We start from the raw sequence: 131,832 nt of genomic DNA on the forward strand, positions 1-131,832 counted from the left end.
TTATTTGCTGGACAATGTTGTCCTATGTAATAGTGCATCATTGGATAAATCAGATATTGGAGACTTTACTGCTATTCCAAAAGTTTTAACCAGAAGAAATAAGAGTGTTAAATCATCACCTCGTCTTTCAAGAGCTCATTCACTATTATTAGTGCTATGGTATGGTCTTCTAAACCTTATACTGTTGAATCTTGGGTTTAAACAAAGAAATGATGATGTTTTTTTTTCTAGTGTATGCTGGTTTTGAAAATGTTGTACATCGTACTCCATTGCTTCAAAAGAAATATGATACACACATGATATGTTGTCTCGTGTTCCTCATTGCTTGTTTATGTGTCTTCATGTGTGATAATGATAGTTCCACAAACATTTCTCAAAATGCACGTTGACTCAAAATATATAGATAACGGATATTATTTTTTTAGAATTGGTTGAGTAAAAATACATTGGATAATCACATATTATTCTTGATGCTCTCTTGGATTTTTGTTTAATAAAGCCTTGAATTCTCATATTAATGTGTGCAACTTGGGAAGTTTTTCTTTTATGTGTTCTATCTGATTAATTCGTTGTGGTATATGATCATTATCTTTCTCTGTTTGTTCAACTAAGCCTTGATTGCTATCATTTTTTTCCTATGAGGCACTTCATGTCCCATCTACAGGTTCTCCAGTTCTATCGAGGAAGCTCTAAATAGGTGAATTTTTCAGGATCTTTTGAACCTTTATTTTTCCCAGCTAAAAAGGCTACCTCTTTTAGATGCAATGGGAAGAGCTTTCTTTAGTCCATTTACTAATAAGTAGTATGCTCCTTCTATATTAGTATTTCTGATTAAAAGAGGACGGCTACATCTCTGAGGGAGAGTGAAAGCCGTAGCTGGTTGCAAAAGAAAGAGCCGGAGTGTCTAAAGATAAAAAAAAAAAAATGGGCAGCTTAATAAAAATTTTGAGAGAGTGAGCCAATGTTCTCACATGAGGTCACTTGCACACACTAAAGAAACATCTTGGTTCAAAATCCTGTAAAAAATTCCTTGTTTATTGTCTTTCTCAAGTGTGTGTGAATATGTGGATTGGTAGAAGTTGTCTCATCTTTTTATTAAGTATGGCTCATTGTGAAGTTGAATGAATTTGTTATTTGCTCAAATGATCATTGCTCACGTGTTAATTGATTAGGCCACTTATTGTGTTTCCTCTTTACAAGTTGAACATGTTAATTCTTGAGATATATCATTTGGCATGTTTTTGATTGAAATAAAAATAAATCTCATTTGTAGCATCATTCGTAATATTGTGGTGATCTGATTGTTTTGCTTAGTCAATCTCTCATTTTTTTTATATCTAATATCCATATGTTTTAGGTCATGTTGTGAGATGGTTTGTCTTTCTTCTTTAATGTTGTAATAGATACTTTGGAATTTCTTTGCAATGAGGAGTCTATGTTGCATTTTCTGTCGCCATTCAGGGGGAGCTCTTTGATAAACTTCTTATTTTCTTAGGGGGACAATTTGACATGGATTATGCTCAATGAAGGGGGAGAAATACTTATCCTTTGTGTGTAAAGTGGTAGTGGTGGATTTGTTGTTTGGTTGTTTAAAGTGTTTGCTTTTCTGTTTGTTTAGACTCTGTTATATTTTGATGGTTGCTTTGTTTCGCACTGGTATTGTTGTCATTGACCATAATTTGTCAAGGGGGAGATTGTTAGAACTATTATTTTCTATAGTGATAAATTATGTCCAGTAGCATTCCAGTTGCGTCTGGGTCTCGTAGTGTTTTGTCTGGGGTTCGTACTATTAGTGTTAGTCCACGTCAGCAAAGATATTTTAGGTTTTAATTGTTCAGATGGTAACAGCTGTCTATTTCGGGTTTCTTGGTTTTAGCTGGGTATAAATACGATTTCTGGGTATTTTGTTGAAAAACTTTTTTGTCGGAGATTTGGGGATTACGTTCGTTTCTTTTCGTCTTGTTTCTTCTGTATGTTCTATGGCAGGTCAGATCTTGGAGCTTGAGAGTGTTCATCAATGGCGGAATGATCTGAATCTGGAATTGCTGAGTTCAAACTGAAGGGAGTTCAGTGTCATCTTCATCATCAGATCTGAAGGGATTTCAGGTTGAAGACATGTTGAAGAAGAGCTCAGTTGCAGCACAAGGGATTGTGCATTAACAATCAGTGTTCTTGATTGTTGTTGGTAATTCATTACTAATTGCTGTTAAGGTTGTATTTGATTCCTTTAGAGAGAATTGGAAATTGTAATATGAACCTTTGAGAATTAGTGGATGAATTTACCCTGGTTCGGGGAACCCAAGCACTAGTCGGCTGAGATGTGTTCTCAGTGCAGATGAAGCTTGTAAAATTCTGGTGTTGAATCTTTGATTTTGTTCTTTTATATTCAAGCTTAAATCAAGATAAAATCAATCTAAATATGAAAAAGATAGGTTAGACAAGAACTTGGGCGTACAGAGACTTTTAACCAATGAAAGTTCTTAGGTAAGTAGGATCTATAAGGCAAGATATTATCCTAATGGAAGCTTTTTGTCTGCTACTTTGGGTCATAACCCAAGTTTCATTTGGAGGAGTCTTTTGGAAGCCAAAGACTTGGTTCGGTCTGGTGCAAGGAGATCTATTGGTGGAGGAAACTCAGTCAGTATATTGTTTGATCCATGGTTGCTTGATGATCAAAATCCATTTGTTAGTTCTCATCACCCTGCTTTGGAGGGCCAGCTGGTATCTAGCTTGTTATCGGTGGGAAGTAAACAATGGGATGCTGAAGTGATTGATGATTTATTTAATGATAGGGATAAAAATTTAATTTTTTCTATTCAGTTGAGTGAAACCGTGGACTTGGATTCATGGTACTGGAGCAGATCCCCTTCTGGTTTTTACACTGTGAAATCTGCTTATAAAACATTGCAGCAGAACAATTGCAACTTCATCACAGATCAGCAGAAAGAAGGCTATAAGCAGCTGTGGCAATTTGATATTCCTCCTAAAGTTCAGCACTTCTTATGGCGTGCTTTGTCAGAGTGTCTCCCTACTAAGATTCAGTTAAATACAAAGCATGTTAATGTAGAGACTTCGTGTCCTTTCTGTAGCTTAGCAGAGGAGACCATCTTTCATATTCTACTGGGTTGTGGCTTTAGTAAAGCTTGTTGGAATTTATCTTGTGTTAGTACTGCTACTATACGTGAGAATGACTTCAAGCTTTGGTTCTTTAGTTTGCTTGATTCTCAACCTGTAGATGTTATCCGTGAGGCTGCTATGGTAAGTTGGAAAATATGGGCTGTGCGGAATGATGTTGTTTGGAATAACAAATCTTGTTCTGCTTTAGAGGTGGTGCGGTCAGCTAGAATTACTCTTGACCAATGGAGTAGTGCTCAATCACAAAAAATGGGGGCGTTGTTAGTAGATGATATTAACAATGTTAAAGAGCACTGGCGGAAACCAATGACAAATACGGTTAAGGTCAATGTTGATGGCGCTATTTTTCAATCGGAGAATAAGTTTGGTTTTGGTTGTGTAGCCCGGAATTCTAATGGTGCACTTATCGAAGCAATTTCAGGAAGTCGACCTGGTGTGGTTAAACCTGAAGTTGCAGAAATAATTGGTATCAAAGAGGCTTTAAGCTGGATCAAGAGGAAGCAATGGATTGATGTGGCGTTGGAAACTGATTCCTTGATTGTTGCTCAAGCTCTTAAAAGTTCAATTGCTATGCCTTTCCAGTTTGGATTGCTTGTTCGTGATTGTCAAGATTTAGTATTTTCATTAAATAACATTTCTGTAATTTTTGTTAAACGATCTGCTAATAAGGTCGCACACTGTGTTGCTCGAGGGTCTTGTTTTAAGTCAGATTGTACTTTCAGTGAGCATAATGCTCCTTTTGCATTAAAGACTATTGTTTATGCTGAAAGTTTATAAATAAAATCATCTTTGATTCAAAATATATATATATATAAATATATATAAACACATAATTAAGACTTTTTAAGTTTGTAGTGTAAAACTTGGATGAAGGTAATATTTTTTTTTAAGGTGGGTGAAAGTAAGATTAAAGATTCAATTTTTGGCTCAAATTACCTCAATCACGTTAAGCATTCTAGGACTCATAGAGCTCACAATCATTTTCTCACACAAAAATCATAATCACTTCCCTTGCCACACACTTATTATTAAACTTTTTTTCATTTTTTTTGAGATACTACATCCCGAACTTAGAATTTGCAATAAAATACTTGAGTGTAGCACTTTTTTTTCAATCAATCTTTTTTTAAAAAAAATACAAATATTAATATATACAATGAGAATAAACCTCACCCCAAACTTAAAATCAACATTTTCCTCAATGTTGAAACAAGAAAAGAAGATAAAGCAATCTCTCACCAAGTTTCATCATTTTATTTTTATACAAACAAATAAAAAAATTCTGAACTCTCCTGTCACACTTTCCTAAATGACACCACTCAAAATATGCCCAAAAACATCAAAGTGCTTAAGGTAAAAATAAAAAAAAAAATGGAAAAGTTATTTTAAAGCTGGGCTACAAGTGACTAACAAAGAAATTGATAATTTAAGTGCAATGGAGCAACTAGTTATATAGAATGTAACAAGATAGGCTCAAAATGCTCAAATATTCTAAAAATAGTCTATATCATGTCATTAGTTATGTGTAGCCTAGGATTTCGCATCAGGAGAGATTTCAAACAAATTATAAGACTTATGAAATCGCAAAATCACATATTAACACAAATTTTCACTAAATTACACACAATTAGTTGATTTTGGAGCAGCGACTTCCATCAGACACTATACATGAAGTTTTCATGTGAGTATAAAGTACTAGAACGGTGAGGCGTGATCAAAAAAGCGCACACAAGTGTTATAGTGTCTCCGCCAAAGCAGTTTTCATGGTGAGAAAAGACATTGAAGAATCAAATCCTAGAATATCAGCTCAACTGGCACTGTAGTAGTCCGGGAAGAAGATGAGTTAGATCTCTTAGTGGGGTTTGAGAGAAAGATCAAACTAATGGAGGACATGGAAGAAGTCTGCATCAATAAAATAGACCCCGCCAAGGTCATTAAGGTGGGAAAGAACTGTCTCTGGCGTCAATAGAGAACAAAGTGGCAAAAGTGAAAGCCAATCAAGATGTCCTCGTATGGAGTCATGCAGAGTGAGTGTAAGATCTTAGATTCTCTGAAGGTTCCGTCTCCCTCCCTTTTATTCACCCCATTTAGTGTTGTTACTTCTTCTTCCTATTGGCTCTATTTGACTCGCTCATCAGAGTTTTTCCATGAATATCGTAGAAAGGGTTACATTCCTTCCAATTAATCTATTGCCACATTTTCTTGATCCCTTTGACCGGGTAGAATTGGCTTTCAAGTCAAGTTAGTCATTTGCATGACCCATGGGTTCATTCATTTATTAATATGGACCCTTGATCCAGTCTACTTGCGTCATTGGGCATCGTTAGTCATTCTAACTACCTCAATGGGCCTTATGTGTTATTCTCAGAGAAACTTACAAAAATACTGAAATTTGGGTTAATTTTTACAAAAATACTGTCACACGAAAAAGTTTTCAAAAATACTGTGTTTTTATAAAACACCAGTAAAACACAAAGCAGAACAACTCAAAACAATAGTAGAACAACTAAAAAAACACCCGTAGAACACCAGTAAAAACTTAACACAGTATACTATAGTATGAAACTTATAAAAAAAACACAGTAAAAAAGTAAAAAAAATTACTGCCTGACAGTATTTTTGTAAAAAAATAGCAGAAGTTAGTATACCATGTAAATTTTCCTTTAATTAATAATTGCAATTAACTTATTTTATTTGGACCTTATTATCCCGCCTGATTGTCTTATTTGAATCTCACATGTGTTAAGTTAATGAGCGAATTTTTACCACTACACTCCCATCTCAATTAAATTACTCACCTTAGTATGAAATAGCCCCGGATGAGTCGAGACAACCAATGGATCCTCAAGATCAAGTATCCATAGTTCCCCCAACACGTTAATACTCGAGCCATCACCAACACACCAATTTGAACCACATGTTGTGCTTTCCATATGCTCCTTCAGACATAGATAGGATTATTACCCATCTTAGTTGTGAGATATCTTCCATTAGGGAAATAATAACATGCTTTGAAGATATAAGATGCTAATGAATCAGGTCTTAAAATAAACTATGATTATGTGTTACGTTGTTTAGTTTTATAGTATATGGATAAATAAAAATTTCATTTATAGTTATAAGAATTGTGTTTTGAAATGATATCTGAACAAAAGGTGAATTTGATGAAATCATCAGTTTTCTTCGGCATTAATATTAATGATACTTTGAAAGAATCTTTGCCACATGTTACAAAAATACAACTGACCAATGATAACAATTTGTACTTTGGACTTCCAAGCACTATAGGAAGAAATAAGAAAGTAGTTATAGAATATTTAAAAGAGCGTGTTCGCAAAAGAGTAAGGTAAATTTCTTTTGAAAGCTGGTAAGGAGATTCCTGTTAAGATTGTTGCTCGATCTTTGCCCAGTTAGGCTATGAGCGTCTTTCTTCTATCTCTTGATATTAGTAGACATATTGAGAGCTTGATGTCAAAATTATGATGGCAGTCCTCTAATAATTCACGTCGTGGTATTCACTAGATGTCTTGAAATCGTTTATGTAAGCATAAAAGTATCTGCGACATGGATTTTTGTAACTTAAAAGGTTCCAACATTGCTTTACTTGGTACACAAGGTTGTCGTTTCCTCACTCGCCCTACTTCTTTGGCTTCTCGCATTTTTAAGGCAAGCTATTTTTCCAATGAGAGTTTCCTAGATGCTTAGCTTAGCAACAATCCCAATTTTATTTGGCGTAGCATTTGAGAGGCTCAACATGTGGTCCAAACTGGGGTAAGTCGGTAAGGTGGTTAATTGGAGATGGAAATTCTATTAATGTTCTTGGTGAACCTTGGCTGCCTGAGAACATTTAAAAATGCATATAATCTCCTCCAAAAACTTTATGGAATGTGGAATGAAGATATGGCATTTGCTTTTTGAAAAGGTTTGTGGAAGTTAATAATACTTCCAAAAGTTAAGAATTTAATTTGAAGGACTGGTATGAGTTGCTTACCAACAATGCTTTAGCTTCGTACTAAAAGAGTGGATGTGAATTCTTTGTGCACAAGATGTCAATTGGAGGAAGAATCAATTTCCCATAATCTTGTAACTTGTACTGAGATTCAACAATGTTAGAACCATGTGGGGATTGGTACCATCTTAGCTCCTGATGCTGGTCTTTTGGACTTGTGCATGGAAATTACCATTGATTGAAAGTATCAAGGTCACTATTGATGCTGCTTTGTTTGAGGAAGGTCAAAGCATTGGTGTAATGACCGCTTTAATAATTTGGATTAATAAAGGCAATTAGCACTAATTTTTATTATTTTATTATTATTTGTGAATTTATTTAATAATGGATCCCAATATTTAGAAATAAATATTAGAGTTATAATTTCTCAATTCTGGAGATTTTATTAAACTCTAGGGGTATTATTTAGCTTATATGTAAAATATGTTATTTTTGTGATTTTTGCTCGGCGACAACGGAAAATGCGATGGATGGTTAGGTTGATCACATGGGTAAGTTTAGAACCTTATTTCTTAGTGGGAAATATTTTTGAGGAAATAAATTATTGGTATTGAGCGGGATTATGGAAATTAACCATTTTACCCCTAGCTTTAGAAATACCCAAGTTATAACTTTAAGGGCATTTTTGTCATTTGAGTAAATGAGAGATAGGTGGCTGCCCTAGGTATTTGACACCTAGCATTTAACTTTCAACAAAGGGTTTAATTAGTCCTTTTTCCCAATTTAGAAAATCAAAGAAAGAAAGGAAAATTAGAAAAAAATGTCATTTTGAAAGAGAAGCTCTTTCTTCTCTCTCTCTCTCTCTCTTCGAAGGCAGCAAGAACAAGGGAAGGGGCTGCTGATTCTTGGTGATTTCAGCAAGGAAACTTTGGGAGATTCAAGTTAAGGTAAGCCCTAGTGAACCCCTCTTTAGTTTTTTTTTAAGTTTTGCTTAGTTTGAAATGGTGAAATTGTGCTATAGGAGCTGTTAGAGTTTGATGTTGGTTTGGTTCGAATTCTAGGGTTAGGTTGAGTTGAATTTAGCCCATAGCAGCTGGTTTTGAGTTTATTTGATTGGTTTTGTGTAACTTTGAACATGGAGTTCAAAGCTTTGGTCTTTAATGGCAAGTTGAGTATTGATGGTTTGTTCTGTGAAATTCTGGTTAGAAATGGTTGTTTATGCATTGTATAGGTACCCTGGAAAGTTTGGTTAAGTTTGGTTGAATTTTGAGTTCAAGGGGAGATTTTTCGGGTTCCCAGCACAGAACCGGAATTCCGGTTCTGGGGGACCTGTACCAACCGGTCGACCGGATGGTGACCCAGAACCGGATTTCCGGTTGGGAACCGGTCTGCCTGTTGGGGGAATTTTCAGAACCCTAGTTTTGCCCAATTTTGAGATATTTAGGGTATTGCCATGAGGTTTATCGATAGGGAAACTTTTAGTTCAAGTTTAAATCCCGGAAAGTGATTTAGCAAGTCACTCATCTGTGTTACAATTATTGTGATTAGAGCATCCATCTAGCACGTGATTTCCGTTCAGGTCGGCCAGCACACTTGAATTCGGAAAACAGGTAAGAACTGAATATAACACGTGATATAAATATCTAGGTGTATGTATATGTATGATATATATATATGTGCATGTTGTGTGTATCCTTGTATATGTTTGGGTGATATCATAGCGACACAACCATTGTGTCGGTTCAACAGTACATGCATCGTACTGGTTAAGAGTGTTATTCACCCTGGAAAGTATGATTTGGTACTATCATAGCGACACAACCATTGTGTCGGTTCAGCAGTACAGGCATCGTACTGGTTAAGAGTGATATCATGGCCAATCATACTTTTGGATGCTATTGATGCTATCATAGCGGCACGAACATAGTGCCGGTCCTACAGCACGATTATAGTGCTGGTAGGAGTGATATCATGGTCAGTAGCACAAGCAGTTAGAACGTTCTTGCTCATCTGTTAAGCCTTGTAGATAGGTGTATGGGCGCCTATATACAGGTCGGGATTTATGTAATATGTTATATGCATTTCTTACTGAGTCTGTTGACTCACAGTTTCTACTTCCATGTGTAGGTAAAGAAAAGGCGAAGGCTGAACAGGAGTGAACCTGAGCTCGGGTGAGATTGTACATGTCAAAGCAGCGCGACCTGGAGTGTTCGGTCTCGGGACATCTGGGGATTTGTATTTTGGTAGTCGCTGTGCGACCTGTAATAAATGTATATTTTGAGAAGTTAATTTTACAAAGTTTAAAAACGGGATCCCGATATATGTAAATATTTTATTATATTATAAAATTTAATAATTAATATAAAAGTTTTAAATTGACACGTTTTTCGAGAAAATTCTTTGATTAGCAAAGATTGCACTATAATTGAAAAAGCACTGTAGCGTGCCTTAACATTAGGGCGTTACAATTGGTTTTGGAATGATTGTCAGAGACTCAAATGGCTTACTAATTGAAGGTTGTATGAATTTTTTTATGAAATGGTAGAACTTAAATTGGCTGAGACAATTGGTGCTCGTAAGGTGCTCAACTGGATCAAAAGTAAATAATGCTAGCAGGTGATATTGGAAACGAATTGTTTGGGGGTTTTGCAAGCTTTTAAAAGTTCTTCAAGTATACTTTCAGTCTTTGGATATGTTGTTGAAGGCTGTAAACTTTTGCTCGATGTTTTAAGAAATATTTTTGTTTAGTTTGTTAAATGATCAACTAATATAGTAACTCATAAATTTGCTAAAACTTCTATATTATATCTTGGTTGTGCGTTAAGTTTCAAGAATATTCTAACTTATTTGTTACATCTAGTTTGGTGACGGAAGTTGATGATTAATAAATTTAGTTTTTTATTATATATATTATTTATTTGAACATATATATTACTATAAAATATATAGTACGTGTGAAACATTATTATATACGAAGTTGAAATTATATAAAAAAGAATATCACTAACATAGATGTTTTAAAAATAGTGCTATAAATACGAGTCAAATTTTTTGACACGGCACAAAATCAGTACAAACTTAAGGCATGAGCACGGTTAGGCACGAAAAAATATGGACTTGGACAGGACACAATGCTACAAATTAGCACAACACAACACGAACAATGAGATTGAGCTTGACACGGCATGAGAAATATGGGCTTTAACGCGACACAACACGACAAGTCCAAAAAGAATGACATGTAAGCACAAATAACCTTTTCAGAAAGTGAGACATGTTCAAAACCTTATATTTGATAAGAGTAATTTGCAGTATAAATACGTAAATTTAACTCCAGTTGTAAATAAATACTTAAGTTTAATTTTTGACGGTAATAATACCTAACCTATATTGCTAAAATTTTGTAAGTACCTGACATTAAATGTTAAGTCATTATCCACGTGTTATGTTATTTTTTATTGGTACATTTAAACTATTTTTTTCTAAAAAAAAAAATTAATAACTTGGACCAATCAGAGATTGCCATATGGCAATTTACTTAAATTTAACAGTCAAGTACCTTTAAAATTTTCAAAATTATAACTTAAGTATTATTACTGCTAACAATTAAACTTAGATATTTTTTTATAACTCGAAGTTAAACTTAAATATTTATGCCTAATGTAAATATTGTACTTAATTTAGCACAAAACAAAAAACAAAACAAATACTATAGTTGCAATAATATTTACTATTGTGTTTCAATGCACAATAACATTTTATATTTTATATTGTAATTATAACAAAACATAATATATCATTGATGATCATTAATAAATTAAATATTTTTTTTAGAAAAAAATAAAACAATATTATAATTAAGATATGTATATTAAAACTTATCATTAATGATTAATAGCAAAACTATAATTAAAAAAATATATTGTATGCTAAATTTAATATAATGTTATATCTTGTGTTAAATTTAACACAAATTTTAGCATGAAACAAATTTAGCAAACCATTAAGCATTATATCACTAGTTTAACACTCTAGAGACACTTTTATTGGAAACTAAATTTAACACTATTTATATCTTGTGCTAGACATAATTTTTAATATATGCCAAATTTAATATAATTTTTAGTATGTACTAAATTTAGCACATTTTTTAAAATACCATTAGAGTAATAACTTTTCTTTGAATGTGCTAAAATATAGCAATACACAACTATTTTAACATTCCATTGAAGATACTCTTTTTTTTCTTTTTTTGAAACAATTGAAGATACTCTTAGTAGGAGAGTAGTCTAAAAAAAAGTGCACAACCACCTAAAAAGAAGCCAAACCAATTATAAAGTAACACATTATGTGACATTGGACAATTTAAAGTGCCAAAGCAACTATCATATTATGTTTAAACCTATGGGGACAATTAGAATAGCTTCTTTGTCCTCCCCATCCTCATTCCTAGTGTCACCACAGTCCAAAGTAAGCATTAGGAAATAAAAGGATTAAATGTGGAACAAAGATTATATAAACAAAAAATTATGGCAAAGACACTATCAACAAATGATACTTAGCTATACCATAAAAATTCCGATGACCTACCATGAATTTGGGTTCGAGATGGTTCCTTTTTTTTTTTTCTTTTTTATGCAATGGGTGAAAGCACCTTTAGTCATATCAAAACATTCATATCCTATAGCTATCAAGGGTCAAAATCATGGAATTTCAATACTACACAGCTCATTAACATTGTAACTTCATATCAGGCAAAGTTCAAACCAGTCGCCACCGCATGGAACAAATAAACACAATCAATTTCTTTTTGTAATCGATCTCAATATACTCTGTTGCCGATGGTTTGATAAAGGGATTTCAGCTGAGTGTTCCATTTATCTATAGCAGCATACTTCTTCATGCCCTTTGATCTGTGCATTGTAATAAGTTGCCAATAATGAGTAATGATATGACACTTATAACAAGCAATCGAGATAATTGATAATGTACAGCAATGATCCGAACACAAACCTGTCTCCACGTTCTAATAGCCGGTTGACTTGATCAATATGTCCGTCGATTCGGTTATCCAAAATCAGCGAAACCAATAGCTGCTCCACATCCTTCTCTGGCACATTGAGTTCCTGGAATTCAACACAGCTCAGGTAAGTAAAATTATTAAGACAACTGATGACCAAAATGGTACATTGGTGTGAATTTTAAAGATTTATAAATTTTACCACTTGAAGTACAAGAAAATCTCTACCATTAATAAATTACTGTAGGAATGAGTTGCCATAATTTGGAAGATTTAAATGGAAAGTACATAATTTAAACTGAAGTAACTAAACACACAAGAATGTGATCTTAGCAAAAACTAACGTGTACCTTCGAAATAAAAGGAATTCGAATTCTTGTGTAAGGCTTGATAAGCTTAAGCAGCACCTGGGTCCGTACATTCTTCAAAAGATCTTCAATGTAATTTCGAATGAATGGATCATCCATTATCGTCCTCCTATTACTCTAATGCAAGCATCAATAGAAGATTAGTAACAGGAATAAGGAGATAGATAGACACAGGTACAGCCAAACATGCAAAGGAAAGAAAAAAAAAAGGATTAAACCCATTACATTGTAGCATTGTGGGTACAGCTATACCTTAAGTATTTTCTCAAATTCCAAAATCTCATTTCTTTGATATGCTGCTATCAGATTTGTCATTGCTAGAATCTCAGGATCATTTTTATACCTGTACCTTACTGATTAGAACAAGAGCAAACATTCGCAAACACAATGAAGAAAATTGTCAGGACTTACGGCTTTGCTTCTTGACCATCAAATGGATTAACCTCGGATTCCATCAGCATGTTAGCTAGAACTAAATATCTGCCACACAATAAAGAACATTGTGGAGATTAATAAAAGAACATTGACCTTTGTGCCTATACAAACCGATCCAGCGAGGATAAATATTTGTTAAAAATAAATTTGTTAATGCCTAATCCATTTTAAGACAACTATAAACAAAAGAACCATTTTATGGAACTATGACAAGAGTTTTATTTCACATATCAACATACAAGGATAAGGGGAAATGGAGAAAGAGAAAAGGGAGAGAAAGAGATTGTGAGGTCATCTGAGAAGTAGGTAGAGTTTAAAAAGTAGAAAAGTGTAAGGGCAATGTGAACATACTTCAAGCATTGAATGCGCCTCTGGTTGCCAGCTTCATCATAATTCTTAAACGCTTCAAAGAAATCCGTGGCAGCATCTGCCCACTGACCATCTGCCATATGCATCTTACCTCCACACTCACGAATTATTCCCATAATTCTTGGATGGGGTATTGCTGACTTTATGGCAAGAGCTTTCTGATACAATTGCTGCATTGAATGACAATGTTAGCTTTACTGCTCAACTAAGTGACAGATGACACTGAAGTCATCCAGTGCACAAAAACAATAGAAGACCAGAAATTAATTGCACTGCAAACTCGGTCAGTAAAGCACAATGTTCTCTCTTAAAAAGGTTTTCAACAAACAATCTTTATAAAAATATCTTACCTTAAGCTTTTTGTTATTCTTTGTCTCAGTGTACATTTGAATCTCAATAGCATATACCTCCAGAAGTTGACTTCCTTTCTTTTGATCATCTGAACCATCTTCCTTTTGACAAGATTTATGGAGCTCCTTCAAGATCTAAATATGTTCTACAAGTTATTCCCATATTTCCACATTCTTAATTGGAAAAATACAGGACTCACAATACTAGATATCCAAATAAACTACCTTACTCATTCGCCCATATTCCCCCATATCAAACCAGATCTTGCAAAGCTTAAGATTTGTCTTGAACCAAAGTCTCTGCAGTACAGCAAAACAGGAGTTAAAACTTGACGTAAAACAAAATGTGGCTATAGAGAGAGCGGATTACCACAAGCCTACCTCATTCTTTGCATCTTCAAGTGCCTTCAGAGTAGTCTGGTAAAATTCTCGAAGAAGGCTGAAGTTCTGGCTAGCTGAACCAGAAACAAAGTCCATAATATTGTTTATACATTTCTCGCTGTAATTTCGAGTCACTGCTGATTTGATGTATGTCAACATCACCCTATATGAATCCATCATTTCTTTGTACCTTCCCAAACGGTAATAGAGCTTGACAGTTTGCTTTAGAGCTTTAAAGCCCCTAGAAACATGCGGCATAAAAAATAACTCAGCCAATATTTAGAAAAGCTTGCTTGGGAATTGTTATAAGAGCACTGATGCAGATCAATGCATTGAATTACTTAAAATCATAATCAAGAACATAAATAAATAAATTTAAAGTGGAAATTACAACTGAAAAATAAATAAAACTGGAAACACCTAACATCTCTGAAGTCTAGTAGCCTAGTCTAATAGTAGAAGTGATGAGGGTGTCCAGACATTTTTTGCTGAATAATGTAATATAGAAAGTGCCCAGTGGCCATAAGTGTGTGTGTGGAATGTTTGTGTAAATTATAAGGTTTTAAGTTTTAAGTTTCAGTTGTATAAACCAAAAATATACATGTCTGAAAACTTGAAGAATGCCCAAAACCAAAATTTGGTAATAAAAGACCATGACTGATTAAATAAGCATGACAGAATCTGAACATTGAGACTTAAATGATTCAATGTAAATGGATGCACGTGCAAAGCAAAGAAGAGACTGAATTCAATTCTGAAAAGGTTTAGAAGCTCAGCTAAAATGTCATTGTCAAAAATTTATTTCAATCGAATTACTCATGATTTAACTATAAGGGCAATGAAAAAGAAAACAAAAACATAAAATGTGCAATAAAGACAAAGTTCTGTTTTTGGAATTATGATGAAAAACAAACAAACAAATAATCTCTTAACTTCACAGTAAAAAGCAATGGCTGAATATGATGATGATGCAATACATTACATAATTCCTTTAATGACCAACTCACTAAATCACTGTCCATGTGATTATTCTGTATCACTCACCACTCGGCCTTTTCGGGTTCCATTCGAACAACTTCAGCAAATCCTGAAAGAGCTTCTTCTGGATCCGTCTCAACCAAACCTTCATTTTTCAAATAAACAAATTGGTAAAAGAAAACCTAATAAATGATAAATTCAATCAAACAAATAAAATTTCCCAAATAATCAAAAGAGAAACAAAAAAACCTTTGGAGTTGTAATATTGGTTCTCAATATCAACGTCTTGTTCCTCAGGCTCCTCATCGGAGTATTCGAACCCATAATCTTCCATATCCGCGTCTGCACATCATAAACCCATAATAAACACCAAAACTACCGATACCGTTAACACTATTTTTAAAGGCAGACTGAAATTGAAACCCCTAATTATAACATTTTCTAGGGAAACAAACAAGAAAAAAAAAAGTTTAAGAAACTAATTGAGAAGTAAAGAAAAACATACCCATGGAATCGAATTGGTTGTTTGATGAGAGAAGAGGAAAGTTTAATAGGGTGTTTTGTTCTTCTACAGTTCTACTCTCTCTCTCTCTCGCTCTCTCTCTCTCTTTCACTCTTCTGCTACCATTTGCTATGCGACCCCGCGTTTAAATATGAATCTTCCTTGCTCTCTCAGTCTCTGCTCCCACTCACTTTTTTTTTTTTTTTTGAAAAACTTTTTTTTTTCTTAATTAAAGGTAAAATGTTGGCAAAAGTTGTGCAAAATTTATATTTGATTCTCAATTTAATGAGTGATAATTAAGATTTTTTTTATTTCAACCTTTTAGTTAATTTTTTAATAGTATTTGTCATAATTACAGTATTATTTTTACAAGTTTTTAAATTTTTTTAAATAATTTACAATATTAAAAACAAAGTATATTCCAGTTTACTAGTGAGTTCAAAAAACTTCAAAAGTATTTTTAGCTTTATAAACTATTTGAAATTTTTTAGAAATTTATAGGGATGATGTTGTAAACATAACAAATACCGCCATGAAAAAAAAAATATTTCGACATGTGTTTTCGGGCACAGAGATTGACTAAGAGGTTATAATAGGATGTTGACATTAACATTCCTCAATTCTCAATCTTGAAAATCGGCAGGGAAAATATAAGTTCGTCGTAAATCCGTTTATCTCTATTCTGTTAGGGTAAGTAGCGAGACAGGTGTACGCCATGATTTAATCTAAGACTTGTTTTTTAATTCATTGTAAAATCTAAAACTAATAACTAAAATAAATTTAAAAACTACAACTACTAAATAAAAATAAAATTAATTAAATTGTTTAAGAGTTAAAACAAGAAAAAATGTAAATTTAAAGGTGAGAAAAGATTAACTCGAAAACTTTTTCTCTCTGGCACCCAAATTCCTAAAATTGCATCTACCTAAATCCTTGAAGACGAAAATCGTTTAGGTACCAAAAATAAGTCAATTTTGTCCATATCGTCCCTTTTGTCCTAATTCTTAAGATAAATTCCTAAAGCTTGAAGAGATAGACGGTAGAAGTGCCCATAAATCAATCGAACAATGGAGGAGGACGACGATGGAGATACAATCCCATTTTTTTTTCCTTGATTTTTGATAGTTTACTTGTAATTTGAATGAATGAAAATGGTGTTTACTATCACTTTTTCTTTCCTTTGAAAATAGTATTTACTCTTTTTTTTTTTCAAATTGTTTTACTAAAAATGGTATTTTAAGTATTTTATGGTCTCTTTCTCTTTTTCTTTTTCTTTGACTGAATAAAAATAGTTCTTACTTGGGAAATTTAATTTTTTATGCTCACATTTAGTTAAAAAGAAATTCCTATACAAATAATAACTAATATTTGTAGGATATGACAACTTTTATAATATCCCTAAAATACCCCCCATTTACACCATCGGACCACCCATCGGGCCACCCATTGGACCACCCATCGGACCACCATCAAACCATATCTGCTACCATTTTTTTTTTATGTTTTTATACATAAAAAAAAAAATAGCATCGAACTACCATCGGACCACCATCGGACTAGATCTGTGTTAGATTTTATGCCCTAAATAAAACTCTTTACAATCTGATTAGTTATCAATATAAGAAATTTGAAGTGATTGATGTTTGCATGAATTTTACATGCTAATGGTTTAATATGTTTGATATGTTTATTACATTCATACACACAAAATCAGTTAAATCCAGATTATATGTTTATTCACAATTACAGTATCGTCAACACAGTGGAATGTGATTGTGATCATATGAATCAAAAGACTTGGTCCCTGTTTCATCAGTGTTATTGGATTTACACTAATGTGATAATCAGCGATGATGTGTACTTACACTTGGAGTAAGTGTTATGTTCTTTCCAAGACATTAGTAAAGTATACTAGTTTCGAATGTATGGAGTATACATTGGATTGGACCGATATTGCAACTAAGTTAAGATATTACAAACTTACCGTTATACATATCTTTCCAAGTCAATATCAGTAGTTGATCTTAAGATTAAAAGAATCTAAATCCTGATATGCTTAGGCTTAACTCAGGAGTGCTATTCATGTTCTTTGATTTATTAGTTAAGCCTACTTTTGGGTCAGGGTGATACATATATTTTGGGAACATGATAGTATGATTGAGTGGGAGTGCTGAACATAAATATGGAATCTATAGCTTCTACTGGTGTATAGAAGTCAAGTGATGATTCCCTTCGAGCTTAGCAAATAGAAGTAAATGGATGAGCTCTTGTTTAACTGACTAATCATTAGATCACTAAACACCATTTACAGGTAGCTAAGTGTTTTAAGGGGCAAAATACATTGAGGGGTGAGAACGGTAAAGAAATCCCATCTCGATGTAGATCATCTATATAGAGGATCTTTAAATCACAATAAGACTATAACAATGGTTAAATGAGATAGTATATTGATATCGTGGAACATACAATATGCTCTATATAAGTCTGAGAGTGCAATTCTAAGTTCTAAGAGTGGATTCAACGAAGAATTAATAAGTAGGAATTTACTTGGTAAATTTGGTTCACTTATTGGAAGCTCAGCATATAGATCTATGGTCCCCATTCTAGTTGAGAACATTCTACTTGTAAGACTCATTAATTGATTCGTGATTGATCAATTATAATTCTAAAGTTAGACTATGTCTAATTTTATGAATTTTCACTAAGCAAGGGTGAAATTGTAAAGAAAAGAGTTTCTAGGTTTATTTATTTATTAATGGACTTTATATGTCTAATTAATAATTAAATTAAATGACAATATTATTTAATAATCTATTTTAGTTATTAAATAATTAGTTTTGGCATTTAAAAAGTTAGAATTGGAAAATTGGCGTTTTTGAGAAAATAGAGATAAAATTTGATAAAACTGCAAAATCAAGTGAGGCCCACTATAACACCATGGCCGGCCACTTAATGAGGTTTTTCAAATTAATATTTTTATTATTTTAATGCCAAATAATTCCTAACCTAAACCTAGTAATTGCCTATAAATAGAAAGTGATGGCTCAGTCAAATCACAAGTTTTCAATAACCTTTTTCTGACAGAAATTTCTCTCTTCAGAAAAACTGAGCCTTCCCCACTTTCTATACCTGGCAGAAACCCTCTCTCTTCTTTTCCCTTCATCAATTTCGACCCTAGTGAAAGAGTAAGTGCCCACACACAGCAAGCAGTAACTCAATCATAGATTGGAAGACTGTGAAGGATCAAACTTGAAGAAGAAGGACATTCGGGCTCAGATCTTGATTATACTCTGCTACAGAAAGGATACAAGGGTTAGAGATCTGAGTGGAAGGAGACATTAATTCTGCTGCATCAATGTAAGGTTTTCTTAACTTTATATGAGTTTAATTTATCGTTTTAGAAAGTTCATATTTAGGGTGTTTAAACAGCATACTTGTGTGTAGATCTAAGATCCTGGTAAAATAAATATTCCAACAACTGGCCTCAGAGCTATGGTAATTGATTTACTTACATGAAATTTGGACTTTAAAACGATTGTTTGTTTGTTTTTGGATGGTATCATGTTGTATTGAGTGTTATTTGATGATTGATTGATGTTTGTGAATTTTCATGAGAAATAATTGCGATTCTGTTTCTGGAATTATTTTTATTGGATAGTATGGAAAAAAATTAAGCAAGTTACCTTTTTACAGAACTCAATTTCGATTTAATTTGAATTAGTTATGATTTTTTGAAGATTCGGAAAAATCGGAATTGTGCTGAAATTTTCCTGCGATCGCGAAAACTGTCCGTACAACTCACAATTTTTTCGTTTTTCTTCGATTTTTCATGCTTTTTCATGGAATTAACTTCCGATTTTTTGTGTAGTTTTGTATTAATAGATTTACTATTCATAATTCAATTCTAATTATCATTATGAATTAATTTAATATTTTTTAAATTTAATTCAAGATATTAGTGTAATTTGAATTTTAAAATAGTAAATATTTATCTTATTGCTTAATTATCTATCTTATTTTTAAATTTGATTATATCTTATCTTATTTTTAAATTTAAGGTCAGATTTTAAATATTTTTAAATTAAATCCTTTTTAAATAATTTGACCTTATTTAAATTTAAAATAAGATAACTATAATCATGTAATTTTAAATAGATGTAAGATATTTTGCTAATTTTTAAATTTTGTTATTTTATTTATTTAAATTAAATTTAAAATCTGAAAAAGATATTTAACTTATCTTTTCTAATTTTTTATTTAATTTTTATTTATAAAATAACATTTAATTTTTAAAAGTAGTTAGCAAATTTTTGAAATGAAATTTAGGTTGGTTGAAACCTAATTTTTCAAAATAGTAGGTTTAATTTTAAATATTTTTTTTAAAATTATTTCGAAATTTAAATTTATATATTTTTTTTTATTTTCGAAATTAAAAATATTTTTTTAAAATTTTATTTTTCGAAAATTAAATTAAATTTTATTTTTTATTTATTCATTTAATTATTTTTTTTTTATATTTATTTAAAATTAAATAAATCCTACTTCCAACTATCCAGCTAACCTTGTTGCAGGAGTATGTGGTTTTAGCTTATGTGTAAGTTTTCAAAACCTATTATTACTTGATTGCAAATAGCCATGGTTACTTTTTGCCAGATCTAATGATCTGATGGCTCCCTTGGTCAAGATAATAATTTGTAACAGGTAAATTTTACAATCTTCTTTCATCTGTGTATGACCTAGCAACATGATAGGATCCATCCAAAGTGTGCATGTGTGAGCCTATATGTTTATTTTGTTTTAATATAGATGCATATAGGTTGTTGCTAAATAAAATGTCACACCATGATAGATTTTATTTAGGTCCATTTAGTTATTGGACCTATTCAATTAATAACAATTATTTATTTTAAGGTTAAATTCCTCTCTTTTGGGCCTTGTGTGAGAGTTGGGAGCCATAGAAGTGGGTACGACATACTGAACCCAGCACCCCCTCATATGAACTACCCCAATTGTGAAGGCCCATTTACCTGATTTGAATAACTGTACTAGGTTAATTATATTAGTTTGACCTAATAAAATTGAATTAGCAACATAATTAACTTTTAAAATATATGAAATTTATTTTTATTTTAATATTTTAAAGTTAATTTTAAGAAAAACACTTTTAGTTTAGATATTATTTCTAGACAAACTATTTGTATTTTTCTTGTATTTAATTAAATATAGAATTTTAACTAACTAGATTCTTTCTGGAGCTTATTTAATTAAATATTCCTATTTAAGTTATAAATTAGTTGTATCAACTGATTTTTCTTATCTAACTTAAATTTTAATATTTTATTTAAATTTTAAATCAAGTTGAGGAATCCTAGGCATTAGTTATTAAAGATTCTTAAGATATTTTTTAAGTTAATATCTTTTCCAATATTAACTTAAAATGGAATATTTTAGATATTTTTTAGGTTAATATCTTTTCGAATATTAACTTAAAAAAAGTATCTTCAAATTAAGTAGCTACAACTTAATTTTTGATATTTAATTAAATCTAAATTTGAAATTATTTAAGTTTAAGATTTTTTCTATATAACTTAAATTAGATATTTTTCAATTTTTTTGTTGAAAAGATACTTAGTCAAATATGATATTTTCTAGATAGTAATTTCTAGACTACTTATTATTTCTAATATTTAAATAGGAAAATATTATACTTTGTGAAATTAATTATTTAAATAATTAATTTTGGTACAATTTTATTAAGTATATTTTTCCTAGTATTAAATAAAAATTAATAATTAAGCCTTCTCTACACTTAATTATTTATTTCTTGAATTTAATACATTTAATTAACTTGAAAAATTTAAATATCTAAGTTGATTTTCATCATAATACTTAAATATTTTTATTTTTCATGACACTTAATTAAATAGAAAATTATTTTTAGGCTGAAATTTAATTTTTCAACTTAAATTTAAATAATTTTCAATATATATTTTTTTTTATTTTCTTAATCAATTTCGAAAATTGCATTTTATTTATGCAATATTTTTCGAATTTTTAATTTTGAAAAATAGATTGAGTTGTAAATTAATTATTTATTTTAATTAATTCTTGGGCCAACTTCAATCAATGATTTTTTCATTTAATTGATTAATTTAAAATAAATGAATTTAAAATATAAATATATATATTATTAGAAATTGAATTAACTAGTCAAAAGAAACTCTAGATAGGTGATATTTTTGCTTGAAGTATTTCTTTTCTATTTTTATTATTTTTTATTATTATTTTTTTTCGAAATTTGTATATATATTTTTTATATATATACTTAATTTTCGAACTCAATAAATATATTCTCAAAGGAAATTTTTAAGTTGCTAATTATTTAATTTAATTCAACTTAAATTAATTTCCTTAATATTTATATTTAAGATTATTACTAAGATGGAAATAATTAATTTTATTTCAATCACCATCTAAGTATAATTTTATAAATATTATATTAAATTCTTATTTTTGAATTTTAATTCTTAATTTTGAATTTAATGAGAATTTATTTATTAGAATAATAAAGAAAATACATTTTAAAGAATGAGCTTTATTATTATTAAGATATTCGATCTCCATTGTGGGTTTTACACCGCGTTTGTTTTAGTGAGTAATCCTCCCTAATGGAGGAACGTTCATTAGCAATTTCGCACCGTTTAATCTCGCATGATAAGTGGTTTGTAAGTGTTTTATATGGTATAAATCACCCTAATGGTGGTGACCATATTTGACTTGCAAATTGCGAAACAATGGTAGAAGCTCATAAGATAGAATAGCCTTGACTCTCGCCTAAACGGGACAACACTGGATTCCAATCTTGATCGAATAAAAGGTTGCTAGAATGTTTAACATTTTAGATGAGCTGACAACTCTATTCAATTGATGGTAGCTTTGACTCTCGCCTAAACGGGACACTGATATCAGTTTGTTGAAAAACCTTGGAAATTATTTAGGATTGAATTTTTTAAGTATTTTCTCATATCATTCCTACTTTCTATGTGCTTTTAATTTCTGAATTGATTTTGTGTGTAAACCATTATTAATTTCTATTTGTTGATTTCTATTATTTTGTAGTATCCTGTATTATCAAAATGAATCCCATGTTATCACTGTTGACTGAAAACAAGCTGAATGGATCTAACTTTAATAAGTGGAATTAGAACATTAATATTTCTCTCATAGGAGAAAGTGCCTTGTTTGTTTTAACTGAGCCGTCACCTGAAGTGCCTGGGGACAATGCTTCCAAAGCTGTGAAAGAAAAGTATGAGCGTTGGCAGAAAGCAAATGACAAAGCTCTATACTTTATGCTTTCTAGCATGGTTGACACCCTCAAAACTCGGTTTTCTAAAACCGAGAAGGCTGCTGAAGTTATGACGAAGTTAAATGAGCTATTCGGTAAGGCATCACTTCAGTCACGCTTTGACGCGACTAAGAAGTACATTAATGCACGGATGGAACCTCATCAAAACGTGCGTGACCATGTTCTCCTCATGTCAAGTTATTTCCAAGAAGCCCAGGATCATGGTGCTGAAATGGACAGTGCTACTCAAGTAAGTCTTATCTTGAATAGCCTGACTCCAGCATTTCTACCATACACATCAAATTATGTCATGAATAAGAAGGAAATTGACTTTCATGAATTAGTCAATGACCTTCAAACTTATGAAAATTTGATTGGAGGACCCAAGAAGAAAGGGAGTAAACCTCATAATCCTGGGAATGGTAATGGGACGATGAAACCTGAAGCAAATGTTGCCTCTGCTTCAAAGCCCAAATCGAAGAGGAAGTGGAACAACACCAAGAAGCGAACTAAAGCCATGAAGAATAAAAAGGTTGCTCCTTCTGGTGATGCTACACTTAAAGGAAAGTGTTTCTACTACAGTGAGAAAGGTCATTGGAAACCCCAGTGCCCTAAACTTCTTGCAAAGAAACAAGGTATTTCCATTTATAAACTTTAAGAGTTTTAGTGAATTATTATCCAATTGGATTTATGATTCTGGACTAACTTTGTTTATTTGTTTTCTTCTTCTTATAGGCCAAGCTACTTGAACTCAGATGAATTGGATCAGCAAGCTGGACCAAGGGTGAAATCGTCCAGATGAAGATGAAGCTCCTCAATTTATTTTTGAATTAATTGTTTTAGTTTAAAGACAATTTGGATTTCAAATTTTAGTTAGGGATATTTATCCCTGTTTTTCTCATATTGTTGCAATACATTTTTTATTTTATTATTAATAAAGTTTTCTTTATTTTCGAAATCACCATTGCAAATTATGAGATTGAGCTTTATTTATTTTATCTTCATCAACAATTACCACATTATATTTATATGTTTGTATGTGTAAGTGTTTTTATTATTGATGCAAATTCTATAACATTTACAACTCTTCATAGAGTTATATTAAATAAACACTAGAAATTATTTCTATGTTTATTCATAATTGTTAATTCTCATACAATTATTAAGAATTTGTTTAATAAAAGGATCTTATGATCTGATAGGGGTGGAGAAAAGTTAAGAAAACTATGCAGTTCAACGATCTTTTATATCTAATGAACTCTGGATAGTATTCAACTCCACATAAACTCTATCACACTAAGAGAATCATGATCTTTACAACCTTTAGGGGTGGATCATAATCTCTATATACTTAGGGGTGGAGGTTATCCATAGTACCCTATATGTATATACTTAGGGATGGAGGTTATCCATAGTACCCTATATGTATATTCTTAGGGGTGGAGTATATTCCACAATTCCCTATGTAACACATATCTTCTTTAAACATGGAAGTACAGTAGAACCTCTATTCAAGAATACTCTATTCAAGAATAACCTCTAATTTGTTATAAAAAAATGAAGTCCCAACTTGGGCCAGTTATAAATAAGAATAACCTCTATATTGTAATTAGTTATACATTTTTTAAGTCCCATATTAATAAAATATACCTCTATATAAGAATAATTACATCTTAAAAAAATATATACATATATTTTATAAATTTACTTATGTAGAATTAATAATTTTATTTCAAATTATAGTACATGTATAAATATTATATGTACTCGAAAATAACTTTAATATAATATAGTATTAAGAATTGTTTATTGGTATTTTTGTTACATTGATATTTTTTGATATTTTGATTTTTTTTTCAAGTGTAACTCTATTTAGTTATAACCTCTCAATTAGAATATTATTTTCTTGGTCCCAAGTGTATTCTTGAATAGAGGTTCTACTGTAATATAATGAGTCAGCTGTTATCAATATAAATTCTTGATCTTGATTGTATGTTCCATTTCGATTTTACTGTTGTAAGTAAAAGTTTGATACATTTGAAAGTTCTTTGTTAAAGTTTCACACTACCTTAATTGAGTGGGAGAATTTTAAAGTTCTATACCCATCTTCATTAGGTTGATAATTGTGATAGGTACTTAAGAACACTACTGAAAAGCAAATCTAACCATTCACATGGATAGGTATAGCTTATCAGAATTATGAGAATAAGATAAAGAACTCTAGTTCAGTCCATTCGAATGACTTGAACCAAGAATTCTTAATCCTCATAAAATTTTATGGTATCTTAATTTTGATTACTTTATCTCTGGCATGTATTTTTCACTTCAAAATACTAGTCTGCTATGTTGATGACTTAGTCTTAACTTAAAGTTTCAGACTAATACAAAAGTCACAACTAGGTAACTCTCTAAACAATCAGAGGTTAAAAGTATTATTTAACCAGACATCTGCTATTGAGTGGGAGCTATCTGAGATGTAATCAAATAGGGAACATTAGAAGATATTCAAGAAAGATTTATGAAAGAGATCTATATGTTAGATATTAAGGAACTGTGTATCAGTTATCCTTGTATCTCACCATCTAATTTCGATTTCTATAAGATGGTGCTTACTTTGGGGGTGGAGGAATTATTGAATAATAATTCAAGCTCTACCAGAGAAGAATTATAACTTTGTGTATTCGAAATCCAACAAAGTTATATCACTGAAGAAAAGTCTACACTGTATTATCTCAATTACATATTTTAAAATATGAGAGATATGTCTTCTGTTAATTCAGATGTACTTTTAAAACAGTAAAGATTATCAGTATCCCTTGATGAGTAAAGCATATAGTAAAGGATGTTTCATAAGTGTATTTATGAACTAGTTTCCAGAAGTTTGGGTGGATTCAAATATACTACACTTGATCTGAAGATCAAGACATCAGATTGACCTATTTGCACAGTTTGTTTTATATTAGTGCAAGTGGGAGTTTGTTGGATTTTATGCCCTAAATAAAACTCTTTACAATCTGATTAGTTATCAATATAAGAAATTTGAAGTGATTGATGTTTGCATGAATTTTACATGCTAATGGTTTAATATGTTTGATATGTTTATTACATTCATACACACAAAATCAGTTAAATCCAGATCATATGTTTATTCACAATTACAGTATCGTCAACACAGTGGAATGTGATTGTGATCATATGAATCAAAAGACTTGGTCCCTGTTTCATCAGTGTTATTGGATTTACACTAATGTGATAATCAGCGATGATGTGTACTTACACTTGGAGTAAGTGTTATGTTCTTTCTAGGACATTAGTAAAGTATACTAGTTTCGAATGTATGGAGTATACATTGGACTGGACCGATATTGCAACTAAGTTAAGATATTACAAACTTACCGTTATACATATCTTTCCAAGTCAATATCAGTAGTTGATCTTAAGATTAAAAGAATCTAAATCCTGATATGCTTAGGCTCAACTCAGGAGTGCTATTCATGTTCTTTGATTTATTAGTTAAGCCTACTTTTGGGTCAGGGTGGTACGTATATTTTGGGAACATGATAGTATGATTGAGTGGGAGTGCTGAACATAAATATGGAATCTATAGCTTCTACTGGTGTATAGAAGTCAAGTGATGATTCCCTTCGAGCTTAACAAATAGAAGTAAATGGATGAGCTCTTGTTTAACTGACTAATCATTAGATCACTAAACACCATTTACAGGTAGCTAAGTGTTTTAAGGGGCAAAATACATTGAGGGGTGAGAACGGTAAAGAAATCCCATCTCGATGTAGATCATCTATATAGAGGATCTTTAAATCACAATAAGATTATAACAATGGTTAAATGAGATAGTATATTGATATCGTGGAACATACAATATGCTCTATATAAGTCTGAGAGTGCAATTCTAAGTTCTAAGAGTGGATTCAACGAAGAATTAATAAGTAGGAATTTACTTGGTAAAGTTGGTTCACTTATTGGAAGCTCAGCATATGTATCCATGGTCCCCATTATAGTTGAGAACATTCTGCTTGTAAGACTCATTAATTGATTCGTGATTGATCAATTATAATTCTAAAGTTAGACTATGTCTAATTTTATGAATTTTCACTAAGCAAGGGTGAAATTGTAAAGAAAAGAGTTTCTAGGTTTATTTATTTATTAATGGAATTTATATGTCTAATTAATAATTAAATTAAATGACAATATTATTTAATAATCTATTTTAGTTATTAAATAATTAGTTTTGGCATTTAAAAGGTTAGAATTGGAAAATTGGCGTTTTTGAGAAAATAGAGATAAAATTTGATAAAATTGCAAAATCAAGTGAGACCCACTATAACACCATGGCCGGCCACTTAATGAGGTTTTTCAAATTAATATTTTCATTATTTTAATGTCAAATAATTCCTAACCTAAACCTAGTAATTGCCTATAAATAGAAAGTGATGGCTCAGTCAAATCACAAGTTTTCAATAACCTTTTTCTGACAGAAATTTCTCTCTTCAGAAAAACTGAGCCTTCCCCACTTTCTATACCTGGCCGAAACCCTCTCTCTTCTTTTCCCTTCATCAATTTCGACCCTAGTGAAAGAGTAAGTGCCCACACACAGCAAGCAGTAACTCAATCATAGATTGGAAGGCTGTGAAGGATCAAACTTGAAGAAGAAGGACATTCGGGCTCAGATCTTGATTATACTCTGCTACAGAAAGGATACAAGGGTTAGAGATCTGAGTGGAAGGAGACATTAATTCCGCTGCATCAATGTAAGGTTTTCTTAACTTTATATGTGTTTAATTTATCGTTTTAGAAAGTTCATATTTAGGGTGTTTAAACAACATACTTGTGAGTAGATCTAAGATCCTGGTAAAATAAATATTCCAACAATCTGCTACTAATTTTTTTTTTTTTGTCTTTATTTATTTTTTTATTTTTATGTTTTTGTACATACAAAAGTAGCATCGTGACCATCGGACCCCCCATTTTTTTTTTTTTTTATGTTTTTGCACTAAAAAAAAGTATGGGAAATTTGAGAGGGGTATTTTTGAGTTTTAGATAAAGTGATCATATATTTTCAATGGTGATATGTATTAGTTTACGGATAAAATATTAAATATATGTAAGTATAGAAAATTAAATTTCCCTTTTACTTCCTTCAAAACAAAAAAAAAAGTTTTTACTATTGGAGTTTTATATTTATATTGAGTTAAATGTATTGTGTTAGGTTACGCATTTATTTGATCTATTGAGATTGTTAGGGCATGGTAAAGTTGTTATTTAAACCATTTGTCTATTTTATGTGGATTATAGGTTTTAACTGGCATATGAGAATCTTTGCTCATGGTTCTAAGCTATATGACACCCACTTTATTGTAATTTTTTGTTGTTGGCGGGTTTATATTTTAGTGTAAATATACACCATGTGAGTTCTTTGTTCAATAAAAATGGTTTTGGAACAATATGTGATAACTCTAAGATTTAGAGTTATTTTTATATCTTTAAGCTTGAATTTTAAGGTGAATTGTGGAGCAATTAATGTTTATATTATGTAATTGTGTTTAGTTTGTTGTGTCTTGGTAATAAATGGAAGTGTGTGTGTTAGTAAGTGTTAAATAGACTTATGTTGTTGTTTTATGTGTCTTAAGCAGAAAAAATGCAACAATAGGTATTTGGAAATATTTGGGACAAGGAAGAAAAGGAGCAGAAAAATACTTATTGCTGACTGGCATTGCTATAGCAATCATCGCGTAGCAATTTGTCAGCCCAGTAAGTGTATTTTGGCAGAACGTCCAGCTGGCATTAATGAAGAGAGAAATGAGCTGAGGTGGCGAAAATGTGACCAATGACTCAACTAATAGGTGGAAAATGAAGGACAAGTGGACCATGACTTGGATTTCCAATTAGGGTAAACTTTAGTATCCTAATTGGGGAGCAAAAGAAGAAGGAGGATAATATAGAAAGGTGGCTGCACTTGGAGAAAAGGGCTAGTACGAAATTTCAGAAGAAAAAGTACAGAGAAAGAAAGAAAAGGAAGAGAGTACAAAGAGTAGAAGAAGAAGACTAAGAAGAAGGAGAAGAAAGCAACCTACAAAGAGAGGATTTGAGCTTCAAACTCATTTATCTTGCTCTCCTCTTCAATTTGTATCATTTTCTCTCTAATTTTCTCTTTAACTCCATGAACATGTTATTTTCTAGTTTTGAGTTTTTAATTTCAGCTATGAACTAAACTCTTTGAGATTTGGGTGATTATGAACCCTTGTATGGACTAGTATTTTGATTTTGCAATGATTAAGTAATCTTGTCTTAGTTCAATTAGTTGTGATGAAATGTTGATTGAATGTTAATTTTTGGCCATCTTTAACATTTAGCAAGCTAGATCTTACTTAGAAAAGTAAGACCTAGTTGAACCCCTCTAATTGATGCATGATTTTTACCTTTTCTTTTAAGTATTAATTAGTAATGAAATATGCATATTTTGCTACCATGCATAACTAAGGATTTGATGCTTTATTGGGCTATTTGTGATCTAATCTGATGTAGGAATGCATTGTTGAGATTATGAATAGTTTATTACAAGTTTTGGAAAAAGCTTGCTGGTTTTTTTGAAATCTGTTAACTCTGCCAGGATTGTTGAGTCATTGCTGGGTCATTGCTGTATCAACTGGGACATACAAGTGGAAATTAATCACCCAAGTCTATTTTCCAAATCTAAAATTATCACCACTTTAATCACTTTTAGCTTCTTATTTTTAGTTTATTTAGTTTAAAATATTATTTGTCAAGTTTAGAATTAAGGTTAAGAATTTTTCTCTTGAATTAATTTGCTACTTTGTTTTATTTTTATTTGAAATTCTTGGAATTGCTCTTAGTTGATTTTGCATTATTTAGTAAAAAGTCCCTGTGGAGACGAACTTTGATTACTTATCATTGTATTACTTGTTTGTGATTGTGTACACTTGCGCAATTATAAATCATTATAAATTTTCACAACAATATGCGGCTGGTATTGTGATCGAGTTTGACAAGTGTCATATTTATTTGTTCAATATAATGGAACTAGGAGGAATGCTTTTGCATATCAATGGTGCCATGGTTATGTTCTTTTTTTTTTTTTGTCATGGTCACTTTAATTGATTAGAAAAAGTAAGAACCAGACAAATAACTAAATGATGGATTTGAGATTAAAAGTGGCAATGATTTGTTGGCTATGTTCGAGGACGTGAGAAGAAATAGATATAAGAAGGTTGGGGTCTATGTTGATATATCTAGTACTTTTGAAGTAAACAATGTTGAATTAGCACTTTTTTTGTGGTCAAGTTCCATAGACAACAGTATACAATCCACCAGTTAGACTTAAGTTGAAAAGATGCATAATAAAAGAGTTACCAGATGATGCAAATGCTACTCTTGATGCTCGGGTAATAACCAAACTAGATGACTATATTATGAGTAATGCAGAACTGATGGAGCTTGAGGAGGAATTGACAAATAATTTAGAGGATGACAGTGGTGATTCCAATGGTGGATACAATGAGTTTTTTATGTACATGCCAGATGCTGACATGGAAGATATTGAACAAGGAAGTGATAGTGATAATAAAGAAACTGTCTTTAGTAATAGTGATTCAAGTGTGCAAAAGAATATGGATAAAATTGGAGATTTTTTTTTGGGGTAAAGATGTTCATGTTGATTATGAAGATGAAAGCCCAACATATGAGGCCCAACTTAAACATACAACAACCCGTACCACTTCCAATGAGGCCCAAGCACAACCTAATATGTCAATACAATAATCCATACCACTTCAAGCAAGGCACATACCACTTGCCATGCCCAAAACAACTTCCAAACACCATCCAAAAAGAAGAGATAAAATAGGACATACAGTAGCCCAAACAACATGTAAAACACCACAAAGAACCAGGAAAAAAAACACTACCAAAAACCAGCAAAACACCATGTAAAACACCACCAAGAACTAGGAAAAAAAATAGGCCAATTAAATCTCTGCCCATCACCCCAAACTAGATCTCAAACACCATCCAAAACACCTACAGAAACCAGAAAAAAATAGGCCACTCATATTTGTAAAAATCACCCCAGACCAGATCTCAAACAACATCTAAACCACGAGTGTGAGAGATTTTGGAAATCAGAGTACAATGAAACTTCTTGAACCACGAAAGACGAAGAAGAGGGAAGGCTCTCGAGTGGGCAGTGACTTGCGTGCAACAAAGTGAGTAGGGAGGAGGTCCGCCTGGGCCATTGGTGGTCGGAGGCAGCAGATCGGAGTCGGGGTTGGATTTTAGGCCTCAACCATAAACTGGAGATTTCATACGATATCTAGATAGCGTTGCCCCAAGTGTAGCTGTAACATTAAAAAATTATACAACCTGAACTTTAGCAGACTAAATTAAACGGACAAGCAACTCACCAACAATTTCGACCCTAGTTTCACTTGGAGAGAAGAAGCTTCGAGAAAAGGACAGAGAAAACGAAAAAAAGGAATTTAAAAATTATATTTTATAATATTTTAATAATTAATATTACGTGGACGGGGACTATTGAAAATTTACCACATGTCAACAAGTGTATATGTGGTCAGTTTACCGTGGCACTTAACTGAGGTTTTTAAATGGAAGTGTAAAGAACAAATCGAATTAAGAGTTCAATAGGTTTTGCCGTTAAAATTTTAGTTTTTGTGGTTAAGTGTTAAAAAAAATAAAATTCAGGTGGTTTTGCCGCCAATATCTCTTTCTGGAATTCGAATTATACTTCACAGTTAAATTTTTGTTTAAAATCGTTTTTTTTTTCTAGAATTTTGCATCAATCAGTAATTGTAGATAGTTGGATTGATTATGGTCTTTTTCTCAAGTGACATTACCGAAGTTAATGGTGGATCTTGGACTTACTGGGTTGTTTTTCTGTTGCCGTCCTCATTTGATTCCACAAAGGTTTTGAGGATGAGAAGCATGGGTCGTGGAGCTCTATGGTGAGTGTAAGAGGTAATTTTGTAATTTTTTTTAGGCTAATTAAGATATTTTTTCCTTGAACTTTGACATGTTTTAAATTATATCCCTTGAATTTTTTTCTATTGAGATTAAGGACTTTTGTTTAATGGCAAAAAAAAAAAAAAAAAAAATTGAGGGGGACATGTTACAAAAATGGGAAAAAATGTTTTTTTTTTTTTTAAAAAAAAATTATATAAATATTAAAATGACCGATTCACTATATTTTCGTAATATTGTTATTTTTCGTATATAACCGAAAAAAGGAAAAAAAAAAAAAAATCATTTTTATTAATTTTTGAGCTTTGAAGTTGTGCTACTGCTAGTGCTACAAGAGAAAGTTGGTGGTTCCCGCCTTCATCCCAACCCAAATCCAACTCTCCTTCCTCCTCAAATCTACTCTGCAACTAAGGTTCCATCGCCAACAATGGCGGGACCAGCCAAGAAGAAGAAGAAGGTCACAGAAGCTGCTGCCGAGACCAACCCGGAGACCACAGAGCGTAAGAGGCTTCAAAATCTCGCCTTCTCCAACAACATGCTCTCCGATACACCTGCCAAGCCCAACTCTCTTCTTTCCCCATCAAAAATGCTAATCAAGCACCACGGTAGAGATATCGTCAAGAAATCCCAGCGGAAGAACAGATTCCTCTTCTCTTTCCCTGGTCTTCTCGCTCCGATCGGTGGTGGAAAGATTGGCGAGCTCAAAGATTTGGGCACTAAGAACCCTATTCTCTATGTTGATTTCCCTCAGGTTTCGTCCCTTTTCTCTTATACTCGGAAAATGCTGGAACTGTTTTTTGTTGGTATTTTGTGGGTAAGTGACATCTTTTGATTATTTCAGGGTCGGATGAAATTGTTTGGGACTATTGTGTATCCGAAGAATAGGTATTTGACTGTGCAATTCCCCAGAGGTGGAAAGAATGTTATGTGTGAAGATTACTTTGATAATATGGTTTGTATATTTTTACTTTCTTTTTGTGTTACTATTTTATTTTTATTTATGTGTTCTTCATTTTTGGTGGTAATTTTGAAGTATATTTATATGGTTTCAACCCAAATTGGGTTGATGATGATCATTAACTTTTGCAATTCTCAAGGTGAAGATCGAACAATTATCAATCAAACGAGTTTGAATTGTATAAATGTAGCTAATAATACACTGGATCGTTTAGAACAGAACTAGAAAAATGATGAAAATGTTATATCGTATTTTTGGATTATGGAAACGAAAATGTCCTTGAAAATATGGTATTTTGCTGGCTAATTTTCTTCCCTTGCTCCACTAGCGAAGTTTCTTAAAGGCTTTCCCTTCATTCTATGCTTTAAGATGAATTGTAAACTTATCCTGTAAATTTTTACGTTAGTGATTGGAGATAATATATCAGCTAGATAAGAAGCATATGTTAATCCCTCAACTTTTCTTATGATCTGAATGGGTTTCCTGACCACTGCAGATTGTATTTTCTGATGCATGGTGGATTGGGAGTGAAACTGAGAATCCAGAAGAAGCCCGACTTGATTTTCCCAAGGAACTGAATGATGTCAGTTATCCAACAATAGTTTTTTGGGTGGTTAAATTTCATATCATTTGTTTATTGGTGATCCATTCCTCACATATATTGGTTTCAGGGTCAACCTGCTGAATATGACTTTAAAGGTGGTGCTGGTGGTGCACCATGTGCTAATAAACAAGTTGGTCATAAAACTGTAATCACCAATAGAGAAGAAACCCCAGAACCCAGCAGTGATGATGATTTATCGATATCAGAGGGTGAAAACAAAGATTTGATGAAATCAACTCCAGTTCGGCAGTCATCACGGACTGCCGGGAAGAGATACAAGTACAGTTCTTCTAGATTGACTTTACTCACTGCATTCTGATTAACTTAGTTCTTTAAGGATATGAAACTGTTTGTAAAATAAAAAATAGAACATTGTCCCTCATATTTTCATGGGGCTAATCTTCGTATTTTCTTCCTAGCCTTCCCTGTAACATAAGGCGTCAATGCTTAAAACTCCCACATATTCTGTCCATTTTTATTTCTTCAGCAAAATAAAAATTAAAAACAGTACATGTGTTTAGAAGGTTCAAGTAACTGTTGGATACATTTGAATTCCAATGTAGCTTCTGGGCATAGTTACATCTCCTATTTATTAGGTTGGAATTAGGTTGCTATCTCAATATATTTCTCTAGCTTTTATGTTCTTGCATATTATAATTCCTTTTGATCCTTTCTTGAATAATAATCATGATTTGATTTTAAGTTATTTCAATAGTAGTTTTAAACCGAGTAAACTTTCTTTTTCTCAACTAATTGTCTTTTGATGAGTTTGGGAGGGGGTCAGTCTAGGACAAGTGACCTCTGTCTCATTTCTTTTTTCAAAAAAAAAATAAAAAAAGAATCATCATTTGATGTTATTACAACTAGTAAACTCTATATGCTGAAAAAGTTCTGACGTTTTATCTGCAATACCTTATAAATATATAACTTTCTTCAGGTTTTTGGAAGATTCTTCTGGAGATGATTCTATTGCAAGTGATGCAGATGCTGAAGAGGATGAAGAAGATAAAAAAGATGTAACAATAGATTCATCTACCCAAAATTATACAAGTAGAAATATCCTCAATTAGCGTACTTCAGAATTTCTTTTTCCTGATTGGGTAGTTTTGTTATTGTACCTTCAATTACATTAGTCTCTCTGTTTTCATTTATACTTCATAATTCCCTTAACTACTGGATACAGAAAGAAAATGTAAGTTCTGTAGTTATTGACATTGACAATGAGAATGAAGATGATGTGGAGAAAACTTCAGTTCCAAGTCCATCACATAATCAAGGGTCTGATCCATCAGGAACCAAGTCTAAAAAGCAGTCTTCTGTTTCCAGCAAGAAGACTAAATCTGGGGAGGAATCACACGGTCCTCTTGTTCAGGCCACTATATCTACATTGTTCAAGAGAGTGGAGGAAAAGGTTGCCTTCAAACTTTTGCTTGAGGAAAATTCTTTAAGAGTCTGAGATCCAACATTTTTTTTTTCCTTTTGATATTTGCATCTTTGTTAATTAGCATATAAGTCCTGATTACTTTTGTTGATTTTGTGCAAATTGTGTGCAAATTTGACAGCTTTAACTATTCTGTGAAATTGTGTCATTTTTCGAAGATGCATTTTGATTGTTGACGGTGAGGAGAAGTTATGAATCATTTCATGGCAACAGCATATAATTTTGGCACTTTTCTTTCATGTACAGTTTGAACTTGCTGTGCTAAATCAGAACTAAGTTATGGTCAACTTAAAACTGATACTCAAGCTCATTTTTGGAAAAGTGGATACTAAATCACTGATGAAATCTTAACTTTGTTTACATTCAGTTGCGCACATTGTATGTTAAATATTGACCATTTTGTGGCATTTGCTTGTAATTCTTTTTTGATATTGTTTTGAATTTCTCAGTGTTCAACTGCATCTCTGGAGTGGAAAAAACACTCTAATATGACATTCTATTACATTTTTTACATATTGACAGAAATAATAATTCATTTTTCAGAAGACGCCAAGAAATTCAGGGAAACTCTCATCGCTAAATGGTAATAAAATTTCCTTTTTTTAAGTTAATCATTTGAATATTCAGACAGAAATTTCTTATCCAAAAGGAGCTATTGAGATGAGAATATTCAGAAAAACAAGGTTTGTCGTTTCCAGGTTCTAATCAGAAGGCAAAGCGCGTTGATTCAAAAAGGAAGACCAGTCAGGTTAGCCTTTTTCTTGTCTTTCTCCCATCCCTTACCTCTTCCTCTTGTAAAATTCATCATGTTCAGTATTTACTTATGACAACAATGATAACTGGTTGATGGATCTGCATGCTTCTCGGTTGTAAATTGTTGTTTTGGTTGATGCAGGATGAAGTACCTAAGAAAAAGGCAAAAGTGACCAACAACAAAAATGCCGGTTTGCTCCCTTTACTTCTTTGCCTCTCAAGTTTAGAGATGCTAGTCTCTAATAATATTGGTTTCATGTTTTTGTGTAGTTTTCTCTCTGATCTCTCTAAATTCCTCTCTATCTGTTCTTATCTATCTTCATATTCTCTTTTGTTGTCATTTCTACATCACCATGTTTGTTAGATGCAACAAGTACTTTATTCGTTTGTAATATGTGTCTACATGCAACAAATCTGTATGCTTAGGTTCTCTATTACAGTAATTGTTTGTCGAGTTTTCCCCTGTCATGTGAACTTTGTTTCACTCTTTTAAAGCTATATGCAAAAATCTCATTTTGAAAAATTTGTTTACATCTTTTGTGCAGGGGGTAAAGGCTTGGCAAAAAAAGAAGTGTCCGAGGTATGGCTGTTTTGCAAGTCATACGTGTTGCTTTGTATTATGTACTGACTTCTGTGGTTAATTTTTCTTATCTTTTTGCTTTTTCTTCTTTTACATTTTAATTTATTTGATTTGCAATAACTTTGAAAGAGAATCAACAGATAGTTATCGTTAGCTATTGTCCTTACTCTAGTTGTCATTGTCCACTTTGATTGGTCTCGTGGTTGGTCAGCACTGGTGAACTAATACCTCTGCATCAAACTTTTTTTAAAAAAAACCTCTGCATCTAACCGTGAGTGTGGCCCGTAGAGTCTTAATTTTATTTTTCTACCTCACAAGCCAACGGTTGAGGGAGATTTCTTTAATTTTATTTTAGGCTTATGGAGTGTGTTTATTCCTTTAATAAATCTCTTGTAAACATGAGTTAGACAGTGGGAAATGGGCATCAGTCGAAAGTCTATAACTCAAGTCATTTTCTTATAGCCGTAATCTTGCTAGGGTCAGTATAACTTCCTTGAGCATGGTCAATTCAACCCAGGAAGTGGATTCAAGACTTCATGATAGGGCACTTTTGAAGTAAATGTTTTTTCCGCTCAGTGTTTTGAAACCTTGTTTAAGATGATCCAGGTTCTTTTCCTTGGTCTCATAACTTGAGATAACACTTATGAACGAACTGGTGGCATTGCAAAGATGAACTGCTAGTTCTATTCCTCCTGAGTTAGTAGCAGTCTTTAGTTCATTTTGAGCAGTAATCATTACATAACTAGGAAGGTTGGATACGATCTTGAGGCCAAATCTATGGCATGTTAAATGACTCATATTGGAGGCAACTTTTCTCATTAGATATGATAGTTCTAAACTCATTTAGTGATATGGATAAACAGTGGATGAGTAACCTAAGTTAGACTAAGAAGGTGATAACCTTTCTCGGACACAGGAACATAGAGGCTAGACCAGTTTCACTGTCTTCACGCTTAAAAAGCTTGTGGTAAATTATGAATCCCATTCTTAGGAGGATCCAAGCAGAAACTATAGTTTTAATGGTTGCAGTGCACTTGGGCTGCCTCTTAGTTCTTTTTGAGTGTGACAACTTTGTTTTGATTTCTGCGTTCTCTAGAGGGTATTGCTAGTTTGCTGTTCAATTTTTCTGAAGCATCTCTAATTCATTTTCTTTGTTCGACTATTATTGTTGCATATGAATAAGTAGTTCGTGCACTCAGAGTAGATGATGAACTAGTTTAGATGGATGTTTTTCCATCCTTTCTCTTTGATTTATTATACTCTAATTATTATCAATGGATATGAGCAATATCAATCCTTAACACACATCACGGTATGTATCTTGCTAGTTAGGTCAGTCAAGAATTCAATTCAACTGTTTTTCAACATAATATGACTTTTAGTCGTGCTTTAAAAAATGCAAAATATTTATTGATAAAAGTCATCCCTTTGAGACACATTTCTTGTTTATGGTAGGGTAGAGCCCATAAAGCGAGCAAATCAGATACTTTTCTGATTAATTTGTGCTAACTTGGATATATTAATATATGTATATATATTTATATTTATGGTAGTATAGGGTACTTTACATTTTCTTATGATCTAGCTATATTCCATTTCACAGTATGGATTAGTATTGATGTGTTTTGAATTTGAAGTAATCTGATTGTGTTTTGTTACCTAAAAGAACCAATCTATGGTTCATCCTTAAGCTTATGTCATATTATGTTTTCATTTTATACTAAAATACCAGATTTAGTGTCTTTATACTAAATCAAGCTTAAGTTGTCTTTATTTTTTTTTTTGAAGTGTAATGATATGTGCACACGTAATTTACACCAAAACTACTCACGCCTATCACTCTTTTTGAGTGATTGTCATTGAATAAGTTGCTAATTTATTTACATAAATGACCCAGGGTGATGAAGACGAGGATGATATCGAAGAATTCTCAAGCCCTTCAGTGGTAATTTTTCAACCACTCAACCCGCTCGTGTACATAAAGTTGTGTGATTATATTTCATAAAAACTGATTAAAGATGTCACAGTTAAACATTTATATGAATCATTGCTGTATAAAGAAATGCACTAATAATAAATTCGGTATAGGATTCTGAAGGAAGTGATGAAGAATGGGCTGCCTGAAGGGAGATGATTGATATCGATGGCCGAAGAGATAGAGATGTACATATCAAAGGTGAAAATGAAATGATCTTAATTAGATATAAACACCACAAATGATACAACAGTTTCTCCAACATTCTAATTTTCTTAATTGGCTTCAAAAGTATTGAGTCTGTCATTAGGATAGCCATACTATATTTTTTTAATCGTTATTATCTGTATTATTATTGTTATTGTTCTTGAATGAGATCCATGATCATCTACTTTGGTCATTAGTTGTTTAATAAAGAAAATTTACAACTATTACGTATTTTAATATATGAAATCATGGTTTTTAGAATTTTTATTTTTAGGGATTATATGTTTGGCATGATCAGTACTAAATATTTTCTGATTTTTTTTCCCTTTTTGTTTTGACTTTTACTATTTTTACTTTGGGAAGATTGGATTTTGCTTTTTCTATATTGTATTACTTTGAAATGTAGTTGTCGATTGTCCAGAATCCAGAGCAAGGATCTGGTTTGTTATAAAGTTATTTCACTTCCCAACTAATCTTATAAGCCCATTTTTTAAGGTGGTTCGACAATGCTTACATGTAAATTAAAGGGTTAATTTTACAAATGCACAAAAACAACAAAAAAATAATAAAAATACTGTTTCACGGAATTTTAAATATTTTACGATTTTTTTTATTTTATTTACATAAAATACGATCATGTTGAAATTTTGTTCATTTGTTGTTAATTTTTTGTTATATGTATGTTATTTTTTGTTATTTTTTTGTTGTTATTTTGAAGTTACTTTAATGTTGTTTTTTTGTTCATTTTATGTTGTTTTCGTGTTATTTTTTGAAAAACCGTAAAAATGTAAAAAAATAATTCTTTAAACGTAAAAATGTAAATATTTTACAAAAAATAGTGTCTTATCTAATTATTCCTAAATTAAAATTAATAAGAGGTTGAAAATAATAGAACAATGAATTTGAGGATATAATAAATGATAAATAGAAGAAACAAAAAGAACCCTTTACTTTTGTGATTTCCGATTACTAGATATAATATAAACAAATACTAAAAACAGCCTTCTTAACCACATTGTTTAGGATGTGATTATTCACAATAACTTAATAATACCTTGGCCACACAAGTGAAAGGAGTATAGAACAATAATATGATTATTTGACAGAGACTTAGCTGCTAGAAGATAAGAAACCATCGACTTTGGCATTATCTTTACCAGATAGAAACTTCATGCAAATTGGTGGTTTAATCCCAGCAAGAGCAAGAATTGAAGCAGGTAAAGTCCATATGCCATCACCACAGATTAAACCCGAAGCAACTGCCGGTGCAAAAGCCTCTGCCTTGGCCTTGTTTATCTTAGTCCATATGAACAAGATCAAGCTTCCAATACACATGTCAATGGCAAAGTATGATCCTATGTAGAATGGTATTGCCATTGCCATTGGGATTGGAATGTATTTTCCTTTATCCTTTCCTATGAAATCCTTGATGAGGTTAACCGCAATGGCTATACCGAAGAAAATGTAACAAAGCAGGAGGCAATAGCGTGGCAGAGAGCCAAACCCTTCTACTCCAAGTATGGCCATGTTTCGATACACAACAGCAAATGGAGCAGGATATGGAGAACTGGGCTTTCCGAGGTTATCATATGCATTGTAAAAGAGCCAGAAGACACAGGGAGAAATGATACAACCCATTGCTGTTCCAATAACTTGGCTGAAAAACATGGAGCGTGGCGAAGCTAGAGTTAGGTAACCAGTCTTGAAATCTTGAGTCAGGTCAGAGGCTGTTGAGACTATGTTCATCATGACTCCACAGGCTGCTAGACCAGCAAGAACACCACCATTTGACGCACCTGCCCATGCTCCAATTGTGAAGATGGCAAGTTTTCCGTAGGTAGAAGCAAGGGACCAATCCGTGAGGCCACACCCGTATGCATTACAGAAAGCCAAGGCAGGAGCAAAGATATAGATTACCACTATGTAATACCATTTGAGTTGGGGGAATATGTGTGGAAGAGTACCAATGGAGATGGCAGCTATTGCAACATAGCCTCCAAGAGCAAACCATACTGAAATTTGGTCTTTCAAAAACAGTTGTGTGCGGCGTTGGTCATCAAAGGATGGCTCTTCTTTAGTGTAAGAGGGACGATCTGCCACTGGAAGAGAGCTGTCTGCCACATCTTTTTCTTGCAGCTGATTATACAAGCCAGAAAGGGTTCGGGTCAGCACCTTCACGAAGTTGTATAGTCCGTCGCCCAAAATTATGGCAATGGCGATAAACACCTACAACAATGTTTGGAATTTAAAATGTTAGGGCCAAGAATGCATATTGTGGTTCAACTCAATACAAAATCCAAATATTTCAATTGAAAATCACCTTGTATCCTTGAAGGGCATGCATATTAGATGGTTTGAGTTTTTCATCGAACCAATCACCCTTTCTATTCTCTATTAGAGGCCACATGACACCCCAAGAAAGAATTCCTCCAAGCAGCACTGATATGTTCACAATGTATGGGCAAATCATTCCCACTCCAACATATGTTGAAGAGAAATCAAAGTAAAACCTGCACGGTAGCATGTTGTTTAGTCATTAAAGAATGAAACTTTTCTCAAGAATTGCAAAGAAATTAAATTCTGTACACAATGTACAATTCTGATATAATAAAATGCATCAGTACTTGTTCTCGTATGCCTTCAATCCTAGTGTAGGGAAATTAGCAAATCCACAATCATCTGCAGCAGTATAGAACCATTGAAAGAAACCCCAGAAAAAACTTAAGGAGAAAAATTTGCCCAACGTTCTCACTTGTTTCCTACAAGTGTGAAAATTACAGGGGGAGAAATCATTAAATCCAACACAATCATAAATATGCATGCGTCAAAATGAAGAAACATGCGTTGGAGTTCCTTACTTTGCTAACTTGGCTCCTTCAGGAGTGTGGAAACTGTTAATCAGATGAGCAGTTGCAGTACCACTTGGGTATGTCAATTTGAAGTCAATGATCATGATCTGAAACAAACCACGAGATATAAAAATTAGGGATGGAAAGAAAAATGAAGATATTATGGTGATAACTACATAATCAAATATGTGTAGGCAGCGTTTAATTAAATTTACAGTAGAAACATGTACCTTACGAAGAGGCACCACTGAGAAGAGACCAAGAAAGCTAACAACAAAAAGAAACCCAATTATCCATCCCAATGATGGATTTTTGTAATCATTGGTATCTGAAGACTGTTTAGCAACACTTTCACTCATTCCAAAGAGGTAACTCCCAAAGCCTCCTGATTTGTTTGAAAAAAAAAGATTTTTAATCAGAACAGGACATGTAGTGCCAACTTAAAATCCATATACTAACACCAAATATAAGCCATTATGCAAATTACATTCATTCAGAATTACATGAAGAAAAGTAATTCATAGATGCAAAATTATAAACTTCAACTGAAAAGGAATGTGGTGAACATTTTATTAATTGCTTAACAAAAATTCAAAGTTTCACCAGTTTCCATAACATCCAAAGAGTATTTCATCGCTGGATTAATAGGTGCGAGGCAAGTACATTTCAAATTTCCCAAGTGGTCTTAATCCCATGTCACAATATAAGAATTTCATTAACAAAATCATTCAAAAAAAGAAAAAACATCATTAGGTCTCAATAGATACCAAATTCAAAGCAATGATTTTTATTTATTATTTATTATACATAAGAATCAAGTCTTCTAGATACTTAACTCTGTTCCTTCGTATATTTTTTCATTTAAACATGTAATGTGTAATCCTTACAAAGATAGGCAAAGAAAGACAAAAGGCGGCTGTTTGGCTTGGTACCTCAAATTATGACTATAGGGGATGGTGGAGGTCTTCATCAGAATCTACTTTATTCCAATCATACTTTAAAGAACATAAAACAAAAGATTGTGGATCTTAAAATTTTCATTTTAAAATTAATTATTGAGTGGGAATGGTAATAATGGTGACATAGTAGTGGAGTTGACTGTGGAAACAAATCATGAGCCAACTCACACGCTTCATCCAAAGAACTAGCAGCTCTTATATATCCACATCTAAAACTTATTATTTTATACAATAAATTTGGTTTTCTTTATAACACACTTAAAAACAAGATCTGGGTTTCCTTCTTTAGTCCAAAAAAGACAAAAAATATGATTTAAGGGGGAAGAAAGGAGATGTGGATAAGTACTACCAATGTATTATTAATGAATACCCACCACCACTCCTCTACTTGCCAATTTTTCTTCACAAATTTTATTGTTTGGTACTACATTTCCCAAAAAAAAATTCAAACAGACACAAACAAACAAACATGTTTGACTAAACCAAGATTAAAAACAGTAATCTGTTTTATTTTAAAAATAAATAAATAAAAAGATTACATTAATCTTATTTCTTGGCTAGTCTGGAATTCGATGAGTGTAGTGAGAAAAATACAAGGAAAAAAAATATTAATAATAATACATTTCCCTGAAATCAACCTTTTTTTTTTTACATTTTTCTCTTCTCAATACTTCATTTCCACACATTTTTAAATCCAAACAAGAGAAGATGAAATCGTGTAAATGTTCAAATACATAAATAAATAAATTAATAGAAGTTTTTCCATGATTAAATCTATGTTAAAAATATAATAAGAAGAATGGAAATTAAGGAAAACAAAAACATACAAAATTGGTTTCTGAAATCCAAAATCAAGATTGAAAACCAATAAAAAAATCACAAAAGGAATGATAATAACATCATCAATATTCAATAATACGATTTCGATTTCAAAAATTGAAATAATACAGAGCAATAAATAAACGATGAACAAAAGATTAGAGAGAAGAAATACCGCTAAAGGCGATGCCAGAGGAAGCAACAACACAGGTCTGAATAACAGTGTTCTCTTGTCTAGTAAAGGGTTGCTTCAATAGACCAGATTTAGAAGCGATTTTGGTCCAAGTTTTGACGAAGAAGAATCCCAAAAGACCAGCGGAAACATTGAGCGAAGGAATAATCCCCGTGGTGAGATTGAGCTTCATGACAATGAAAGTGAAGAGAATGCTGAGCACAAAACTCACCACGAAAGCCCTCACAGTCAGCTGATCCTGCCATGAAGGAACCTCCTGACTAGCGAAGATCTGTTCCACAGATAACGCCGCCGCCGGAACGGTGTCGTTTCCTTTGTTCTTCTGGTTTGGATCGTCATCATCGTCGTAAACGTTGTCGTTTCGAACCTCAATGGCATTTTGATGATTGTGCACCGCAGCTTCGTCCTCCTCACGACCCATTTTCTCGGAGAAGAAGATGGGCTTCTTAAGACTTTTCTCACCACAGAGATTTTTTTTTTTTTTGTATCACTCTGCAATAGAATCTTGAATCTTAAGACTTATATATATATAACTATATATTATATACACTCTTGGTCCTTGTACTGTACCATATTTTCCATCTGGTCCCTCAGTTAAAAATATATTACATATATTTCTTTTTTGGTTTAGATTTCAAATCCAATTGGAATGTTGCGAAAATTCGACACTAATTTGGTGTGATGGTGTAGTATTATTGTAAATAATATAAAACGTATAAAGATAAGATGAACGAGGTTTTATCTTAAAATTAAATGAGAAAATTTGTGGGTGTACGGAAACTAAAAATTGTCACATACCACGTCATAATTTAGAATGAAATGAATGAGGTTCTATCTCTAAACCAATTAATAATAAAAAAAGTAGCACATTCATTTTATATATAATAATTTATTTTCACACATAACTAACGTGTGATCTTTTAAGTAAAATATATTTATTTGGTGAAATATTTAGTGTGATATTTGATATGAATCATTAGAATTATTTTACAAAAAGTAAAACTTTTTACACAATTGATATAGATTCTATACTAAATTAGTGTAACTATTGTAATAATCTTTATTTAATTTAATGAATGGTGTAATAGTAATTACCAATTACATAATAAAGACATTATAATATTTTCAAAGCCAAACCAAACATGACAAATTATGAACATAATGCATGGTTTGTACTTTATATTTATAATATTAATGATTATCAAATATATAATTGAAATCATTCATATTTTAGGTGTTGTTTGGCTAAGTGTGTGATAGAATAATAATGAGAATAATATTAAGATGTTTTGTTTATTTATAAAATGATTGGAAATGAGTGTGTATTGATAAGAATATCTTAATTTTGAATTATTTTGGTAATGGAAAGATATAAAATAATGAGATGAGTAATTTTATTTTTATATAAATAGTGTTGTTAATAGTGAGTACACATATATAGAAGTGTAATTCTTATTTTTATGAATGGTCGATGATTAGATGTCATGATATTATAATATTTTTAAAATTAAACTAAAAAATAGAATTGTATAATAGTGATTTTTTTACCATTATGATTCTCTCAAACCAAACATTGCCTTAGTATTATGATACGTGACAAATGAATCTATTCTTACTTACAAGTAACAAACATAATACTTTTTTATTTAAGTACAATTATCGATCATTTAAGGTACAAAATTGTATGATTTTTAATTTATATATATATAGGACACAATAAATATTAAAGTTAAAAAACACATAACTTCTTATATATTTGTTTTGTATAAGAATTAATTTCTATTAATATGAAGGACTTGGTTATAAAATTGAAAAATAAAAAAAACGTGAAACATTTTCAAAAAGGGCAAAAGATAACATAATTATTAATGGGTGATTCTACAACGCACCCCCTTAAAATGGATGTATTGATGCACCCTTAACTTGTTTTGGCATCTAGAAGAATTTTTTTAGTCTAATTTTTTTTTTATATTCATGTACGTTATATCTATTTAAGATATCTTACAAAATTTTAAAAAATTCGGAATAATTTACACTATAGAAAACAATGTTCAAATAGTCTATTTTACACGCGTATAAAATAAAATAGTCACGCGTGCAACACATTGTTTGAACGTAGTTTTCGGCGTGTTAAACTTTTCTGAATTTCTTAAAATTTTGCAGGTTGTCTTAAATAACTATAACGTACATGACTATGAGTCTATGAGAAAAAATTTGACCAAAAAATTATTTCGGATGCTAAAACAAATAGGGCTGCATCAATATATCCATTTTAAGGGTGTGCATTGTAGAATTTTCCATTATTAATTAAGATTTTTTTAATCAAATTAAGATTAAAATTAGGGGAATAATTAATGAGGTGTAAAATAGGTGTGGTTTTAGCTGTGTAAATAAAGTAAAAAGAGTGGAATATGTCAAGGCGCCAACCACGGCTATAAACGGCAAATTTGTTAAATTGTTATTACTATATTTGTGTATTTATTTTCTTATATTTTCATTTTATTATTAATTTATCATAAATTTATAATTTAAGTCTATCTATTGGTCTACCAAGATAACGTCCTCATTGGGAACAGCTATTTGTTATTTTCAAAAAAGAAAAAAAAGGAACAGCAATTTTAATAAATGTAATATGTGAAACAAAAATTAATAATAATGCTATAAATAAATAGTAAAATACTTGGTATGTTTTCATTTTTCTTTTCCCACCTACTCTTATGATAAGCTAGTAAAATTACATAACGTTTTTTGTCACATAATTAAATTCATTAGTTTTTTTTTTTTTTTTGAATAAGTGTTCTTTATTAATAACTCGAGCAATCGCTCGCAAGGATAGACAATAAGTCCGAGGGAACACTGTTAATGGGAAACATACGTTCAGCTAGATAAACAGAATGGCGGGCAATAAAATGCGCGGCACGATTCGCAGAACGTTTAACAAACACAAGAGAAACATTGGACAAAGAATTAAAACTGTTTTTGCACTCGTCCACTACCAAACCGAAAGCAGAAATAAGAGGTTCTGCACTTCTAATAGCTGCTGCACACACGAGACTGTCTGTCTCTATAACAGCCGACTGAAATGGGTTGTTCTTGAGCCAACTCAAGGCTTCCCGGATGCCGATTATCTCAGCCAGTTCAGGGGCCACAGAGCCATTTTTCACCCCTGCAAAGGACGATATCAGCTCACCAGCGGGGTTCCTAATCACACAGCCATAGCCGTGTTTGTGGAGAGGAGCAAAGAGGGCTGCATCTACATTAAGTTTGATTCCTGAAATCGGTTTAATCCACCGCTCTGAACCATCTCCATCTTTGAGAGGAGACAACAAGGGAATATTTCCTTTTCCTTGAGCATTCAACCAACGATCAAGACTCGATGTAGCGAAAGACACCACAGAACTCACACTTCTCGCACGCTGCTGCCAAACCAGATCGTTTCTCGCAGCCCAAATGGCCCAACATAGCATCACCACTTTGCTTAAATCCTCAGTACTAACACGGTTAGCAGTAGCTTCCAACCACATCAGAAGTGAAGAGAATGAGTCCCTCTCCACAGCCGCAAGACCAGCAAAGCAAAAACAAGACCAAGCAAAGTTGCAGGAGACCAAAACGTGCCATTCGGATTCAGAAAAAACTCCACACAAAGGGCACGAGCTATCGGTTAAGACCTTTTTTATGCACAAGTTCTTTTTGGTGGCGAGACAATTGGAAGCCGCTCTCCACACTAGATCCTTGGCCTTAGGAGGAACCTTAAGAGCCCATAATCTTTTCCAGAAAACATTAGCTTCAGCCCCGTCAGAATGGAGTTTAAGTTTTTGACGCAAATTATATGCACTTCGAACCGAATAGAACCCATTCTTTTCTGCTATCCAATACCAGGAATCAAAACCACCAGCTTGATTTAGAGGAATGCCGAGAATGATAGCTGCAGTTTCAGAAGAAAACAAATCTTTCACAATGTCCTCATCCCATCTTCTATTATTTGCTTCAAAGAGGCTACTAACAGTAAAGTTTTCAAGGCCATCCATCACAGGTATTGGTATCGGGTTTTCAAGAACAGGAAGCCAAGGATCAGATGTTATTTGTACAGAAACACCAGACCCTATTCTTTTCCTCAAGCCAAGTTTAACTGTATCTTTTGCAGCAAAAATACTGCTCCATATAAAGCTCGGATTCGAGCCAAGCTCCGAGTTTAGGTAGTCACCATGTGGGTAATATCTAGCTTTAAAGACTTTGCTAGCTAAGGACTCAACATTAAAAAGAAGACGCCAACCTTGTTTACCAAGCATGGCTAAATTGAAGTCCCTCAAGCTACGAAAACCCATACCGCCATCGAATTTGTGCTTGGTCATTCTATCCCAACTCATCCAAGTAATTCCGCTCCCATTACTGTTGGCATTATTCGACTTCCACCAAAAGCTGGCCATCATTCTTTCAATTTCAGTGCAAGTACCAATGGGAAAGAGAAAGACATTCATAGCATATGAGGGGAGAGATTGAACCACACTCTTGATTAGCACCTCTTTCCCAGCTCGGGATAGAAATCTACCCTCCCAACTGTTGATTCTCTTCTTCATTCTTTCTTTAAGGAACCCCAACACAGCGTTCTTCTTGCGACCCACTATACTTGGAAGTCCCAAATACATGTTGTCTTCTCCTGCTTCTTGGATCCGCATCAAGTTACATATACGGTTCCTAGTGTCCGCTCTAGTATTGGAGCTAAAAAAGGCAGAGGACTTGTGGAGATTTACCTTTTGGCCTGATGCTTCTTCAAACAACCGAAGGAGAGAAAGAACCTGCCTTGCTTCGGTTTTCGAGGCTTGACAATAGACATAGCTGTCGTCCGCAAACAGAAGATGGGAAATAGTAGGGGCACTCCTTGCGACTTTACAACCAGTGATGTATCTACTTGCCTCGAAATGTTTGATCAAAGAAGAGAAACCTTCCGCACAAATGATGAACAAGTATGGTGATAGCGGGCATCCTTGACGGATGCCTCTAGTTGGGATGATCGGCCCCATTCTCTGACCACTATTAATAACATGGTATTGGACCGAATTAACACAACTAAGAACCAGTCTAATCCACCGCTCATGAAAACCCATGATCCGAAGAATAGATTCCAAAAAGCCCCACTCAACTCGGTCGTATGCCTTACTCATATCGAGCTTAAGAGCCATGTAACCCTTCCTTCCATTAGTCTTCCTTTTCAAATAGTGCATAGCTTCAAAAGCCACCATGACGTTATCAGAAATTAGTCTACCCGAAACAAATGCACTTTGAGTTTCAGAGATGGCGTTGTTCAACACGTTCTTCATTCTGTTGGCCACCACCTTCGATGCAATTTTGTAAAGCACATTGCAAAGGGAAATAGGTCTCATATCACTCACTTGAGTAGGATTTTTCTTCTTCGGAATTAAGACAATGTGAGTATTGTTAATTGAATTTGGGAAGTTACCTGACTCAAAAAAATTCCGAACAAAGTGGACAACATCAGCCCCAACAATGCTCCAATGTTTTTGATAGAATGCCGGGGTCATACCATCTGGCCCAGGTGACTTATCCGGGTGCATTTGGAAGAGCGCTCTCCTAACTTCATCCTCCGAGATGGGAATAAGTAACTCATCATTCTGTTCTCTGGATATAGATGGGCGGATACCATTCAAAACCGAGCCCAAATTGATACCCGAAGAACGAAACAAATCATGAAAGTAGCTTGTGATAACACTTTGAAGGCCCGATTCCCAGTTTACCCAAACGCCGTTGTTGTCTTGGAGCTGAGTAATACTATTATTTCTCTTCCTAGAGCTTGCAACAGAATGAAAGTATTTACTATTTTTATCGCCGGAGTTTAACCAAAACTGTTTCGATCTTTGCTTCCAAAAAACCTCTCGTTGAGCCAAAACTTCAGCAAGCTTATCTTTACCTTCCTTGTGTTGTTGAATAGACATTGGATCACGACCCCATTTTGTGTTTCGGATTTGGCTTTTACATTGATTAATTCGATGACGGAAGTTTCCAGTTATTTCGCGACCCCACTTCCCAAGAGCATCCCCACACTTTGTAATTTTATCTTGAATATCCGTGAGTCCCGAATTCAACCAGCAGCCCTCTATAATTTGTTTGCATAAAGGTTCGCGAATCCACGCGTTCTCAAAACGAAAAGAATGATGATTGGTTGAAGGAAAGATACCTTTGAAAACCAGAAGTATAGGACAGTGGTCTGAGGTTGAGAACTCCAAGTTATAGAAAATCGGCTGAGAGAACAATGACAACCATTCGCTCGTAACCAGTGTTTTATCCAGCCTTTCCTCGATCCAGTCAATGTTATTTCTCCCTTTTTCCCAAGTAAACGGATAACCAACGAGAGGCAACTCAGTCAAGTTGCAATCTCCCAAAGCTTTGTTGAAGCCTTCGATCAAACGGTCAGGATACTTTCTACCCCCTCTCTTCTCTGTTTGAGAGCCCAAATTATTCATATCTCCCATAAGACACCAAGGAAGGCTACTATTGTTTTTGATGGAGCGGAGGAGATTCCATGTTAAATGTCTCAACTCTCGTTTTGGCTCCCCGTAGACGCCTGTAAACCTCCAAGGAGAAAACCCCGTAATCTGAACCGAAGCATCAATATGATTGCGCGAGAAACCTTGAATTTCCAACTCTTGAACATCTTTCCAAAGTAAAGCCAACCCTCCACTGTGACCACGAACCTCAACTACAAAACAGCCTTCGAACCCCAGGTGGGCTCTAAAACTTTCCATACTAGCTTTGTTGCAAAGAGTTTCACAAAGAAAAAGCAAATTGGGTTTCTTTTGGGACACAAGGTCCGATAAGAATTGTTTGGCCCGCGGGTTCCCAAGCCCACGGCAATTCCAACTTAAACAACTCATAACTCTGGGCGGGTCTGGAAACCAGAACCCGCCAAAGGCCCATTTTTTAGGAAGCCCACCATATCTTGATCCATTTCATCTACTATTCTTGAATCTTCTTTATTCCGTGGGCCCACAATGCTACCCCCACTAGAATCTGGTCTTCTCCTTTTTGAGTCAATAATTGTAGTAATTGTTGAGTCAAAAAAGTTTCCATTATTGTTTACATGCAGAGTCATATCTTCTTCATTAACTTCCCTAAAATCCTCCCTGCCAGCACGCCTCTCATTGTGCACATCAATATGATTGATATCAATTCCATTGATTCTCCTTTCCAATCCCCCTGAATGCTCCGAAGAAATAGGGATCAAATTGATCCCCTGTTCAGAACTGCCGCCGGTGAAGGTCTGTCTCGGTTCTTCCCGCACCACCACTCCAGAACGGAGCCACTGTGCTCCAAATGTTGAGTGTCTTCTCTGTAACGAAGCCCTCAGTTCCAGGTTATATGGTTTCTGTTGGAGATGCAGAGGCTTCAAAAAAAGCCTGGGACAAAACCTCTCCGAATGCCCGATTATGCCGCATATGAAGCAAAAGGTTGGTAGTTTTTCGTATTTAAAATTCGCCCAGTACCAAGAAGAGATATCTGAACTTACTTTCATCCGACGCTTTATTGGTTTGTCAACATTAATACGGACTCGAATCCGAAGAAAGTCACGCCAAACACCTACAAAGTTGTTGGGATCCGATTCAATAAAAGTGCCTATGAAATTCCCCAGCGCTGTGATTACACTCAGAGTCATGTTACCCGGTTGCAAGTTGTGCAGTTGAACCCACATATCCATCTGGTTGATCTCAACGAGACGTGGATTATCACCCTCCTTGAGTCTTGTAAAAATAAATGGTTTCCGATCGTATGTCCAAGGACTCCCGTCTATAACACGTTGTATGTCGATCTCGTGGTAAAATTGAAAAAGGAATAGGTTCGGGTTGAGTTCCTTCACATACATTCCCATCCCCGGCTGCCAAAGAAACGCCATCATGTTCTGAAATACATTAAAATCTGAGACCCGCCCTGTGAGTAGTTTCCCCACCAAGCACCAACGAGTATCAATCGCCACCTCCTCTGCCCTGCTTGTTGGAAGCCTTAAAACTTCAACCTCTTCTTCGTCAATGCTGATGAGATCTCCATTGTTTTCCATATCTCTTTCAGTAAAGTTCATTAACAAAATTGAAACTTGACAAAAACAGCCCACTCTCAAAACAGAGAGACAACAAACGTATCAAAAGATACGATTTACTAGGGAAATTTGAATTAATATGCTTAAATTATCTCATTAAATTCATTAGTTTAGTACATGGCACATGCACAATTACAAAATTATATTGTGTATGGCATTATCATAATCATCACCTTATTTTTTTTTGGCAATAATTATCACTTTAATTAACATTATATATTTTAGTGTTTTGAGTGCTTTATTTATTTTATATTTTTAAGAGGAATAGTGTTTAACAGTTTAAAGGAGTCAACCCCTACAAGTCAAGCAAAAGTAAGCGACCTAAATTTAAAGTGATAATGGAGAGGGTAATAAAATACTATTGAGTGCTTTTACAATAAATTTAAATTCTATTAAAATAGGGTACACTATTATAACTCTTAATTATTTTAGTTTTTTAAAAATTTATTACTTAATTTTTTTTCATAATTGTATACATTATAGTTATTTAGATATTTGTAAAATTTTAAAAAATTTAAATAATTTACAATATATAATTCAGTAACACGAGTATAAAATAAAAAAGTCACAAACTATATCAATATAAGAAAAATTCATACTAATTTTTTCCTACAATAAAAACAAACTAAATATAATTAAGTAACCACGTAAATTCCACCTAAAAAGGAGACAAAACAACTCGAGGGGGTGTAGTACTCATATGACGAAAATTCAATAATAGATGCCGGAGAGTAGGGTTGTTCGCGGTGCGGGTGGTACGGTTTTTGACTGTTTTTTCAAACTAATCCGCACATGCGGTTTTTCAAATTTCTCAAACCGCACTCGCACCGCGAAATTCAAAACCCGCAAAAATCGCCACCGCAAAAAATAGTGCGGTGCGGTGCGGTTTTTGTGGTTTAGACTATAATTAAATAATTAAACTATCACAAATACAACAAACTTTGAGCAAAACTTGTCAAAATACTATAAGACTTAAAAATAAATATGAAAAAAAAAAAATTAAGTGTCAACAATACAATAATTAGTAGACTTTAAGTTTTTTTTTTATTGAAAGAATAGTAAACTTTAAGTTGAATATTCACATATTAGACGTAAATAAATATAAAAATTGGTGTTTTTATAATATGCGGTGCGGTGCAGTTTGAACCGCATATTAACAATTCAAAACCGCAAACCGCACCGCACCGCGCGGTTTAGGAAAAATTCAAACCGCGCCCGCACACCGCAAAGAATTTCAAACCGCATTTTTTTTTACAGTGTGGTGCGGTGCGGGCGGTTTGAGCGATTTGGGCGGTTTGATGAACACCCCTACCGAAGAGTGTATGACCCCTCCTATTTTTTTTTTTTAATTACATGTAAAATTTAAATAAGAATGAAAATAAATAATTTTTAAAATTTGTTATATATATGGCCTCTTTTTCAATTTATGGGCTTCGCCATTAATAATAAGTCTGCATTCTCCCTCACCATTTAAAAAGTCTCTATAGAGCGTCAAAGGGTGAAGTGCCCTCCAATGACAGAGTTAGGGGACGTAGGCTTCCTCTCCCATTTTTTTTTTTTTTTTAAATTACATAAAAAAATAATTAAAAATATTTTTATTTTTATCTTATCTTTATATATTTTTTTATGATTTTTGGCCTGGCTTCTCCGGACTTTATTTCTTCTTAAAAAGGATAAATGACTAAAAAAAAAGTTGACTTGTAGAATTAGGAGTTTGGGGGTATTTGTGGATATAGATAAGATGAGATTTGGAGAAGCACTAAAATAATAATTATGGCATGTTTATTGATTCTCATACAATTATTTACTAAATTTTGGAAAGAGAAAAACTAGTGGGACCCTCACAAATTAGGGAGAAAAGAAAGGTTCTCCCTCTATTTTCATAGAGAATGCTTTTCCCTTTCCTTACTTAATTTTTTTAATTAAAAATGAAAAAGACAAATATACCCCTTAAAAATCTATAAACAGAAAATAATTACATGTTCTAATAATGGCAATTTTGTCAAATTAAAGCATTCCGATTACTTTTCCTAGTTATGTAAACAAAATAATATGATTCTTGTTTTCTTTCCGGACAGTTTAGTAAACATCATAATAAAATATTATTTCCGATTATTTTCCATTTTAAACCGATACATTTCTCCCATTGATTATTCTGATTCCAATTATAATTTAGTAAACGCGCCATTAAAGATAACACAAAAAGTAGTAGTAGTAGTGGTAAAAGACTCTCTCTCTCTGTCCATAACAGAATCTCACTACTCACTACTTTTGATTCTGTTTGGCTTTGTGTTATCACACTACTTTTCAACTACACAGCATCATCCTTAAATTTAATAATCACTTTTTATTTCGATACAATGACATTTTTTGACTTTATACTTTATTATGTAGACAAGCCAGCCAACTTTCCTGTGTTACATTCTAATGTAAAAGTATTCACATCACATCACCAATATTCAATGTCCATACCTAAGCCTAAGGATACATCACATATGTAGATACTTGTCCTTTTTCATGCATAGAGTGTGAAAACATTAATTAACTTGACTAACTCTTAGGTCACACTTAGTGTAAATGAAAATATTTTAATAACAATAACAATAAAAATTAGAATAAGAATGAAATGAAATAAAATTTAAAATATATAAAAAAAAATTAATAAAAAAATTATTAAATTTATTCAAATTTTGCATTAAAATAGTCTTTTATTTTATTTCAAAATAGAATAGTCATTCTATTAAAATGATAAAAAAACCATTCTATTAAAATGATATTCCAATACTTTAAAATGTAACTGTTGACCGAGATTTTCGGCAACTACTAGAATATGATTATATTAAAGAGCTGTAAGAAAGTGAGATGAAGATTTTTTACGTGGTTGGGGCGTTAATGAGCCTTAGTCCACGAGTCTTTGTTATTAATGGATGTATTTAATACAGATTCCACACTTGAGAGAATGTTTTTCTCATAAATACAGAGAATGTTCTTGGTGAGTATTTTTTCTTCTTGCTCTTATGCAACCCAAGATTCTCGACCCCATTAAATGAGCTTTGAGGGGGTATTTATAGTGTTTTGGTGGGGTAATCCCTAGAATTGTTCTTACACATGTATCTGTAAGTATCCATAAAGTTGGGTATTTCCAATGAATATACCATGGGTGATGCATGGTCAAATCCCTAGGTGCTGTAGGGTTTTTATGAGGAATGTCCTTTTTGCCTTGTGATTGACGTGACTCTTCGCAGAGTAGCCGTCGCTAGACTTAAATGATCATTACTGTAGCGCTGCTGTTTGGGGGTTGTGCCGTCAGACTTTATTGCGTGTTACAGTCCCAACACGCTTCCTCCCATGCGGCATTAAATGCGACTTGATTACTCAGGAGAGGCCTGACACGTCCCGGAGAGCCTTCATGCTGTGCGAGCTTCCGGGAGTACCTTGTATTCCGGGTGTCTCCTCCGGGACCTATGCCCATGGCGCTTCCTTATGGCGTACAAAGACTTATCAAATATTTACAAGTTATCTGATCTACGTGTCCCATTTCGACTGGTCCACGTATTTTGGGCGAATTCAGGGGCAACATTTACCCCCCAAGCCTTGTTTACTTGGAAAAAATAAACCAAGGCTTGCTTAGGTGCCTCCGGTCGACTCCTCGTTTCCCTGGCTCAAGCCTGGAGCGCGCGGGGGCACATTTAATGATGACATTTAATGCAGCGATTTGCTTTTTGTAGGAATGTCTCCGGCCGCCTCCTCGGTCTCCTGACACGAGCTTGGGGCGCGTGAAGGTGCGTCTAATGATGGCATTAAATGCAGCGATTTGCTTTTGCAGAGGTCGATTCGTTTCACGTCCTTTGATTGATGCGGCGCATTAATGGTGTCAGACGGATACTCAAACGTTTCCACCGCCTTTATGGCAGATTGATCTGATCCGTTGATTTTCGGGAATTCGAATCGTGCATCTCCCCCACCGTGCGATTGGTAGGTGTTGACGCCTGTTCCTCATGCGTTTTTGCCTATAAAAGCCACTACCTTTCCTTCATTTCGGTTACTTTCCATTTCTTGCCATTTTTGCTCGAATTTCTCAGAGAAAAAAAAATTCTTCAAAGTAGCACGAACTGACTTAGCACTTAGACGTTTCTTTCAGTTTTCTAGTGTTTGCCTTCGCCAGTTCTTCTCAACTTTTACTCAACCACATCCAGTACCCCCAGTTCAACGATCTACTGTAAGTTTCTTGCATCCTTAGATAATAACATGCTTTCATTTACTTCGTTCGATTTCTGGGTTCGTACTTCGAGTTCTGAGTGTGTGAGTGTTTTAAGTTCTTTGAGTGTTCTGCTTTATGTTTACTGCCTTAGTTGTAGAATCGCCATTATCATGCCTCTGTTATAATCGTACAGCTTTGTTGAAGAGAGCCATGTGTTCTTCGTTCAACAGTTGCTTAGGGCATAGAATGGTTTTTCTTTTTTTTTTTCTTTCTTCTTTTTTTTTTTGTTGCAAAACCACTTTCTGCGATTTCACTGCACCCGACACTTGTTCAGGGATTCTCTCTAGGGTTTCTCATGTGACACGTGTCCGGAGGGGGCCTCTTTCCAGCGGTTAGGGGACCCCCACTCCCTTTTTCTTGACTTAGGGTTTGGTATGGGACCTAACTGCTGGAATTTTCTTTTTCCCTTTTTGTCTTTCGCAGAACACAAAATGTCTGCTTCTGGTTCGAAATCTTCGAAGAAGAAGGGAAAAGACATGGCCACGTTGGAGGAGGTTTCCCTGGGACCTGTTGCCCAGGAGGGGTATAAATCCCGTGCGACTGGGTGGGAAGCGGCTGAGCTTCGATCCACCTTGACTTGTCCTCACTCAAATTCGGGAGAATATCATAGAAGTCGCTGGGATCAAACCCTCCACTTCAGGGACCTATCACCGGCCTCCTCGCGACTCAGAGACGCCTAATCATAACTATGACGGCTTCGGGGCTTGGAGCCAGACTCATTTGATGGCCGGTGCCATGCTCCCGCTTCAAGATTACTTTGTTAATTTCCTTGTATTTGTCGGCCTTGCGCCATACCAACTCATTCCTCAAGCTTACCGCCTGCTCTCAGGCTTATTTATTTTTTATACCGCCCACGGCTGGGGGTCTCCCAGCCCGGCGGAAATTTTGTATTTTTACGAACTTGTATCCGTCCCCAAGAAAGGGGACAAACTTAAGGATGGTTTTTATGGGTTCCGGATTCACCCTGCTAACGAGGGGGTGGTTCCGTACAATAGGCAGACTCACGTTAAGGAGTACCGCCACCGCTTTTTCTTCTCCTCCGGGTTCAGGGCCGTGGACCACCCGGAGCTTCTCACGGAGTGGGTGCGGATCCCACCTTACCAGCGGACGCCTCCTACTCAGGCTTTCCTCCGAAGGGCCCAAGCCTTTGCCTCCTATGACCGCGCCGATCTTGATGTCGGGGGCCTAGTCACCACGGAGAATTGTAGGAAGGCCAAACTTATCCTTTCTCACCAATCCGTGGAGGACTCCAACCTCTCACGGGTCATCTGCCCCAACGTGAGGGCGCCGGTTGCGGAGAAGGCCTTCCGGGATGAGCTCATTGCCACGGCAGAGAAGAAGTACCAAGATTATCTCTACCGGAAGGCCCAGGAGAAAGCATACTCTCAGGCCCAGGCTGCCTCTGGGAGAGGACTTCGCGTGGGGAGTCCGGTGGTGCGAAGGAGCCAAGCCATTGCCGGGAAGTCCGAGGCTAAATTTTTTGACAAGATTCTTCAAGAAGAGATTGGGGATCGTCCTGCCAGGAGGCCCCTTCGTATTGAAGATTCTTCCGAGAAGCAGACTTCCCGGCCACAGCTTTCGGTCCCCGAACCAAACTCGGGGGCTCCCGGTGCTAGCACCTCCGGTGCCGGCGGTAAGTCTCCCTTGATAATTCGTTATGTTCTTCCCGTTGATGAATACACCAGTCGTAGGCCCGTAGGGTTCGACGAGCGTCTTCGTAGATTTAAGATGCCGTCGACCCAGTGGGGGGATCGTTTGAAGGAATTTTATTTTTCGAACTTAGGAGATTACCTAGGTCGGTCCCGGATGGGCTCCGGCCCTCCGGAACCTATTCCCTTAGGTCCATCAGCTTACATAACGTCCAGCTGGTTCCGTCCCTCGGACAGTTATCTCGGAGATGACGCCACCAGCATTAAAGTTCAGGACTTTGCTAGGGCTGAATTAGGAAGTTCGGGTAGGAGTAGCTTATTTGTTATGTCTTGTATAAGCGGTTCCTCACGGTCTTCTAACACTTGCTTATTTTGTGAATCAGGTATCTCCATGGATGCCATCCTGGACCAGCTTGCTGGAGTTCATACTCTCGTGGCTCCTCCGGCCTTTACCTCTTCTCCCCCGGCCCCTTCCTTGAAGGTTTCTTCCAGCGCTCCCCCCGACACTATTGACTTAGTGGATGACGAGGAGGTGCTCCCGGGAGAAGGCCACGGGAAGGGATGGGACTTCTCGGAGGGAGCCGCTGAGGGTGCGGGAGAGCCCCGAGCCCTTCCGGAGGAAGCTGAGGAGGGCGAAGGGGAGCATGAGGTGGCTCTGATTCGTAAGCGCAAGGGCAAGATGATTGCCCAGGATGAGTCCAAGAAACCTCGGAGGGCCGACACTCCTGCTCATGGTCTGGACGGCGGGGTTTCCCCCATGGAGGAAAATCCTGCTCCTCCCAACATCGTGCTTACCCCGATTCCGGGGGACGAGGTGAGGCAGGAGCTTCGAATAGCCAAGCATAACTATGCTATGGATGAGTACTCCCGGGGGTACGCCGAAGTGGAAGCCCTTAGGAGGATTCTGCGAGCTGAGGTTGAGGCGAGCATCAACCACCCGGAATACCAGGATCCGTGGGACCTTAATCTGGACCCCTTATCGGACTGGTTCTGTCGCTTCCTAGGGCCTACCTTGGCTCCTTTTGCCGTGGAGATGACCGGCGAGTTCGCTTCTCAGCTCACCCGTTGCGCGCCTAAGCGGTTTGCCACTTGCGCTTCCCTGAACTCCATCTTCCAGGTTCAGGATCTCAACCATTCTCTCACGGTGGTAAGTACTTTGCAATTTCTGCTTTTCCTTTTATATTTTATTTTTCCCTTTGAGAAATTCCTCCTTCTTATGCTTGCATTATGGTTCAGCTTGCTGCTGAGGCTGGCCGCCTCTCCAAGAACATCATAAACCATGGCTTCGTTCTGTCTGACTTTGGGGACATGAACGATGTCAGGAAGGTCCTTCAGGACCTCACAGCGGAGAGGCAGATCTACCAGGAGGCTGCCGAGCGCCAGGAGGCGACTGCCAAGGCCAAGGAAGAGGAGGCCAAACGGAGGGAGGCTCAGGCGGAGGCCATGATCCGGGACGAGGCTCAGCGGAGGGACAGGATGGAGGCCCATCATCAGGAGGAACTAAGGACTCAAACCGAGGCTGCTGAGAAGGCCAGGCGAGACCTCCGGGAGGCCAGGGAGGCTTTGGATGAAATGGTCGCCAAAGTGAGATCTTTAAAGGAAACTCACCAGGCGGACATAGAGTCCAAGGCCGCTCTAGCTGCGGAGCTGAAGGAGCTTAGGGATTTCAAAGAACAATCCACCAGGAAGGCCAAGAGGGCCGAGCTCCTCTCTCCCGTTTCCTGCGCCCGGTGCCCGAAGCGCTTCGATGATGGTGTCTGCATGGCTTGGTCCACCAATGATCAGAATATCAAGCTTACTTTTTATCCCAAACCCGAGGAAATGATTGCCAAATTTCGGGAAAAGAAGAAGAAGCTTGATGCCGCGCTAGAGGCGCGTATTGGACCTCGCCTTCCTCCGCGGGCTGACTGAGCTGCCGTACAACTGACCAAGATTCCACCCGCTTCTTTTATAACTCTTTTTTTTTTTGTTTGTACATATTTGCTGCTGCCTTAGAACAATTTACATATAGGTAGCAGCTTTCATCTGAAGGGGAGACAATTATATTTTAAGGCCTGTCCCCGGGCCGTTTATATGTATATGACCTGCCCTTTGGGCTAGGATATTTTTTATGCGATCTTTTTTTTTTTTGTCACACTTATGTTTTTTAACCTGTCCTTTGGATCAGGGTTTTTATACTTATGCTTTTTATTTTTGTGCATACTCTTTGACCTGCCCTTTGGGTCAGGATATTTTACTTAGTTTGTTTTTTGTTTGTCCGTGCGGTATACCCTAGTACCCCGCTGAGTGGCATAGAAACTTTGTTTTTAAGGCACTCAGTTTTATTTAATATAGAGGAGGTATACATTTGGACGGTACAAACCCTTTGAACAAAATCTAAGTTTTAATTCGCTACTGGTAATATTTTCTGAGGTGATCGGCATTCCAGGCTCTTGGGACGGTGGTTCCGTCCATTCTTTTTAGTTTGTAAGTGCCAGAACCGATCTCGTCCTCGATCTCATATGGTCCCTCCCAATTTGGTCCAAGTACCCCCACTCCGGGTTCTTGGGTGGCTGGAAAAACCCTTCTTAGGACCATATCCCCAATAGCGAATTTTCTGTTTTTAACCTTGGAGTTAAAATACTTGGTCACCTTCTTTTGATAAGCAGCCATCCGTATTTGAGACTCATCCCAGAGTTCTTCGACTTGATCCAAAGCTTCTTGGAGCAGTGCCTGATTAGTGGCAGGATCGTAAGTCGTCCTCCTGTGGGATGGGAATAATGTTTCCACCGGGACCATTGCTTCACAACCGTACGCCATTGAGAACGGCGAGTGGCCGGTTGTGGTTCTGGGGGTCGTCCGGTAGGCCCATAATACCCTTGGCAATTCTTCAGGCCAGTTATTTTTACAGGCCAGCAGCTTCTTCTTCAAGGTGACCTTTAGGATTTTATTGACCGCTTCCGCCTGGCCGTTTGTTTGAGGCCTGGCTACCGCGGAGAAGCTTTTCACTACTCCGTGTTGGTTGCAGAAGTCAGTAAATTCCTCGCAATCGAATTGCTTTCCATTGTCTGAGACTATTTTGTGAGGCAAGCCGTATCGACACACTATGTTTTTGATAACAAAGTCCAATGCCTTCTTAGCAGTTATTGTCTTCATAGGCTCAGCCTCTGTCCATTTGGTGAAGTAGTCTACTGCTACTATTGCATACTTTACCCCTCCTTTTCCCGTAGGTAGAGACCCGATGAGATCTATTCCCCAGACCGCGAAGGGTCAGGGGCTGGTCATCAAGGTGATCTCATTTGGAGGAGCTCTCGGTATGTTCGCGTACCTTTGGCACGAGTCACACTTTTGGACATAGTCTATACAATCTTTTTTCATTGTTGGCCAGAAGTACCCTTGCCTCAATATTTTCTTTGAGAGGCTGGGTCCTCCCGTATGATCTCCACAGAACCCTTCATGGACCTCTAGCATGATTTGTCTAGCTTCAGGGTCCGATACACACCTTAAATAAGGCATGCTGAGTCCTCTCCGGTAGAGAATTTGGTCCATCATTATATAACGATGAGCCTGATACTGAATCTTTCGAGACAGTGCCCTTTCTTGGGGCAACTCACCTGTGGTTATGTATTTTATGATGGGGACCATCCAGCTGGGTTCTTGCCCAACCGTTAGTGTGGTCTCTTTTATTTTGATGCTTGGCTCTGCCAAGCGTTCCACTGGTACTATCCCCAGCTCTTCGATTTCACTGTCCGAGGCTAACTTAGCCAGACAGTCCGCATGAGCGTTCTTCTCTCGGGGGATTCTTTTTATTTTATAGTCCGCGAACTCGTGGAGCAGTTCTCGGACTATTGTTACGTACGCGGCCATCCGCTCGCCGCGAGTTTGGTATTCTCCGGATACCTGGTTTACGACCAGTTGAGAGTCACTGTAGACTTCCACTCTTTTGGCTCCTACAGCTTTGGCCAATTTCAGCCCTACTATCAGGGCTTCATATTCGGCTTCATTGTTTGAAGCTGTGAAGTTGAATCGGAGTGCTGCCTGGAGCCGCAATCCAGTAGGTGATATCATAGCCACTCCGGCTCCCGAACTGTTCTCATTAAAAGCTCCGTCTACAAACACCCTCCAAGTGGGGATTGGCGGTACCGGCGTATCAGCTGTTGCCTCGACTTCATTACATTCAGTGATGAAGTCTGCCAAGGCTTGGCCTTTTATGGAAATCCGGGGTACGTAATGTAAGTCGAATTGACTCAGCTCCATCGCCCACTTGAGGAGTCTTCCGGATGCTTCAGGCTTCTGGAGAACTTGCCGGAGCGGATGGTTGGTCAAGATTTTGATCGGATGGGCTTGGAAGTATGGCCTCAGCTTCCTTGATGCCACCAGGAGGCAGAATACTAATTTTTCAATGACTGGGTACCTTGTCTCGGCCCCTATCATGCGCTTACTGACATAGTACACCGGGTGCTGAATTTTTTCTTCCTCCCCGACCAAGGCAGCGCTAACCGCGTGCTCGGAGACGGCCAAGTAAAGGAACAAGTCTTCTCCAAGGACGGGTTTTGATAGGATAGGGGGTTTGGCCATGTGGTCTTTTAACCTCTTGAATGCCTCCTCGCATTCATCCGACCATTCGAACTTTTGGCACTTCTTCAGTACGTTGAAGAAGGGTATGCACTTGTCCGTGGAGCGTGAGATAAAGCGGCTCAGTGCAGCTACCTTTCCGGTCAAGCTCTGTACGTCTTTATGCTTCTTGGGGGATGGCATGTCCAGGAGAGCTTGGATTTTCTCCGGGTTTGCTTCGATCCCCCTTTGGCTGACTATGAAGCCTAGGAATTTTCCTGACTTGACCCCAAAGGTGCACTTTTTCGGGTTGAGCTTCATACCGTATCTCCGGACGACTTCGAAACATTCTTCTAAGTCGCTTGCATGGCTGTTGCATGCTTTGGATTTGACGAGCATGTCGTCTACATATACCTCCATGTTTCGTCCCAGGAGGCTTTTAAACATCCGGTTAACCATTCTTTGATAGGTTGCTCCGGAGTTTTTCAGTCCGAAAGGCATGACTAGGTAGCAGTATACCCCCTTATCGGTCCTGAAGCTAGTGCACTCCTGGTCTGCCGTATGCATTTTTATTTGGTTGTACCCAAAGATAGGCATCCATGAAAGACAAAGAAATTTTTAAATCCGGACGTGGCGTCTACCATCTGGTCGATCCTGGGTAGCGGGAAGCAGTCCTTTGGGCAGGCTTTGTTTAGATCTGTGAAATCTATACAAACCCGCCAAGTCCCGTTCGGCTTGGGCACCAGGACCGGATTGGCCAGCCATTCCGGATAGTACACGTCGCGGATCATGCCACTGGACAAAAGTTTGTCCACCTCTTTCTCTAAGGCCTCGGCTTTCACCGAGTCGAGCGGGCGTCTCTTTTGCTGTACAGGGGGCATGTCCGGGTTGACATTGAGTACATGGGTGATGACATGAGGGCTTATGCCGGTCATGTCTTCTTGGCGCCATGCAAAGATGTCGATGGCGCCCTTCAGTGTTTTTATTATTTTGTCTTTTTCCTCCGGATCCAGGCTTTTCCCTATCCGGAGTACTTTAGTGGAGTCGTCGTCGCACACTGGTATTTCTTCGACGTCCTCCATTGGTTCCACGACCCTTTCGGACCCTATGCGAGGATCCAGCTCATCCTCTTCAGCCTTCTCTATTTCAGGGGATTCCCGGACCATGAGTATAGGTAGGTGGGTGGCAACATTGTAACATTGCCTGGCCTCTCCCTGATTTCCCCTCACAGTTCCGACTCCGGCTTCCTGGGTAGGGAATTTCAGGCACAGGTGTCGGATTGAAGTAATCGCACCAAAGTCCACTAGGGCCGGTCGGCCTAGGATCGCGTTGTAAGCTGTTGGACAGTCTACCACCACGAAGGTGCAATACTTAAATGTGCTCTGGGGGGTATCCGGGCACAGGGTAACCGGGAGCCTTACTTTTCCCATCGGGATTAGCGTCGTCCCGTTAAACCCTGTGAGCTGTGACCCACTAGGCGAGAGGTCCCGGTCGGTCAACCCTATCGCAGTGAAGGCTTCTTTGAAGAGCAAGTTCACGGAACTCCCATTGTCAATCAGGACCCTAGCCACCACTTTATTTGCGATGGGGGTCTCTATGACCAGCGGGTCGTGGTGAGGAAAACGCACCGTCTTGGCGTCTTCTTCCGTGAACGTTATGGGTTGGTCCATTAGCCGAGGCCTTTGAGCTGGGAGTTGAGTAACCTCCCACACCTCACTGTGTTTCGTGGCCTCGGCATATCGTTTTCGCTCCTTGCGAGTGTTTCCTCCAATATGGGGACCTCCGGAGATCATGGCTACCCGTCCATTAGGCCGGGGCGGTAGTCCGGGGATATGCTGGGCGTCACCTGCGGGAGTAGCTGGAGGCAATACTCCTGCTGTACCCCCTGGCGTTCCCGGAGGCATACCCCCGGCCACCTGCCCTGGATTAAGGTGGGGCAACCTATTTTTGATCCACTCATAGAGGTGGCCCAAGCGGATCAGATTTTCAATCTCGTCTTTGAGATTCTTACACTCATTGGTGCTATGACCAATGTCGTTGTGGTACTCGCATCTTTTACTCGGATCTCTCCGGGAGCTATCCTTGTACAATGGCTGTGGTCTCCGGTAGTGCGTATTTTGCCTAGTGGCAAAATATACACGTTCCTGGGAGTCCGTGAGCTCTGTGTACTGAGTATATTGGGGTGTGTACCCCTTCTTTTGGCGCTTCTCTCCCGTTCGGGTGCTGCCCTTGGAGGACCTTTTGCTCCTCGACCCCTGGGTAGGGCCTGTCAAGCTAACAAACGGGGCCGCCTGTGAAGGAGCTCGTCCATTCACCCCGGACGGGTTGCCGTAATGGGAAGATGCTGGTGCCAAAGCTTGGCCTTGGCTGTACCCGGGAGTAGCAGAGAATTGTATGCCACTCACTTGTGGAGTCGCGGTCGGGACAGTGCCCGAGGGCGACACTCCGGGCATGTACCCTGCTATCCCGGTGGGATAGTAACCTCCGTAAGCCACGATCTGGGCTTCTTCGAGGTTAATATATTTTTGGACTCTCTTCTGGAAGTCCTGGAGGCTAGCAGCGCCTTCTTGCTGCAACTCGTTCCAGAAGGGAGTCCCAGTGCGGATTCCTGCTTAGAGAAGCGCAAGCTGTTGTCCGTCATCGACTTTCTTAGTCTTCGAGGCTTCCTCTCGGAACCTCTTGATGTAATTCTTCAAGGTCTCGGTGGGCAGTTGCTTGATGTTGGTCAAGGCACTAACCTCCAAGTTAACCTTCCTGGCGGCGACAAACTGTCTCCGGAAGTTGGTTTGGAGTTTGTTCCAACAACCCACGGATCCTGGTTCCAGCTTTTTGAACCATTCCTCCGCTGATCCGCTCAGAGTGAGGGGGAAGCACAAGCATTTGGCGTCATTGCTGACCCGCATGACTGTCATGACACGGTTGAACCGTGACAAGTGGTCACTGGGATCGGAGTTCCCAGTATATGCCGCCATTTCGGGCATCTTGAAGTTTTTAGGGAGCTCCGCCTCCAGGATATGCTTGGCACATGGCTCCCGATCCTCGCTGTCCGAGTCGGAGTCGTCTCCCTTTTGCCTCCGGGAGACTCGAGCAATATCTTTTCGAAGTATGGCAAGTTCCGCCATAATCCCTTCGTTTAAAGTACCCGAGGAAACCACGGGCCTGTATCTTTTTTGGTCAAGGTGATCCCGGAGGTCACCTTGATTCCCATTGATTTGATTTCTCAGATCAATGGGAGGACATCTCTGTCCTCTTCTTCCTCTACCCCCTGGTTCCTGGTGCACAGAAACGCTTTTCCGGTCCCCTCGATCCTGAGGGCCAAGACCCCCTCTCTGGGGCTTGCCCCTCTGCGGACCTTTCCCTTTAGGGAAATCTGAGCGGACCCTTCGCGGATCCTGCACCTTTTTCATTCGCCCAGGGGTAGAAGTAGGGTTTTTTGTTTGATTTTCCTCAGCAGGGTGCCTTATAGGGCTAATAGAATATGATTATATTAAAGAGCTGTAAGAAAGTGAGATGAAGATTTTTTACGTGGTTGGGGCGTCAATGAGCCTTAGTCCACGACTCTTTGTTATTAATGGATGTATTTAATACAGATTCCACACTTGAGAGAATGTTTTTCTCATAAATACAGAGAATGTTCTTGGTGAGTATTTTCTCTTCTTGCTCTTATGCAACCCAAGATTCTCGACCCCATTAAATGAGCTTTGAGGGGGTATTTATAGTGTTTTGGTGGGGTAATCCCTAGAATTGTTCTTACACATGTATCTGTAAGTATCCATAAAGTTGGGTATTTCCAATGAATATACCATGGGTGATGCATGGTCAAATCCCTAGGTGCTGTAGGGTTTTTATGAGGAATGTCCTTTTTGCCTTGTGATTGACGTGACTCTTCGCAGAGTAGCCGTCGCTAGACTTAAATGATCATTACTGTAGCGCTGCTGTTTGGGGGTTGTGCCGTCAGACTTTATTGCGTGTTACAGTCCCAACACGCTTCCTCCCATGCGGCATTAAATGCGACTTGATTACTCAGGAGAGGCCTGACACGTCCCGGAGAGCCTTCATGCTGTGCGAGCTTCCGGGAGTACCTTGTATTCCGGGTGTCTCCTCCGGGACCTATGCCCATGGCGCTTCCTTATGGCGTACAAAGACTTATCAAATATTTACAAGTTATCTGATCTACGTGTCCCATTTCGACTGGTCCACGTATTTTGGGCGAATTCAGGAGCAACAGTAACCAAACAAATAAATAAAATAAAAATTGTTTTCTTTCCATTCCACCTTAATTATATTACTTGTTGAAGGGGCAAATTTCATCCTATTCCTCACCACATAGTACACACACAATTACTCACATCCAATTAACATTATAAAGTCACTATAGTAATGCTTGGTATCATATCACAAAGCACAAATAAAATAGAAAAAAAAAAGTACTTTAATCCCCAATCAAATATGAGTATTGTTATTAGGCACTAGTAATGTCTAGTACTTTTTATATGTATTCTCTTACAATTTTTTTTTTTTTTTTTTGAAAGAAAGGAGCCCGCTAAGAAGACAGAAATCAATTAAATTACAGGGGTCGTCTCCAATCCAAATGGCTACTTCATCTAACCCAAGAGCTCGGTGAGCTAGCTTATCGGCCAGGATGTTAGCATCGCGATTAATGTGGCAGAGCCGAGCAGCTGGGAAATAAGATAAAGTATTCTTGATTTGTTTAATGATGTCACCAAAAACCGACATATCTTCTTTATGGCCAGAGAGAGCATCAGTTATGGCTTTGCAATCTGTTTCCACCTCTTGGACTAAGAAATGCTCGTTGATACACCACTGTAGCGCTGAAAGGAGAGATTTTGCTTCCAAGGTTGGGACCGAGCCTCCCCCGGAATGAGGCTGGGCAATGGCGGCAACTACCAGACCATCGCTGTTTCTGATGATACCTCCGAAGCCCGCTTTTCGGGCGGCTTGAGATAGTGCTGCATCCACATTTAGCTTGAGAAGACCCGCAGCTGGAGGAGTCCACGAAGAAGGGCCTGACGTCTGTCTGGGGCGAGAAGGTGAAGGGGCCCGCTGGGAGGAATGATAGTCTTCAAGGAAGCTTTGAGCCAAACTGAAAATCGCATGATCAGGGTCGTGGGTTTGATTCTTTAGAGCTTTGTTCCTGTTATACCAGACAAGCCAAGCAGTACAAAGAAAAATCTCTACATCTTTCTTGGTCAGAGAAAAGTAAATCATATCAACGATATCATGAAATAATATTTCTAGAGAATTAGCAAAAATGTAAGGATAAAATTGCGTACCTTTCCAGACTCTTCTAACGCTCCGGCAATAAAACAATGCATGAGAAACCGACTCTTCCATTCCTCCACAACGGTCACAAACTGGGGAAGGGATAATTTTCCTATGAGCTAGGTTTTTGGCTGTGGGGAGGGTGGAGTTTGTGGCACGGAAAGCAAAATGTTTTACTTTGGCAGGGAGGGGAAGATGCCACAAATTTTTCCACCAAGGCGAGGGTTTAGAGGAGGAGGGGATATCCGAAGAGGGTGAGCAAGAAAAACTGATATGGTAACCAGATTTGGCAGTATAGATGCCTGATTGGGAATGTTCCCAAATGAACTCATCGGGGCAAGGGCTGAGGGGGAGGGGAATGGAGAGGATCTGCTCAACCACATGAGGCAGAAAGCATCTTTGCAAGCTAACTAAGTCCCAAGAGGAGGAAGGCAAAATGAACGAGGCAACTGTGTCAGGGACATGGGAAAGGATGGGAACCTGACAGAGACCCGGAATCCAGTGATCGCGAGTCGTGGAAGTGTTCTGCCCATTACCAATTTTGGAAATTAAACCTTTGTGCAACAACTCTTTTCCCCAGCAAATGCTGCGCCATACAAAGGAGGGAGAGTGCTCAGTCGAGCTATCTAGAAAGGATGAGTGAGGAAAATATCTAGCAGACAGAATTTTTGACACCGTTGAGTTTGGCTGCTGGAGGATTCTCCAGGCTTGCTTAGCGAGAAGGGCTTGGTTGAAATGGGTCAGGGAGCGAAAGCCTAAGCCTCCTTCCTTTTTGGATCGACAGAGTTTTTTCCAACTTTGCCAATGAGTTTTGGGCCGGTTATTATCGTTAACACCCCACCAGAAATTGGCCATAACGGATTCAAGAGAGTGACAGGTGGCTATCGGGAGGCGGAAGCACGCCATTGAGTAGGTGGGAATGGCTTGGATGACAGATTTAAGCAGGGTTTCCTTTCCACCTTTAGAAAAAACTTTATTCTTCCAATTATGGAGATGACCCCAGACCTTTTCATGCAGATAATGGAACAGTTGTTTTTTCGATCGCCCAATATGTTGTGGGAGGCCCAGGTATTTTTCAAAGGAAGACCGAACCGGGATACCCATGTAATCGGATATCAAAGTTCGATCCCTAAGCTCAACATTAGGGGAGAAATACAAAGAGGATTTTTGGAAATTAACTTGTTGCCCCGTGGCCCGCCCATAAGCCTCGAGAACCTCTTTGATGACATTGCAAGAGCTAATGTTGGCTTGACAAAAAAGGAAGCTGTCGTCTGCGAAAAGGAGGTGGGAGATAGCGGGGGCTCTTCTAGCAACTTTAAAGCCAAGAAGAGTTTTCCTTCTTTCCTGTTGATGCAGCAGGGAAGAGAAACCCTCCGCACACAACAGGAAGAGATAAGGGGATAGGGGGTCGCCCTGGCGGATACCCCTGGAAGGGTTAACGCTGCCTGAGACTTTACCGTTAAGATTAAATTGGAAGGAGGCTGTGGAGATACAGGTGGAAATCAGATGGACAAACCGCGGAGGGAATTGGAACTTCCTGAGGATAGCTATTATGAAAGGCCACTCCACACGATCGAAAGCTTTAGCCATGTCAAGCTTGATCGCCATCCAACCTTTTTTTCCTCGCGTCTTGAGCTTGATGGAATGCGCGACTTCCTGGGCTATAATAATGTTGTCGGAAATGAGACGGCCCGGGAGGAAGGCGCTTTGGTGAGGTGAGATGAGAGAATTCAGAACAAGTTTCAGCCTGTTAGCTAAGGTCTTGGAGATGATCTTATAAATGATATTACAGAGGCTAATGGGCCGAAACGCGGAGATACATTTAGGTTGGTGGACTTTGGGAATAAGCGTAATGAGGGTGTTATTCAGAGGGGCCACACTCGCATTTCCATTGAGAAAGCTGGAGGCCGCTTCAAGCACATCGTTCCTGACAACATGCCAGTTGGCTTTGTAGAAGTGAGAATTGAAACCGTCCGGGCCAGGGGCTTTGTCAAGGGGAAGTTGGAAGAAAGCTTTCTCTATTTCGTCCAGGGAAAAGCCCTCGCTCAAGAGGGACTTGTCAGAGTCAGAGAGAGAGCGACTAATTCCTTCCAAAGCGGTATTCATATCAGAAACGGTGGGGCTGGAGGAGGTAAATAGCTGGTCAAAATGGGACTCAATTTCTCGAATAATTCCTTCCTCATCAGAGACCATGCCACCATTTGTCGTATGGAGTTGGTGAATTTTATTCGTGTTTTTCCTCTGAGAGGCAAATCGGTGGAAGAACTTTGTGTTCTTGTCTCCCTGAGCCAGCCATTGAGTACGGGAACGCTGTTTCCAGTAAGCTTCCTCTTTGTAGAGTAACGCATCGAGCCGGGATTGGAGATCCTTTATGGTCTCGATAGTGCGGTTGTCCCAAATAGAGTTGGATCGGGCTAATTCAAGCTCTTTCTCAAGCTTACTGATTTGATTTTTGAAATTGAAAGTTTTTTTATGGTTCCAAGAGTTGAGCTTTTGAGCACACAAAGATTGGGTGGCAATAAGATTAGGTATAGCTTCCTCGACGGTTGAGGGGGAAGTCCAAGACTGATCCAAAATTCTATCCCAGTTTGGATCCTGGAGCCACACATTCTCAAAAAGAAACCTTTTGCTATGGGAGCTTTGCCCCGTTCCCGGGCAAGGGGAAGTGATTAATTCCAACGCTCTGTGGTCTGACCCGAAGAAACCTAAGTGGTTAAGAGCGGTTCCAGGAAAAAGACTTGTCCAAGAGTTGTTAATGATCCCCCAGTCCAACCTCTCCTGGATATTCTTTGGATGGGCTACGTTGTTGTTCCAGGTGAGAGGAGGCCCCACGGGATCAATCGGGGATAGATTAAAAGAGTCCAATAATTGCCTAAAATCCGAGGAAGGACCCCTGTCAGGATTGCCCTCTTTTTTGTCGTGGGAGAAGAGGATGTATTCTCTTACAATTGATACTTTTAAAAATTATTATATTAAATTATATAGAACTCAATATTTAGTTAGAATGTGTGACATGTCATAAAATATACACATAACAACAACATGCTATTTTTTATTTTTATTTTTGTGTCTTTTTCTAGAAAAAAAGGCATCAAGATAGTAAGATATGTTATATATGATGGTTTCATTTTCCACTCACTCCTAACTTTAGCCGTAAAATGAGCAACACTTTCCAAATTTAGGATGGTGATTTGGTGATAGGATAAAAAACAAAAAAACAAAAAATCATAAATTAAATTGATATTACCTAATAATGCATACTTTTTTTTTTTTTGAAAATCTAATAATGCATACTTGGAGGACATTTTTTCAGTTACACTATTCAATTTAAATGCTTTTATAGTAAATAATTGTTTTGGATAAAATTCTCTCATATATTTTTTAAATTTTGTTTTGTGAACCAAATATGTTAAAGTAAAGGGAATATACTTTATGAAATTAAAATTTTGAAAATATTTAGATGAAAGTGAGTGTATAGTAAGGTGAATGAGTTTCTATATTAAAATTAATGAAAGGAGTAGTAGTTTTTGTATTTTATATGTATATGAATTTTTTTTAATAATGTGATACTATTTTTAAAGTTTGGACCTAAAAATGCAAATATAATAATTAATGAATGACCTTTAAGAAATTACGACGAGGGCCGAGGCAAAAGTGATATTTTGAAAGAATTTCACAAGGTGCATTGAGGAGTATACATGTCAGAAAATTTATAATTTTTTTTTAAAAAAAATCCCAAATGAAGGTCAAAGGCGGAGACACCGATTCTAATACCATGTTAGTTTAAGATGAATGTGGTGTGTATACTGTACAATAAGGTGCATGGAGTATATCTTAAAATTAATAAAATAATTCATATAATTATCTTCCACACATTAATAAAATAAGAACATTTCTCCCTATAAACAGTTTGTAAATTATAACATAACTATATATAGTTACGAATCCGTATGATTAGTATTTTTCTTTTATTCTTCTATTTCTTTTATATACAAGAATAATTCATTCACATTTAATGTGTTTTGGTGCCTACTTAATTACTATTAATAAAAATCAGAAAACAAAAATAAAAATCACTACAGTGTGTGAACATGATAAGCTTACCTTATATATAAAATATACATATATATAAAGAAGAAATTACATCATAGATTCATGGTATGAAATATGCATAATAGAATGATGACACTAAGAAATAATCCTATATATATCTTAATATAAAGATTCCTACTATATATATATATGTATACGCAATATAATTTTTCTAATTGTGCATCCAATTAATCCATAAATTAATGCAATCACAAGTCCTATAACTAGCTATACATGCCAATAAAATAACCTCAACAAACAAAGGGAGGTAATATCTGATTTATTTTTTTTAGATAATTAATGCTATTATTTTATTTTGGTCTTCTCTTCTTCTAGGCTATTTAATAATTAATATTTTTTCCCCATAAAGTTCTCTTTGGGTGACTTTCTTAATCAGATCAGAGTGTATATAATTAAGGAAAAATCCCATATATAGCACTAGATGTGACCTATGATATATAATATAATGGAATGTAATTAGTATACATATATATATATACTATAATTATGTTCTTCACACAGTGCACATTTATATAACCTAAATGACCAAAGTATACATCTCTAACTTAAGTCATTAGCCGGCCTAGCCAGGCTAAGTGATCGAATTCTAATAAGTGAAGAAATATTTTATGTATGATAAAAATTTTAAACTCAGTCTCATTTATTATAATTTGATGTATAAGTAATATTAAATATGTAAAACAAACATAAAATGCCAAGTTGACTCCAACTCATTTGTTGGTGTCCTATATTATTAATTTTTAAAGAATTTACTGTTTTTTATTTCTAAATTTTTAATCTTGAAATTGCTTATAACAATATAATTACTTTACTTATGATTTAGTATTACAAATTAACATATCATAAATAGCCTATTTTCAATGAAAATTAACTAGTCATTTGCCTCTTTACTAGTTGTATCAAGTATGCGTTTTTCATTAAAAAGGTATTCTTTTAAACTCTAAATAAAATGCTAGATACATATGTTTTTTTTTTACATATAATAATGTGGATTTAATTTTAAGGAAAAAAAAACAGTTACAGATAATTTTCAGTAGAAACTACATTATTAATTTTAATTATACAATAAAGTTTAAAATATTAATTAAGTTTTGGCTTGATAATGCTATTTGGTTGGAATCTTACCTGAATTTGTTGGTCTGGTTGAATATTAAACGTGATCACCTATACAGACAATGACCATGTCCACTCTGATACGGTTTAAGATTGGTGAGCACAAAAAAATAGCCACCATTTTAAGGGAGCCATCACTAATTAGTTTTGAGATGAAATTCCATGAATGATTTTTCAACATAATCCAATCAACACCCCTATCTCTTGGACTTTAATATATATACAATTTAATTTATTAATTATTTTGTAATTACCCATATTCTTGTCTAGTCATAACAAGATCTCTAGATTTCATGAATGACACATTTTATTTACAAGCAAATCAAACATCAAATTAGTAACACAATTAGAAAAACCAAATCACAAACATATATATTATTTAATATATATGGGAAGTTTCTTAAATACGTGTACATAAAAAGATACGTACATTTGATAAGCATACACATATAATATATAAATATATATATACAAATTATAATCCTCTAAAAACTCTCAAGTCTTACTATAGCTAAGATAAAGTAGCTAAGAAAGTATCAACTCGATCATTAGTAGCCCTGGACAAAAACTTCATACAAATGGGTGGCTTAACCCCAAAAACACCAAGTAAAGACGCAGGCAAAGTCCACAACCCATCACCACATATCAAACCCGAAGCCACAGCACACCCAAAAGCATTAGCCTTATTCTTATTCACCTTTTCCCACACAAACAAGATCAAACTCCCAACACACATATCAATAGCAAAATATGGTCCAATATAAAAAGGTATAGCCATAGCCATAGGAATAGGCACAAATTTTGCCACTGAAGGCTTCACTTTCACCAAATGATCCTTAACCAAATTTATAACCACTGCAGCCCCAAAAAACACATAACAAAGAGTTAGACAATTCTCAGGCAAAGATGAGAAGCCCTCTACTCCAAGTAAAGCCATGCTTCGATAAATCGCGGCGTAAGGCGCAGGGTATTGGCTAGTAGGCTGTCCCAAGTTACTAAAAGCCTTTAAAAAAAGCCAAAACACACAAGGAGAGATGACACAACCCATTGCCGTACCAATCAATTGGCTCACGAACATTGAACGTGGCGAAGCTAATGTTAGGTACCCTGTTTTGAAATCTTGGGTGAGATCAGAGGCGGTCGAGACTATGTTCATCATGACACCGCAGGCTGCTAAGCCTGCGATGACACCACCGTGAGAGGCACCCGCCCACGCACCTACGGTGAAGATTGCTAGCTTCCCGTAGGTTGAGGCGAGTGACCAATCGGTGAGGCCGCACCCGTAGGCATTGCAGAATGCCAGAACGGGTGCGAGCGTGTAGATTACTAGGATGTAGTACCATTTGAGTTGGGGGAATATGTGGGGGAGTGTTGAGATTGAGATTGCGGCTATTGCGACGTAGCCTGATGCGGCGAACCATGTGGGGATTTGGTCTTTGAGGAAGATTTGGGTTCGGCGTTGGTCGTCGAAAGAGGGAGTAGTAGTTGTAGTTGTGGAGTGTGATGATTCTTGTTGTGATGAATGAAGTGGAAGAGTGGTGTTAAGTAATAGGTGCCTTTGGCGGAGATGTGTGGTTAATGCTGAAATGGTTCGGATTATGACCTTTATGAAGTTGTATAGGCCATCTCCTAGAATCATGGCTATGGCGATGAACACCTACAAAACATTGAAAGTATTAGTTCACATTGGTTTTCTTATTATAAATTTGTGTGTGGATGCATGGAAAAGTTTACATTAGTTCTAGCTATTAGTTAATAATGTTGTATAAAAATTATTAGTTTATTTTTATATAATATCTAATATATAATTGCCCCACCCCAATAATAACGAAACTTATTAAAAATGACTTGCAATGTTAACCATGTCAAAATTTGTGTATACACATGATATCATTACTCTATTTTTATACATTTTAAAAAAGCATTATGAGATATCAAAGTGTCTTGATGAACCACTATAAGGTAGTGTCTTGTGAGTAATTTATTCTATCATTTTATTGAAGTACAAGTGGAACTCAACATTAAATTTTACACTATATAAGAGTGCTAACCACATTTTGGATGCCTTTTAGTATTTCTCAATTTAAAATTTTGATAAAAAACTATCTACAATTGTAATTATATGATTTGCAAATTTAAATATAATTGTTTAATCATAATTTTACCTTTTCACAAAATACAGAATTCAAATTTATCTGTGACTATATTAATGCTTGTTATCTAGATAATGCTAAATTCTTAATTAAGAGGTATGAATTAACTTGTTTTATTCCAATTAAATTATTAATTATTTATCTATGTTGAAAGAATATTGTTATGGGGTACCAGTGGTGTCCAACATCTTTTATAGATGACATCCTGTTATTGGTTAGTAATATTTACTAAAAACTATTTTCTTAAGTTATATGAAATTCGATACTTAATTACACCAATAACTGTATAACACCGAAAAAAATGTTAGGCACCAATTATATTTTTTAGCAATTCTCATGTTAAAATGATAATTAAATCAATAATATGTACATAGGGAGTATAAAGAGAGAGAGAGACCTTGTAACCTTGAAGACCATGCATACTAGTAGAGGAGAGGTCTGCACTATACCAATCACCTTTTCTGTTGTTAATGAGAGGCCACATTAGACCCCATGACAGAATTCCTCCTATTAACACTGATACATTTACAATGTATGGGCATATCATTCCTGCTCCTATATATGCTGCTGAAAAATCAAAGTAAAACCTGTACATATATATATATATATATATACTCATCAAATTAAATCAAATAATATTATATTATTAAACGTACGTCCTCATAATTATTTAATTTAATTTAGTATACATATAGTACCTGTTCTGATATGCTTTGAGTCCTAATGAAGGGAATTGTGCAAATCCACAATCTTCTGTAGCAGTATAAAACCATTGAAAGAAACCCCAAAAGAAACTTAGGGAGAAAAATTTCCCAAGTACTTTTATTTGCTTCCTGTTATTAATAGTTAACCAAATTAATTACTAAATAAAAGAAAAAACATTAAAGATTAGTGTGTGTCCAAAATGTGTACTTTGCTAATTTGGCTCCATTGGGAGTGTGGAAGCTGTTGATAAGAAGAGCAGTTGCAGTTCCACTAGGATATGTTAGTTTAAAGTCTATGATCATAATCTGAAACAATACAAATATACATAATGATGAGAGAAATGTATACATATATGTAGGGAGTATTAATATTTTGTTGAAATTAATGATAGGTATATATAGTACCTTGCGGAGAGGAACAACAGAGAAAAGACCAAGAAAGCTAACAACAAAAAGAAAGGCAATAATCCATGGTAATGATGGATTTTTGAAGTCATTAGTAGTGTCTCCTGATTGTATTGCTATTGTTTCACTCATTCCGAATAGATAACTCCCAAATCCTCCTGATATTATTGTCGTATACATTAATTAATATTCTAACATTAAACAAAATACGTACTAAGGTAGCATTTTTGGTTAGAGCTAATGAAACCAAATAGAATGAAAATGAAATAATTTTTATTCTATTCTATCATTCTAATGGAATGACTTTTCCATTATTTAAGAAAGAAAGACCATTCCAATACAAGATTTAAAAAAATTTAATAATCTTTTTATTAATTTTTTTTTATGCATTTTAAATTTTATTTTACTCCTTTTCCAAATTCTATTTTCATCTTATATTTTTATTCCTTCCAACCAAACGCCATCTAAATTGCTAAAGGATACTACTAGTTTCCAACACTATATTTAATATCGAATCATACATATTAATTTGTAGAAAATATACAAAATTAGCTATTTTGTTACATATGAAAATATGACAATGTTAATTAACTTTTATTATTCAATCCCTATCATAAACTTTGTAACTATTTGAAAAATATTTTAAGGCACTAATTAGTTGTCCCGTTAATAAATAGATTCATACATAGTTAAACATTATCGGTGCTCTTATATATATATATATATATATATATATATATATATATATACTAGATGAGAGTTACGTGGCGAGCCACGTAAATATTAGTTTTATATAAGTTCTAGTAGTTTTTGTTTAAAAATTTAGTAACTAAGCAATGACAACAACAATAGTAGATAGATCTATTTAAGTTTTTCATATTTGTAAAGATTATAAATCTAAACTTTTAATTAATTTTCTTGATTTGAGATTTTGAATTGTTCTGATTTATTTGTTTATGAATTTATTGAAATATTTGTATATTTATTTGTTCTGATTTATTCATACTTGAATATTTATATTGATAATTGTTAATGAAATTAGTCTGTAGCTTTATGTTTATAGAAAAAAAAAAGGTATTTTTTAATATAGAGTTTAAATTTTATATTGATTCTTTCTTTGTTTTTTTCTCTCTTATTGAATTGTGTTTTCTTCATAATTTCTTAATTGATCGTTGATATTTAATGGTTCTTCCACTGGGTGAGTAGTGTATATAACTATATATATTTTAATAATTTTATTAGGAAAAATTATAATTTTTTTAAAAAAATAAAAAATTATTTATTGAAGTAAAATTATACTATCTAAGAAACATCGATATTCTAATCAATTGAAATAAAAAGAAAATCCAGCAGACGAAAGTATGTGGCAATAAAAAATATAGAAGAATTAATAATTAAGAAAGGAAATACCTTTATAAGTGTGGAATATGAACATGTATCATATATTGTCTATACAAACCCTAAAACGAACACCAAATTAACCAAATAATCCAGATAATTAAGCACTACTCGAGATCATGAATAATAACAAATATATAATTTTTTGTTTTAAGGCTAAGAATTAAAATTGAGAAAGAATACAATAAATCGCATTAGTTACCTTAATTAAATTCATAATCTGGATCAATATAAGGCTCATAAATCACATTGGCTCTTTTCTCTGAATTACTCATTCTTAGAATTCTCCTCTTTTATTAATCACCAGCGATATCGCTAATGTATATTCTGGGTTTATTGAAATTTTCAATTTTTAATTTTTTTTTAAATTTAAAAAAAGATGGTTTAATTTTTTGGTTTAATTATTGGGTTTATTTGTTAACGGGAGATGAAATCTATTAACATCGTTAAATTTAAGAATATTCTTAGTATATTCTGTTAAACCAAGAAATGCCGTTAGATAGGCACTTTTAATATATAAAGATATATATTTTATAAAACTTAACTCTATGATCTTTGTTTTTGACGACAATTACCCTTTTAATTTACTTTTGTTTGCAAATTTAAATGTCAGTTAAATTTAGGTTAAATGTTAATTGAAATCGCTACTGTGAATATCTTTGTACACGTGATACTAAAATCAGTGACGAAGCTAGAAATTTAGTTGAGTGAGGGCTTGAATAAATATTAAGTAAAAACTAATAAAAATAATGATAAATGTATCTTTCAAATTTTCATCTTCAACAAAATAAAATAATACTATTGACAAAAATAAAATAAAATATTGTCAATGGTATTAATTTATTTTTTAATAAAGTATTATTTTTTTTATTATTTGTATTGGACTACTTTTAAAATGGGCTTGATTAGAATAAGAGTAGGCTCATGAATCATGATTAAGATATTGAGTGAGGGCTTTTATGAATTGGACTTTAATAAATTGAGCAAAGTGAATTAATATATGTATATATCTACATATAAAAAATTTGATGTGTATATTTGAGTGAGGGCTTTAGCCCACATATGGGCTAAAGTCCCTCCGTCTCTGACTAAAATTTCGAATATAATGAAAATATATGCACGTATACTTAGATGTATACAGTAAATATCTAGTTGACATTTAACGGTAAAATTTAATCATTGACCAATTTGTTTAATTATAATGATTAGTTACCGCTGAAGGCGATGCCTGAAGAAGCAACAACACATGTTTGAATGACGGTGTTTTCTTGGCGAGTGAAGGGATGCTTCAACGTGCCCGACGTCTCCAACAATTTAGTCCATATCTTGACGAAGAAGAAGCCGAGCAGGCCGGCCGAGACGTTGAGGGACGGCACAATCCCCGTGGTGAGGTTGAATTTCATGACTATGAAGCTGAAAAGAACACTCAGACCAAAGCTCACCAAAATAGCCCTTATTGTCACTTGTTTTCTCCACTCAGGAACATTTTGCTTCTCAAACATCTTTTCCACTGACAATATCAATTCAGACTCATGAGTCACAGTTTCCTCTTCCTCAACGTGATGATCATGGTTGTTCTCTCTACCGTTGATATTATTGAGTACCTCATGATCTTGTGGCTGTGGGTGGTCCTCATCATCATGACCCATTTCTTTACACAACAATTAATGAATAACTAGAAGTGTTTTTGAGGCTATTGTATTTGTAATTGTGGTATGGGGATGGGGAGATTATTACTAGGCACTATACATATATAGCTGTATTAAATAGAATATTATAAGATATTGATGAAGGAGACAGAGACAAGACATAGAAGTTTATGTTGTTTTAGACCAATCACATGTACGTATGTCATTTCCCACGTATCACTATCGGAACAACGTCAAATTCCAATTATTTATGGAACCCGTCGTCACTTGTCTTCTACAGACAATTAATTTGTAATTTTGGAAAAATGTGTTGTGTACACACCTTAGGAGGAGACCTTTGTTTTATCTATTTAATAGACTTTTTTTTTTTTAAGTTTTTTTTTTTAATTATCTACGTTGTAATTATTTATTAGTGTCACTTACAAATTTTTAGCAACTTATAAATAATTTACTTTGTCAAAAATAAATCTCAAGCTATTATTTACCGTGCTTATAAAAAAAGTTACAAGTGTAACAAAATATTTAAACTTTATGTAGGAAATTTTAAGTTCTTTTCCAACTTTGCCCTACACCAACATTAAAGTAATCAGTATTAAATCAAGGTCAATTTCGACCTTTAACTTTTCCCTGACTTTTCGAAGTCAGCAGGTCAATACGACCTCGTTTTGTCTTTGAACAAAACCAAAAAAACGAGAACCTTCTCGATCACTTTCCCTTAGCCCTAGGTTTTGATTCGAAACCCTAGCAGAGAGTTTCTCTCTGAGAAACTCAAACCCAAACCCTTGAAAACCCATAAATCACCACACAAACACAAACCCTAGATCAGATCTAACATGATCTGATCTATACACAAACACACACACAAAATCACAATGAATAGGGTTAGAAAACACCAGATTTTCCCGAAGTTCACCAATAAATTGGCTACGTCTCCGTTTGAGCTGCTCCTCAAATTTGAGAGCTCGATTCCACTATTTCTTGTTGATCAGAAGTACAATAATGGAGATTCCTAGTCACATGTAATGTTCTGACTGGTAATCTCTTGTTTAATACAAGTATTTAGTGTTTAATCCCTCTCTCTCTCTCTCTCTCAATATCTAACTCTCTGTTTGTTTTCTTGTGCATGTGAGATCATCGACTCCCTCTCCTTCAAGCTTTCAGCCTCTGGATCTTGAAGAGGACACTCAACCATACCTGGTTGTGTATCTGATGCAGGTATATATAGATCTAGGGTTCTGCTTCTTGCTTCTGTACTTGTTAGTTAGATTAGTTACAGAAATTAGTTAGGTGTGGATTAACCAAATCCATTCTAACTAATTTCTGTTAGGGATTCTAGAGGCCGAAGGTCAAATTAGGGATTTACTTGTAATTACATTTCTGTCCTTGTATTAAGTCTTTGTATCAGTGTAAGTGAAGGTTTACTCCAACACTTTATTTTCGGTATTATAAACTATTTAAGATCTTTAAAAATTTATAAATTTTTGTAAATAACTACAATTTGTACGAGCATATAAAGTGAAAAAATAATTCTCCTAAAGAATGCCAAAAAATATATATAATATTACGAAACACACCTTTAGAAGAAATCCTACATATTTTTTTGTTAGTTTATTGTACTAAATCAGATAAGCAGCGAAATGCTTTCGTATTACTTGTTATCACTGTACCATATCCTAAAAAATTTCTAAATGTTTGTACATTAAATCAAAACATAGAAATATAAATTTAAAATATACCTCTTGAAGGAATAATGTGAGATATTAAAATAAAATGTAGACTTGTTTTTATTGAGTTCTCAATACATGAGCAAAAATAGATGAGAGAAAAAATAAAAGTAAATATCATTTTTAGACCATGTGTTTTACAAAAATTACCGATTAGACCCTCTATTTTGTTAAATGATAAAATAAACCCTGTATTTTCTTGAATCATTTATTCTTTTGTTTAAATTTGTTCCGTCCTACTCCTCGTAAATATGCATTGGCTTTCATAAAGTATTTCCTTTGCATGGTTAATCATTATATGCATGGCACATCATATAAAATTCTAGCGATCATCATTTCACATTTTGAGCCTAAAATATTGAATTTTGCGCTCATAATTCATGTTGCATTTCCCTAACATTTATAGGAAAACTCAGATTATACCACTTAAATCCACTCTAATCATTCCCACCAATCTTAACATATCATTGCCTCTAACCATAATTCGATTCTTAGTTAAAATGAAATGCAAAGTCAAGAAGTAGTGATTCGTGAAGCTATAACAACAGGAACAATAATTAAAATCACACAATGTAACACTAAAAAAAAAGAAGACTTGTCATCAATTGAACCAAACTTCTTTAGTTTTTACTTTCTTTTTTTTCTTCTTTTAATCCTATAATATTTTGGGACTAGAAAACTATATCCATTGCTATTTTGGTACAAAGGAAAAACTCAGAATAACATGTTTAAAACTCAGCATAAGGATGAACAAAAAACTAGCATTGTATATGCAGGTGCATTAGATATCCAACAAAGTTCAAAGCTTCTAAGCTAGAACCCATTAACTACTAACCCCAGATTGCACATATTTACATCAAGGGGAAGGGGCCACTAAATTTTTCTCCGAAAAGTTTATTTTACTTCCAAGGAAAGAAAGAGAAGGCTCGCTACTCGCAGATGGATCTATACAAGCATGGAATTAAATTCCACTGGGAAAGCAAGAGAGATTGAAATGTACAAAAGGAAAATGAGACTTACATTCACCACTATTTCTCATCTAACTTAAGTGGTTAAGTGCTACCATGAACATTGCTGATGGACCGAAAACGTTCAACAGCGATTCCTTGAGCAGAAGAACTCGTAATCTGGATGCCTGTTTACTGACGTCAAATTATCTTTCTTCACAACTGCTCTTGCCATAAGAGAAGCTGTCTCCTCTAGCGTCCTTAACCGCTCCTTAAGAATTCCACTAGGGTCTAGGTCTGGTGCTCCTTCTTTTGGGTTCAGTAGTGAGGGATTCATGCGGAACCAGCATTCACTCTGTTCGGGGATCAAAGGAAATGTGTTAAGGTTTAGAGAAGTTGTAACAGATAATATTTGCAAAAGCAAAACAGAGACGTTCATATGTTGAGGAGATTAAAGAATCAAAACATGCTTCACGGATAAAAGTTCAGCAAAATATAAAAATATTTCAGCTAACAGTGACAAGTTAAGTCTCTCTTTTTTTATGCTACCTAAACATGTAGGAGATAATCTACATTTGAGTCTAAGATATAAAGTTTCACATTAAACAACCAGGTTTATCATAATAATACAACCACTGTCCTTTAAACATCATGTAAAAAATCATAATAATAAGTTAAAACTTAAAACACTATTAAATAAGCTATAGGGTGGCCCTCGGTAAGAAACAAACTAGTGAATGAAGACAGAAATGAATTGAATGTAAAAGAATCAAATTTCATTCCATTTTTTTATTTGGTTTCATTCCAAAGTATTGGAATGTCATTCCAAATGGAATGATTTTTACACCATTTTGGTGGAAAACTATTCCATTTCGAAATGGGTGAAAATTTTATCTATTTTTTACATGCAATTTTATTCCATTTTACTCCTATCCTTTTTCCTATTCTCATTCATATTCATATGTTTTACCAAACGTATCCTTAGTGTTAAAACATAAAAACTGCTATAATCATATTGAAAGGAACATAAAGTAGAACAAGTTACATGAGCTCGATCAGAAATAGAGCATAACATAACTACCTGAGCATTGTAAGTTTGAAGACCCACTACAGGAGCTACTATATGGGGTTGCACACCAGGTCGATGAACCAAGTGACCCAGCGAATGGAATGTCAAAAATGATGCGCGCAAATTACCTTCCGGTATCCGATAAATAGGATACCACGCTACAGCATACCTGAAAACAAGATGCTGTAAATTAATATCTGAAGCAAGTTTCACATAACAATTTTGATCTGAAACCTGAAAGAAATTAAGACTATTTTTGCATCCTCGAGTGCAGGCTGTAAAAAGTATTCTTCTACTAACCAAGATCTAGGATGCAGGTCATTCAGTTTAACAGATTTGAGAGTTGTTGGATCTCCATAGCCTTGGTACTGCACCAGACCATCACCCCTAATCAACTCATTTATCCTGATACAGAAAGAGAATATAATTAAGATCTTCCTGAAGAAAGATTATCTTAAAGGTTTAAACTTTCAACTGAATTAGTAATTGCCAAGTAAGTGATTGATTTTGTTATTCAATAATGAACTAACATAATCCTTTAGTTTCATTCTTTCAAAATAAGGAGCTGAACATATCAATCATAATAAATTTCAGAAAATGATGCATCTGAACAAGTTCAATATAAGTATCTATATATTATCAGCCACAAAAGAAACCTTACAACATTGTTTTTAAAGTTAACGAGAAGTGCAAGGGTGATAGCTGTTTGATGAGCTTTCTCAAGAAGTCCATTAATATAAGCATTTTGTCATGGTGCAGTAATATGAATAAGCAGTGAACTAGATTAATATGTGACTTTTAGTACATCACACAGAAAGAAAATACTCACTTCTCATACAAAGGTTGTCTCTTCTGAGGCTGTTCAGATTCAAAATATTCAAAAAGTAGTTCCGGATCACTCTGCAGTTTTCTTTCCTCTAATTGAAGACGAAAAACATCTTTTGCAGAAGCTGAAGATGATTCTGAACTAGATTCTTGATGAGAAAAGCTTTCAAACTCCTTTCGAGGTTGAGGAAAGAGTACTGAAAATATTGGAAGATGGTCCAAATTAGAGGAGCCTTCAGATGTATCATTAAATTTGCACAGGTCTACAACCTCAGAACAAGATTTTGTGCTGCTTGTATCTAAGTTTTCAACATCGTTTCTGAAAAGTTGGACCGCTGACAAATAAGGGACAAAATAAGCACAAAAAGAACCATTAGCCCCCAAACTCCTTGAATTTCCATAATCATTTGCCTTTATTTCTAACCCATAATTCCCATGTTTCTCATACCACTTCCATAGGCCTCCCAAAGAAATATTACGCATCTCATGTAGACAGAATGACACACCACATAACTGATCTCTTGAACAAGAGTGACATGATAAATGGGGTGGACAAGAAATAACTGGACATGAATATTTAAGAACTCTTTCAAACTCTGCAACTGGATGACCAGCGGTCAGCTCAACAGCTTCAGATGCCTTTTGAGCCCTATAGGCATCATCCACGGCTTCTGCTACTTTGTCTTGAACAGGCTTGAATGCATTTAAACCTCCAGATTCCATATCTAAAGTGTGTGCTGCAATCGGTCTGTCTTTCTTCTCTTCAAGCATGCTTGTGTCCTGATCCTTTGCATTTGGAGTCCTGCACTCATCATCAGGGGAGAAATCAGAAAAACCCTCAGAACTTTGAGCCATACACACAACACCTGCTTTAGGAACTGGATTTTCAGAATCACAATTCACTTTATCTTGTACAGTGTTTTCTGTAGTCTGAATTTCAGCAGCTGGATCATCAGAATGTTCCAGAGATGAACCATCACCAGAAGTAGTCAATCCACAATCCTTCAACCCAATTGGTAACCATTTCTGCATAACAGATCCAGAGGTGTGGGTTTGCAAACAATCATCAGCAAGGACATTTCTCTGCCCTTGTTCAGCTGAATTTCCGAAAGAAGACTGCACTTGGACCAGTTTTGATTGATCATTCGAGTTGCGTGACTTTGGCAACGAGTGATTCAGATCTTCAATGGTTTTACTCTTCGTGCAAGAATTGGCATTAGACATGTTATCCAGGCCACCAACCACATTCGGACAAGCTTGGACAAAGGTTACCGATTCAGGTGTTATGTGCTTTGCTCCATTAGGCTGGAGCACAGATTTTGGACAGCTAGTTTGAGTTGGAGATCTTGAAACACTACTAGTTATCTTCTGATCACTCACGTTAGAGGAGATGCACGCCATCTCCTTCTCCTTGCGTGGCACAGTAACCTTTGCACATCTATCTGGCTTGGCCCTATCAGCATGAGATCCCTTTCTAGAAGAAGACATCCGTTCATGATTTAAACCTGCAGAAGTTTTACTTCTCCAACTTCTAGTATCTTTCAACTGCTTGTTGTCTTCGGGAGAATCACAATTTTTCTTACACAGAGAAGCCTCCAAAGTACCATCATACTGAGAGAAGACAGGAAGCTTCTTCAAGTCATCCACACTATCGCCATTACCATTTCTTTGGACCTTCTGCCAAACAGAATGGCTGTTTTCCTTCCCTGTACGACCACCACGCAACTTACCAGCAACTCCAAATTTGGAAACACTTGAAATCCGGGGAGCTGATTTATTTTGCTTCTTCTTCTTGCCAGGTATTACTACATGCACTTGACTACCATTTCTATCCTGACTACCATGTGTTGTTTGACTTTTGTTGGTATGATTAGATGAATCTAAGATATTCTTTAACAAATTTCTACAAGAGGAATATTCCTTTTGAAAATCAGAAGCTGGTGATTCAGAAAAATCAGTTCTGCAATGTTCTTTTTCAGGCTGTTTTCGACCATGATAAAGTTTCGTCCCATCATCACTGTTTGAGGAAGTTGAAGCTGGATCCATCAGAAGTGAGTCAGACTTATCAGCACAGTATCTGGGATGCAAAGCATTGTAAGAGCAGATCTGGGAGACATCATCAACAGAAAGTACAGAATCTTTGGATGATTGTATCTGTTTCTTAAAGCCACCACCAGAGCATGTCTCAGAATTTTTATGAAAAGCAGGTATAGCCTCTTCCAATGTATCCACCCCATTAGGGTAAGAGGTGCAAGTTTTCACCCTACCTTCCTGTAGGGAAGCATCAAGTGAAGTGGAAGACAATGCTGGCATATTATTGTCATGGCAAGTTCCAGAAGTCAAACTAACTTTAGGACATTCCTCAGGCAATATGTCTGGTTCTTTAGAGCCAGTGTTACGTAGAAGTTTCTTACCCCGTTTCCCCTTCTTTCTAGACTTCTTTCTTGAATTTTTTTTAGTGACAGTATCTACATCAGAGCTCACCATATTTGATGATTTAATGACTGAGTTATTTGAGATCAAACAAGAAGATTCAGTGCATGTTAAGGATTTTTGAGAAAATCTCTGCGGAAGTTCATTCCATTTAGTTTTGTTTGATATAACTTTTTTCTGAGATTGACATTGCATGGTTGAACCTAGAATTGTTTTACGGGCACGAGAGTTTCCAGAATAGGTACCAGCATGGACACTTCCTTTCGTCACTTGTTGATCAGCCTGGACTGAATTAATTGGCCGAGGACAAACCAAATGTAAACAGTCCATGCTAACCAGTGAACCAGATCCAAAACAATTTGATTGTTCAGGACAATGGAGTGGTAGTGCAAAAATCCTTCGATGCCCGTTAGCTTCAAGAGTAAACAATGAAAACACTGAATACCTGATAAGTTATTGAAGAAAAAGCCCGTCATACACTCACAACTAAAATCAAGAGTTAGAAACAGCAAATCAGAAGAAATTTTGCTAATATATATCCTAAACAACCCACCGTAAAAGAAAAAATAAATCACAAGTTTAACACTTTCAGTTCTACCAGTTATTCTCTTAAAGTATCCATGTTCAGGTCATTGTGAAATCAAATCTAAACTAGAAATTATGCTTTAATTGGGAAGTAGAGATGGCAAAATTTCATTGGCTATACCCACTCCCAATTTAAGGCTAATACTCCATGGAAAAAAAAATTCTTAGGGATTCCTGGCATGTGCCTAAGAACCAGGACCCGGTTGGTAGTACATTTGATGAAAACCTATTGTAATAGTATACACAAACCAGTAGCAAAAATAACAGAAAGCAATAGAACAGTAACCAAGAAATAATAGGAAATATGGGAGCTGTTATTGAATATAAGGAAAATAAAGACAAAGTCCCTTACAATGGCAGAGAGCAAAAGCTCTCTACTGATGCAGAGAATTCACTCAAACTTTGCACAAATGATTCTATCCCAATCACTCAATACAAAAGGCAGCTTACTGATAGGAAATTCCTAGCAACAGTAAGTAATCAACAATAGAAATAGAAATTGGAGAAGATTAAAATTGTATTGATAAACTCTCCCAGGAATTCGAGAGCCTGTACTCTCCTTACACAGTAGTAATATCTTGATTGAATACATAATAAAAGGAAACTCTCTTATTTAACTAATACTCTAGAGGCCTATCATGCACCTCCACCACACACCAGTAATTCCCACTTAACAGAATTACACAGTGGAGTGATCCCCTGCTGTCATTCCCACAGTACCCTTCCTAGGCCCCCTTCTAGAGTACACAAAAGTGAGTGGTGGTCTATCACTTACCACTAAGAAAATTACCAAAATACCCACTCTTTAAGCCAACTCAGCAACAAGCTATATTTGTCTACCCCTCCTAGTGTAAGTAAACCTTACCGTGGGTCTAGAATGCCCATCAACATTCCTGATTTTACCCAAATTCTTCAAAGATGTCTTACACTTCAATTGGAACCAACAGGCACATCAGTATCTGAAGGCTCTTGATAAGGTTTTCAAGTCATACTAACTTGGGACACAACTACTGAGAAAAAAACTCATTCACAGGTGCGTACACAGTCACCAACAAAAATTTAAATCACAAATTCACAATTCACAAACCCATTAAACTCAATTCTCCCTAAAAGGGAAAAACAAAACAACACAAGGAATTAGCGAGAACAAAATAAACAGAAAACTGGCAGTAACATAATGATGGTACAGATTATTTTTATAATTTTCTTTGAAAAGCTCAGAAGAATTTCAACAGGGCTATTGCATAGTCGAAACAAGCAAAGCAGCAGAGATCATAGAATGGAACCCTTTCCCTGGGAAGAAAGACCATGAATGCTAGACAGGGCACCTTAAACACCTCAGACCCGTGAAGCACAAAGGATAACTTACATAACAATTTTGTGGCCACTGATAAGTCCTATGGATTTGGGAACATAACATACAAACAAGACAAGGAAAAAGGCACAGTATATAAACACACAGATGAAGGATAAAAACTGCAGTGGGGTCTACTTTGCTAAAGTTCTTGTAAAAAAGAAACCAAGTAAAGTGAGAGGCACTAGGCTCAATAAATTTGGAACGCTTACACACTACAGTGCTTAAAAGCTTGTGAGAGCAAACAAGCGAGTGGCTTTTAATCCAAACCTAGTCTCAATAAATATATGTTAAATATGATAAAAAAAAAAAATGAAGAAGCCAAGAATGTAATTTGCCTTCTGATCAGATGGGCTACAAGTAAAAACAACTAAAGCAAAAGCATGCTAAATGATTGAGCCTTACCCCAAATGCTTTGTTCTGGGCATATGGGCTGATCATAGAGCAAATCATTGTTACATTAGAATCAGAATATGTTTCATATTCATGAGATGATGTAGAGGCTGGTAATAAATGTTTGCCCCATTTACAGTGCAATACCAAGTTATTACAATTAAACCTGTAAATAAAAATTTATGAAGTATCTACGATGATAAGCTATTCCTATACTCACAAACAAAAAAGAAGTAAAAAGTGAGAATTTTTTTTCCTTATACTTATTAAAGAGAGTCAGACAACCGTAAAAAGAATAATATTTACAACTGCTTATTCACATCCTTATAACACATATATATGTGCATCTAATGCAAAACAATATTAACTAACTATTTAGTTCTACTGAAACCATCTACTAGTAAACCATTTTCAGGTACAATATATATATTTATATATATTTTTGTTTGAATTATAATTAATATAATTATGTTTCTTTTGTGACATATTATGTAAAAGGTAAAAACTTTTTTTTTTAAGATTCAAACAAGCCAAAGACAACAGGTTATGGAGTAATGCTAGAGAGCCTCAAATTGCAAACAATTTTCACAGACAAAGATGGCAAGTTTACTAGTACCGACTTAGGTTTCAATTTGTTCTTTTATACTTAATAGTTTAGGTAATATGCACTTTCTCACATGTATACAAAGCCATAATAAGTTTTCCTACCGTAGAAGTTCTTAAATACTTGTTAATTCTAATCATAATCCACCATTCTGAACCAAATATATGATCTAAGGTTATATAATAGAAATAGAAGAACCAAGAGTTTTAAATCCATGTTCTATTATTATTTTTATTGACCTTAGGTCTTTGGCATACCCTATGATTTGTAGATTTGGTGTAAATGTGCAATATATTACACAAGTATATTCAGAATGTAGCATCAAATACACTTAGAGATGCCTCATATCCAAAAGATACCAGCAGAAGGCACAAAAGATTACCCATCTGCATGTTAACAATAATCTTAAGAAATCCTTATTTGAAAGAAGATTACAACTGTCACCTACATCTTACAGTAAAAATCAATTACCTGTTATCTGAATTGCTCCAAATGAGAGATGATACTCCATGAACCTGAAGAAGATTTATTTTTTTCTTGTGAGGAAAATGTTCTACCCCAATTAATAAATTAGAAGAATTTAACCAGATTTCAGTTGAAAAACTCATATGACCTCTGAAGAACTTTTGACATTAGTCTGCTTTTTCAGTTTCATTTGTAAGGGATCATTTCCTCCATCCAAAATTCCAACAGTATCATTATTGATTCTTGGAAGGTCCTGATACATCTTTTCATGTGCCTGTCAACAGTAATAAAGAAAATACATGAACAATCGATGTGTCAAGAAATACAAAATTGGAGCCGAAGTTTTTCACAACATCAAATACACTAACTATCACCACGAACCAATACAAGCCATTAGGAATGCCAGAGATTAAACAAACTATCCTGTCAGGGTCACTAATGTGAAGGGAAAGCAATATGTAGAGGCAAAAGCAAGAAGCAGAAAGCAAAATATTATTTTGTTTACGGCTGCCACTTTAAAAGAATCACTTTTATCTTAGGTTGGAAATACAAGACCGTGAACAGACCTTTTTTCACATAAATCTTCAATCTTGCGGGGAATATGAAAGTTGTGATTATTAACAAGGCAGACGAACCTGAAATACTGAAACCAAGACCATGAAGATAAAAATTTGACTGCTCCCCCAACCCTCAAGGTCCTGATACTGTTGTTCTAAGAAAATAGAAGTGCATCAAGATCTCCCCAATAGTTTCTTCAAATTATAAGGATCAATGCAGCCAATTGCCTTCAGAACTTTCAGATCAACAGTGTGCCGTATCGATAAAAGTTCGTTGTAAAAACCCTTGAATGTCCCTTGCTTGGTCTTGAACAAAACCCCCTAAAAAAGATAATAAATAAAAAGAAATGAATATAAGCATATTCCAATATTTTTTATAATAACAAATAAGTATGTACATACATTACAATATGATGTTATAATAGCATTGTTCCAAGTATATATATAACCTTCTTATGTATTTTCCAGCTACAATTCAGCGTGAGATTTAGATCGTGCAAGATCTCCCACACTAACAGAAAACATTTGGTGTTCTATACTTTCTTGTGTGATAACATATTTGTCACAACAGGCTTTTCCCACTAATTTGTAATATTTTAGTAGAAACCAATAACTACTGGTTTTGGGTATCATACGCTAATCTCGCTTTTAAGTTTCTATCATAATTCCGCTTAAATGTTAATATCAAATTACATATTTATTACAAAGAAATTTTCAAAGGACTCAAGTTAGCACTTAGGACAATAAATCCAATACATGAAAGGAATCAAGCATAACCATCTTATTATAAAAAAGGAACGCTTATTACTTAATTCCAACAGCAGCAACTGCAATACATACATTCATATTCCCATACAATAATCACTTGTTCACAAGACAAGCATGAAACAACCTATAAAACGTTACATGTCTCCTATCATAGGAACTGCAAGAATAACAAAAAATAATAATCCATCAACAGAAATTATAAAATAATCGTATGTCATAATCCAACATGATCCAAGTACAAAGAAGGCATAGCAAGGAATATAAATGATTACTTTTTTTAGAATTACCTCTCTTACAATGAACATGCAAACAGAAAGAGAGCACTTTTAATAAGAATAGCTCAAGAATTTTTTAACATCTCCAGACTATAAGGCAGCAATTACCCATCACTTGAATAAGGTTATACAAAGGTACCTTTTAAATGCTTCTTATGAAGAGAAACTGAGAGAAGAAATGAAAATGTGCAGAAATGAAGAAAACCCAGAGCAAATAGAGCCCACAAAAATGGTTTCCTCTCAATCCAAAACTGCAAAACGATTGAATGAACTAGATATTCCAAAACTCAAAATTGTATCTACCAGTCAAAAGAAATTCCATCCACTAAATTTAGATTAAAACCCACATGACCAACAAACAACCCTTACCTAAATTTATCCTTACTAACAAAAATCAATATTTAAAAAAATAAATACATATAACTTAAAATAATTAGAACCCGTGAGAAGGAATCTAGTGGAATATAAAACCGAAATCCATATAAATCATTGCCTGAATGATAGTGAAATATGAAATTTAGGCTCATAAAAAAAGTCATCCCCAAATTTAGCTGTTCCGAGAATATACTACAACATCAACAGCTAATATTTCCCAAATTTAGAACTACAAAACAGAAAACAATCATCTGAACTCCTCAAAAAACCCAATAAATAAATTGATAAAGTAATCAAAGTAGTATTTTATTCTTGACTTTTGAGTAGTAGTGGGTATTCAAAATTCAAAATTTAAAAACTCAAAAGGGAATGATATAACTTATTATTGTATAATTCCACTTAAACAGAATTTAGAGAAAGAAAGAAATATAAGAACGAACCTTGCATGGGATGGAAAAGCGACTGATTTTGAAGTAGCCGGAGCAAGAAGAAAGGTACTTGCTTTGATACTCTCTCTCTCTAGTCTCTCTCTACTGTTTTTATTTATTTTATTTTAATCTTTTTATTACGTTTATTCAATTTTGTATCTTATCTTTTTCTTTTACTTACAATTTATTTTTTATATTATCGTACTCTGTCGTTTTATAATTTTATAGTTCACTATACTACGTCGTTTTGTATTTTTCAAGTTATTATAAAACAAAAATAAATAAATAAATAAAATAAAGTCCACCTGTCATTCTCATTCTCACCACACTCATCCGAAGAAAACAGTCTCTTCTCACAGTGGCCGACGACGGTCGCCGGCGGCTAGTCTCTCTCTCTCCGCCGTGTATCCTTCTCGTCTCGGCCTGAACAATATCTCATCTCAGTCTAAGGTGTCTTTATGTTTGATCCAGATGATTTTATTTATTTTGATTTTACCCTAAATAAAGTGTTTTTTTTTCTTGTTTCTTACTAAATTTCTTTGTTTTTCGCCTGAACATCTGCAGCTCTGCCTATCAATATCAGTTCAGGTATTTCTTGTTGCTTGTGAATTGTATCAGAAATGATTAGAAAATAGTGTGAGTTTGATGTTGCTGAGATTTTCTTTTGGGTTTTTAGTTGGCAAGATTGGGTTTTGATTACAAATAAATTAATAAAAAATTTGGAGAGTGTTTCTGTTTTGACTAAGATATAGGACATAACCATTATAAGCATACTTGTTAGTAAAAAATTAATCTTTGAATCACTGGAAGTAGAATGAGAAAAAAAGAGGGATGATAGAACAAGCTAAGTAGTGTTATGCAATGTTATAAGGAAGCTTGTAGCTTGTTGGTCATATAAGCATGGTGGTAGGTTTTAGACATTTAACAACCTTTGGATTCTCTTATAGAATTATGATGTTGAAAGTATATCCATATATGTGTATAAATATATCCATATATAGGCTGAAAAATATATTGAAGCATGAGATAGTTTTAACTACGACCATAGATGGACATAAATTCAAGACAGTAACTACATGTGCATAATTTTCACTGGGTTGATATAGTGAAGATTAGCATCTCCCCTGCACAAGGATGACACACAAATCTAGAAATCTATGTTGTGTTTCCCATTGCTTCTTTTACCTCCAACATGATTCATGGTATGCACGACCATCTCAAAGTTTTCATTGGCTCTTTTTTTAGGTCCACCTGAATCATATATATATAGAATTCTTATCCATCACTGAAGGATTACACTTGTCTGTGCATGAAAAGAAAAAGAGTTTAAAGATAAATTGATAAGGAAAGAAATTCAAATAATCATTTTACTAATCTCAATTAATTTAAGACCAACACTCTGTAGAAACTTCACATGGTAGCAACTTTAAATATAGACTGAAAATTTGGTTGACTCTTTGGATTGCAGAGAAAGTGATGGAGCAGAAAAGCAATAAGTTACAACAATAGCAATGAAAAAGTTCTCAAAATCCATTCCATTGCTCCAGCAAAGGCCTCCACCATTACCATCTACTATAATCCCAAACCCAACTCTCCCAACCGCACCAGCAACCTTCCCAGAGCCTTTTCCAACTCTCACCCTCTCTCACTCCTCTAACCACAATCGTCTCCTAATCTTCCTCAAGACCCATCTCAAGCCTCCCTTCTCACCTCAAAGCCTGCTTCGATTTCTCAAATCAAAGCTCCACCACCACCCTAATTTCACCCATTATGATTTTCATATCTTCAATTGGGCCTCTACCATTGACTCCTATCGCCATGACCACTCCACCTTCGAGTGGATGTCACGTACCCTTGCCCGAACAGATCGCTTTGTCGAGCTCGACTCTCTTCTCAACTTCATGGTAGCCAATCCTTGTCCTTGTTCTGATGGTATCTTCTGTTGCTCTCGAACTGAACCCATTTTTCATTTTGCCATTAATGCTTATTGTAGAGTTGGGAAAGTGAAGGATGCAGTTCGAGCCTTTGATTCCATGAAGAAACTGATTGATGGGAAGCCTAGTGTTGTCATTTGCAACATTTTAATTAATGGGTTTGTGAAAAACGGTGAACATGGCAAGGCTTTAGAATTCTATCATAGGATGGTTAAGGATAGAGTGAAGCCTGATGTGTTTACTTTCAATATTTTGTTGAGTAGTTATTGTCGTAATTCTCAATTTGGGTTAGCTTTGGAGTTGTTTAAAGAGATGAGGGAGAAAGGGTCTCGTCCAAATGTTGTTAGTTTTAATACTTTGATTAAAGGTTTCTTTAGAGAGAGGAAGTTTGAGGAAGGTATTCAAATGGCTTACGAAATGATTGAACTTGGGTGTGAGTTTTCTAATGTCACTTGTGAAATTTTGGTTGACGGGCTTTGTAGAGAAGATCGAGTTATGGAAGCTTGTGAGTTATTAATAGATTTTTCAAGAAAAGGAGTGTTGCCCAATAGCTATGACTATTTTGGTCTGGTTGAGGTTCTTTGTAGAAAAGGATGTTCAGAAAGAGCTATAGAGGTCATGAATGAGCTTTGGAGGAGAGGAAATTGTCCAAGTTTGATTGCTTGTACCACTTTGATAGACGGTTTAAGAAAGGCAACAAAATCCGATGAAGCTTTCAGATTGATGGAAAAGATGCTAAACGAGGGTGCGGTTCCGGATAGATTGACTTTTAATTGTCTTCTTCAAGATCTCTGCAACATGGGAAGAACTGTTGAAGCTGACAAGTTAAGATTGTTGGCTACCAGCAAAGGCTTGGATCCAGATTGTACAGCCTATAATATTTTGGTATTTGGGTACACAAGAGAAAAGAAAAGAAAGGAAGGTGAAAAGGTGGTGGATGAGATGTTGGATAGGGGTTTTATTCCTGACATAGCTTCTTATAATCTATTAATGGATATGCTTGCTAAGGCAAGTCCTCCATTGAAACACCATGTTCATATTGGGTGAAAACATGGGGATTTTGTGCTTTCCCTAATGTTTGTTGCTCAATGATGATTTTGTCAGTAGTTTTTAGGACACTGAAGTGTATACAGTTAAGAGTTTGTTGCTCAGTGACAGAGTCACAGAAGAGAAAATAAAGTAATTTGTATACTCATTTTTAATTTTTTTTTTATTCTTTGATACTACTTACAATGATAATTTATGAACTTTGTTGAGCTTAAAGACGATCCATAGTATTATCATGAAGCTTTGTTGTAGTTTTATTAGAGCTTCTACATTGTGGATGGGATAATACATGCATATTCTAAAGTAGAAGGATTAATTAGTAATAGGTTACCAATTTGAATTATGTCACAACATTCAAATTTCACTTCAGATAACTGTTCATAAAAATCAATAAAACGACTTTAAAAATTAAAAATGCTCAAAATCCACATTGGAGTATGACACACGGATCACAAATGACATGATACATATTAGAATTTAGGATAAGGTGAATGAAGTTCTATCTCAAAACTAATTGGCAATGAGAGGAGTAATTCATTTCTCTTATATATTCTATTATTCCGCTTAAGCATTGGGCAGCTTGGAAGTTGGAACATTACACAATATCTCTTTTTTTTTTTTTTTTTTTTTTGAAGAAAAGGTCTAAAAAATTTATAACTGAAAGTTTAGATGTATCTTTTAATAAATTAATAACAATCTTTTTTAAATTATTTATAAAATGCCTAATTTTAAACTTTTGTACAAGGACTTCAAAATGTTTAGGTGAGCCTTGATTATTTTGAATAGATAGAATAAAACTCAAAGGAGCAAAATGTTCTATAAACACGACCTGAACTATAACAAGAATCATGAACAGTTTTGTTAGAAGATCGTTTAACAAAAACCAACAAAACAACCATTTGAATAGAGCTCTTAATCGCTTGTACCACTATGAGACAATGAGTCTCGATTACATCCAACTCAATGCTTCTTTGATACCAATAGCATCCTCAGGTTGAGCTTTGAAATGTTAAACTAGGTGTCGTTTCCCTTGCAAAGGACATTTCATTTGTTAGTTATAAATTAAAATCAGCTGAGTTAGTTCCCGGTAAAAATTGAATAAAAGAAAAGGAAGTATTTATCTTCATAACAGAATTTCAAAAAGCCAAAGCCAAGAGGAAAAAGGAAATATTTGCCATGGCCGCCTATGGAATCTCATCCATATTCCCAACCATTTCCTCATCTCTAAGCTTCTTTAACCCACGCACCACAATCTCCATGGCTGCCAACAGAGCCACGCAAATCCAGCCAAGAAGAAGGTCCATGTCAGCTTTGGAAGCTCGAGTGTCTCTCGTACTGGCTCTCGCTTCTCAAACCTCTGCCACTTCTCAGCGACGTAAATGTTCAATAGCTACACCAATCAAAACTTTGCTTAATCTTATCGAAACCATAACCGTTCTCACTCTAATTTCCTTCGATTCTCTATTTTTTTTTTTTTTTGGACAGTTTTGGCGGAGTTGGCTACTGAAACAGCAAAATACGTGTTCCCGAAAAGATTCGAGTCGCGCACTCTTGAGGAAGCTCTGATGACAGGTATTTCTGCAAAAATTTGGTTGTGGTACGATTTATTGAGCTATGTTATCGGTATTTCATGCTCGATTACTTTGTGTTTTTGGTGCAGTTCCGGATATTGAGACATTGAATTTTAGGGTTTTGAGTAGAACAGACCAGTATGAGATAAGGGAAGTTGAGGTATTGAATTTGGCTTGAAATACCTTGTGATGTCTCTGTTATTTTTCCTTTCCCTATTTCTAAATGATTTTTCTTTTTTTGTTCTTTCAAATGAAAACAGCCTTATTTTGTAGCAGAGACGACGATGCCTGGAAAAACTGGTTTTGATCTCAATGGAGCATCTCAATCCTTCAATGTCTTAGCCGAGTACCTGTTTGGTAAGGTAATTTTTACTCTTTTTACTTTCCTTGTGAATTATCAATTGAGTTAGACATGTTTCCAATGTTCCAAAATATCGAGTTAGGTTTAAACCGAAACCTTATAATCTCACACACCCAACCACTTGAAGATCCACCCGCGATTGCCTCAAGTAGCATAGGGTGTTTAATTTCAACATTTAGGTTTTTAATAGTCAACTTGTTGCTGTTGCTCTTCTATAGAATACAAAAAGGGAGCAGATGGAGATGACCACACCAGTTATTACAAGTAAAGCTCAGCCTAATGGGGAGAAAATGGAAATGACAACTCCTGTTATAACAAAGAGGGTAAGGTTTCTGCATTGGTTTGTTGTTTATTTCAGTGATAATAGTATAAATTAGATGATTGAAGATACTCACAAATGCACTTTGTTGTATATCATTACGAGTCTTTGAGATCAAACCTTATTAACAAAGATATGCTTTGGAAGTGATGTAACGTTTCCATTTTTCTCATTAATGGATTAGTCACACTTCATTGTTTGTTCTAAAGGTGAGTCTTGGTTATCCTTCTTTGAGCATTGAAAAGAACACTTACCTTTGACAGTGGTTGTTTTCAATTTCATATTTTTTTATTATGCTTCTGTCATGATCTTGTTTGCCTACATTTTTTTATAGGGGGGAGATGAAGATAAGTGGCAAATGTCTTTTGTCTTGCCTTCAAAGTATGGTGCAGACGTGCCATTGCCAAACAACCCATCTGTGAAGATCAAGGAGGTTCCGAGGAAAATCGTTGCAGTTGTTGCTTTTTCAGGTTTGTCCCTGTCTTAATCTGTGAACTCTCTTACTTCATGGAATTTTTGGTGTGATGTTTGGAATCTGTTGTTCTGCTTCCTTATAAATCCAATAGTATTTTCTTCATGTATTATGTAATGCTTAGGCACTTAAACAGTTTACGCTCTTCTTCGTGTCAAATCAGGTTTTGTTACTGATGAAGAAGTTAAACGACGTGAATCCAAATTACGTGAAGCTCTAAAGAATGACAGACAATTTCAAGTGAAGGAGGACGCTTCAGTAGAAGTTTCTCAGGTAAGAACTATGAATGAAATATGCACAGAAAAGTTCTTCATGCTTTTTTTCGTTTTTCATTTTTACAATTTAGACATATTTTAAATACCATTTGCAGTATAATCCGCCATTTACACTCCCCTTTCAACGCCGTAATGAGATTGCGATCGAACTTGAAAACAGAGAGTAGCTGCTGCTATTTATCAACTTTAAAGTTTTGGTGTTGATAATTACTGTAAATAATAGCTTTGGCATCTTCCAAAATCAGGTATTACTCTGTATAGTGGTGATATTGTAAAGTTATTAAAAGTTGTGTCTCACTTCACAACTAAAATATTTCTTATATGCATAAATGAACATTAAGTACTAGCATTTTATGCTACCTGATCATCGACTGAATATTGGTGTATCAATAAGTCATGTGAATCTTACAAGCGTAATAGTTGTTCCCCTGGAATATTGAAAGTCTCAAATGTGACCAATAGAGGGATTCGGGGACTAGCCCGCTCCTCGTTGCTCAAGAGAGAAAGGAAGAAAGAATTATATCGCCCTCGGTTCACTTCACTCTCTAAAGGCAGATTAAGATTAAGGCTACTCTTGGGAGGCTATTGAAACCAAGAAATATAAGCTTGTCCCGAATTCGGTGATTAAACTCTACTACGATGATAAATAGAGCCAAAAAAAAAAAAAAAAAAAATTAAAATAGCTCTATTAAAAATTAAATATATATGTAAGAGAAAGCTTTTTAGGAACTTGGAATGATGTATAATAGCTTAAGGCTTAAAATATTGATATAGATAAAGCAGAGAGTACAAGGAACAAATTTTAACATCTAATAAATTTTAAAAAAGAAAACATAAACCATGTTAATAGGTGGTGCGTACAACGAATAAATCTGTGTAGAAGATGTTTGTCACTAGACTCTTTAATTGTTATATTACTCTTTAGGATAATGAGATATGGATATATGCACACTTTAATTATACACAAACTTAATACATGTTTATATGACAAGTCATTTTTTATAAGTGAGATCTTTTTTTTTTTTTTTTTCAACAAAAGTGAGCCTCTTAAATGAATAAAATTGGTTGATCTTCTTTTTATCACAAAAGTAAGTGTTAAATTTATATGTAATTTATGTGTGTATATTATTGCTCTACTTTTTAACATTTGTTTTACTAATGATTTTATTTTTTCTTTATTTAAAAAATTAATCTAGTCTCACCAATCCATCCATGTCATTGTTACAATAAGGAAAATTAAATAAAAAAAATTAAACGTTTAAACAAATAAAATACTTAACTTATTACAAATATAATGTTAATTAGATTGTCAAATTTAAGGAGTCTCGTCTAATTTCGTTCAATTTTACTTACGAACTCCTAAGATAACGATTGTTCATATACTAAATTGTACCCCAAACTTTGACACGTACCAAATTATATCTTCCGAACTTCTATTCATGTCAGACACCGTTAGTAAAATTAAACAAAATTAGATTAAAGTCATTGAATTGAATTCAACAATCTCTATAGTTTAGGAAGAATCTAAAAAGTGGAGGCACAATTCGATACATGTCAAAGTTCGACCAGAGTCCGAGTCTAAAATATTAATGAAAAAAATACAAATAGACTATAATTAAAAGAAATTATTTAATTTTTTTTAAGTGATTTTTTTAAACAAAAATTATTTTGATTCTTATTTTTTAAATTAAAAGTAAAAACAATTATATAGAACATGTATTTTGAATATATTTTTACTTTTTTAATTAAAAAAATAAAAAACTGATTAAAAAATATTAACAATAACGTTGTTGGGACTACGACCTATCTTGCCCTGCCTGCAATTATGAGCCTATAAATACAAGATAGCTTTATTATTTTCCAAGATTATTTGGTGCGCATAAACTCTTTCTCGTACGCATTCTCTTCTCAGATAATAAAATCGTAGGAGTTCAATATGCTCGGTAAGTATAACTCTGAGACTCAAAGAATGAAACATTTTTATTTTGAAAAGAATGTATTTTCTTATGAATTTAATAATTCGTCTCTCTTTGAGTAATAAACTAACAGAAGAAAATCCAACAAGAAAAAAAACTGAATGGAAATGTGGGTAGAACATGTTGCAACCCAATTTAGTACTCGAAATAAAAATTATTTCTATCCAAATGAGTAAACATTTTTGCAGAAAGAGGGTACTCTCTTTAGAGTTTCTTATTAAAGTTTCTCCTTTTGGAACACAAAATATTTAAAGCCATTGTTCAATACCATTGAAATGATAACATTCATAATAATTTTATATGTAACATTAAGCATTGTATTGACTCTATTTTTATATGTTACGCATATGTTAGTTCTTGTATGTTTCCTTCGTTGGTGATGGTTGCGCCTTCTGTTTGGTTTCTCTCACTGGACGATTGGGTCAAGATCAACTGTGACGTTAAAGTTGGTAGTGACTTAATGTGCGTGGTGGCTTTGGCTAAAGACCACAAGGAATCGTTTTTGTGGGTGGCTAGCAAAATCTTCAACTTCTCTGACCCTCTCATTAGAGAATTTGCGGCATATTTGTTAGTCCTGGAATCAGCGACCCTTTGGAAGCATTTGTTTGTGATAATAGAGAGTAATTTTGAGACGGTGATCAACACGTTGAAGGGATGTTTGGGGTATTGGTAACTATGTGCTTCAATGTAAAATTCTCTTAAACTTTTTGATTAGTTGTAATTTTTCGTTAATATCTAGATTTTGTAATTTTGCAGCCAATAATGTGGTTAAGTGGGCTTTTGCTAGTAATGTAACTGGTATGATCGATCCGTCCTCATACCAAATAACTTAGGAATAGTTACATAAGACACTATTTTTTGTAAAAAAAAAATTACATTTTTACGTTTAATGAATTTTTTTTTACATTTTTACGGTTTCACGTAAAAACAACACGAAAATAATAAGAAAACTACATAAAAGTAACATGAAAATAACATTTAAATAACATCAAAACAACAATAAAAAATAACATACATATAACAAAAAATCAACAACAAATTAACATGAATACAACATTAAAACCGTATTTTCTGTAAATAAAATAAAAAAAAATGTAAAAATATTTAAAATTTCGTGAAACTGTATTTTTATAATTTTTTTGTTATTTTTATATATTTGTGAAATTATCCCAATAACTTATTATGTAACGAACATCATGTTTAATTCTATTTAGTTTTAATATATTTATGCATTAATTTATTAATTAAAAAAAAAAACATACCATCACACAAAATTTGAGTATTTAAAATGAGAAAAAAAAACAAATGTGGAATGAATGGCACTTTTTGCTTTCTACATTATTTCTATAATGCTTACTTACCCGTTTTAATAATTTATTTTCCGAGTATTAATAGCCATCAAACAATTGTTATAATGGAAAAAAAAAACATCATAGTAATTCACGTGATACTTGTCCTTAAATTTGTTTGACACGCACAAAAAAAGTGGAGATTGGAATGAGAATTGTACAATATTATTTTGATGGCATTGTGTTGTGTGTGTACTTTTAGGAAGATAGTAGTAATTAAAGCAAGCTACTCTACTCCAAATTTAATTTGCAACCTAGCTAGTAATGAGAAAAGATATATATAATAAGAGGTTTTATAGTTAGTGGGGCATTTAATTTATTACTTAGTGGACATTTGAATATCATACCTCCCAATTAAGCACTATGAATATGATCCAATTCCAAAGTGACTATTACTAGTCGGCTTTATTATTATGATCAATTTTGCCTACCAACCCATATTGTGTTGTAATGAAACTTATGCATATACTCTCTTTATTGATGCCGATAAGAGTAGTCTTTTCTCTTAATTCGATCAGGTTGAGCCACAGTTTGTGTCATGCGTAGTGGTACGAAGGCTAAAGTTATACCCATTGAAATAATATACTATAGCATATTGGAAAACCCAATTATGATTGAAATAAATAACTACTTGATCACAACATCTTTTATGTATGGTAGTTTTACAAACCCATCTTATCCTTAATGAATACAATTAGTGGTGGGTTGAAAATTTGTGTATAATTTATATGTACACATATTATTACTCTTACTGTCTCTTTAGTAGATCTTGTTGTGTTGTATAATATATGTTAGGTTAGGTTGGATTGTATTGTATAATATTATTTTAATATAATATTTTGTTAGGTATTAGCTTGTATATATAGGTTGTTTACCATAAAATCGATCACAATTCTGGACCTATAGACCCAGACCCCAAACTAGGACTGACTCGAACCTTGACCCCAACTCAGTCCCTAAATCTCAGACTTGGGAGATCCTGGAACCCGACACTAGCCTCAGACCCTGGAACCCGGCACTGGCCCCAACCCTAAACTCCGACTCTGGTCGAAACTCCAACTCTACTCCCCACGAGACTCGGACTTCGACCCCGACCCAAATTCGGACCACAACCTTAAACCCAGGCCCAAACTCGAACCTTGGATCCCGAACCCTAAACCAAACCCTGACTCAACCCAGACCCTGCACCGAGCTAAACTCGTACCCTAGCTCTGGCCTCGGCGTCATATCTCAACGGGAACATGTACCCCAGGTTGGACCTGGACCTCCAATCTTGACCCTAGATTCCAACCACGAAACCCGGCCTCAGTCTCAAACCTCGGACCTAAACCCAAAACCCGGCCTAGTCTCGAACCTCAACGTTGGACCTCGACCTTCGGTGTCAAACCATTTCTAAATTTTATAATAAAATACAAAAGTTAATTAAGTACCTAAGAAATAAGGTCTCTTGGGAAGGTTCAATGCATGTGTATTTTTAATTCCAATCCAACTTTCTTTATAGAAACTTTTACACTTTGTCAATACGGAGGAGTGCATGCGCGTTACACCATTTTTCAGTTTTCACAATGATCATCCCCAGAAAGCATGCTTTTAAATAACCGAACTTAAATTAACAATATTATATATTTTTATACATAAAGATTATGTAATTAGATTTATTTATTTCTTAAAAAAAGAAACACAAACAATCACTAAATCTTATTTGTTCAAAATAAATACATATATATGTCCTATATATATACACATTACTTTCTCTTTAAATTAACCTTTTTGGTGACTTGGCATCAAATTGCACTAACCAAATCGTCCTCTTTTCTTATGGCATATACTAGTTTCTTGACTATATTTTCGTATAGCCACCATACCATATTTTAACATAATAAAATTCCTTAAAATTAAATTGAAATACATATTTAGCAACAACCGAGCTTAATCAATCAAAACAACAATGTATAACTGCAACAAAATAAAAAATAAAAATATCCCAAACATGTATATTAATTTTCAAACACAACATCGTGTATTTTAGTATTATGAAATCGTTATCGTTGTACGTAATCATTGGTTTATTTTATTACAATCATATTTTTTTCTCATCATATATTTTGAGTCATGTCATCAGAAGCTATATATTAAATATTTTATAGTAAATCATCAAATAAAATGATATAAATAAACTTTAAAAAAAAAACTGAAAATAGCAGTGGAAGATTGAGTAAAACTGTTTGTATATTTATGATGTATATATATATGATCTTATGGAGTTTATTACAACATCCATTTTTTGTGTCACCTATAACAAAAACTACAAAATATATATACTTAATTATCATCATAATCACCATCATTAGTTGCTAATTTACTTCAGCTATACTTTCCAACTCAGGCTTCCAATTACACCCTTCACCTTGATCATAATCACAATTATGATCAAGTTTGATTTTCTGATCATCAGAACAAAATTTAGAAACCATGTCATCCACCGAAACAACTGATGATCCACCTTTGGTATTTTTCAACAACTCCTGCAGTTCTTGCTTGCTTATAACCAATTTAATCCTCACAACTTTGCTACTACTACTATTGCTGCTAGTAGTAGTAGTAGTTTCTAGCTCGGGTTTGGTATATTCTACTTCTTTTTCTGGCACTGTAAACCTAACCTTTTTCGCCGTCTTCTTCTTTTTCGGGGGCGATGGAACGGGTTCCAAATAGTAGAGGTGACCACCTAGAAGCTTTGTTTCTGGGTTGAGATGTTGATTTTGGTTTAGTAGTATTGGACCACTACTAGTTGTTGTTTCAGCTGATGATAGTGTATGGCCTGAGAATTGAGATAAGACATCAAATGCTTTGATTGGTGATCTGTATTCCAATACTTTCCCATCTGGTTTCACTACCTTTATTACTTTCTCTTCCGAAACCAAACAATTTCCCATGGCTATTAGTTCTCTGTTTTATTAATTGAAACTCTGTTTGTGATGATAATAATATTATTACTCAATGTGGTGTGTGTTAAAGAGAAGTGAAAGGACCTTTGGGGGTATTTAAAGAGATGTGGATACAACTTTACCCTCAAAAAGTTTGGAAAATTACAAAACTAGACTTTGTTTTGTTTTGCTTTAGACCCCACTTGGTTACAAATGTATTGTGTATTATTAGGACGTTGGGGTGTTTATTGGACCATGTTATTATGAGATTTTGTCTTAACACTAATTGGTAATGAACGGAATAGTCCATATTTTTATATATAGCTCAATATTTTTACATTTGATCCATGTGAATAATACATGTCCAATATTCTCTCTCAAGATAGTGGCTATATTTTTGCGCACCAATCTTGAGTCACCTTATCACAAGTAGTGCCATTTGTTAATTTATTTTTATTTGCTCGCTTATTCTTGTTCGTGGGTGGGAGTTTCATTTTTGCTCGTTTGCGGGCTGGCTAATTATCTGATAAGTGTGGATCGAAAGTCCGCTAAGAATATGGCTCTGATAACATGTTAAGAATATTCATGAGGTTCCATCTCAAAACTAATTGGTAATGAGAGTAGCCCGTGTTTTTATAATAAATGGCTCAATATTTTTACATTTGATCCACGTGGGGCAATATTATCCAATAAACCACATCCAATATTTTTAGATTATTTCAGATCCGATTGAATTATATATTGGATGTTAAATTTTACCATCCTCCCAAAAATATATTGTGTATTATTAAGAGTAGGGGTGTCTATTAGACCACATTCAATATATTTAAGCCTATCCAGATCTAATATTTTATAGCAAATATATATAATTAATTAAACTATACTATATATACTATTGTCATACTAGTGTAGTCTTTCATTTTTTTTACTGGTGTTGTGTATTATTAGGAATAGAACATTCAATATTTTTATAACTATCAAAATCTAATATTTTATAGTCTAATCTAAGAACTATACTTTATTTTGTTTTGCTTTAGACTCCACTTGGTTAAAAATGTGTGTGTGTATTATTAGGAGTTAATTAATTAAATTAATCAATTATTATGGTTATAATTATAACTCCCACTTTGATACTTGGGCATGAATTGATCATCAACTTGCTTGTGAGTTGGGGTTGGCGAGTTGAGAAAAATTAAGATGTCTTGTGAGTACAACAATATCTATAATGATTAATCATTATGATATTACTTACCCAAAAAAAAATGAGCAATCATTAGGGGGGTTTAATTTAAATTATATTCTTTCTACTCTGTCTCTTAGTTGTTTTTTTTTTCTCTCCGAGTCGACTCACTGAGTTCCGTGTTGATTGCATTAATATATATTATATTAATATGAACAAGGGATCTCATATATTATGAAAGTGGATTCTCACCAGACCCTCTTTTTGTTACACAGTGAAAACAGAAAAAGTCAGATAAGATCCAAGGAAAAAGGGCTTTGTAAATTAACTGAATTTTATTTTTATGTTTAGTAGTGCTTGACGATCATATAAATATATATATATATAAATATAGATGTGTATGATCAGAATATATGTATATGTATGGTGAGGAAAAACTCTTGGGCTATATTAAGAGCTAGCTTTGTATTATTTTGTGGGGTTGACTAAGTCATGTTTTAGATTGACTAGAGTGTTTTAGCATTTTCTAGCTAACAGTAACATCAAAATATGCGCAATATAACGAAAGGTCGGTAAATAAATACTCCATAATTAAAACCACAAAATTTAATACAAATATATTATAAAGGCTATTCTGCTCATTCTTTACAAGAGATGTATTGATGCATCATTTACTTATTTCGGTATCTTAATTTATTTTTTTTTTCTTCATATTTATATATATTATAGCTATTTAAAATATCTTACAAAATTTTGAGAAATTTAGAATAATTTATAATATTGAAAACAATGTTCAAACAGTCTATTTTATACGCGTATAAAATAAAATAGTCACGCGTGCAATACACTGTTTGAACGTAGTTTTTTGCATGTTAAACTTTTCTGAATTTTTTAAAATTTTACAAGATTGTCTTAAATAACTATAATTTACATGACCATAAAAAAAAATTTAATTAAAAAATTATTTTAAATACTTAAACAATTAGAGATGTATCGGTGTAATTTATAGCATTCATAGCATATTTATACATTATTTAATTTTCATTTCACTAATATGTGTTGAGTGTATAATTAAAGTGTACACATTAGCTAAAGATAAAAAATCATCACTATTGGTATCAAATCTTTTAGGAAAGTGTTCGAAAATAGATTTGTGAGTGCTTAGTCCCAAACGGACAATATCATACTAATGCGTTCTAAAAAAAAATATAAGAATATTGTATTATTCATATTATTTCTTCCTAAGTAGGACCCAATTCACTATCATGGTATGAAAAAGAATTTAAGAATATGTATTTTTTTAAAAAATAAATTATATGCCCTAATTTTGTTAGTATTATATTAAGAATGTATTTTAAATAGAAGTTGAAACCTAGTTTAAAGTTTATAATTTTTAAGGGTGATCCTACAGCACTTCTAATTATTTTGGTATCTAGAAAAACATAATCTTAACTTTATAGTAATTTAAGATATTTTGTAAAATTTTAAGAAATTTAAAATAATTTAAAATATAAAATCTAATTTTCAAATTAATAGTCTATTTTACACACATAAAATAAAAGAGTCACGTGTACCATAGATAATTTAAACTCTGTCTTGCATGGCATGTTAAATTTTTTTTAAATCTCTCAAAATTTTGTAGAATGTCTTAAATAATTATAATGAACATGACCATAATAAAGTAGACTAAAAAATCTCTCGAATGCCAAAATAAATAAGTGTGCATCGGTACACTCTTTTTAGTTTGGTAAATTTTAAAATTTTCCAATTTTTAATTTATCACTGTAAATTGAAATATGTTAAATAGTGACCGAACACTTTGTTTTAACCAAATCACATTGACTTTAGATGAGATCCATTATTTTAAAAAATGTAATATTATTGTGCATTAATATTTAGTCTACAATATTCTAAATCATATATTAACTCAAATACATAATTTTGACTCAAATAACGAGTGCAATGCATATACCGATAGGGAAATAAAATTCAAAGTTGTATGTATATAAAATCATAGATGTCTATTTTAAGTTTTATTGGTTGAATGATGATGTGATTTTTTTTTTGCAAACTTTAACACGTTTTGAAATAATATTCTTAGAAAGTGTCATTGTTGCAAACTGGGGATATATATATTTGGGAAAACACGTACGTAGGGAGTGATCATATAAATATAATATATATATACATATATATATTTCCTATACATGCATAAAAATTGCATGAATGTAAGATGGTGAATTGTTTGTCATTGTGGGGTATGGAGTATATATTAGTGTCTTAAATCTCAATAACTTGGAAGCAAAGAATACTACTACACTACTATCTTCTTTTATAATTAGTTTTTCTAAGAAACAATACATTTGATTTTGAGCCATGCTATACATAAATATATATATATATATATATATTATATTGCTGCACAAGTTACTTGAGAATTAATAACATCTAGAAGAAATATAGTGTTAGTTTTTTTTTTTTTTTTAAGAATAAATTGATTAAATTAAAATATTAGTTTTTCTTTTATAATAAATTAAAGCTACCCTATTATAAAAAATAGGAAAAAAAAAATTTAACAAAGAAAAATGTTAGTTAAAGACATTTTAAATGAATCTATGATTGGAAAAATTATTATACTTTGAAAAGAAAATCAAATACAATTCTAGCGAGTCAACTCCCAAATTAACACTCAACACCAGCCAAATATATAGACTTAAATATTATAGCAAAATAACTAACACTATTCATATTATATGTTTTGGTTTAGTACAAATAGGGATTCCTCTACTCCAAACCCATTGCAGATTAAGCGGGAGAGGAGCGAGGATGGAGGGCATAGATGGAGAATAGGGACGGGGTTGAGGTGTGCATTTCCCGCTCCGCTCATTACCCACCTAATTTTCATATTCCTAAGTACAAATATATACCTTTTTAGGGCTATTTATAAAAATATGAAAAAAAAAAAAAAGAAAGTTTTGATATATATATATATGACATGCAAATTTAATTGCACCAAATATGATATTTAAAAAAAAAAAAATTAAAAATATGGAATAAATTATCATAGATAAGAAAGGATAGCACTATAAAAAAATTTAAAAACTCGTATATAAATTTTACTTAGTTAAGTTTAATTAAAACTAATAGTTTCCTGATGAAGAAACAAGTTTTTTGATAAAAAAAATTAGTTTCTTGATGAAGAAAATAATTTCTTGATGAAAGATCTTTGGTGAGTTTTGCTTTGACCGATCATCAATAGATGGGTAAAAATCTTAAAAACTATAAATTTTACTTATGTATAATCAAAATTAGTTTAATGATGAAGAAACTTAGTTTCTTTAACAATTTTTTGTTAAAGAAACTAGTTTCTTATGAAAAAATTAGTTTCTTAATGAAAAAATCTGTTTTTTAATGGAGGATATTTGGTGATCAATTTATCCAAAAATTAAATATAAGTTTTGAAAATTAAATTTACATATACGTGCATGGTATAACAAATACAATAAAAATTTAAAAAAACAAAAAACAAAAAAAAATCATTAAAAATAGCTAATCTTAAATCTATGATATAATATATGTTTATAAATATTTGCAATCATAAGAAATCAACTGTCTGAATTAATTATATTAGATCTATTCGAAAATATGTTAAATAACTACTATAAATATATAAAAATATATATATCACCAGAGTAATATATAGAACACTATAATTTAATATTAAATATATTAAAATAATTTCAGTTTCTTGATTTTATGTGTCAACAAATAATTGGAAATGATATGATAAACCTACAAGTATAAAGATATATGGTACTATTTTTCTTTCCCTTCTTCTAGATGATTGATTCAGCTATTGCATTGGTGTCTTTTATAATTAATAATTTACTTTTATCTAATCCCTTATCTCCAAATTAATTATTAAGTCCCCTAATCTGCATAAACATATAGCTAGCTAATGTTCTATATACACATTTTTTCATTCATTATAAAACTTAAAGTGAAATATCATGCATATATAGTATAAGTAGTTTCTACAAATATAATATATATTTGAAGGTACGTAATTGTAATCGAACGTACGTAATTTTAAATATATAAATAAATCCTGAAAACAAAGAGACAAAATTTATAGATAAAAAATACTACGTACGTACAGAAAATACATTCATTAATTAATTAATGATTTAATTCCTACCTAGTAAAAGTATTATATATATATATATACAATGTATATAGTGTACGTCAATTAATTAAGGTCATTGTCATTAAGTCTACCACTGTTAAATGTTAATATGTTAGGTACTATATTTTCCATCCTAAATCCAACTCTTTGTTTTTATGATGTAATAATATTTTGAATATATATAGCCAAGAACCCATTGTCAAATACAGCCCCATGCAGAGACCTTAATTATTATAAATAACAAATTAAACAAATGGGCAGAATTGTAATTTCATGGAAGAAGATGGTCAAATTATTAAAAAAAATAAACCAGATGAGATGAGATTAGAAAATCTTTACTTTACTACTGCAATTGGGCAATTAATGAAAATGATCGAAACCCACTTGAGGAAGATTTATATATATATGGAGGGATGATGGAGATTATTATTATTATTATTATTATTATTATTATTATTATTATTATTATTATTATAAGAATGGGTTTTTTATTACACATATTTATATTTTAAAGTAATTCTATATATAGTACACTCGTTTAAAGAGTTGTTTCAATATTCAAGTAACGATTCTTTGTAAATTTTTTAAAAAAATTAAGATAATTTATAATATTCAAAATAATATTTAAATATTTTGTTGCATGTGTGTAATTGTTATACACGTACGGTAAATTATTAAATTTTTTTAAAAAAATTTACATGTGGTACAAAATAAATACAACATATGCCATCATAAAAATAAATATTAGATTATAATTTTTTTAAAATAAAATGTTATATAAATTTGTTATATATTTTATAATATATTATACATACATAATATAATGAAAGCTACAGGGGTGGCGCCAGTGGGCTCGTAATGTAATAATAGTGCTCAGTGATGTTGTCAACACGCATGCAGTCCTCCTCTCCCATATGTATATATATGGTGTGGAATATAATGGAAGTGAAAACTAATTTGAAATTATCGTCTTGTTTACATTTGACCATGTATATATATTTATATATATATATATATTATAGTAGAAAAATTTAAAGGCAATAAACTAAATCATCACTTGGATAGACTTCTCATCAACATGGATATATATATATATATATTTATAGAAATGTTAAAAAGGACTAGTGGTGATTAGCACCCTCTTATGTGTCAGTATTGCTATTGCTCCAACTAAGTATTGGGTCTCACATAGTTTAATATAATAGTTTTGAGAGAGTATCGCTAGTCATTCGTAACGTAAAATGTCAAGAAAGTGTTAAATACCACTAATGTTTTTAATAGCAATATTACTCATATATATATATATATATATGGTTATATGGTTGCTGTTGCTACATTCACGCATGGCCTATATTTACTGCTCCATTATCTTCCCAATGCAATACCACCATTAATATACAAAATAATATAACTATAATCCTTATAGTGTTGCATTAATCTAAGTATTTCAAAAAAATCTCAAGGTGTAAAAAATTCATCTCATAAATAATATATAACTGCTCATTTATATAGTCATGATTTTTTTTTTTGTAAGATTATATAGGCATGAATTATTACAATTATACAATATTTTGTTGTATGATATAGTCTATTTATTATTTTAAGTTAGCCAAATTAAATGAGGAATATCATATCTATATATTTTAGGTGAATTTAATTTGTACTAGGAGATGATGCATGTATTAATTTTATTTATGTCTATAATTGTTAGCTGATGTTTAGATTGATCTTAACGATTAGTAATCTAAACTAAGATTTGTTATAATTAATTATTATTATTAGAAACTACATGATCAAATATATATACAACCTACCTACTCAAATAAAAAAAATACATCAAATTAAACATAATGAAATATATATAGAACCTAGATACCCAAATTAAAAGTACATAAAATAAAATTTATGATATGCTAAATACTAATTTGGACATATATTTTGCAAAATTTGCTGGTTAGATTTGTTAAATGAAAATTTAAATCTTGTATGTCTTTCAAAATAGTATAAAATAGATTCTAAATTTAATTTTTGTTAAATTAAAATTTAATAATAATCTGACTTAAGTGTTATTACCAAATTACTTATATTTTTTTGTATTTGTAATCGTGCTAGATACTAGCTTCATGTTGGTTATATTAAAAATATATATATAAATATTAAAAATTGATTTCAAGGTTTATTTTGTATCATTTATAAAAATACAGAGTCTAAATTATTATTTAACAAAATTAAGAATCCAATTAATAATTTTTACCAAAACACATGCATTGTCCAAAATAGTATTGGGTAAGTCTACAATACACCCCCCTAAATGGGTGTTTCGGTAGACTCCTTATCTATTTCGACACTCAGGAAAACTTTTTAGTCCAACTTTTTTGTATAATCGTGTATGTTAGTTATTTAGAACCACCTATAAATTTTTAGAAAATTCTCAGTAATTTATAATGCCGAAAATAATATTTACATATTTTGTTGTACGCACAACTATTTTTTCTTATACATACAGTACGTAACTATTTAAACCTTATTTTTAGTATTGTAAATTATTCAAAAAAAAAATAAATATATACAAGTGGTCCTAATAAATAGCTACAACGTACATGATCACGAATGAAAAAATTACTAAAAAAAATTTCTAAATGTCAAAACAAATAAGTGGTCTACCAGAACGACCCTTAGGAGAATTTATTACATAAATTTCTAATAGCGTCCCTTTATAATATAGGGTAATTGTCTACATGGTACATCCTTAAAGGGGTATTTCAGTAGACTCCTTATTTGTTTTAGTACTTAAGAAAACTATTTAGTCCGGTTATTTTTCATCACTGTGTATGTTATATTTATTTAGAATTACCTGTAAAATTTTTAGAAAATTCTGAGTAGTTTATATGTCGAAAATAAGATTTACATATTTTGTTGTACGTGCAAACTATTAAATTATTTTAAAATTTTAAAAATAATCTTAAACAAGTATAATGTAGATAATCATAAAAGAAAATAAACTAAATAATTTTTTAAATACCGAAACAAATATAACATCTATCAAAATAACCTAATAAAAGGGCCTAGTTCATAAATTTCCTATAATATATTACTGAAAAGTATTTTAATATATCACTGAAAGTACTCTATGAATGGAATATTCTTAATATACAGAAAAAACAATACCAACAATATTATTATAACTGATCAAAACCAAACTAGCTAACTAGTGGTAGAAACATACACTTTCTAGATAGCTTCTCTACTACTATATATTTAATATATAATTATAACAATATTATCAGTAACCTCCTACATGAAAATAAATAGCATAATATAATAGTCAAAGACCTTTGTTAGTCCAAATTGCATATGTTATAGTACTTGATGACCTATAGTTAGCTATATATATAGTGACCAAATAGTCTCCCCATAGAGTGTAATTAAAAGTGTTAATGTTAAAAAAATTCTTAAGAAAAATGTTTAAAGGGTACTCCTCATATATACTTATCAGTTTGTAAAATAAAATTAATTAAAGAAAGAAAATGAGTGAGACAATTAATTCATCATTTTCATCCAATTACAACCTATCCTTTCTTGAGTAATGTTTTCTGCTAGTTGAATTAATTCTCACTTAATTAACTCTCAGAATGACCATCCACTCCTAAGCCCTTAAATAAATATTTCACTCTCTTTTTCTAATCTAATTAAATGGTTATAGTGTCATTTTCATTTCTTTTTTTTTTATTTATAGAAAACAAATTAAGTTTCTTTTATTGAATGACATAAAAATATCTTCTTTAACTAATGTATTAGGCAAACTCTTATTGGCCATGAATATGGAGGTTGTACCACTATGAGGAACATATATAAGAGAAAGATATTTTTATTTTTGTAACATATATTTCTTTTCCAAATCAAATGAAACCACATAAAGTTATGTACGAAATTTGTGATGTGTCTTTTGTTGTGAAGATATTATACAATAAAAATCTATAACCTACCCATGCCATGATCATGATCATGAACACATAAGAAGATATTTTCTTTTTCTTTTTCTTTATGTTTTCCTCTCTTTTTGGTGTTGCTAAGGTTTTATGGATCTTTACATTTATTAATATTATTATTGCTTGGATCGATCGATCATGGTGTCATCATATGTCAGCATGATGAAACCACTTTCTTTTATTAAAAATTGAAAGCAATACCCACTAACTCAATCTCTATATTTTAATTGATTAGTGCATATTTTTTTTTTGTCAAGTAAATCAATTAATGACCCTTCAAACTCAGCAAAATCTGTTTCTACATACAAATACAATATTATTTTATGTCTAAAACAGAGAATATATTTCTCTAAAAAATAATATATACCAATATAGTTAATTATAAAGATAAACATGGCCTTTCTCTAGAACTAGTGAATAATATTTGATATTATTATTATAAAATAATATTGAACATGTCTTTGGGTAACTCTTGTAAGACATATATCAATATGAAATGTGTTAGTTAAACCATTTGTTTTGTATGTATTCTTTTGGCTTTTTATTACCCTATGAATCTTTTACCTTTTTTCTCGAAGAAGAAAGCCTAAGCAAATTTTGCTGTTGTTCAAATTGGAAAATTGGTATATATAATTTTGTCGAAGTGGAAAAGAGATCAACTATCCAAACTTAATTTTTTTCAAGTTTTCAAAACATTAATATATATATATATACATACATACATACATATTTATATTGATATTTATATTCCTTTCTCATTTTTGTAGTTTGGAAGTCCAAAGAGTATAATGACAAGCACACAAAAAGAAACCCTTTTATAATAGTTGATTTTTCTTTCTCATTTTTCTCTTTATGATCCTAACATACATTCTCTTAGATCTCCTTTTTGTTATTTTGTGAGTTGTAGAGATTTATGGGACGAGGGGACCATATATGGTCGGCTGACATGGCGCATGAGACTGTGACACTTCCCCCACCACGGCCCACACCACCTCCACACCACAACAATGGGTGGACGGCACCGCCGAGTAGAAATTCATCCTTACTCAACAGTTTTTATTGACTTTTGCTTGATATATGCACTGCCCCCCCATAGTAAAATAATATATTATATACATCATATGACATATATATGACTGACACTTGCTGCAAACTCACATATGCCACTTGTCACGTGTATAACCTATATGAGAATTACTAAAGACACTCTTGTTGCCTACCATCTTCAGCGTCATACTATTATTAGTGTAATTAAGTATCGAATCTTATATAACTTAAGAAAATAGGTTTTAAAAAATATCGCTAATCAATCATAAGGCGCCACTTATAAAAATACTAATTAAACACTACTAGTACCTAATAACAGTGCTATAAACTACAAAATAGGGCATGCATTACCTACATAATAGGCATCTTAGATGTTAGGTGGGATTAGCCTTCATCCTTCCTTTATTGATGTGATTCTTCATAATGGAGCTGTCACTAGCCCCTTTGATTATCGTGCAATCGCCCTAAATCAGGCTTACGATGTTTGACACGTCCTCTTATGGGCATTCCCAGACGCTTTCCCCATGTTGCATTAAATGCGAAGTGACTGTTCAAGTAGATCCCTCTCGTCCCGAAGTGCCTTCCTATATCTTGACTCCTGGAGGAGAAGGCAAGCCTTTTGCATTTGTTCGGGAGCTAACGTCGTGAACCACACTTGTTGCTTCTTCCATACAACTTTTAACTTATCTTTGGGTGACTTGTCTATTTTATCCACATGTCATACATAGCAGCGGTCACGTATATTGGGAATAAATTGGGGCAACAGTAGGTGCATTCGAGTTAGTTGTTAGGGTTTAAGCCCTAAAAAGTCTGTAAAGACATTTCTCATTATTTATAAGAGTTGAATATTTTGTTATATGCATGAATGTTAAATTATTAATATTGAATATTGAATAATTTATATATAAATATCAAAAAATCTATTATTCATACATGAGGTTGTGACTTGTAGTTATACAGAGAATTACGTGTTAGGGTCTATGCCCTGAAAAACCTAAAAAGACATTTACGATTATAAATAAGAGTTGAATATTTTAATATATGCATGAATGTTAAATTATTAATATTTAATTTTGAATAATTTATATGTATCAGAAAATTCCTAATTCAAACATGATGATGTGACTTGTAGTTGCACAAAGAACTAAGATCACTTAACCATAAATAAAATAATCATCAACATATTAAAGTTTTGGAATCTTTAATCAATGGTTGCTAGTGTGGTTCATTGATGTCCGTTATTTGGTACAAGTAATCTCGATTCGAATTACTGATGTAGTGTGACATCTAAGTGAATGTGTTGTATATAATAAAGATTATATATGACAATGATCGATATGAATAAAGCTATCTTTATTAAACTTACCATTGCATCTAAAAGAGGTAGCTTTTTTAGTTGGAAAAAATAAAAGTTCAAACGATCCTGAAAAATTCACTTGGCTAGAGCTTGAAAGAACTTAAGAAACTGTAGATGGGACATGAAATGCCTCATAGAAAAAATAATAGCAATCAAGGCTTAGCTGAGCAAACTGAGAAAAATAATGATCATATACCACAACGAGGGCTTTTTTCATAATTGTACAACAAAAATAACATAATTACAAAAAATGTGCAAAAAAAAATTATTTTAAAAATTTATACATTTTGAAAACTTATTACATGAAACTATACATTTTAATCATTAAATAAAACAATATGTTTATTAAAACTCAAAATAAACAATTTTGTAAAATTAATTAAACAATTTTATAAAAATAAACAAGTTAAATATTTTTTTTATTAAAAAATAAAAATTTATTATCTATTTTAGGATGAATTATTATAATTTAATAAGATTTTTTTTAATAAATACAATATCAAAATTATAAACATTAATGTATATAATTATAAATCAATACTTAAAATTACGAAAAATAAACATGACACATAGAGTGATATAATAAACATATGTGAATATTATTATATTGTTTATTAAATTAGTATGTTTAATAAATAAAAAAATAAATATATATAAAGTATTTTATATTATTAGTATGTTTATTATAATTGTAAACATAAAATTAGTATATTTTCTTTCTATTGTTTCTATATATTGATTATTTTCTAATGAGTTAGTGAACGAATTTTCTATTGAAATATAATTTTTACATCAAAAAATAAATAAACAAACATAACTTTATAAACTCCTAAAATTATTTAATTAGAAAAAATAAACATGACACAATAAACAAAGAAAAAGATAAAGATAAACAATTTATAGATTATTTATTTTGTAAAAAACTACTAAAAAATAAACATAACACAGTGATAAAATAAACCTATGTGAATATTATTTATTTTGTTTATTAAATTAGTATGTTTAATTAATAGAAAATAAAATAAACACATATATAAAATGTTTTATATTATTGGTATGTTTATTATAATCGTAAACATAAAAATAAACATAGCAAATATTACCATATATATAACAATCAATAATTATTACCATATATATATTATAACAAAAATTGAAAAAAAGTTTTTAATTATATATAAAAATGTATGAGAAAATGGTAAGAAGTTTTTTTGCACATATTTTGTAATTAATTAAAATAATGTATACAAAATTGTAAAATGCCCTTAATCAAATAGAACACATTTTAAAAAAAATTCTCAAGTTGCACACATTAATACGAGAATTCAAGGCTTTAGTAAATAAAAATCCAAGAGAGCATCAAGAATAATATGTGATTATCCAATGTATTTTTACTCAACCAATTTTGAAAAAAAAAAAAAATAATATCCATTATCTATATATTTTGAGTGAACATGCATTTTGAAGAATGTGTGTGACGCTTTCATTATCATACATGATGACACATAAACAAGCAATGAGGAACACAAGGTAACATATCATGTGTATATCATATTTTTTTGGGAACAAGAGAGTACGATGATCAACATGATCAAAACCAACAAACACTAGGACAAAAACATCATCATTTCTCTGTTTAAACCCAAGATTCAACAATAAATGGTTTAAAAGACCATATCATAACACTAATAATAGTGAATAAGCTCTTGAAAGACAAAGTGATAATTTAATATAGTTATTTTGTTTTTGTTAAAACTATTGGAATAGCAGTAAAACCCCTAATATCTGATTTATCCAGTGATGCACTATTACATAGGACAACATTGTCCAACAAATAACTACCATCACTAAATCTCTTCCTGTTGGAAATTATTTTACCAGGATCTTAGATTTACTCACAAGTATGTTGATTAACACCCTAAATATGAACTTTCTAAAATGATGAAATAAACACATATAAAGTTTAGTAAACCTCACATTGGGTGCAGCGGAATAATATGACTCCTTCCGTTCAGATATCTAGCCCTTGATTCCTTTCTGTAGCAGAGCATTATCAATATCTGAACCTGGATCTCTTTCTCTGATTCTTTAGTGCTGAAACTCCTTCTTGCTGAAAGTCTTTCTTCACGATCTTCCTCACTATGATTGAGGTATCACTTGCTGTGTGTGGGCACTACTCTAACACTAAGAATTTCGAAATCTTTAGGAACAAGAGAGAGAGGGAGTGGTCGGCCAAAGATAGGGAGAGAGAGAGAGGCCCAGTTTTTTCTGAATAAGAAGTGTGAAATTTTAGTGTAAATTTCCTGAAGCCTTCACTATCTATTTATAGCATTCCACTAGGGTTAGGTTTGAATTATTTGGTATTAAATTAATGAAAATATCAGAGGGAAAACCCTACAAAGGTGGCCGGCCATGCAATGTGGATTTGGGCCTCACTTTTTGCAATTTTGCAGTTTTATCTTTTCTGCATCTAATTTTCTTAAAAACGCCAATTTTCTAATTCAACCATTTAAATGCCAATTCTAACTATTAATAACTATAAATAATTATTAAATAATATTATCATTTATCATATTTATTAATTGAACCATACAAAGTATCATAATTAACAAATATGTCCCTAAAACTCTTTCTTTACAATTTCGCCCTTACTTAGTGAAAAATTCACAAATAGACATAGTCTAATTTGAGAATTATAATTGATTAATCAAAACCAATTATATGAGTCTTACAAGCAATATTATCTCAACTAGTGGGGGGACCATGGGTCTATATAACCGAGCTTCCAATAAGCAGATCAAGAATTTATAACCTAAATTCACTGACTTATTAATTCTTCGTTGAATCCACGCATAGAACTTAGAATTGCACTCTCAGTATATAGAATGCTCTATATGTTCCACCATATAGACACATCATTAATTATCCATTGTTATAATCCTAATTTGATCAATGATCCTCTATATGAATGATCTACACTGTAAAGGGATTAGATTACCGTTACACCCTACAATGTATTTAATCCTTAAAACACTTAACTGTTGGAATTTATTTTACCAGGATCTTAGATCTACTCACAAGTATGTTTATTAACACCCTAAATATGAACTTTCTAAAACGATAAAATAAACACATATAAAGTTTAGGAAACCTTACATTGGGTGCAGCGGAACATAATGACTCCTTCCGTTCAGATATCTAGCCCTTGATTCCTTTCTGTAGCAGAGCATTATCAATATCTGAACCTGGATCTCTTTCTCTGAATCTTTGATGCTGAAACCTCCTACTTGCTGAAAGTCTTTCTTCACGATCTTCCTCACTATGATTGAGGTATCACTTGCTGTGTGTGGGCACTACTCATACACTAAGAATTTCGAAATTGAAGAGGGAAGGAGAAAGAGAAGGGTCAGCCAAAGATAGGGGGAGAGAAGGCTCAGTTTTTTTTGAATCAGAAGTGTAGAAATTTAAGTGTAAATTTCCTGAAGCCTTCACTATCTATTTATAGCATTCCACTAGGGTTAGGTTTGAATTATTTGGCATTAAAATAATGAAAAAATCAGTTTAAATTTCCTACAAAAGTGGTTGGCCCTATACAAGTGGATTTGGGCCTCACTTTTTGCAATTTTGCAGTTTTATCTTTTCTGCATCTGATTTTCTCAAAAACGCTAATTTTCTAATTCAACCATTTAAAGGCCAATTCTAACTATTTAATAACTATAAATAATTATTAAATAATATTGTCATTTATCATATTTATTAATTGAACCACACAAAGTATCATAATTAACAAATATGCCCCTAAAACTCTTTCTTTACAATTTCGCCCTTACTTAGTGAAAAATTCACAAATAGACATAGTCTAATTTGAGAATTATAATTGATTAATCAAAACCAATTACATGAGTCTTACAAGCAATATTATCTCAACTAGTGCGGGGACCATGGGTCTATATAACCGAGCTTCCAATAAGTAGATCAAGAATTTAGCACTAAAATTCACTAACTTATTAATTCTTCGTTGAATCCAGGCATAGAACTTAGAATTGCACTCTCAGTATATAGAATGCTCTATATGTTCCACCATATAGACACATCATTAGTTATCCATTGTTATAATCCTAATTTGATCACTGATCCTCTATATGAATGATCTACACTGTAAAGGGATTAAATTACCGTTACACCCTACAATGTATTTATTCCTTAAAACACTTGACCCCGTATAAATGATATTTCAGCTTATGTGAAATGAGTACTCCACCATTTATGTTCGTTTGGTCAAGCTCGAAGGAGATCATCCTTTGCTTACTATTCGCCAGATAGAAGCTATAGGTCCCTTCCGATGCATACTCCATGCATCCAACCTGAGCTTTACTTTAACCAATGCTCTGGAAAGAACATAGCATTTCTCCAAATGCAAGTAAACTCTGTTGTAGATTATCATATCAGTAAAACCCTGTGTCTGATAAATCTAGGAAACTTTATTCACATAGTCATGTTTACTTTCCAATATGTTGACAACACAATAAACAGGATCAAGTATGTGAAAATGTGTAATACCCGGAACTAAGAAAAAGGATTAGCAAAGCCCTAACTAGATAATTATGAGTAATTGATGGAATCATATTATTATATAGTTCAATATATGTGAAATTATATAAATTTTAATATGTTAAGACCCCGTTGGTGAGCCAGGGGCATTTTAGTAATTATGACCCGAGAAGGGTAAATTGATGAAATTAATTAAGTTACGTGCTTAATAGAAATATATTATCATATAGTATGCCTGTGTTATCTTTTTAGGTGTGTTCTGACAGGTTGGCGCGGTATAGTCACAACCGGGTATTTCGGGCCGAACGGGGTTCGGGCCCAAATTGCAATTTGAATTGAATTATTTGGCATTTTATTTGATAATATGAAATCTGAAATTATTTGGAAATAAATGAGTGTGGAATGACATAAATACCCTTGTGTGGGTGAATAAGTGTGCATTAGCCCTAAGGGCATTTTGGTCTTTTGACCTTTAATTTCTAAGCTTAGAAAATTGTTTTTTTTGAGAGAAAAATGAATCAATGGTGGCTGTGTATTTTTCTCTCTTGGCTGAAACTCTCTCTTTCTCTCTAAATTCATTCTTGTTCTTGAATTGTTGGTTGAGTTTGGCTTGGAATCAAGATTGGTGTTGAAGGCTTTTGTGCTAGAAATTGGGAGGAACTGAGGATTACCGGCACCTGATCAGGAGCACCCAGGGATTTGGAATCTCTATCATTGCAGGACATCAGGTAAGAGAGTGATTAGCACGTAGAGTATGCGCAGTGGCGCTTATATTGTGAATGATATGCATGAAAGTTTAGTAACCGGGATTAGGGTTATTACCCTAACATGAGCAGTTTAATAGCCTAGGATTATTACCCTAGTGATATATGCTGTATAAATACTATGCCACGTTGGAAAAATGTATATATTGAGATTATGAATTATGCGCTTAAGGCATAATTAAGCTAGACTCGGTAAGTTGGTACCTTGAGTTAATTTTAATGCGGTCTAGGGTTATTACCCTAGAATATTAAGAATCCAGTGAAAGCATGAGTTAGGGTTAACATTCTTAGTAAATGTTATCTGAGTATATATAGAAGTGTATTGTATGAGTGATTACTTGTTTGTAAGTTAGGGTTATTACCCTAAGATTATATATGTTGTAGTAAATGTTGAATACACGCATGTATGTTAAAAGTTATGTGAATGAGACATAACAGGGTTAGACCTGGTATATATCACCAGGATAAACCATTGAAAGAACGTAATGTATGGATTACGTATATATATAAGAATAGGGTTATGCGAGCAAGGCATAACCAGGTTAGGCTCGGTAATCAAAACCGAGGTAAACCCTACTAAGGCCTTATTGTATATAGACGTGTGAGAGCAACACGTAGGTCTACGCCACGTAGACATAAATAGGCATGTGAGCGTAACATGCAGGTCTACAGTAGATAGACCAATGGTGCAGTGGGCACCATCAGTTATGTTTTATACATATTGAGATTAAGGGTTATGCATTCAAGGCATAATCAAGTTGGACTCGGTAATCAAAACCGAGATGAACTATTCTAGGGCCTTATTGTAATTAGACGTGTGAGAGCAACATGTAGGTATACGCCACGTAGATATAAATAGATGTGTGAGCGCAACACATAGGTCTACGCCACGTAGACATAAATAGGCATGTGAGTGTGACATGCAGGTCTGTGACACACAGACATATATGAATGGCATTATTGTTTAAATAGTATGATGAGCATATTATTATTCTTATGTTTTATACTGTCTTGCTGGGCTTGGCTCACGGGTGCTCTACTGTGCAGGAAAGGGTATAAGGCATTAGCTGATCAACCATGAGTTTCAGGAGCAGGGCGAGGAATGTACATGTTCATGCCACTTCAGACCAAGCGGGTTATGGGTCTAACAGTGTTGACTTTTGTATTCTGTTTTGCCGCTTAGGTCGGCTAGAAAGAAAGGACTTGTAATAAGTTTGTAAATATTTTTGGGATCCCAACGGTTTAAAAGTTTAAAAGTATTACAAGTTTTATTTTCATTCCGATTAATTTAAAAGTTTAAATTCTGCGCTATTTTGATTAGTAATCCCGAATTAGGGGATTAGGATTCCATAAGCATTTTGGGTAGCGTGCCTAATTATTTAGGGCGTTACAATTTGGTATCAGAGCGCCAAGGTTTTTAAACTTCCTGTAGACCGGCTGAACATGTACATTCGTCGTCAGAGATAAGCTCGACTCATGGTGCAGTAAGTATTGAGAGTAAATACTTGACTGTTTGTGTGATCATCTGTTTACCGCTTTCCATTTTAGGTAGTATGCAAGCATCTAGAGTATGTATGTGATATGTGATGCCATGCTTTAAATGCTATATAATTAAGTGAATATTTATATGGGGTAAATAGATGAGTTAGGGTTTAAGGCAATAAGTGCGTAAGAGTGGGATTGGGGCCTGACTCGCTGGGGTTGTTGATTATTGGGTTATTTGTAAAATGGACCCTTTTTAATCATCCAGACCATAGGGCGAGCTTGTAGAGCATGGTGTAGACCAAACCAATCCACCGGCACCGGCTCCACCTCCGCAGAATCCGGGGGGGATAATGTGGGGGTTGGCTATGCTAATCCTCCTGCTGACTGGCAGCAGATGTTTTAAGGAATGCGAGGTATCATACTTCGTCAAGAAGAAGAAAAGTTGCGTCGTTTAAGGCAACCGGCACCGGCTTCCCCTGTTGATCAAGTGTTACCACCGGCACTTGTGCTAGTGATGGGTAACCAGGGGTTTGTAATGCCGCATAAGGATTCTGTATTTGAGCAGTTTGTGAAGCTGCAACCTTCGACTTTCTTGGGAGGTATTGATATTATTAAGGCTGACTAGTGGATGAGCATTGTTACCCGTATCCTCGATAATATGGCAGTGACGGGAGCTGAGATGGTGAATTGTGCGGCCTTCATGTTTCAAGACTATGCCCGCGTCTGGTGGGACATAGTGGGTCAGACCCGAGATGTCAGTGTTATGACATGGGAAAAATTCAAGAAACTTTTTGAAGAAAAGTTTTATAATGTTGCTGTGAGAACTTCACATCAGGAAGATTTTGTGAAGTTGACTCAGGGAAAGATGTCTGTGGCCGAGTATACTCTGGAATTTGATCGGTTATCTAAATTTACTGGTGATCTGGTGCCTATAGATTTCACCAGGAAATAGAAGTATGTTCAAGGACAAAATGTTACCATTAGTCGGGACTTGAAGATTACCACATCACATGACACTCTGTATAAGAGAGTGGTAGACTTGGCCTTAATTGTTGAGGAGGTCGAGCAACAAGTAATGAAAGAGCAGGCTGCAAAGGATGCCGTCATGGCATCGAACCCTCCTGCTAGTGGTAATGTCAGTAAGGGGACCGACAGTAGCAACCCTGAGCACAAACGGAAGGCTGAGGCTTCCGGAGCATCAGGGGGAAATAGAAAGTTTTGGGGAAACCGAGGTGGCCGTCAAGGTCGCAGGTCCTCATTCCGATCATATCTAGAGTATTCAAAATGCAAGAATACCATCAGGGTGAATAACGGGCTAAGGCTGTATACTATATTTGATATGGACTATATGAATCAGATGTTCCAGGATTACTTGAACAGATGAGTAATCATGTTTATCAATGACATCTTGGTGTATTTTAAATTAGAAGAAAAGTATGAATTGCATCTTAGAGCAGTTTTGCAAAGGTTACGGGATCACAAGCTTTATGCTAAATTCAAAAAATGTGAATTCTGGTTATCTCGTGTCTCATTTTGGGGCACAAAGTGGATAAAGATGGGATCATGGTGGATCCAGCCAAAATTGAAGTTGTTCGGGATTGGCGAGCACCGAAATCGGCTACAGAGGTTAGAAGTTTTCTGGGTTTAGTTGGTTATTACCGTCGATTCGTTGAGGGTTTTTCAAAGATAGTTGTACCCTTAATGGAGCTGACTTGAAAGAACCAGAAGTTTGTTTGGACTGATCGGTGTGAGAAAAGTTTCCTGGAGTTAAAGCAACGCTTGATTACCGCTCCTGTACTAACTCTTCCTTCAGATAAGGAAAAGTTTGTGGTATATTGTGATGCCTCGAAAAGGGTCTCGGCTGTGTGCTTATGGACGCTGGGAGGGTAATAGCTTATGCTTCTCGGCAGTTAAAGGAGTACGAGCAGAGGTACTCTACTCACGATTTAGAACTTGCAGCTGTGGTATTTGCGCTTAAGATTTGGCAGCATTACCTTTATGGCGAGAAATGTGAGATGTACACTGATCATAAAAGTCCAAAATACTTCTTTACCCAGAAGGACTTGAATATGAGGCAGAGGCATTGGTGGGAGTTGGTGAAGGATTATGATTGTGAGATCCTTTATCATCCTGGTAAGGCCATTGTGGTTGCTGACGCTTTAAGTAGAAAAGGTCAGAGTCAGTTGAATTCTATGAAGCAAATCTCCCAACAGCTGGCAAATGAAATGACTCGAGCTCAGATTGAGTTGGTTGTGGGGCAATTGGCTAATATTACCTTGCAATCCACTCTTCTTGAGAGAATTAAAGAAGCATAAAAGCAGGATTCAGAATTGATAAAAACCCAAGCTAGGGTTTCGGGTGGGAAGGCTAGTGATTTCTCAATGGATAAAACGGGAATGTTGAGATTTGGGAATCGAATTTGTGTGCTTATGGATGAAAACATCAAGAAAGAGATCATGGATGAGTCTCACATGACTCTTTATTCAGTACATCCAAGGTCGACAGAGATGTACTAAGACCTGAAAGCCATGTTTTGGTGGCCAGACATAAAGAATGACATCGTTGAGTATGTTGCAAAGTGCCTTATGTGTCAGCAAGTGAAAGCTGAGCACCAGCGACCTGCAGGGTTGCTGCAACCACTGAATATACTAGAGTGGAAATGGGAAGATATAGCCATGGACTTCGTGGTAGGTATGCCTAGAACCACTGGACAATTGGACTCTGTGTGGGTCATAGTGGACAGGTTTACAAAGTCTGCTCACTTTTTACCTGGTCGGACGAATTTCTCCATTGATTAGTATACTGAGTTATAGGTTAGAGAAATTGTTCGTCTGCATGGTGTCCCAAAGTCCATTGTTTTGGATAGGAATCCGAAGTTTACATCAAGATTCTGGGAGAGTTTGCATCGAATTATGGGAACTCAGTTAAAGTTCAGCACAGATTTTCATCCTCAGACGGATGGACAATCCGAAAGGACCATTCAGATTTTAGAGGACATGCTACGGGCATGTGTGCTTCACTTTGAGGGGTCATGGGTAAAGTACCTTCCCCTGATCGAGTTTTCTTATAATAACAGCTATCAAGCAACAATCGGGATGGCTCCATATGAACTTTTATATGGAAGAAAATGTAGATCGCCCATTCACTGGGATGAAGTGGGTGAAAGGAAGTTCTTGGGTCCCGAAGCTGTTCAGAAAACAAGTGAGGCAGTTGATAAGAATAGAGCGCGAATGCTCGCGGCTCAGAGTAGGCAGAAGAGTTATGCCGATCCAAAGCGTCAAGATATTGATTTTCAAGTCAGGGACATGGTATTTCTCCGAATATCTCCGATGAAAGGCATAAAATGCTTTGGGAAGAAAGGAAAGCTTAGCCCGAGGTTCATTGGACCTTTTGAAATCCTTGTGAGGATAGGGCAAGTAGCGTACAGGTTGGCTATGCCCCCAGCGCTGGCAGCTGTACATATTGTGTTCCATGTTTCAATGCTTCGGAAGTATGTCTCAAACTCGTCCCATGTTTTGAGTTATGAGGCATTGGAACTTCAGCCAGACTTATCATATGAGAGGAACAACCAGTGTAGATACTTGATAGAAGAGAGAAAGTCTTGAGAAGCAAGAGTGTGGCACTGGTGAAAGTACCGTGGAGGAACAGTAAGGTAGAAGAGGCAACCTGGGAACTCGAGACGGATATGCAGCAGAAATATCCGGAGTTGTTCAGGTAAATTTCGGGACGAAATTTCTATAAGGAGGGGGTAATTGTAATACCCGGAACTAAGAAAAAGGATTAGCAAAGCCCTAACTAGATAATTATGAGTAATTGATGGAATTATATTATTATATAGTTCAATATATGTGAAATTATATGAATTTTAATATGTTAAGACCCCGTTGGTGAGCCAGGGGCATTTTAGTAATTATAACCCGAGAAGGGTAAATTGATGAAATTAATTGAGTTACGTGCTTAATAGAACTATATTATCATATAGTATGCCTGTGTTATCTTTTTAGGTGTGTTTTGACAGGTTGGCGCGGTATAGTCACAACCGGGTATTTCGGGCCGAACGGGGTTCGGGCCCAAAATGCAATTTGAATTGAATTATTTGGCATTTTATTTGATAATATGAAATCTGAAATTATTTGGAAATAAATGAGTGTGGAATGACATAAATACCCTTGTGTGGGTGAATAAGTGTGCATTAGCCCTAAGGGCATTTTGGTCTTTTGACCTTTAATTTCTAAGCTTAGAAAATTGTTTTTTTGAGAGAAAAATGAATCAATGGTGGCTGTGTATTTTTCTCTCTTGGCTGAAACTCTCTCTTTCTCTCTAAATTCAATCTTGTTCTTGAATTGTTGGTTGAGTTTGGCTTGGAATCAAGATTGGTGTTGAAGGCTTTTGTGCTAGAAATTGGGAGGAACTGAGGATTACCGGCACCTGATCAGGAGCACCCAGGGATTTGGAATCTCTATCATTGCAGGACATCAGGTAAGAGAGTGATTAGCACGTAGAGTATGCGCAGTGGCGCTTATATTGTGAATGATATGCATGAAAGTTTAGTAACCGGGATTAGGGTTATTACCCTAACATAAGCAGTTTAATAGCCTAGGGTTATTACCCTAGTGATATGTGCTGTATAAATACTATGCCACGTTGGAAAAATGTATATATTGAGATTATGAATTATGCGCTTAAGGCATAATTAAGCTAGACTCGGTAAGTTGGTACCTTGAGTTAATTTTAATGCGGTCTAGGGTTATTACCCTAGAATATTAAGAATCCAGTGAAAGCATGAGTTAGGGTTAACATTCTTAGTAAATGTTATCTGAGTATATATAGAAGTGTATTGTATGAGTGATTACTTGTTTGTAAGTTAGGGTTATTACCCTAAGATTATATATGTTGTAGTAAATGTTGAATACACGCATGTATGTTAAAAGTTATGTGAATGAGACATAACAGGGTTAGACCTGGTATATATCACCAGGATAAACCATTGAAAGAACGTAATGTATGGATTACGTATATATATAAGAATAGGGTTATGCGAGCAAGGCATAACCAGGTTAGGCTCGGTAATCAAAACCGAGGTAAACCCTACTAAGGCCTTATTGTATATAGACGTGTGAGAGCAACACGTAGGTCTACGCCACGTAGACATAAATAGGCATGTGAGCGTAACATGCAGGTCTACAGTAGATAGACCAATGGTGCAGTGGGCACCATCAGTTATGTTTTATACATATTGAGATTAAGGGTTATGCGTTCAAGGCATAATCAAGTTGGACTCGGTAATCAAAACCGAGATGAACTATTCTAGGGCCTTATTGTAATTAGACGTGTGAGAGCAACATGTAGGTCTACGCCACGTAGATATAAATAGATGTGTGAGCGCAACACATAGGTCTACGCCACGTAGACATAAATAGGCATGTGAGTGTGACATGCAGGTCTGTGACACACAGACATATATGAATGGCATTATTGTTTAAATAGTATGATGAGCATATTATTATTCTTATGTTTTATACTGTCTTGCTGGGCTTGGCTCACGGGTGCTCTACTGTGCAGGAAAGGGTATAAGGCATTAGCTGATCAACCATGAGTTTCAGGAGCAGGGCGAGGAATGTACATGTTCATGCCACTTCAGACCAAGCGGGTTATGGGTCTAACAGTGTTGACTTTTGTATTCTGTTTTGCCGCTTAGGTCGGCTAGAAAGAAAGGACTTGTAATAAGTTTGTAAATATTTTTGGGATCCCAACGGTTTAAAAGTTTAAAAGTATTACAAGTTTTATTTTTATTCCGATTAATTTAAAAGTTTAAATTCTCCGCTATTTTGATTAGTAATCCCTAATTAGGGGATTAGGATTCCATAAGCATTTTGGGTAGCGTGCCTAATTATTTAGGGCGTTACAAAATGGTTTCAGATGAATTCATACATTATGTACATATAATCATGAAATAAATCATGTGAACCATGCAACATTAAATGTTATTTCTGATCTATATTAATAAGTAAATCTGATTATATTGAAATGAGTTTTATTTAGGGCATAAAACCCAACAAACTCCCACTTGCACTAATATAAAACAAAAAGAGCATTTCAAATAATCTCAACACCTTGATATACAAATCAAGTGTAGTAGTAGTAAACTCCTCGTAATAGGATCTGAAAGGTTGAATTAAACACAACCTTTTCTCCACCATTACTCTTCCTTAATCACAAAATAATTGATAATGTGAAATTCCTCTCTACATGTCTACTCTCTTGGGATACTGGATTCTATACCTTTGGCAACTACTTCTTGGTTATTCAGGAAGTAACACTAGTAGTTAAGGCAATTTGGAATGGTGCCAAAAATGTATAGAACTTTCCTTAGACTGAATAAGTACCTTTCCTACAACTTTAACATTCAGTCCCTTTCTAGTAGACCTAGAGACTTCAGATAGGTTTTTACACTTTTCCAAAATCACTATTCCACCCCCAGAGTAATCACCATCTTAACAGAAAGATTTTCTAGCACAAAGGCAAATTTCGAAATCTGATATGGTGTAGTCTAAGAGTTTTAAACACACCCTTATAGACTAACATATAGTTCCTCTTCTTTATCTTAAGATTTACTTGATTGTCTTCCAATGTTCTTCTGATGGATTAATCTGATACCTACTCATTACTCCCACTCAACAGCAGGTGTCTGGTCTAAGGCATACAAAAGCATATCTAAGACCTCTCACTGTTGATTTAAGAAATTCTTTCATGGCTTTATCTTTTCTGGAATAGTTGAGACTTTTCCTTAGATAAATAAAATCTATGCATAAGAAGTTGTGAAGCTTCTATAGATTGCCATTAGAAAGAAAATACTTCAGCATCTTACTAAAGTAAGTTGCTTGCATTAGAGTAAGTAATTACCAGGTATACCATAAGCTATAGGTTTAGATAAACTCAAACCTATAATACTAGGAACAAGAAGTTTTGTTAAGTTTATTGAATAGACTTATAAACGAAAATTTCCTTTTATGTCCTTGTAATAGAAAACTTTAAGTTATTCCATGTGAATGGTTTAAACCATAGTTCTATTGGCTTTTCTTCTTAGTTTCTTATCTTGACAATCCATTACTTGTTTAAACTCACAATGGATTTTAATCACTAGTGTCTCCCAAGTCATAAGAAGGTGAGTTCCTAGAAACTCTCCCACTACGACAAGGTACCGTGAATTATGTCTAAGAAAACAAAATGGTATTAACCTCTTCGGTTGTGACAAGACAACAAAGGCAGTGGGATCATCATATGTCAAATAAGATGATAGAACACTTTTGGAGTCAAGAAATAAATATCTCCTTTATCTGCTACTTGATTTTCAGACTTAGTCATTATCTTAGAAAAGTAGTATTTGTTTGAACAAACACTTTCTTATCTATTGACTATGGGATGGTCCACCCCTAATCACTTAGAATAGCTAACAAACCATGGTTAACAGTTCTAGCTTTTCTTAAGATTTTGATTAGGTCATCCATGAATCTAGTAATGATTTACATTAAGTATACAACCATTACATCATTCTGAAATTGTATTACCATAGAAGGATTTAGGCAACGACTTGTAACTTATCATCAATATGAAAATCAAAATTTCTGGGGAGGTAAGTTTGGATATAATTCAAAAATCAATTTAATGATCTTTGAACTGCATATCTACTAACTATTTATCCACCCCTATCAGTTCGCAAGATCTTTAACCACTTACCTTAATGGTTTTCATTGCTAGAAATTAATAAAATTTTTCAAACATTTCAAATTTCTTTGCTTAAGGTATAATCTAGAGTGATCGTTTTAAGAATACAACGAAAAACGCATATCCACCCCTGAATGTACATCCATTTGCGAATGAGATGAACTACTTTCAGTGGATATAAGCATATTAACTCTTTGCAGAGATTGATCTTGTCAAAGACACTATGAACAAGATACAAATTGTTGGGTTTTATGCCCTAAATAAAACTCATTTCAATATAATCAGATTTACTTATTAATATAGATCAGAAATAACATTTAATGTTGCATGGTTCGCATGATTTATTTCATGATTATATGTACATAATGTATAAATTCATCTGAAACCCTTTTCACATACTTGATCCTGTTTTTTGTGTCGTCAACACATTGGAAAGTAAACATGACTATGTGAATAAAGTTTCCTAGATTTATCAGACATAGGGTTTTACTGATATGATAATCTACAACAGAGTTTACTTGCATTTGGAGAAATGCTATGTTCTTTCCAGAGCATTGGTTAAAGTAAAGCTCAGGTTGGATGCATGGAGTATGCATCGGAAGGGACCGATATTGAACTTTGACTTAGATTTATTAAACTTACCGTAATATCTATTCAAGTCAATATCACCTAGTTGATCCTAGATCAAATGATCTTAATCCTGATATGATTAGGCTCAATATCGAGAGGCTATTCGTGTTCTTTGATTTGTTAGTTAAGCCTACTTTTAGGTCAGGATGATACGTACATTTTGGGAACACGGTAGTGCTATTGAGTGGGAGCGCTAGCATAAACATGGAATCTATAACTTCTATCTGGCGAATAGTAAGCAAAGGATGATCTCCTTCGAGCTTGACCAAACGAACATAAATGGTGGAGTACTCATTTCACATAAGCTGAAATATCATTTATACGGGGTCAAGTGTTTTAAGGAATAAATACATTGTAGGGTGTAACGGTAATCTAATCCCTTTACAGTGTAGATCATTTATATAGAGGATCAGTGATCAAATTAGGATTATAACAATGGATAACTAATGATGTGTCTATATGGTGGAACATATAGAGCATTCTATATACTGAGAGTGCAATTCTAAGTTCTATGCGTGGATTCAACGAAGAATTAATAAGTTAGTGAATTTTAGTAACAAATTCTTGATCTACTTATTGGAAGCTCCTAAGAGTATAGACCCATGGTCCCCGCACTAGTTGAGATAATATTGCTTGTAAGACTCATGTAATTGGTTTTGATTAATCAATTATAATTCTCAAATTAGACTATGTCTATTTGTGAATTTTTCACTAAGTAAGGGTGAAATTGTAAAGAAAGAGTTTTAGGGGCATATTTGTTAATTATGATACTTTGTATGGTTCAATTAATAAATATGATAAATGACAATATTATTTAATAATTATTTATAGTTATTAAATAGTTAGAATTGGCATTTAAATGGTTGAATTAGAAAATTGGCGTTTTTGAGAAAATCAGATGCAGAAAAGACAAAACTACAAAATTGCAAAAAGTGAGGCCCAAATCCACTATTATAGGGCCGGCCACTTTTATAGGAATTTACCTCTCATATTTTCATTATTTTAATGCCAAATAATTCAAACCTGACCCTAGTGGAATGCTATAAATAGATAGTGAAGGCTTGAGGAAAATTACACTTAAATTTTCTATTTTTCCTTCAGAGAAAAACCTGAGCCTTCTCTCTCCCTATCTTTGGCCGAACCCATTCTCTTTCTCTTCCTCATTGAGATTTCAAAATTCTTAGTGTATGAGTAGTGCCCACACACAGCAAGTGATACCTGAATCATAGTGAGGAAGATCGTGAAGAAAGACTTTCAGCAAAAGGAGTTTCAGCATCAAAGATTCAGAGAAAGAGATCCAGGTTCAGATATTGATAATGCTCTGCTACAGAAAGGAAT

General features: G+C 34.3%; 10 protein-coding genes and 1 non-coding gene across 21 annotated transcripts; 4 read left to right on the forward strand and 7 right to left on the reverse strand.

Annotated features, from left to right (window-relative positions):
* Window positions 1–11,582: 11,582 nt before the first annotated feature.
* Window positions 11,583–15,761, reverse strand: LOC115699709 (COP9 signalosome complex subunit 2). The gene is made up of 12 exons (XM_030627238.2): window positions 15,491–15,761; window positions 15,235–15,327; window positions 15,052–15,130; window positions 14,008–14,248; window positions 13,852–13,926; window positions 13,627–13,761; window positions 13,259–13,446; window positions 12,884–12,952; window positions 12,725–12,815; window positions 12,455–12,589; window positions 12,098–12,210; window positions 11,583–11,997 (listed from the first exon to the last, which is right to left on the reverse strand). Exons 1-12 carry the CDS (start codon window positions 15,492–15,494, stop codon window positions 11,907–11,909), a joined length of 1,314 nt encoding a protein of 437 aa, XP_030483098.1. The 5' UTR covers window positions 15,495–15,761; the 3' UTR covers window positions 11,583–11,906.
* A 16,335-nt stretch (window positions 15,762–32,096) lies between these two features.
* LOC115701421 (DNA-binding protein RHL1) lies at window positions 32,097–38,586 on the forward strand. 3 transcript variants are annotated; one of them, XM_030629212.2, is made up of 12 exons: window positions 32,097–32,595; window positions 32,686–32,796; window positions 33,299–33,385; window positions 33,474–33,685; window positions 34,344–34,462; window positions 34,588–34,817; window positions 35,391–35,430; window positions 35,546–35,595; window positions 35,743–35,791; window positions 36,146–36,180; window positions 38,078–38,125; window positions 38,269–38,586. In XM_030629212.2, the coding sequence occupies exons 1-12, from the start codon at window positions 32,272–32,274 to the stop codon at window positions 38,302–38,304; spliced, it is 1,341 nt and encodes a 446-aa protein (XP_030485072.2). In that variant the 5' UTR covers window positions 32,097–32,271; the 3' UTR covers window positions 38,305–38,586. The 3 variants fall into 3 exon arrangements, 2 of the variants coding, with proteins under 2 accessions (XP_030485072.2, XP_030485073.2); XM_030629213.2 differs by having other exon boundaries at window positions 32,105–32,595; window positions 35,394–35,430; XR_009684029.1 differs by lacking the exons at window positions 35,743–35,791; window positions 36,146–36,180; window positions 38,078–38,125; window positions 38,269–38,586 and having other exon boundaries at window positions 32,105–32,595; window positions 35,370–35,430.
* A 701-nt stretch (window positions 38,587–39,287) lies between these two features.
* Window positions 39,288–43,865, reverse strand: LOC115701420 (probable metal-nicotianamine transporter YSL7). Its single transcript, XM_030629211.2, has 6 exons — window positions 43,165–43,865; window positions 41,442–41,596; window positions 41,221–41,318; window positions 40,987–41,121; window positions 40,683–40,872; window positions 39,288–40,588 (listed from the first exon to the last, which is right to left on the reverse strand). The coding sequence occupies exons 1-6, from the start codon at window positions 43,601–43,603 to the stop codon at window positions 39,473–39,475; spliced, it is 2,133 nt and encodes a 710-aa protein (XP_030485071.2). The 5' UTR covers window positions 43,604–43,865; the 3' UTR covers window positions 39,288–39,472.
* A 2,121-nt stretch (window positions 43,866–45,986) lies between these two features.
* Window positions 45,987–49,943, reverse strand: LOC133030430 (uncharacterized). Its single transcript, XM_061103169.1, has one exon. The coding sequence runs from the start codon at window positions 49,941–49,943 to the stop codon at window positions 45,987–45,989; it is 3,957 nt and encodes a 1,318-aa protein (XP_060959152.1).
* A 125-nt stretch (window positions 49,944–50,068) lies between these two features.
* Window positions 50,069–72,499, reverse strand: LOC133030431 (uncharacterized). The gene is made up of 3 exons (XM_061103170.1): window positions 72,496–72,499; window positions 66,304–69,969; window positions 50,069–51,285 (listed from the first exon to the last, which is right to left on the reverse strand). Exons 1-3 carry the CDS (start codon window positions 72,497–72,499, stop codon window positions 50,069–50,071), a joined length of 4,887 nt encoding a protein of 1,628 aa, XP_060959153.1.
* An 88-nt stretch (window positions 72,500–72,587) lies between these two features.
* Window positions 72,588–79,059, reverse strand: LOC115701423 (probable metal-nicotianamine transporter YSL7). The gene is made up of 6 exons (XM_030629219.2): window positions 78,115–79,059; window positions 75,504–75,661; window positions 75,307–75,404; window positions 75,093–75,227; window positions 74,792–74,981; window positions 72,588–73,898 (listed from the first exon to the last, which is right to left on the reverse strand). The coding sequence occupies exons 1-6, from the start codon at window positions 78,548–78,550 to the stop codon at window positions 72,753–72,755; spliced, it is 2,163 nt and encodes a 720-aa protein (XP_030485079.2). The 5' UTR covers window positions 78,551–79,059; the 3' UTR covers window positions 72,588–72,752.
* A 1,956-nt stretch (window positions 79,060–81,015) lies between these two features.
* LOC115701422 (uncharacterized) lies at window positions 81,016–91,533 on the reverse strand. Of its 7 annotated transcripts, XM_061102466.1 has the most exons (10): window positions 91,365–91,506; window positions 90,689–90,800; window positions 90,347–90,431; window positions 89,585–89,827; window positions 89,098–89,223; window positions 88,956–88,999; window positions 83,120–85,993; window positions 82,591–82,695; window positions 82,303–82,459; window positions 81,016–81,576 (listed from the first exon to the last, which is right to left on the reverse strand). In XM_061102466.1, the coding sequence occupies exons 4-10, from the start codon at window positions 89,606–89,608 to the stop codon at window positions 81,367–81,369; spliced, it is 3,540 nt and encodes a 1,179-aa protein (XP_060958449.1). In that variant the 5' UTR covers window positions 89,609–89,827; window positions 90,347–90,431; window positions 90,689–90,800; window positions 91,365–91,506; the 3' UTR covers window positions 81,016–81,366. The 7 variants fall into 7 exon arrangements, with proteins under 7 accessions (XP_060958449.1, XP_030485075.2, XP_030485076.2 ...); XM_030629215.2 differs by lacking the exon at window positions 90,347–90,431 and having other exon boundaries at window positions 91,365–91,509; XM_030629216.2 differs by lacking the exon at window positions 90,689–90,800.
* An 83-nt stretch (window positions 91,534–91,616) lies between these two features.
* LOC115701424 (pentatricopeptide repeat-containing protein At2g36240) lies at window positions 91,617–94,549 on the forward strand. 2 transcript variants are annotated; one of them, XM_061102467.1, is made up of 4 exons: window positions 91,662–91,802; window positions 91,917–91,940; window positions 92,354–92,554; window positions 92,821–94,549. In XM_061102467.1, exon 4 carries the CDS (start codon window positions 92,864–92,866, stop codon window positions 94,331–94,333), a length of 1,470 nt encoding a protein of 489 aa, XP_060958450.1. In that variant the 5' UTR covers window positions 91,662–91,802; window positions 91,917–91,940; window positions 92,354–92,554; window positions 92,821–92,863; the 3' UTR covers window positions 94,334–94,549. The 2 variants fall into 2 exon arrangements, with proteins under 2 accessions (XP_030485081.2, XP_060958450.1); XM_030629221.2 differs by lacking the exon at window positions 92,354–92,554 and having other exon boundaries at window positions 91,617–91,802.
* On the forward strand, window positions 92,421–92,520 carry LOC115701767 (U6 spliceosomal RNA). Its single transcript, XR_009684229.1, has one exon. It is a non-coding gene; the product is annotated as a U6 spliceosomal RNA (small nuclear RNA).
* A 637-nt stretch (window positions 94,550–95,186) lies between the features above and the next one.
* On the forward strand, window positions 95,187–97,690 carry LOC115701190 (heme-binding-like protein At3g10130, chloroplastic). Of its 2 annotated transcripts, none has more exons than XM_030628910.2 (8): window positions 95,187–95,708; window positions 95,819–95,905; window positions 95,994–96,064; window positions 96,165–96,266; window positions 96,484–96,588; window positions 96,919–97,054; window positions 97,220–97,329; window positions 97,427–97,690. In XM_030628910.2, the coding sequence occupies exons 1-8, from the start codon at window positions 95,510–95,512 to the stop codon at window positions 97,496–97,498; spliced, it is 882 nt and encodes a 293-aa protein (XP_030484770.1). In that variant the 5' UTR covers window positions 95,187–95,509; the 3' UTR covers window positions 97,499–97,690. The 2 variants fall into 2 exon arrangements, with proteins under 2 accessions (XP_030484770.1, XP_060958451.1); XM_061102468.1 differs by having other exon boundaries at window positions 95,436–95,714.
* A 5,177-nt stretch (window positions 97,691–102,867) lies between these two features.
* LOC115698966 (uncharacterized) lies at window positions 102,868–103,677 on the reverse strand. The gene has a single exon (XM_030626180.2). The coding sequence runs from the start codon at window positions 103,587–103,589 to the stop codon at window positions 103,011–103,013; it is 579 nt and encodes a 192-aa protein (XP_030482040.1). The 5' UTR covers window positions 103,590–103,677; the 3' UTR covers window positions 102,868–103,010.
* Window positions 103,678–131,832: the final 28,155 nt, after the last annotated feature.

The sequence above is a fragment of the Cannabis sativa genome, chromosome 8 (assembly GCF_029168945.1).
Source record: "Cannabis sativa cultivar Pink pepper isolate KNU-18-1 chromosome 8, ASM2916894v1, whole genome shotgun sequence".
Taxonomy (NCBI): domain Eukaryota; kingdom Viridiplantae; phylum Streptophyta; class Magnoliopsida; order Rosales; family Cannabaceae; genus Cannabis; species Cannabis sativa.

Bases quoted from the DNA above. Each gene is read 5' to 3' on its own strand.
- LOC115701420 (XM_030629211.2), bottom strand. From the start codon at position 43,603: ATGGGTCGTGAGGAGGACGAAGCTGCGGTGCACAATCATCAAAATGCC. The intron at 40,873-40,986 runs GTACTGATGCAT...GCTACCGTGCAG, and splicing joins TTGAAGGCATACGAGAACAA to GTTTTACTTTGATTTCTCTT. The intron at 40,589-40,682 runs GTGATTTTCAAT...ACATTGTTGTAG, and splicing joins ATGCCCTTCAAGGATACAAG to GTGTTTATCGCCATTGCCAT.
- LOC115698966 (XM_030626180.2), bottom strand. From the start codon at position 103,589: ATGGGAAATTGTTTGGTTTCGGAAGAGAAAGTAATAAAGGTAGTGAAA.
- LOC115701424 (XM_030629221.2), top strand. From the start codon at position 92,864: ATGAAAAAGTTCTCAAAATCCATTCCATTGCTCCAGCAAAGGCCTCCA.
- LOC115701421 (XM_030629212.2), top strand. From the start codon at position 32,272: ATGGCGGGACCAGCCAAGAAGAAGAAGAAGGTCACAGAAGCTGCTGCC. The intron at 32,596-32,685 runs GTTTCGTCCCTT...TGATTATTTCAG, and splicing joins TCTATGTTGATTTCCCTCAG to GGTCGGATGAAATTGTTTGG. The intron at 35,596-35,742 runs GTTAGCCTTTTT...TGGTTGATGCAG, and splicing joins CAAAAAGGAAGACCAGTCAG to GATGAAGTACCTAAGAAAAA.
- LOC115701190 (XM_061102468.1), top strand. From the start codon at position 95,510: ATGGCCGCCTATGGAATCTCATCCATATTCCCAACCATTTCCTCATCT. The intron at 97,055-97,219 runs GTTTGTCCCTGT...GTGTCAAATCAG, and splicing joins TGCAGTTGTTGCTTTTTCAG to GTTTTGTTACTGATGAAGAA. The intron at 97,330-97,426 runs GTAAGAACTATG...TACCATTTGCAG, and splicing joins CTTCAGTAGAAGTTTCTCAG to TATAATCCGCCATTTACACT.
- LOC115701423 (XM_030629219.2), bottom strand. From the start codon at position 78,550: ATGGGTCATGATGATGAGGACCACCCACAGCCACAAGATCATGAGGTA. The intron at 75,228-75,306 runs GTACACATTTTG...TATTAATAACAG, and splicing joins AATGGAGCCAAATTAGCAAA to GAAGCAAATAAAAGTACTTG. The intron at 74,982-75,092 runs GTACTATATGTA...ATATATGTACAG, and splicing joins CTCAAAGCATATCAGAACAG to GTTTTACTTTGATTTTTCAG.
- LOC133030430 (XM_061103169.1), bottom strand. From the start codon at position 49,943: ATGGAAAGTTTTAGAGCCCACCTGGGGTTCGAAGGCTGTTTTGTAGTT.
- LOC115699709 (XM_030627238.2), bottom strand. The intron at 14,249-15,051 runs GTGAGTGATACA...GCATGTTTCTAG, and splicing joins GAACCCGAAAAGGCCGAGTG to GGGCTTTAAAGCTCTAAAGC. The intron at 12,211-12,454 runs GTACACGTTAGT...GTTGAATTCCAG, and splicing joins GAATTCCTTTTATTTCGAAG to GAACTCAATGTGCCAGAGAA.
- LOC133030431 (XM_061103170.1), bottom strand. The intron at 51,286-66,303 runs GTAATTTAATTG...GTTTTTGTCAAG, and splicing joins TTGGATTGGAGACGACCCCT to TTTCAATTTTGTTAATGAAC.
- LOC115701422 (XM_030629214.2), bottom strand. From the start codon at position 89,608: ATGGTCTTGGTTTCAGTATTTCAG. The intron at 89,224-89,584 runs GTTCGTCTGCCT...TACTGTTGACAG, and splicing joins TCTTGGTTTCAGTATTTCAG to GCACATGAAAAGATGTATCA. The intron at 82,696-83,119 runs GTGAGTATTTTC...TTTCTGTATCAG, and splicing joins AGACAACCTTTGTATGAGAA to GATAAATGAGTTGATTAGGG.